This window comes from Lepidochelys kempii, chromosome 9 (assembly GCF_965140285.1).
Source record: "Lepidochelys kempii isolate rLepKem1 chromosome 9, rLepKem1.hap1, whole genome shotgun sequence".
In the NCBI taxonomy this organism is placed as follows: Eukaryota; Metazoa; Chordata; order Testudines; family Cheloniidae; genus Lepidochelys; species Lepidochelys kempii.
The window spans coordinates 28,522,345-28,641,950 of NC_136388.1; the positions used below are offsets into that span (position 1 = coordinate 28,522,345).

General features: G+C 43.3%; 3 protein-coding genes and 1 pseudogene across 3 annotated transcripts; all 4 read left to right on the top strand.

Moving 5' to 3' along the window:
* Positions 1-979: 979 nt before the first annotated feature.
* On the top strand, positions 980-36,558 carry LOC140916994 (glutathione hydrolase-like YwrD proenzyme; annotated as a pseudogene).
* Positions 36,559-46,563: 10,005 nt separating this feature from the next.
* On the top strand, positions 46,564-53,520 carry TM4SF1 (transmembrane 4 L six family member 1). The gene is made up of 5 exons (XM_073358890.1): positions 46,564-46,740; positions 49,319-49,408; positions 49,499-49,647; positions 52,138-52,318; positions 53,506-53,520. The coding sequence occupies exons 1-5, from the start codon at positions 46,564-46,566 to the stop codon at positions 53,518-53,520; spliced, it is 612 nt and encodes a 203-aa protein (XP_073214991.1).
* Positions 53,521-65,184: 11,664 nt separating this feature from the next.
* Positions 65,185-72,361, top strand: TM4SF18 (transmembrane 4 L six family member 18). Its single transcript, XM_073358773.1, has 5 exons — positions 65,185-65,536; positions 67,290-67,379; positions 68,062-68,204; positions 70,288-70,468; positions 72,007-72,361. The coding sequence occupies exons 1-5, from the start codon at positions 65,360-65,362 to the stop codon at positions 72,019-72,021; spliced, it is 606 nt and encodes a 201-aa protein (XP_073214874.1). The 5' UTR covers positions 65,185-65,359; the 3' UTR covers positions 72,022-72,361.
* Positions 72,362-78,664: 6,303 nt separating this feature from the next.
* Positions 78,665-118,280, top strand: CP (ceruloplasmin). Its single transcript, XM_073359716.1, has 19 exons — positions 78,665-78,819; positions 87,213-87,457; positions 89,500-89,712; positions 90,291-90,464; positions 91,225-91,479; positions 93,479-93,644; positions 95,017-95,156; positions 96,052-96,192; positions 96,328-96,539; positions 97,197-97,347; positions 99,632-99,844; positions 101,587-101,794; positions 104,750-104,889; positions 111,389-111,517; positions 112,622-112,728; positions 113,499-113,715; positions 114,405-114,544; positions 115,219-115,381; positions 117,998-118,280. The coding sequence occupies exons 1-19, from the start codon at positions 78,665-78,667 to the stop codon at positions 118,066-118,068; spliced, it is 3,240 nt and encodes a 1,079-aa protein (XP_073215817.1). The 3' UTR covers positions 118,069-118,280.
* Positions 118,281-119,606: the final 1,326 nt, after the last annotated feature.

Genomic DNA, 119,606 nt, shown 5'->3' on the forward strand with positions numbered 1-119,606 from the left:
TTTCTGTAGCCAAGTCACTGTGCGTTGTTTGTATTTCAGTATGTGTTATGAGTCCTCAGATTGCCTCGGGGCCTGCTTCTGATCCCACTGAAGTCAATGGGAGTTTTGTCAGGGGCTGCAGGGCGCCCTAGGTTTGCCCCCCAGCCCACCTGACCCTCTTTCACTGACAACCTCCCCTCCCCACCCTCAACAGCCTGACCTCCAGCGCCCATCCCCTCCAAATTGGGTGGGGTGAGTGGTATTGCAACCTGCCACACAGGGCCACAGCACCACTGATCCCATGCACCAGCTCACAACACTCACTCAAATTTGGCCCACGTGCTACTCCATCATGTTGGAAGGGTGGCCAATCCCAATTTGAGTGACTGGTACTGAGATACCATGAATCAAGTCACAGCACCACGCAGGTTTGGCCTGGCCAAAAAATGGTTGGGCCATGTCCCATGGTTTGGCCATGTTCCCTCTCCTTCTCCCTCCCCCCACACCAGCTCTACAGCCTATGAGTTTTGCCAAAGCTGCATACTAGCACCAAAAACCAACCCATTTAGGTTTGTGCAGTTTAAAAGTTATATATAGTAAAAAAAAAAAAAAGGAAATACCCAAGGAAATCTGCATAAAATAACTAGGGGTACTGGCATATTTTGAAAGAAATTTTTTTAAAAAAATGTACACACAACAACAGCTTTCCCTATTTGTGGCATCATTTCAGTTTAGGCAATAGGGGGGTTTGGTTGGGTGGGAAGCTAGAGATAATTGGTTTGCCTCTTGAAGAGGCAAAGGACCATTCCTCCCTTCTTGCTACCCTGTTCTTCAGTAGGGGGAAGGATCAGGTCAATAGGGAACACAGGCCTTTAGGCACCCACATACCAAGACAGTGAGCATGTGTAAACACAGAGATAGACTCCATTTTTCCTCATTGGTGAGTCAGGCCAAGGGCCCATTTCTGCACATCTCACAAAGGAGGGGAGCATACACAGGGATGTCTGAGGGAAGGAGTCACATATTAGAAGTGGAAGTGTATATCACAGAAGGGGAAGCCATAGTGGAGACCAGTTATCTCCAGGGCAGGCGTCAGACAGGTTACTGGACAACCTGGCTATGGGGCAGATGAGCATGTATGGGACTGATGTTCTCATCAAGCAAGACAGGGGATGCGATCATAGTGAAGCATTTGGAGGATAGTCAGTGGGATAAAATGGTCTGTAGGGGAAAGCCAGATATCAAAAGGGAAAGGGAAAGTTTTCTCCTTGCAGTGGGTTCTACTAGCTGTTCGATTACCCCCAGCCACTTCCTACAGCAGAGGCTGGCAACATGCACCACCTCCCCTATATCTTGTTTAACCTTTGTTCTTGACATTTCTGGTCAGATAAGGGCCTGTGACATATGTCGTTCCAGACAGCTATTTTAGGAGTTACACATTAATAGCGTCATGAACATAGGAAAGCAGATATGTTCAGAATATTTAAAAGAAGAACTAGGCTGGGGGAACCTATATAGTTAGAGCATTCGTCTTTTCTAGGTAGGGCCTGAAGCGTGATTTATTTTGGCCCGAGCTAGAGCAGACAAGTGCTCTAAGTGACATATTTGGTGGGTTTGACTCAACCCCTCGTGGAGATTATTTCCATTCATAAAAAACATCACAGAAATTGGGCCCAGTTCTTATTATCACTGAAGACTGAGCTGGTTTAGGGACCAAACTACCAGTAAATAGTTGTTAGCCCTGGAGTGGATAGCCCCTCCATATTAGTGTTGAGACAAGGAAGCAGAGCAGATGGGGAAGATGATTTTTAATGTCTTATTCCACACCCATCACTTTAGCATCTGGGAACCTGAGCATTAGCTGTCTGACTATATGTTGGCCCGTAGTTTTTAAAACAAAACTGCACTATACAGAGGACTTCCTGTTCTATTACTGTCAGTGAAGATATTTTAGAAGAAGAAAAGTCTTCCTGGCCCCTTGAACCCTGTCCTGTGCAATCTCACAATGATTCTCTTCCCCCTGCAAAGGACTTAGTTGTTCACTCTTCTTTAGGGTACAATTTTTTTAGCCCCTCAAGGTCATCCATCTGGGAGCCTGGGTGCTAATTCCCACAGGCCTTCTATCTCAATGCCTTCAGGAGTCTGACAGTCCTGAGCCTGCATACTACAAGCCAGGCAGGCTTACCCTTCTTGTTCTGAAAAGTTTCACAGCTCTCCTCTTGGGCTCTATGCTAATTAGTCAGCCATCCCACCTAGCACTGGGAAAGCACAGTATCACTAAGCCTTCTTCTGAGCCTGTATCTCGAGCAGCTCTTGATAATTCTCCTTTCCTGCTAGGAACACCCCCTCTTAACTAAACTCTGGTAGCCTTTTATCAGGTACAGGTGCTCCTTAGTCAATTAGCTGCCAACCAGCCACCTAGGCAGTTAATTACTATAGGTGGCTCAAGAAAGGCTTGTTCTCCTTATAAAAGCCTGTCATGGATAGACTGGACCCTGACTCTTCTTAAAGGGGCCAGCCACCCAGACAAACATCTTTGATGAACTGGCTTATAAAGTTGTCACCCTTAAAACCTACTTAGTTCTATAGGAAATTGCCCACTAACAATTTAACAGCCAGGTAGCTGGGCAGTAGGACTTTCAGATGTTTCTCTAATTTGTTTATATACAAATCAATTCAAAACCATCTAGTTGTGCCTATGTAAACACCTTTTTGTTGTTGTTATACTCACTTGTTGCATCTTTATTATTTAGCTTGTAAATTCTTTGAGGTATGGACTGTGTTTTCTAGTCCAGGATGGTATAGTTTTAACATAAAGGACCCTCAATCCTAATTCTGACCTCTGTGTATTACTGGAATAACAATAGAATGGATTAGCAAGAATAGAAGATATTTCACCTAGTGGCTAAAGCAGAAACAATAGAGATGGAAAACCTGTTACATTTAGGGTTAGATGTAAATCATTTCTGTGTGTGCATGTGAGCACATGCTTTCTAAAATGCTAGTTTTATGACTTTACAATGTTGTCATAACCCATTCCTATAAAAATCAGAATTATTTCCCTGATTTTGTGTCTGGCTAGTTACAAATTCACTCACAGACAGGGTTCTCATCAGTGTCAGAGCCCAGCAACTATCTGTTTCATGTCTCAATCCTCTTGCCTGGTATAATTTAGTTTTTCTCCTTCCATTCAACATGATGGAGTCAGACATATTGCCAGAACAGGATATAACAATGCTTTTCTTTGCTTTAAGCAGGAGAAACATTTACATGAAACTGCTTAATATTTCTACCGGATCATTCACTGGAGGAACAAAATTAAGTCTTTCATCTCCCTCAGAGGAAATTTAATTGGCTATTGTCAACATTTTCAGTCTCATGTAAATTTCCTGTTCTTTCTGGGGTTATTCATGTTGCAGGAGGTTAACAACATCATGTATCCTCAGAGCAGTACAATGTTTATAGTGACATAGTAAATTTCAGTGGTATGTAGCAATATGGAATGTTCCTCCATAAAGTGTCCCCCAGGGCCATTGGTCTCTATTTGTAGGGTCTTTTCTGATGGTCTGCAGAGTCCTTGTCATATTGATGCTGGGAAGGTGGAGGCTGGGGAGATGGCCCCCAAAAGGATTTCCTCTAATGAACTGGTATAAATGAAAACATTTGATAACCACTGATATAAAGCCCTGGATGAGTAAAAAACAAGAGGCTCTGTTATCTGTTCCTTAAGCTCTGTAGAAGAAATCCAACCCCATTGAAGTCAATGACAAAACTCTGATTGAGTTCAGTGGAGGCAGGATTTCACCCCTTGTATTGTTCAGAGTTTCTGATGGATGGTTATGTTGTTTCTTCCTTTCTCTCAGTCTCCTCTTCCCTCCCCACATGCCAGTATTCTCATACTTTTGCTTTAGAAATTAGTTCCTAGCATTTCTATCTTTCTAAGGAACAAAGCCTTTTTTAAACATAAAACAGTTTTCAGAATTTTTATTGTTGAACAGTAAAGGCAGCGGTTATCAAACTGTGGCGTGGGACCCCAAAATAGGTTGCAACCCTGTTTTATTGGGGTCACCAGGGCTGGCTTAGACTTGCTGGGGCCCGGGGCCAAAGCAGAAGCCCAAGGGTTTCAGCCCTGGGTGACAGGTTCAGGTTACAGGCCCCTTGCCTGATGCTGAAGCCCTTGGGCTTCGGCTTTGGCCCCTGCACCCAGGACGGCAGGGCTCAGGCAGGCTCAGGCTTCAGTCCCCCCTCCTGGGGTCATGTAGTAATTTTTGTTGTCAGAAGGGGGTCGCCGTGCAAGGAAGTTTGAAAACCCCTGAGTTAGGGGATTCTCCTTTGCAGATAAAGATACTCCTAGCTAATCCTCTGGTTCTATGATTGCTAAACCGGTGTTTACTAGACTCTTTATTTTAAGTGTGGCTGTGATTTTCCTCTGCACTATGAAGGAAATTCTGAGACTGCTATCAGATTTTAACAGGCTTCTTTCTTGCAGATATTTTAAAGAATGGTGGCAATGCTGTAGATGCTGCCATGGCTATTGCTGCTGCCTTAAATGTCACTGAACTGTGCGGTACTGGCGTAGGTGGGGCTGCTTCTGTCTCTATTATGATGCAAACACAAAGCAGGTGCAAGGTCTCAATGGAAGGTAAATTCCGAAGATTAGGACAGAGAGTAACGATCCTGTGCTGGAGTCAAATGCAGTTGAGAGGAAAAATGCTCTGATGAGTTCATGGTCTATTTAATCCATATCTAGATGCAGATTTTAAGACAAGTATAAATATGGAGTAACTCCTGATTTAAAGGAAGTTATTTTGGTTTTGCACTGTTATAAATGAGAGCAAATCTGGCCCAGAATCTCTCTGTTACTTTCTGATATTTCTTCTTGCACCTTCCTTCCTCTTTAGATTCCCTTCCATGGAATTAGTTCAGATGTGTGAAAGAAAAGTGAGTGTCTGTGGGTTGAAGACCAGGGATGAAAAGGGCAGTATCAGCAAGAGATTTGTAATTGTTCTGGGAAGAAGCAGGTGGGTGAAATGTTACTGTCAGGCACAGAATTATTTCCAGACCACCCTGCTGAATTGAGGCCAGTTTATTACTCTTGAATCTGGGGCTCATAAGCTGTGGGTTTTGCTGATCCAAATGCTGATTTTTGAGGGAAGATTAGGTCTCTGGTTACAGAACATCATACCAGATTAGAAAAAAATGTTTTAGTGATGGAGTCTCTGCAAATTTTCACTTGTCACTGGCCTGACTTTATTGCAAATTAAAAATAAAAGTAATAACATTAATTACCTTCTGATTTAGTCTTTGCTCCCGTAAGCCCTCTGTGTGGGGAAAGCTCCCATGGGCTTAAAAAGGGATTCCATGTGCAGAAGGCTTGCAGAATTACACCTCTAGGGTTCATTTTATAAAAGCACAATCCAGAGCAGAAGGGAAGGTCTTTTGGATTTCCTTGTAATAACTAAAGACTTTTACTCATTACTAAAAGTCACGGGAGGCTGATACAAAAAAGGGAAGTGTTATTTGTTAGCCAGATTGGAGTGGTTGTGGCTTTCAGAAATGCTTTTGTTTGAGGTTGGGAAAATCCTCCTTGTATAACAACAAAATTTATTCATCTGTTGGGGACTGGATGACTCCAGAGAGAGCTCCCATTGAGTTCAGAGTAAGGGCCAGTTGACATTTAAAAATTAGATCAACCAAGCTATGTTGCTCAGGGCCGTGAAAAATGTCACTCCCTGAGTGCCATAGTGTGGTCAAGCTAATCCCCAGTGAAGACTCAGCCAGGTCAAAGGAAGAAATTCTTCCAACGATTGAGCTGCCGCCTCTCGGACAGATGGATTAATGACATCGATAAAAAAACCGCTTTTGTCAATGTAGGAAGCGTCTATGCTACAGTGGCATAGCTGCAGCCCCATAGTTGTGCGATTGTAGTAGCTGTAGCGTGGACATGGCCTAAATAAAGGCCCAATCTTGCTGCCTTTGAAATTAGTAGCAAAACTCCCATTGACTTGAATGGCAGCAGGATTGAGCCTTAGACTCTTCCATAGAAGTCGGAGCAGCTAGTGCTCAGCTGCCACACAGGATCAAACTCTAGACGGCTATTTTGGGTGAGTTAGTTCAGATGAGAGGGTCACCGTGAATCTGATCTTTCAGCCCCTTATTCAGGCAAAGCTCCAGTTCAAACCACGAGGCTTTCCTGGGATTGTATAAGTGTAACAGAGCAGAATTTAGACTGATTTCAATAGGAATTTCACCAAAAAAAGGTGTACAGAGTTAGGCTCTGTTTACACGAGGCTTGAAAACATACATAACATCATTGTCATGTCCTCTTTGTTCATTTTTACATGAGTGCCCTCAGGCTGAGTTGTTTAATGCCTTTTTTGAATTACAGTCGAACTTCCAGATGGCTAGCCAGTCTCCAGCACCAGTTTCACTGGAGAGACATTTGTTAGGGAGAGGTCAGAGTCCAGATTTGCACCTCATTTCCTTTTCAGTTGTTTGTTTAATTTTCCTATAGTTGAATTCTATTCAAATGCATTATTCATAACGGCAAAGAAATAACTGTTTTTCCACAGTGGACTTTTATTGTACGTGTAATCAAGAAGCTATAAAGGAGACAGGCAGTTGGCTTTATAGCCTACCAGAGAGCATTACTGTGGAAAGAATATCACTTCCAGGTGCCCTTACATTCTTGTTTGTTATGGTCATGGGGGAGAGCAATGAATACTCTAATGCAGATAACATTGATTTTTTTCACCTGTCTGCAAAGTATCAGGAAACTATTTTAATGATGTAACTCTGAGTTATATCCAATTGTACTAAGGGTCCTTGGGCTCTCTGCTGGAAATACCATTAGAGAATCCTTTCCCTTGGAAAACATTTTCCATTATTCATTGCAATAATTTGCACAAACTATATCAACGATATAAAAGTGATAGCAAAATAAAGATAATTTCTTCGAAATAAATATGAGATAAAGTGTGATGAAAAATTAAAACACAAGGGTAGAAGGAGAAAATTACATTGGTCTGGGATCCTGGACTTGCCATACTGAATACTGGAACAGGGCCCAGAAACATTACTAATTGAAGGGACCAGTGACAATTTGAAGGTTCAGTTTTTCCACAAGTCACTAAGGCTAGAAATGAAGTTCCAGGGGAATTTTGGCTCTACAAGGACTGTAGGATTGGGCCTAAATGCTGTATCTCATTGGAAACCTGCTGACTAGCATGATACAGCATTTACTTCTACTCCCGGTGGTTCATAAGATGTCAGACTTTAAATCTACATTTTTCTGATTTCCATCTTACCTTCTTTTGCCCCATTTCAGTTCTGATCTGTTTATAGCAGTGACTATCTCAGAAACGGCTAGACCCCAGTATTTTATGCAGGTGGGAAATCAAACTTTCAAAGAGCTATATCCTGTGAGGTTCTGATACACGCATTCTCAACTCCCATGGACATTCCCAGTGAGTTGTCGGTTGTGCTAAGACACCTCACAGAAAGTGTCCCTGACAGGATGACTGCTGACTTTATGACAGAAATGAAATAGAGGAAAAGTCAGGGTGGCAATTCAAATAACTTGTTTTTGAATATGGTTGTCGACTAATGTGTTTTATTTCATAGGAGTTTTTGCAGAGTAAGGACTGCAGGATGTGGGCCATAGTGACCTGTTTTGTGGAAAATGGGACTTTGTTATAATTGTTCCAGTGCGTTTCCACGCTGTTGCTGGACTCGCTGAAACTACTGCTGTGCTGTGCTTTCGGTGATACTATCACTCTTTTGTCAGCTGAACCTGATGGCCTGATATTTTGTTATGTTACGTATGCACTTCTGTTTGCCTTGCAGTGGCAGGTCTCCGGGGGCATCGACCACTGAGCTGTTAAAAGTGCAAGTTTTAATGAGACAAAGCCTCTTTCTCCATTTCATGCTCATAATATCACTGTGCCGAATACAACAGCCAGCTGGTACAAAGCTGTTTCCCTATATGGAAGCAAAAAGGTGAAGCTCAGTGAAAATGTTTGTTTAAAAATGTTGTTTAATACACCTAGAGATTGTTCTAGGTACAATATCAATACAAATTCTGCTAGCAGTATTGTAAGTTTTTTTACCCATTATCTTATCTTCGTTAAATCTACTGTTTAATCCAGCTCTGTTTCCTTTTGATGTCTGTGTCTTCTCTTTTTCATGGGAAAGAGCTACTGCCGGTTCATGGCCAAGCTCCTCATCATGGACAAGGGTTCTGCCATCCCTTTTTGGCCAACACCTTTCACAGAATCATAGAATATCAGGGTTGGAAGGGACCTCAGGAGATCATCTTGTCCGACCCCCTGCTCAAAGCAGGACCAATCCCCAATTTTTGCCCCAGATACCTAAAAGGCCCCCTCAAGGGCTGAACTCACAACCCTGGGTTTAGCAGGCCAATGCTCAAACCACTGAGCTATCCCTCTCCCCCAGTGAGGACACCTTTGGCATAAGGAAATCTGATTTTAGATTACAGTCCCTGGGACATTTGGAACCAACAGAGTAACCAACAGGTGTTTTGCTTTGTTTGTAAAATTAAACTTATTTTAGCATGCATCTCCTTATTAATGTCATAACTGGGATGTGGGTGGTCTGACCTAGTGGTCAGAGCAGGAGTCAGGGAGGGTCAGGTAACCAGGAGATCAGAAGTAGGAGACAAACTTAACAAACACAGGTCTGGATGCAAAAAATACGAGCAAGTAACTCTTTAAATGTTTATTGTATTCTTTTAAAAAGTACATGATTTGCACAACTCTACCTTTCTCCCCAAAATTACCATGTCGTATATCCTGCAGAAATGTGTACATTCTTATGGGACAGGTCTAATAGATATACTTTTTGTAAATGCTTAACATTTTTTTTCCTTTTGGTTCTTAATCTGTCTGGATGATTAAGGAGAGCAGTTCACTGAACTTCAGTTGATTAGTTGTCTCCTGTTAATATTTAACAACTTCGTACCAGATTGTAACCTGTTACTTAAGGGAACACTCCCTTGTTATATAGAGAGATGATACACCTCATCACACTGTTTGTCCTTTCATCCCTTCAGTACCAGCTACCTCCTGGGGAAAAATGTGCTGGCTGATCCACCATTGCCTTTGAAGTGCTAAAACACTGTCACATCAAAGAGGCTGTGGTGAAACCCCAGAGTGCAGCAGCTAAGATTCATAGGGCCTGATTTTGATCTCATTTCTGGTTAACACCACCATTAGCAACTCTTGAAGTCATTTGAGTTACACTGGTGTGAGTGGAAAACAGCTTTGTGAAACCCCTATTAAAGTCAGTGGGACTCTTGCCATTGACTTATATGGGGCCAAGATTATAGCTGTACTAATTGGTCTTGTATGAAGAGTCTTCTCCTGAATAATCTCATACTACCTGTTAAAAAACTCATTGAACATATTTCTCATTTGGAGAGGTCATTTTTCTGTATACTCCATCCATTCTTTCTGTAGATGCACTCTATTTTAAATTATAATCCTGAGACCACTGCTTAGTATGATGACCAATATTGTCTCATTGTTCACTTGTGGTCCTCCATCTGTCTGTCTCTATCCAGCTGTTGTGTCTTGTTTTATAGTGAGATTGTAATATCTTTGAGGCAGAAACCAGCTTTTTGTTCTGTGATTGTAAAAGTGCCTAGCACAATGGGTTCCTCTGTTGTACTTCAATACAAATAAAGAATAATATTTCTTGAAAGCTGAACAAAAGAAATTTCATAAAGGTATAACCAGTATACCCACATCTTAAATTCCAGACATAGATCAAATAAAGCTATAGTAAAAAATACGGCAGATTAATTTAAATTTAAAAAATCCTCAAATGTAAACTGTGCTGTCAGCACCAACTACAGCAATCACTAACCAGAAATGAAATTAATTATGCCCTCAAATTCCCTATCCCTCCCAATGTTTGTAATCCTCTAGTAAAGGGGCACATAATGCAGACATCTGAGGTCAATAGATTGCAGTTCTCCCACAGCTATTACCCTTTCTGTTCGCAGACTTTTCTCTACTTGGCTTGTTCAGCAAGGGCTATATTCTCAACAGGATTTAGGCACCTGACTACCACATTAGGCATCTAAACCCCAGAATCAAGCTCCACTGGTATGTCCAAAACCCTGCCGAACCCTGTAGCGACCTAAACTCTCTCGGTGCATAAATTTTTCCAGTAAAAGTTCCTTAGACGCCATGTTTCTGCTATGACCATGCACTCTGCAGTTCTACTTTGGATGAATAATTAAAGAATCATTGGAGCAGGTGGACTGGATGCTGTCTCCCCCACAGCCTGGGTGAATGTTTGAATCACAAGGCCATAGAGTCATTCTCATGCTTGTGCTCGTTCTCTCTGGCCCAATGACTCTCTGATGATTTATCCACAGTGGAACAGCTTCAAACAGGGGAAGCTGAGGGTGCCCTGATCCAGAATATTCCATAGCCTGGTCGTTAGGGCACTCACCTGGGAGAACATAAGAACAGCCATACTGGGTCAGACCAAAGATCTATCTAGCCCAGGCTGGGATCTATCAGCATTACACAAACACTTCCAGCAACGTCACAGGGATGGCCTTTGTGACAGCCTTGTGGTTAATATGAGCCTAAAGCTTAGATGCTCCCAGGAAGCTTGAAAAAGTAAAGTCTGTAAAACTATAGGACAAATCCTGCAGATTTCTATATCGGAAAAATATAGGATTCCCATCTTGACACAGCCCCATTAGGACTTCAGTTCCTGGTGATTTGAGATTAGTTTCACAGTAGCAGCCGTGTTAGTCTGTATTCGCAAAAAGAAAAGGAGTACTTGTGGCACCTTAGAGACTAACAAATTTATTTGAGCATAAGCTTTCGTGAGCTACACGATGAAGTGAGCTGTAGCTCACGAAAGCTTATGCTCAAATAAATTTGTTAGTCTCTAAGGTGCCACAAGTACTCCTTCTCTTTTTGAGATTAGTTTATTTGTCTGTTTTGATCATTTGAGTTACATCTAGTCATCATGTAATCAGTCATTGTTGTCAGACTATAGAAGGAATAGGAACCATAGGCTAGATAAGAGAGGGCAATAAATCCAGATGTTCCTGAATCTAAGAACAAGAGTCCGCCATAAGAAAAATACCAAAGAAGGCTTCTCTGTAAGTGGCAAAAACATGAATTTAAAAAAAACACCTAAAATCACATTTGAGAGTGAATGTTTCACGAAACTCTAGTCTCTGTCACTTGTCAGTTCATTTCTTTGATTTTTCCCTTTTTTTCTAGTTGCATCTTTTAATATTTAAACAAGATTTTTTTTCTTTTTTTTATTTGTAGAAACTTTGGGTCTATGTACTGCTTCTGGAAAGGAGAAACTTTGTATCTCTGAAAAGGAGTACAGGGCAAGCTGAGTGTCTCCCTCATCTTTGCCAAAACACATAAACTCCAGGGGCCAGATCTTCAGCTGATGTCAGAGGTCATAGCTATGCAATGACGGTACTGTGACCATTTAACTAGCTGAGAATCTGCCCTCTCTTGGTCCAGGCCTAGGCCTCTCGTTATGGAGCCGAGAATAAACAGTTCTGAATTTTGCAAAAGGTAAATTATTTTTCTAATTGGATTCAAGATTTAAAAGTCTTAAATTCAAATATTTCCCCCTTTCATTAAAACGGATGTCTCTGATCACACCCTCTCAATATTAATGAGCTTCAGACCCATAGGAGAAAGGCTGCTGGTTGTCCTGGCGCTAGTCAGTAGTGACACCACCAAAGGTGAAGGAGTTAGGGTGCTTTAAAACCAGTGTAAATGAGAGGGGAATCAGGTATAGAGAGTTTTGCCTTTGGCCTTCAGTAGTAGCTGGACTGGGCCCTAACAATGCACAGTGTTGCTTAGAGACTTTTAGTTTTTGCTCACAAAGGCCATCCCTGTGACGTTGCTGGAAGTGTTTGTGTAATGCTGACAGATCCCAGTCATCGGCGGGTCGGATCGAACCTGGAGCTTCTGGAGTTTAGTGCATGAGTCTCTACCTCATGAGCTAAAAGCTTAGTGCATGAGCTAACTGGCTGTTAGCTAAGGCTGTAGAACAGACTCATTTTATCTGTCTCTCTAAGTGGTCACGGTGCCACTAGATGGGACAGAACACCACACCCAGAAGATGTGTGGATTACATTTGCTATCATTAAACAGGCAAATTATTCCTCCTGCATATGTGAGGAAACAGGGTGACAACTCCACAGATTCAGAAACTGGCTAAAATCCATTCAGTCAAGGCCTAACATTATTTCATCTTAAACGAGTATGCAAAAATGTTAGTGTTTGTTTGCTTCTCTATTTTACCCTGCTATCTCTGGCAACTGTGCTAGTAGAGACTCTGTGAAAGGCAGGAACAGACTCAGGAAACACCAGGGTCCTAAAGACTTCCTTTAGTAATTTTGACAGGTTTCAGAGTAGCAGCCATGTTAGTCTGTATTCGCAAAAAGAAAAGGAGTACTTGTGGCACCTTAGAGACTAAATAAATTGGTTAGTCTCTAAGGTGCCACAAGTACTCCTTTTCTTTTTAGTAATTTTGAGTCCAGTATATGAATGAATAGTTTTTAAACTTGGTAATGATTTATCATTAAAACTTTTAAAGTAGCTGGGACTATTTCTCTCAGATGTAACCGTATGGCTGCTGCATTTTTTTCAATCTGAAAATGTGTTTTTTTCATATTGCAAGTTTTCCTCTTTAGAATTTAACATTCTAAAGCCACAGTAAGCATCCTGGCTTAGTAATGACAAGCTATGGTTGTTGCTATTCCCTTAAAGCATCTCATTATTGTAGCTTAATAATGCACCTTGCCCTGTCTTTTGCCGAGTTATATAGCTATGGAATTCCCTTCAATTCCTAACATTAAGTTATTGTGACCTATATGCTAGTTCTTTAGTATCTGTCACACCCTTGCTTCTTTGAATAAATGCATTACACATACATGGACATATAATTATAAGTCAAAACTACTTGCCCTACCTGCTGAAGCACTAGTATCTGTGATACCCTGGCTTCTTCATCTTAATAAACTTAGTTTCTCTTTACCTGGCTTAGTCTCTCCATTCTCACCATTCAATGGAAATGTATTTTTCTGACTTGGGGCTCTGACTTGGGGCTTCAGCTCACAGTTGAGCTGAAGTCAGTGAGAGTTTTGATACTGACTTCAGGAGGAGCAGGATTGGGCCCCACCTTCCCTATAATAATAATAATAATGCAAAGTACATTGTTGATGTAATATTATGTGCTGCCAATGCAAATACGTCATGTTTTCACTAATCAAAGCTAATGATGTGGTGGATAGAGAGGAAGCATTGTGGATTACCAAATGTGGATCACCTAAATCATCCAAATGATGTAACCAGTAGAGTTAAATAGTTTAATCCACAAGAAGATGCCAATTTAACTTTGACCAAGACAAATTGCCTCACTAGAATGTCAGACGTCAAGAATTATAACATTCAAAAACCAGTCGGAGAACACTTCAATCTCTCTGGTCACTCGATTACAGACCTAAAAGTGGCAATACTTCAACAAAAAAACTTCAGAAACAGACTCCAACGAGAGACTGCTGAATTGGAATTAATTTGCAAACTGGATACAATTAACTTAGGCTTGAATAGAGACTGGGAGTGGATGGGTCATTACACAAAGTAAAACTATTTCCCCATGTTTATCCCCACCCCCATCCCCACTGTTCCTCAGATGTTCTTGTCAACTGCTGGAAATGGCCCACCTTGATTATCACTACAAAAGGCTCCCCCCCTCCAACCCACCCCACCCCGCTCTCCTGCTGGTAATAGCTCACCTTAAGTGATCACTCTGGTTACAGTGTGTATGGTAACACCCATTGTTTCATGTTCTCTATGTACATAAATCTCCCCACTGTATTTTCCACTGAATGCATCCGATGAAGTGAGCTGTAGTTCACGAAAGCTTATGCTCAAATAAATTTGTTAGTCTCTAAGGTGCCACAAGTACTCCTTTTCTTTGTTTTGTAGTTTCCAGGCTACAAGCTACAACTTTTTCAGGAGCTGGCAAAATCTGGCAAGAAAAGCTTCTACGAAGGTTGTGTTGCAGAAGTTATTATAGAAACTGTTCAGAGAAATGGAGGATTAATGGATTTAGAAGATTTAAAAAGCCATGTCACTGATGAGGTAAAATCGATTTTCACAAATTACAAGGTATTCTGGACAGTTTGGTGTTCTGAACCCGACAGAGATTGTGAGTTTGGTTTACGAAGTTAGGCATGAAGAAGCATACTTATGTATTTGCATGCCTAATTTATATCCGCGAATACCCACCATGCACTAATAACTGAAGTATTTGTCCTTGTGAATGCATATGCCATTTGTGTGCATAAGGCCACCTCGGTGCCTCACTGACTATATATGCATACAAATATCCTAGGTATATGTTCACAGCAGCTATTTACGGGTTATGTGTGTGTGCAGTCGTGCAGGTCTAACATAGAAAACATAGCCCTGTTTGTTTGTTTCTTAGCAATTAGCTAATGAATTAATTACAGATTAAAGATGGACTCAAGCTGCAAAATTTTGATTCAGATCTGAAGTTTGAACACTGAGGCTTGAAGTGTTTTGATCCATGAGTTTGATTCAAGCTTGCCTTACTGTAAATGTGAATATGATGAGCTAATGAATGACTAAAAAACAAATAAATGTTTTTTGAGTCAAGAGTGGAAACTATTTCTTTTAATTGTAATTATTTTTAATAGAATGTAGATTGGATGGTCTGTTCAGCATGGGGAAAAAGCTCCATGCCCTTCAAGCTTCTGTATCCATCCGAGGAATTCAGCAAGAAATCACTGAGCTGCAGTATTTATCAGGGAAGGGGGAAGTGTGGGGTAGCTGAGTAGATTTGCTGTCTAGTGCAACTTTCTATGTGACTTACAGGAGCAAAGGAGTTTGTTTTAATATTCAAAGCTGAGGTAACCAGGAGCTGCACTTTGCCACTTAGGAGGGATCCATCTGAAAACATTCATACTAAAAAGAAAGCAAACTAGTGTTCTGCCTGCCAGTGAATCTCTCTCACTCAGGTTGTGAACTCTAGGCACTATTTGTATACCTCCTGAAGTCTTTACTTTGGGAAAACTCCCATTGACTTCTCACTGAGTAAGTACTTAGGAGTTGAGTCCCCAAAAATATGCTGAATATTGAGGCATTAGTTCAGCAAGGGCTGGCAAGCCTGTGCCTAAACTTAAGCGCCAGTCCTATTGTAATCAATAGGACTACTCACATGCTTACAATTAGGCAAGTTGTTAAGTACCTTCCTGAATTGGGCCCTGAGGCCAGAAAAGGGAGCATTACGAGAAAATTCAGCCTTGTGGTTACCTGGGCCTTTTATCCCTCCCCCGCTCATAGTTTTTTCTGCAAGAGCATATATTGCTCATTGTTTTTATATTCTCCTACCTCCCCTTCTCTCATACTTCAGAGTTGGATTTTCCTGTCACGCAGCCTAGACTGGAACAGAACTGAGGTTTCCTTGCCAGATCATCTTTGGAATTCTTCCCTTTGTCCCCTAACTTCTCCTCTGTGTGGTGGCCAGATTGGCAAAATCAAAACCCTTCCTTTCCCCTATGCCCACTGCTGGCCTGAAGATTCTCCATAGCTTTACACAATGGGATCACAATCAGACCCTCCCCTTCTTTGCTTTTCCAGCAGGGGTTGGATTTGGGAATGTGTAACTGTGGGGTGGTTGGAAAGGGACTATTCTGAGGCTACGCATAAAGAGATGGAATAAGACTGAATATTGACCAGAATTGAGTTGCAGAAACATTTGAAGCCCATATCCAGGTACCCTCTCTCCTCCTTACTATCTCAACAGCTCTTTCTCACACCCTCCTTCCATCTGACTCTGTCTCCTCCCATGTCACACAAGCGGATTCCTCTTCCTCCCCAGCCTGAAGGTAGACAAAAACATCCTGTTCTTTGCAGCTGCAGGTAGTTCAGCCGCGTCCAGGGAGGACACTAATAAGGCAATTGTAGAAAATTGTCACCTGAACTTTGTTCAGTGACTTACATGAAACTCATATGCTGTGAAACTCATAGATTTTTATGGCCAGAGTGATCACCTAGTCTGACATCCTGCATAACACACAGAATTTCATGATGGGACTCCTGCATCTCGACCATCAAGTTGTGATTGAACTGGAGCATATTTCCTAGAAAAACATCCAGTCTTGGTTTAAATTCTCCATCATTTGGAGTCTTACCACATCCCTTGGTATCTGTTCCAATGGCTAATTATCTTCCCTGTTAAAAAAAGACATCTCATTTTCTTTCTGCACTTTGCTGACTTAAATTCCAGCCACCTGGGAGGCCTGAGCACAGTTCCTAATGGATGGTTTCAGAGTAACAGCCGTGTTAGTCTGTATTCGCAAAAAGAAAAGGAGTACTTGTGGCACCTTAGAGACTAACCAATTTATTTGAGCATGAGCTCACGAAAGCTTATGCTCAGATAAATTGGTTAGTCTCTAAGGTGCCACAAGTACTCCTTTTCTTTTTCCTAATGGATGGGATTCCTCTCCTGGAAAACCACTATCACAACTCATACAGCACTGGTCCTCATGTTGGCAGTCTCAGCAGAGACGCTAACTATTGAATGGGCATGGAAACTAACTTACTTTCCCACCTCTGAAGATGGTCCTTTCAGAGCTGTAGTGCAGTGTGGGCTTGCTATGACTTCATGTGCTTTTACCAGCTCTGTGGGTACAGGTCTCCAGAGCTGTCAGTGCAGAGCCTTCCTAAAGCACGACGTTCACTGAAAATCAAAAGACAAAGGTTTTTTTAATGGTAGGGATTGGTGGTGTTTTCCTAGTTTTGATCTTGCATTCTTTGCATATCCCAGACTCCCATTAAATGCCACAGGAGCTGTTGGTGCATAAAAAAATACAGATATTGGGATTGGGCCCTAAATGTTTTCAAATGCAGTATTCTCTGGCTGTGTGTGATGTCACATGGATTTGGAAATTATATTTTGGATATTTTAATATTCTTACTAATCCAATGTCACAGGGTTGCTGAGCAGCATTTTTGGAGTGCATTGTTTTTATTCTCACTATGTGAACAGTTGATTCTTGCATTATTCATGGAGTACAAACGTAAGCAAATTCTGTGCTTTCACACCCAGCTATATAGTATGTCAAAAGACAGTCAATGCTTACTGACCTGCTAATAAAATCATTAGTCATAGATACACACCCACTATACACTGAGTAATATCCCGAAATATAGAAGCAAGGGAACATACCCAAAGCAACTTACGCACGCTATTTTGAAATAACTGGATGTGTCTAGATCCAAACCTATAGTCTTTACTCAGGGAAAACTCCAACTGACATAAGTGAGGGGGTTGTCAAAGAACTCAGGGCAGGCTCATTTGTTATTAATTTAAAAATAAACTCACAGGGTTATCGCGTATAATTTAATATTCAAAGACAGGCAACTCTATATATTACTCAGTTAATGCTGATAAACTTTTCAGATAAATAGGTATTTAACCTTCTGAAGCAGATATAGAACTTAATGGTTTTATCGTTAGATTTAACAAGCTGAATTGGATAAGTTCAATGTTATGAGGACAAGTTTGCAGAAGCGCTCAAAGTAATAAGTTTTATTTATGATATTTGAAACATAGGCTCCCATTTTCCCACATACTCCACTGCGCCAACGTATATTTAGGAAAGAGTATACATGGGAATTCTCGAAGTGTTTTACAAAGCCAATGTCTGTAGTTAGTTTATGGGCAAAATCCACCCCCAGACAGAGGACCAGTATTACATCCTTTATGGCAACAGTAAAAGGGGGAAACAATATTGCTTACACTTGTGTAATGACAGTGGTTTGGGACATTGCTGTAGAATAGTGTATTGTTTTATAGGGTTTGCATATTGTTGTTATACAAGGTTGAGTGAAAGAAAAGCTATACCACTTTAATGTTACCTGGTTTCTCTTTGCCTTGAAGAAATACCCAGTTTTATTATGTCACTGTTGGTATATAATATGTGATAATATTCAGGAAACCTTTAGAAAGTTTTTTTTTTTTAAATGGGGGAATAACAACATGTCTTGCTATTCCAGGAGGTGAATGTTTGGGAAATCCCTCCAAATGGATAAGGAATCACAGCTTTGATAGCCCTGCACATTTTAGACAATTTTAATATTAAAGGTCTGAGTTATGTCCAATAGAAAGAATTTTTCTGTGTCTGTGATATTTTCCTTTGAGGATGATTTAAGCAGACACAAAAGGAAGATTTCCAGACATGTTAATGTTCTTTTTCAACTCTGAGGAAAATTTTCCTCAAAGCCAAGCAGAAGGGGAAATAAAATTGTTACTAGACATGACTCCACTCTACAGTGGATAATTCTCTACTAAATATCAAAATATAGTAAAGAGAGTTCAGTGGGACCTGGACTGGGAAATTTGCTAATATGAAACAGCCTCTCTGAGATTTATGTTTTTGAAAATTTAATACAAATTTGAAAATTTAGCAAATTACCCTATCAACTTTGAAGAGAGGCCCTCATATAACTTCAAAAATAGTGTGATATTTTATAAATAGCTTGATACCAGTTCAAAATTCTGAATTGTTCAGATAGGTTCAAAACACCTAATACCACTGAAGACTATGAGCCAAATTCTGAAGAACTCTTAAGTCCAAAATGAATGAATATTTCCCTAGTATCCTTGGAAAGAATTGATCAAATCCATCCCTGGTAATACTCCATTGAAATCAATTCAGTAATTAATGTTATCCAATAACAGCAGGGTAAACAATGTCATTATATTATGAAATAACACTGAAAGGTTAAAAATAAACTAAAACTTTTGTCATTTTTGTTGCCATTTTCAGACATGGGCCATAACACTGCTGACTATTTACATGTACTTATTGAAGCCTTGAAACTGAGCTTCTCTGTTACTTTCTGGTTCTGTGCTGTCCATGACAAAGTTCCAGTACCTACAAAATAACTTCTTTCTAAAACATATGCTAAAGGATGCTTGGAGAAAATTAATTTGCAAAGGTAAGGCTTCTTCCTTCGCTTGCTTCTGTGGATTATTAGTGTGAGTACATTTCTGATCTTGGTGAAAAAGAAAAGTCCATTGTATAGTATTAAGTAGGCTCTATTTGTAAGAGTAGCTGGAGTCTTTAGTTTATTTCTGCAAACGCTGTGGTCTGAATATCCTTTTATTTTAACACTAATCTGTCTCTGTGGTAAACTGCCCAGTGTAAAGTACGAAGAGTTTACTGTTTAATGTTATGTCGTTAGCCCAGGTTGTATCTAAAAGATAAAATGAAATGTGATAGGAAACTATCAAACATGATTCACCATATGAATTGATAAAAGTGGCAGTTTTCTCTTTGAATTAGAACAATAATGGTTTATTACAATCAAGCAGTGGATGATTTTATTTAAAATATGCACTATATATTGTGTAAAAAGTAAAGAGCAGCCCAGATATCTTAAAATAAGTTTGACAGCCCTCAAATGAATCCCTGAAACAATTTAATGTAAAAGTCACCCAATGGTGATTGACCTCTCTTGCTCAGAGCCCAGACTAAGAATGTTTTCCCTGGCCTGCTCTATTTAAGAAAAGGCCCTGTATCTTGATCCCTGTGATCCGAGAGCCATCCAGGAGGCCATAGTGAAACATACAATGCATGAAAAATCATCTGTGCAACCCTTCTCTTTGTCTCTCAAGTGCTGGTGTCCAGGCCACTGGCCCATCTGACGCATATGTAAATACACCACTGCTCCCAATACTGAAAAATCTGCCAGCTCTCCAAAAGAAGGACTGAAACACTCAAACTCCTAATCCTCTGCAAAACAGACTCCCGGGCTCTGAATTTGTTGCTCTGACAGAGTGGCAGAAAATTGATTCTTGTTTAGTCCCATGCCAGCTAGTATAGAATGAAGGTGGCAGGAGACTAAACAATAGACAACATGACATGCAGTGCATGAGCCGCTGCTGTTATACCAATAAAATAAAAACCAGCAGGATCTTATTAAAGGGGAAAAGGCAAAATACCACATTTATTGTGAATACAGAAAGAATCATAGTAAGCAGTTAGTTATAGTTATAACATTCCATTCAATCTCATATTTATTCACACATTCATTCATACACAGACACAAGTTCTGCAAGGTTGTTATCATAGTTACCAGCCTTAGAGTTGTTCATGTCAAGCCATTGGCCAGCTGGCCTGGATATGAGGAGGGAGCAGGGCCTTGTCAGATGCTCATCTGATGCTCCTGGAAGTTGGTTTGCAGAATCAGACCCCAAAGTTCTCACTTTCTAGAGTCCATTTTTATAGGAATTTCTTCCTATGCCAGTCTATGGGAATTGCTTCATCATGCTGTTGCTGAATCAATCAGCAGATGGCACATTCCTGATGGCTCCGTGCTGCCAGATGTTATCTTGTTCTTTGGTTCTCCCATTCTTGAGGCTGTTGGGTGGATTCCAATCTGCCCTCCGGGGGGGGTCCTCTGATTATTTCCACTTGACGCCTTCTTCAGCGGATGGACACTGGATTCTTAGGCTGGCACCTCCCTGATCATTCAGTTATTATCCACACCAAGCATCCATCCACATCCATCCTCTATCTCTATTTTAATCACAATTGTTAACAAAGCAAGATGAATACAACAAAAGGGCGGGGAGTCTCTGGGTGCTGTTTCTATTGTTACAGAGTATTGCTTTGAGTCTCTCTCTCTCTGTGAATAGTTGTTGTTACAAAGAATTGCTTTGAGAACAGACTCTGTCTTAGAATGTACTAACACGATTAGCAGCTTGCAAGTTTCACACATAGAGGGAGAGAAACAGTACCAAAAACCAAGAGACCTCTTAATTAGTAATACCCTGGAATTTAAACTATGGGGAATCAAACTCATTTGTGATTTTAATATAGAACTTCTTTAATATGATCCAACACTGCAACAAATCCGGCTCCCTAAGCACATTGCTGGTGGCTCATCCAGCTTAACAGCTGGAGTTTTAACACTGTTCTTTTACTTATGTGTATGGCTGATAGTTTTATTAGTATCAGGCGGGGAGGAATAAAACATTGGAGGCTGGAGGTGTTTTCATTTTGGTCAAACTCTACAGTGCCCTTTTAAGCATAGACATTTAGAGTGGGTTTTTTAAACTTTATTTCTTTTGTTTTTATATAAAATATAAACACAAAATAAAACATATTTAAATACATATACAAGATGGAAATACCATACAAAAACAAAATGCAGTGTTCATTACTTGTAAAGCCTGGAAAAAACAGAACAAAAACAAACAATCCCCACCCCCTGACCAGATAGAAGGCATGCAGGGCATCAATTACTGAAGTGACTAAAGAGATAAATAAGTGAGAACATAACCTATGAGTATCAGGGACTAATATATTAAAACTAAAGTTAAAAACATTATATAATACGTAGGTTGGGAAAAGAGCATCTGAACATCTGGCTACAGTGCTTAGATTATCCACAAATACAAAGTTAGTTTTTAAAAGTCATATGATACATAAAGTACATAATCAGCAATAACCCACATTTAGGTGAATAGATTTAATAATATAGTTTAGATATTAGAACCCGAATACTTGGGTAGATCACTCATGAAAAGTTCTACAGAGATTTGGTTGTGGAAAGCAAAATATACCAATGATTGGAGATTGTCCCTCAGTAATTGAGAATTAGGTTGGTTGTCCATTTAGAAAATACAATCCATGAGGAAAATATTTGTTACTTTCCTGACTGCATTTCTCATCGTCACTCCAGCTCATCCCTCCTGGCATAGGCACCAACTCCGTGTGTGCTCCAGGGCTGGAGAACCCATGGGGAAAAATTGGTGGGTGCTCTGCACCCACCGGCAGCTCCCTGCCCCGCCCCCCCCGCCCAACTTGCCTCCGCCTCCACCCCCTCCCTGAGCATGCTGCGTGCCTGCATTTTCACCCTAGCTCCCAGCGCTTGTGCCACGAAACAGCTGTTTCACATGGCTGGAAGGGAGGGGGGAGGAGGGGGAACGCAGCACGCTCGGGGAAGAGGCGGGGCCGGGGCGGGGATTTGGGGAAGGGGTCCAATAGGAGCAGGGAGGGGGTGGAGTTGGGGCAGGGACTTTGGGGAAGGGGTTGAAATGGGGGCAGGACAGGGGTGGGGAAGGGGTGGAGTCGGGGTGGGGCCGGGGCTGGGGCCAGGGGGCTGGGGCCACTGGTGCTGCGGAAAGTTGGTGCCTATGCCTCCTGGTATTGCTGATGTCCAGTGATGTGTTCTATGTCAATGTCTCTCGACCTCCTGATAGTATCCAACACCATGAGTTGCTGCATCAGCCGAGCATAGTGTTGACTGATTCCGCATTCTCTCAGCACTCGCTCATTACTGGGGTCCCATATGCCTAAGCTCCGATGATCAGTGTGTGCGTCTGGACCTGGTAACCCTTAGCTCTCAAGGTTTCGGCCAGAGGGGCATATTTCTCTACCTTTCAAGCTCGGGCATCCTAGAAGGCCGGGTTCCTGTTCTCGGCTGGCACTGTGACATCCACCATGATGATCTTCTTCCGGTCCACGTTGGTGATGACGATGTCTGGTTGCAGTTGGCTGTCAGTTCTGGGGATGGCGGATTTTATGGTAACCTTCCCCAAGGGTGGTGTGATGGCTCTGGCCAGGCAATCTTGGATGGTGTTGTGTTGCAGCTGCCGAGCTCTCGAAAGGGGCTTGCAGCTACACAGGACGTGGGGTAGCATCTTGTTGGCGTAGCTGCACTTCCTGCATCGCTTGTCCCGATTCCCATGGCGGACGGCTCCATTCAGTGGGACGCAGTTGAGCTGGGCCCTGTGGATGAACCTCCACTTGGCAAATTGGGTGAAACTGCTCCCAGGGAGGAAGTGGTTGCTGGCGTCCCACTTGCACGTCACCTCGAATGCTTTGCCCTGATCTGGCTTCTGTTTCAGGTTTTTCACATATTGGCAGCGGATGGCATCCTTCAGGGTCCCCTCCAGCATGGTTCTGGCTCTCGGAGTGATGATAGTGTGATCTGTATTCTTCACCTCTGGCACCAGGACTCCCAGCTCCTGGCGTTCCTCGCACCATGTTCAGTGGCAGCCGATACGCTTCTCCAGTTGTTGAGAACATAACCTATGAGTATCAGGGACTAATATATACTAAACTGCAAAATTATGCAATAGTTTCATGTGTGACCAGACATCCTCCTTTGCCCCCTCCCCCCAAAAATGTTTCTATTAGACAGAGTCATTTTTTCCATTAATGCAGTCGTAGAGAACTCACTAAATCAGTCTGTGTACGAGGGAGGAATTTCAGTTTTACATTTTCTCAAAATAACTCTTTTGGCCATTAAAATAGCTACTGCAATGTAATACCAACTCATCCAGCACCCATAAAATACACAAGCTTGGGGAAGGAAAGATAACAACACTTTAAGTTTTTGAGAGAGCACTGAATATTGTGTTCCAGGCCACATGCATTTTTTGACAGGTATAGAGGATGTGTGAATGATTGGCATGTGACTGTTTGCATCGCCAACATTCACTGTGTGTTGCAAATCTAGCCTAAGGGCTGGTCTACACTGGCAATTTACAGCGCTGCAACTTTCTCGCTCAGGGGTGTGAAAAAACACCCCCCTGAGTGCAGCAAGTTTCAGCGCTGTAAAGTGCCAGTGTAGACCGTGCCCCAGTGCTGGGAGCCCCTCGTGGAGGTGGTTTTTTAAAAGCGCTGGCTTTCCCAGTGCTCTGCCGCGACTACACAGCCACGTTAAAGCGCTGCTATGGCCACGCTTTAACATGGCCAGTGTAGACTAGCCCTTAGATTGTAGTGTAGATGTAGCCTAAGTTGACCCATGTTAGGTCAACTTACAGCCATGGCATTAATTACTGCAGTGGCTGATGTCTGCACTACCCTCCTTCTGTTGGTGGTGCGCGTCCTCACCAGGAGCACTTCCACTGACTGAAGAGGGGCACTGTGGGGTACTGAGAGCCAGGGCTCTCAGCTCTGCGCATCTCCCCACTAGCAGCCCAGCTGCCCTCACACCTGGAGCTTCTCGCCTCCAGTGGGGAGATCCACACCTGGAGTCCAGTTGGCTGCCATTCTCCCGGCTGGCTGCCGTTCTCCCGGTTGGCAGCAGAGCTCTGGGGTGTGTGTGTGTGGGGGGAAGTTGGGACCCCAGGACAGTAGCCCGGCTTGGGGCAATGACCCAGCAGAGGCCCGCCTAGGGAACTGGGAGCTAGCTTTCTTGTCAATTTCACGGCTCCAAATTGACAAGAGTGATAGCCAACAGCCAATGTAAAGAATGTAGTGTCTGCATAGTGTCTATGTCACCCTAACTACACTGACATAAGCCCTACGCCTCTTCTCGGGGTGGTTTTATCATGTCGGCACAGCAGGGGATTTACATCGGTGGGAGGAGCATTTCAGTGTGTACTCCACCACTGTTTTGTCAACGAAAGCTGACTTGTCGACAAAACTGTGTTGTGTAGACATGGCCTTAAACAAATGTTCGGGAGTCTAGTCGTAGCTGTTCAATATCTTTTTCTGGAAGAATTGCAAGGATAAAGAACTTGAAGTATTTCTCACATGAAGCCAGAGATCCTGCCAGGTTTCTGTTGTGAGGGTAAGGCTAAGTTTTCTTTCCCATGTTTGTTTGACACCAAGATTGAGGGTAATGCAGAGCACTATAAGTAATTCCTACAAAGTGACTTTTGTTTCCCTATTTCTTAACATGTTCTAGAGATGAGAGAGTTGAAACAGACCAATTGTCCCCTATCTTTTCATGAATTCTTGAGCCTAGCCACTGAAAGAATGAACTGTGAGGCAGAAGTATCTGATATTTGTGACACAATGTAATTGAAGGAGGCCAGTCTATCATCTTGTATTGTATCTTTAATTTTTGTTAATCCTTTTTCTATCCAAGTTGTCTTAAATGTGCCATTGGTCTTGATCCTGAGGCATGGGGTAGCTCATAGTGGTATGAGAAGAGAATTAGAAAGATCAGATGCTGTAATCATCTTAACAAGTTGCAAAATACCCCATGTAGAGGCAAAGACTGGATTTTTACTTAACGGTGTGGGTAGCCTCCTACAGTATATAAAAGGAGAGAGGGAATCAAATGGCATAGCTAAGCTTTTGTCAATCTCCAACCACGTTGGTGTGTATGCAGAGAGCTGCTGGAAGGGAACCACTTTACAACGGGATGCATTTAGAATGCTAGATAATATAGAAACAAATCTGGGAACCCCCTACTTCCAGTTGCCCAGGATTTTTTAATGGTCTTGCCTATTTATTTGAGGAAAGAGCAAAAGAGAGACCTTGAAAGGCAATAGACTAATGACACAAGTCATTCTTGGGCAGATATCAATTTTGGCTATTTCTATTCTCCCTAGAAAGTATAGTGGGAGGAGACACCACCTCTCTACATCCTTAGAAACTTCTTTCTATATATAGTTCATATTTCTAAAAACAATTTTGGGACGATTAGGACAGATATTAGCACCTTGCATATTGCCTTGTATATTTGAAATGGAAAATGCTGAAACTGAGAAGGAGCTGGTCTTTGGATATTTTCATTGCTTGTGATTTATTCCAGTTCATGCAAAAACCAGAGATCTTTCAAAAAATGTCAACTTAGATTCAATAATGATGGGATAGATGAGGATGGATTCTTCAATAGTACAAAAATGTCATCAGCATATAAACTGATTTTGTATTTTTTTCCTCTTTATAGTTACACCTTCAATAGCTGAGTGCTGACATATGTCTATTGCCAGTGGTTCAAGTGAGACATTAAAAAGGAGGGACAAGGGGATAACCCTGTTATGTCCCTCTTTCTAGTTGAAATGTGTGAGAAATAATTCCATTAGTTGATAGCAAAGCCAGGGGATTGCGGGTGGTTTTAAAGGATATTTTAAATATATTTCTTAAAGTAATGACCTGCATGAACTGCGTGAAAGACTCTTATGACAGCTCTCAAAATTCAAGAGAACAGAGTATTTCTAAATGTGATTTTTTTTTTTAAGTACCAACGCGTGCTAGCCTGCTTTTGTGTACTTTAGATAAGGGTGTTTACTTAAATTTGTTGGCAGGACTATGTTTGTACTTAACCAAACATATGATATACAATAGAAACCACTTATTGATCTAGGCATTACCTGGTCATAAAAGGACTACAGACTTTGGATCCTTCCTGGGCCTTATCTTTCAATGATATCAGTTGAATTTTACATGATGTCCCTTTGCAGGCAGATTCTGATCTTCGTTATACTCTACTGTCTTTGGAGTTAATCCAGATTATACAAGTAGAGACCAGAATCTGGCCCTTTGTTTTAATAAACAAAACCCACCCCAAAAAATTCAGGGCCAAATGCTGCTCATCATACTTATAGGAATATTCCCATTGACTTCAACTAGGATTAATTGTAGGAGTAAGGTGAGCAACACCTTAAGATGCAATTTAAATTGGGCCATAAAATAATGTTTTTTGTTGCACGCTAATGATTTTTATGTTCGCTGTTTTAGAGTCAGTGACAACTATAATAAAGGAAACTTGTTACCAGTAGGAAGTGACACAGTTTACTTCACTGTTGTCAATGCTCAAGGCAATGCCAGTTCTTTCATCAATAGCAACTATATGGGCTTTGGCATAGGACTGGAACCAGGTGGCTGTGGATTTACTTTACAAGTGAGAAGTTTTTTCCAAACATAACTTGTTTTAGTCTGCATGAAAACTCTCCAAAAAAGCAGTTAGAGTGCTTTGCTATACAGTATCCTAAAGTTACATTTCTTAATGTATATTTTCTTATTAATTTAGATCAGACTGTGAAATGAGTTGACCAGTGTTTAAAAAACAAATAAACAAATCTTCATAGGTATTTCTTTGGCTTTATACCAAGTTTGCACGATAAATTCTTTATAAACAAAGTTTGATGCTTCAAGCTCAGACTTGCCTGACACTTGCTGTTAAGAGCATAAACAGCCATGGTCAGCAGGTCACCATAATGACATGTCCAGTCAGTTTTTAGTAGATGGAGAACAATGGGACCCATATAGATTTTTCAATACTCTCCTACATAAGCAACTACATACATTCTTCCTTGGATCATTTCTTGGGCAGTGAAAATGAATTAGCCTTTGCTAATTTATTTTTGGCCAGTTAATACTAGCTATAAGTAACTATGGATATGGAATTGCAAAATTCATATTTTCAAATTTTATTTTATCCCCCACAGCCAAGAAAAATTGGTATACATTTGTGATACATTCAAATTTTATATTTTTAGAGTGTACATTTTCATTTGAATTTGTATTATAAAAAGTCTTTGGCACATGAGAGAACCTTAATAGATTGTAAGCAGTGGTGAGTTGGAGCTGGTTCGCTAGAATCGGTTGTTCAATTTAGAAGCCCTTTTAGAACCGGTTGTTCCGCGAGGGACAACCGGTTCTAAAAGGGCTTCTAAATTTAACCGGTCAAAAGTGGCGCCTTAGGCGCCGACTCCAGGGGTGCTCCAGCCCTGGTGCACCCAAGGGGAAAATTTGGCGGGTGGGTGCAGCTCTCCGCCCCACCCCCAGCCCCAGCTCACCTCTGCTCCGCCTCCGCCTCCTCCCCTGAACGTGCTGCCCCGCTCTGCTTCTCTGCCCCCACAGGCTTCCCGCGAATCAGCTGTTTGCGCGGGAAGCTGGGGCAGGCTGAGAAGCAGGCCGCAGCTTCCCGCTCAGGCCCAGGGAGGCGGAGGTGAGCTGGGGTGGGGGGGAGGGGCACGAGGAGGGCCGCCCGCGCCACAGCAGGTAACTCGGGGGTGGAGGGGGGCATGCAGGGGAATCTCTCCCTGCCCCAGCTCACCTCCGCCACCCTTGGCCTGAGTGCGAAGCCACCGCCTGCTTCTCAGCCCTCCCAGGCTTCCCGCTAAACAGCTGATTCGCGGGAAGCCGGGGGAAGGGGCGGAGAAGCAGAGCGGGGTGGCGCGTTCAGGGGCGGAGGCGGAGTGGAGATGAGGCGATCTGGGGCTGGGCGCGGGGTGGGGAGCTGCTGGTGGGTGCTCTGCACCCACCAAATTTTCCCCTTGGGTGCTCCAGCCCTGGAGCACCCAGGGAGTCAGTGCCTAAGGCACCACTTTTGATGTGATCAGTGCGGGAGCGGCCGCTCCCCCTGCTCCCCCCCTAGTTACGCTCCCCCACCCCTAGGAGCCTGAGGGACCTGCTGGATGCTTCCTGGGAGCTGCCCCAGGTAAGCACCTCCGGGACTCCCCACCTTGCCCCCCCGGCAGGTGCCTCTGGCTCTTAGGGGCGGGGTGGGGTAGGCACCCACTACGGTGGCCCACGAGACCCTCCTGCCTGGTTCTAGGGGCAGTCAGGGGACAGGAGAGGGGGGTGGATAGGGCAGGGGTCCTGGGGGGGGTGTCAAGGAACGCAGGGGGTTGGATGGGGCAGGAGTCCCAGGGGGCGAGGGTGGGCAACGACCCCCTCGTGGGGTGAGGAGGGAACCCTTTGTTAAGATTTTGGCAGCTCATCACTGGTTGTAAGTGTTATACCTAGATAAAATATGTAGAAATATCTTGTTCTTTTCTCTAGCAAAATGGCTAAGCCACATCACATTAAGTAATATGCATTAAACAGAAGTAAAGACTAGAAGTGGCAGTTCAAAAATTAATAATTTGGAGATTATGAATTATAAATATATGTGAATATTGCCAAGACTATTGAGAGATTGAGGTTATTTCATACGTTTTGTTTTTGAGAATTTGCTGTCTAAAGTACCTTTCATACCCTATACACTCCTGAGGGAATTCTGCGCCAAAAAAATAAAAATTTTGCACACAATATGCATTGCAATTTTGTCAATAAATAAACGTGGCTCCAGTATGGCAGTGGGGACGCACAGGCCACTGGCTGCATTGAGGTGGGAGATCACCCTGAAGCCACCACCAGTACAGAGACTCGACAGGGAGGCTGCACCTGACCCTGACACAGTGCAAGGGCCGGGCCTGCCCCAGAAACACCCAGGGGCCCTTCCCCTCTGCACCAGGTGCACCAGGTTTGGGTGGGTAGGCTCAGCCCAGCAGGATCCAAGTGTGGAGGGGATTAGGGTGGGGGGATCCAGGTGTGGGGTGAGAGTTCTTTGTGTGGAGCAAGCTGGGTGCGGGCGGCTCAGTGGGAGATCCAGATGCACCAGGGGTCATGGGGGCAAGGGGGTTCCAGGTGCAAAGGCAATGGGTCTCTGCCGGGGATCCAGGCGAAAGTGGTTGGGGCTCAGCCCAGGGGATCCAGCTAGTGTTGCCAGGTGTCTGATTTTTGGCTCCAGTTTGATGGGCCTCCTTAACAGGAGAGCCCCAGCTGCTGCCAGGGAGATGCCGGGCTCCCACTTGCCCCCGCGATTCCCCTATCCTCTTTTCTTCCCCATCTCATCCTCCTTCCCCAGTACCCCATACCCCTCTCCTCACTCCCACATTCCCTTGCCGTATTCCACCCCACCGTCCTTACCTTGCACACTAGAATTAAAGAATAATACTTAAAGAACCATTTGGCTTTTAATGGTTGGATTGAACTCTCACTTGAATATCATAAAATGGTCAGTTTTATCATGTTAAAAATAAATAGAGACTAAGGGCAATATTTTCAGTGTCTAAGTGACTTATGAGTCTAAGTTTCATTTTAAGAAGTGACTTAGGCACATAGGAGCCTCAGTCCTGTTAACTTTCAAGGAGTCTTAGGCTTCTAAGGCTTAAGTCACTTTTGAAAATGGGACTTGAGTCCCTAAGCCCTGGTCTACACTAGGAGTTGAGGTCGAATTTAGCAGTGTTAAATCGATTTAACCCTGCACCCGTCCACACGACGAAGCCCTTTTTTTCGACTTAAAGGGCTCTTAAAATCGATTTCCTTACTCCACCCCTGACAAGGGGATTATCACTGAAATCGGCCTTGCTGGGTCGAATTGGGGTATTGTGGACGCAATTAGACGGTATTGGCTTCCGGGAGCTATCCCAGAGTGTTCCATTGTGACCGCTCTGGACAGCACTCTCAACTCAGATGCACTGGCCAGGTAGACAGGAAAAGGCCCGCAAACTTTTGAATTTCAATTTCCTGTTTGGCCAGCATGGCAAGCTGCAGGTGAGTGTAGAGCTCATCGGCAGAGGTGACCACGCAGAACTCATCAGCAGAGATGACCATGATGGAGTCCCAGAATCGCAAAAGAGCTCCAGCATGGACCGAACGGGAGGTACGGGATTTGATCGCTGTATGCGGAGAGGAATCCATGCTATCAGAACTCCGTTCCAGTTTTCGAAATGCCAAAACATTTGTCAAAATCTCCCAGGGCATGAAGGACAGAGGCCATAACAGGGACCCGAAGCAGTGCCGCGTGAAACTTAAGGAGCTGAGGCAAGCCTACCAGAAAACCAGAGAGGCAAACGGCCGCTCCGGCTCAGAGCCCCAAACATGCTGCTTCTATGACGAGCTGCATGCCATTTTAGGGGGTTCAGCCACCACTACCCCAGCCGTGTTGTTTCACTCCTTAAATGGAGATGGAGGCAATACGGAAGCAGGTTTTGGGGACGAGGAAGATGATGATGATGATGAGGTTGTAGATAGCTCACAGTAAGCAAGCGGAGAGACCGGTTTTCCCAACAGCCAGGAACTGTTTCTCACCCTGGACCTGGAGCCAGTACCCCCCAAACTCATCCAAGGCTGCCTCCCAGACCCGCCAGGTGGAGAAGGGACCTCCGGTGAGTGTACCTTTTAAAATAGTATACATGGTTTAAAAGCAAGCATGTTTAATGATTAATTTGCCCTGGCATTTGCGGCTCTCCTGGATGTACTCCCAAAGCCTTTGCAAAAGGTTTCTGGGGAGGGCAGCCTTATTCCGTCCACCATGGTAGGACACTTTACCACACCAGGCCAGTAGTACGTACTAGGGAATCATTGTAGAACAAAGCATTGCAGTGTATGTTTGCTGACATTCAAACAATGTCATTCTTTATCTCTCTGTGTTATCCTCAGGAGAGTGATAGAATTCATGGTCACCTGGTTGAAATAGGGTGCTTTTCTTAAGGGGACATGCAGAGGTGCCCCTTCCTGCTGGGCTGTTTGCCTGTAGCTGAACAGAAATGTTCCCCACTGTTAGCCATGGGGAGTGGGGAGGGCAGAGGGGCTAGCCACGTGGTGGGGGGGAGGCAAAATGCGACCTTGGAACGAAAGCACATGTGCTATGTATGTAATGTTAACAGCAAGGTTTACCGTGAAGAGTGTACCCACTGTTCTATAAAATGTGTCTTTTTAAATACCACTGTCCCTTTTTTTCTCTCCACCAGCTACATGTGTTTCAAGGATCACAGGATCTTCTCCTTCCCAGAGGCTAGTGAAGATTAGAAGGCGAAAAAAACGCACTTGTGATGAAATGTTCTCTGAGCTCATGCTGTCCTCCCACACTGACAGAGCACAGACAAATGCGTGGAGGCAGACAATGTCAGACTGCAGGAAAGCACAAAATGACCAGGAGGAGAGGTGGTGGGCTGAGGAGAGTAAGTGGCGGGCTGAAGAGAGGGCTGAAGCTGAAAGGTGGAGGCAGCATGATGAGAGGAGGCAGGATTCAATGCTGAGGCTGCTGGAGGATCAAACCAATATGCTCCAGTGTATGGTTGGGCTGCAGGAAAGGCAGCAGGAGCACAGACCGCCACTACATCCCCTGTGTAACCAACCGCCCTCCTCCCCAAGTTCCACAGCCTCCTCACCCAGACGTCCAACAAAGCAGTGGGGGGGCCTCTGGCCACCCAGCCACTACACCCCAGAGGATTGCCCAAGCAACAGAAGGCTGGCATTCAATAAGTTTTAAAGTTTTAAACTTTTCAAGTGCTGTGTGGCCTTGTCCTTCCCTCCTCCACCACCCCTCCTGGTGCTTCTCTCCTCCACCACCCCTCCCAGGCCACGTTGGCAGTTATCCCCCTATTTGTGTGGTGAATTAATAAAGAATGCATGAATGTGAAGCAACAATGACTTTATTGCCTCTGCAAGCGGTGATCGAAGGGAGGAGGGGAGGGTGGTTAGCTTACAGGGAAGTAGAGTGAACCAAGGGGCGGGAGGTTTCATCATGGAGAAACAAACAGAACTTTCACACCGTAGCCTGGCCAGTCATGAAACTGGTTTTCAAAGCTTATCTGATGCACACCGCACCCTCCTGTGCTCTTCTAACTGCCCTGGTATCTGGCTGTGCGTAATCAGCAGCCAGGTGATTTGCCTCAACCTCCCACCCCGCCATAAATGTCTCCCCCTTACTCTCACAGATATTGTGGTGCGCACAGCAAGCAGTAATAACAGTGGGAATATTGGTTTCGCTGAGGTCTAACTGAGTCAGTAAACTGCGCCAGCGCGCTTTTAAACGTCCAAATGCACATTCTACCACCATTCTGCACTTGCTCAGCCTGTAGTTGAACAGCTCCTGACCACTGTCCAGCCTGCCTGTGTACGGCTTCATGAGCCGTGGCATTAAGGGGTAGGCTGGGTCCCCAAGGATAACTATAGGCATTTCAACATCCCCAACGGTTATTTTCTAGTCTGGGAAGAAAGTCCATTCCTGCAGCTTTTGAAACAGACAAGAGTTCCTGAAGATGCGAGCATCATGTACCTTTCCCGGCCATCCCACGCTGATGTTGGTGAAATGTCCCTTGTGATCCACCAGTGCTTGCAGCACTATTGAAAAGTACCCCTTGCTGTTTATGTACTCGCCGGCTTGGTGCTCTGGTGCCAAGATAGGGATATGGGTTCCGTCTATGGCCCCACCACAGTTAGGGAATCCCATTGCAGCAAAGCCATCCACTATGACCTGCACATTTCCCAGGGTCACTACCCTGGGTATCAGCAGATCTTTGATTGCATTTGCTACTTGCATCACGGCAGCCCCCACAGTAGATTTGCCCACTCCAAATTGATTCCCAACTGACTGGTAGCTGTCTGGCATTGCAAGCTTCCACAGGGCTATTGCCATTCGCTTCTCAACTGTGAGGGCTGCTCTCATCTTGGTATTCATGCGCCTCAGGCCAGGGGAAAGCAAGTCACAAAGTTCCACGAAAGTGCCCTTACGCATGCGAAAGTTTCGCAGCCATTGGGAATCGTCCCAGACCTGCAACACTATGCGGTCCCACCAGTCTGTGCTTCTTTCCCGGGCCCAGAATCGGCGTTCCACGGCATGAATCTGCCCCGTTAGCACCATGATGCCCGCATTGCCAGGGCCCATGCTTTGAGAGAAGTCTGTATCCATGTCCTCATCACTCTCGTCACCGTGCTGAAGTTGCCTACTCGCCCGGTTTTGCTTTGCCAGGTTCTGGTGCTGCATATACTGCTGGATAATGCGCATGGTGTTTAATGTGCTCCTAATTGCCAAAGTGAGCTGACCGGCCTCCATGCTTGCCGTGGTATGGCGTCTGCACAGAAAAAAGGCGCGGAACAATTGTCTGCCGTTGCTCTGACGGAGGGAGGGGCGACTGATGACATGGCTTACAGGGTTGGCTTACAGGGAATTAAAATCAACAAAGGGGCTGGCTTTACATCAAGGAGAAACAAAAACAACTGTCACACAGAATGGCCCCCTCAAGGATTGAGCTCAAAACCCTGGGTTTAGCAGGCCAATGCTCAACCCACTAAGCTATCCCTCCCTCTGGTATTTCAGGCAGGACTTCACGGAGGGAGGAAGGAAGGGGGAGCAAATGAATACCAAACAAATCTGGTCTATTTCTTGTTTTGATTCACTCCATCTATCTTTTACATCTTTGGCTGGCAGCAGACGGTGCAGAGGACTGCTAGCCACCCTCATCTCCTGCCTACTCGGCAGAAGGTGGTACAATAGGACTGCCTACAGGACTAAAGAGAATGACCTGGTCGAGTCACTCCTGATTTAGTCCCTGCACCCATATCTGCCTAGGCGCTCCTGACCGACCTTACCGAGGCGGCCAGGAGCACCTCGGACATGATGAGGATGGTTTTAAGGCCTATTGTACCGTCTGCTGCCACAAGGCAATGGGTTGCTGCTGCTGTGTAGCAATGCAGTACCACGTCTACCAGCACCCAGGAGACATGGTGACAGTGAGCTGAGCGGGCTCCATGCTTGCCGTGGTATGGCGTCTGCACAGGTAACTCAGGAAAAAAGGCGCGAAATGATTGTCTGCTGTTGCTTTCACAGAGGGCATGATGACATGTATCCAGAACCTCCCACGACAATGTTTTTGCCCCATCAGGCATTGGGATCTCAACCCAGAATTCCAATGGGCAGCAGTGACTGCGGGAACTGTGGGATAGCTACCCACAGTGCAACGCTCCGGAAGTCGACGCTAGCCTCGGTACTGTGGAAGCACTCCGCCGAGTTAATGCACTTAATGCATTTAGAGCATTTTCTGTGGGGACACACAATCGACTATATAAAAACGATTTCTAAAAAAAACGACTTCTATAAATTTGACCTAATTTCGTAGTGTAGACATACCCTCAGTGACATAGGCACTTCTGAAAATTGTTCCCCAAGACTGAATCTGTGATCTCCAAGGAATTTGTAATACACTTGTTTCTTGGCATGGTACTACTTATATATTTTCTTGAATCGACTGTGTTGGCACTAACTGTTCTACGTGTGCCTTTTTCTTCTTTTTTTAATCAGTCTTCAGATTCTCTGCCTTGTTCTGTCTTACCTCATTTGGGTATGGTATTTTTATTTATTGCCTTCTTTCACTTTCTTTTACTTCCACACTTTGTAACATACTGTATCGGGTTTGTCATACGAAACACAATTGTGTGCTGCCCTGCGTACCATGTGCATTCCCTATGAAATGCAAGATATCCTTAAGTATATCTGCTTCCTCCCTTCAAAGAATGCAGTTGCTGCACAGGGATGACAGGTGAAAGAGGGAAAGAAAATGAGAGTAACTTTTGCGGGGAAGTGGTCCTAAGTTACATAAAAGGGGAGTAGACAGAGAAAAAGAGCCAAGTGAATATAAAGGAACAGAACATTGTGATTATGCAATACAGAAAATCAAACATACCCCATACATTATATAGATGGAAGGATATGCACAAGCATGCAGGTTTATGGGAGTAGTTGACGTTGATCATGAGGGGATTGTACTGATGGCTGGTCCTACTTCATGCATGCACTGATCATTAAATCAGCAACACATGTTCAACCATAGACCATTCCAGCTAAGCTCTGCTGTCATGATACAGCTGGGGGAGTCAGAACTATATAGCAGATTTTGAATACACTCATTGTAAATGCTTCAGTATACAGACACTCTCCACAAGCAGAGACATGTTTTGGAATGTACCCATCTGGAACACTTACAACAGCTGCACATGGCTTCCATCATAAGAATGGTAAACTCCCGAATACATTTGACAGATGCTGGACAGGCAGGATGCTCCAACACAGCAGAAACAGTACTAAACCACACAGCAAGAAAATATAGTCTCCTTAGCTAGTCTTATTCGGGTCACTCAGCATAATATTGTCACTTTCACCCTTTGAACAAAATATACAGTATACTGAGTGGACAGACAATAAGTTTTGAGTACATGCTTGCAGAGGGGCTGTGTTCCCATTGTACTGTGTTGTATCCTGCACAGATGTGTTGGTTTTATGTCTGGCAGCTGGCAGAATGCATATTGTGTGGGTGTGAGACACATTATATAGTTTCTGCTGATTGGAGTGGAAAGGTGGGACCGAGAACTGACTGCATGTGACCATTGTTGCAAATTTCAAGTATTGGGTCATTGTTTAGCATGTCTGCTCCTTCCCCAACCCACACTCCCTTAGAACTTTTCTTGTCTGTGTTCCCAGGCCAAACTTACCCGTAGAGGGGAGCAGGAGCTCCACAGAGAGTCACTGACTTCAGTGATGAGGCCCAGAAATGGACCCCACACTTCAGAGGCATGATGCTAGGCCCAAACAGTTTTACAGTGGTCACTATTAAAATGCTGCCATTTGAGAGCTGTTCACTGTTTTTAGTATGATCATACTCAGGCCATTTCCCCAGGAGTGCATGGGCGGGCTTGTTTGTGTATAGTCTCATCACCTGCCTATATCCAAGAGCCTACTTGGGTGCTCCACGTCTTGCATAGGAATAGCTTTTGTGAGCTGCTCTCGCTGCTGCCCAGCTTTGGGTACATGTTGGTGATGCCACGTGTGATGTCAGTCAATGGACTAGCTGGCCAACAACTGGAAAAGCTAGTAACTATTGTGCATGCTTACTTTAGGCTGCATGGTTCTTGTCCAGCCAGATGAATTGTGTTTGGCAATCCCGGGGGGTTTATTCTATTAATAAGGGTTTGTATTTGTTTTCTAGAATAGAGAATTCAATTTCTCACTATCTCCCAGTCACCTGAACTGCCTCACCCTGAGAAAACAGCCGTACCACATGATCATTCCTGCCCTTGCTACTGCAGCAGACACTGGGGACCTCTTGTGCTCCTTTGAAGTAATGGGTGGGTTCATGCAGCCTCCATGACACGTGCAGGATGTAAGTAATGTTAGTCCTTTGGGATGTGTGGCAGAACATCAGAAGGATTCACTGCTTATTTAAGAGCCTTTCATTTCAGTAGCCTCTGGACAGGCCATGAAAACACACAGCACAGCAGAGCAGAGGCCTTGCTGATCTATGTGCTTTATCCCAGTGCTGACTGATCAGCCATCAGCCAGTTTCAGATCAATTTCATGTTCTGTTTCTACCAAAGGACTCTGAGATGTTAAACACTGTATAATTTATATCAAAGGTCTCATTCTTCAAAGACAGTGTACAAGCACTGCATGCAATTTTGAAGTGTATTAAAGATTGATATGAGGATATTTTCCTAGAGTCTAATCTGTCTTACTTTAATCATCTCTTTGAAGCCTGCTTGGGGAATCGGTAGCAAGCAGAGTTGGGTAAATGCTTCAGTTAAAATTTGTGTGAATTTTGGTTTGAAGTTTTAAATGAATTCTCTCTGCCTGTGTTCACTTTCTACGATTATTCTAGTTAACAATGGCAAAAATATTAACAGCAAATGTTAGATGACTATTGCAGCATATTTGTGGAAAACTAATTAAAGAGCGCTTAGAGTTACACTCACCCAAACAGGGGAGTTTTAAAAAAAAAACAAAAAACAAAGTCCATTCCTGGACCACAGTAACTCATTTTCGATTATCTTGTTTTGTGCCTTGACACTTTGACAGGTGCATTAGAAATTGAAAGAGAATATAAACTAAAGGAGAGGGAAAATTAATTGCCCAATGTGCCCTAAGAATTGGTTTCCTGTCTAGAGTGACCACCTTTGTTGCATGGAAATAAGGGAAAAGTACATGAAAAGTAAGGAACAATGCTTTTTCTTAAGAGACATTTTAGGGAAACACCATTCCCATTAACATATCATGTATTTTTCTCTCAAGTGTACTTTTCTGCTGCCCTTCAGTATAGAATGCAATGATCATAAGCTTCAATTTAATGTTTAAAATGGTACTCATCAGTTTTAAAATTTCAATGCCTCTGTTTTTTTAAATCACTTCATAAAATACTACATGTACAATTGAAATTCACTTTAATCTGAAACTCAGCCTTAATGGAATCAATATTTAGCAGTTTTCTACAATCTGTCCAAGTCTGTTAACACAATTAACATATTCTTTCCACAGCTGCATTGCAGGTAGGAATGGACATAAATAAATTCCATGAATTTTAAGAAAGTGGGAGAAGGAGGTGGCTACCATCTTTCAAACTCCATCACTTTCCCGGCACACAACACTCAAGCAAGCAGTTAAGGGCAGCAGGCACATAGTGAGGTACCTCATCCAGTGCATCAAATTCCCCAATATCAACTTATATGGGTGAAACCAGACAATCACTATGCTCTTGAATGAACTCGCACAGAAAAAGAAAAAAACCCATATCATCTGTGGGCACACACTTTTCATAAAGCAGTCACTTCATATCTGATTTTTCAATACTTGTCCTCAAAGGAAACCTGCATAACACCTTCAGAAGGCGAGCCTGGGAACTTATGTTCATAACTCTATGAGACATCAAAAACCATGGACTGGACAGGGACCCTGGTTTTATGGCTCATTACTACAGTTTGTAAGGCACCAAACTGCCTGCTACACTTAATTGCCTGCTTCAAACACTTTATGCATAACAATCTAACCCACAGTTGCCCACTTTATTTCAAGTAACTGCCTCCAACATGCATTATCCCTTCTGCTTAACAATCTGTCCTAATTTGCAATTAGCTGAGACCCTCAACTTCCTGAAGAAGCGCCTTGTGTAGCTTGAAAGCTTGTACTTTCCACCACCAGAAATTGGTCCAATAAAATATTATCTTGCCCACCTTGTCTCTTTCATATCCTGGGACCAACAGCTACAACAACACTGCAAAGAAGTAGTTATGACATTATCCAGCAAAAATAATTAGAAAAACATTTAACTGTCATCAGCAACTTGTTTATTAATTGCTACTACCTGAGGTAGCCTATGCTACTAAAGAGAGCACAGGTACAATTTTTCTGATTCTGCAAATATATTTTAAAATCTGATATGATTAACAGTACTGATCCCTTTTAAACTATAGATCTCAAAACACTTTGCAAAGGTGGGTAAATGTTTCCCTCCCCCCCTCCATTGTTAATATTGTCTCCATTTTGCAGATGGACTCAGAGAGTTTTAATGACTGGCCAAATCAATGGCAGAGCCAAGAGTACAACCCAGGTCTTCTTGCTCCCAGTCCATTGCGCTAGCCTCTGAACCATTCAGTCTAAAGGGAAAGGTTCTGCACAGTGCTGTGTGCTACCACCGTGAACATGTAGAAACTGTATCAGGTGTTCCACGTGCTTTGGGGGAATACAATTTACACAGCCAGGAGGTGCCCACAATATGCTAGTTTGTGCTGATTAACATGCTGCCACTACCATGCACGGTATGCAGTACAAGTTGCTTGCAGTACATTACTAATAGTGCTTTGCACTTGCATGGCCCCTTTCATCTGAAAATCTCAAAGCCATTTAGAAAGGTGGGCAAGTATTACTGTCCCTGTACTACAGAGAGGGGAACGGGCTAATAGTCGTCAAGTGACTTGTCCAAAGTGAATCAGTGGCAGAAATACGAATAGAGCTCAAGCTAGCCTAGTCCTCTGCTTTTATCTTTTAAACACTGACACAGGTTCAGTGTTGTATGCAACATCACAGTCATACATACACACGGTCAAAAAGTAGCTCTTGTTGAAACAGACAGTTTGACCAGAGAACACTGTGAATGAGGGCTCTAAGAGCATTCTGAGTCCCAGGGCGGTTGTACCAAGGCATTAGTTCATGTCCAAAGATGACCATTTTGTGTAATTGTTGCGTTGATGAAACTGGCTGTATAGCACCATCGCATGCAACAGAACACTCAATAAGAGTATTAACACGGACAAAGGCAAAACAGAAAGAAAAAGAAAAAACAGCTAATGACTAAGAAGTGTAATTCAGCTGCCCAAGCAGGAGAATTGGGCTGTTCCCTAAACTATCAAGACCAATCCAGAATAAGATTCACAGAACTCCACCCACAGAATCCACTAGCACAAACAATTCCAGTAGCAGCATTACATCATTAGAGCCCAGACTCAGTGATTATACTCTTTTAGCAAAATGCAGTAGCCTTGCAGTTTCTCAAAACTGGCTGGTTAATAATGCTGGTGAGACAAAAATTGCAATTATTTTTTCTGTTCTTTGCTGAATTTCAGTACTGCTGGCAATCTTCCAACAGCTTTACTACTTGCACACTAAGCATTATATGCCTGTCACGCACACTATGGCACTGTGAGGCTATACTTGGCAATGATGTTGCACACTAACAAGTGTAGTTCCTATGTAATGTAGCTGTCAGTGATCTGACAAATAGTAGGTTTGTGGGGGCTGGTTTGTGCTGCAGTCAAAGTAGCTTGCGTGTCCCTGCAAGAGGGATGTGTGTATATTAAATGTTACTTGTGGAATGGCTATCCAGTTTTGTTCGACAATCCCAAGAAATCTGGTGCTGGGGCTGCGTTAGTACCTCCACCACAGAAGTAACTACATTAGAATTCCTTGGCTGAATCAACTAATTGGCAGCAGATAATATGGAAGTTTTGCAGTCAGTTTTGTGCAGGAGAGCCTGGCCAGCTCTGATGTTAGCAGAACTGAGGTCCTCACTGAGAGCTCTTTTGCAGGGTGTGGTGATTGATATATGTCCGTAGGCGGTGTGGCTGGGGAAAATAATAGCTACAGCGTAGAGATTTTATGGATGGTTGTGGAAAACATGAACAATGTAGCACCTGTGTATTGGGAGGTTGGCTGCTCATGTGTGAGTCTGTTTCAGTTTGTATACGGAGAAGCTGTGGATGGAGGCAGGTGCTAGAGGTCATTAAGGGCTCTTTTCTAAACAATTGGCTGAAAGGCTCCATGCTGTGGAGGTAACAGGTGATGACATATTAATCAGACACTCTTGGCAGCAGTTTAAGCCAGAATGTGCCCATGTGACCAGTCATGATACAGTGGTTCTCAACCAGGGGTACGCATACCTCTGGGGTATGCAGAGGTCTTCCACGAGGTACATCAACTCATCTAGATATTTGCCTAGATTTACAACAAGCTACATAAAAAGCACTAGTGAAGTCAGTACAAACAAAAATTTTATACAGACAAAATCAGAAAGTAAGCAATTTTTCAGTAATAATGTGCTGTGACACATTTGTATTTTTATGTCTGATTTTGTAAGCAAGTAGCTTTTAAGTGAGGTGAAACTTGGGGTATGCAAGACAAATCAGACTCCTGAAAGGGATACAGTAGCTGGAAAGGTTGAGAACCACTGGCATAATAAACACTAATAAAAATTGTGAGGGTTAGATTGTAAAAACACACCTGTATTGCGTGACCTATCCATGCCAGTATGAACATAATGCATTGCTTGTATTTTCCACAACCTTTCACAAAAACACCTTTATGCAGCAGCATTATTTTCCCCAGCTACACCACCCAGATGTGTGTCATTCAGAGATAACACCCAACCAACAATGGGCACCTCAGTCCATTATCCCATGGCTGATGGTTGCCAGTACCCAGTGCTGCACAGGAAGGTGCAAGAAACCCCATACTGAGATTATTATGGAAAGATGCCCAAAGGGGAAGTATCTTCCTAATCTTTGTCAGCTAATGGCTTTGTTGATGAACCAAGACAGTTTGCATACCTTATAAGTTTTTTATTCTTTCTGAGCTAACTGGAATGAGCTCATTATTCATGCAAATACCTAATTCTTTTCACAATCCTACTAAGCTCTTGACTACAATTGTATCTTGTAGCAATGAGTTCCATGCGTTAATTATAAATTATGTAAACAAGTATTTCCTTTTATCACTTTTAATGCAGGGTATAGGTGGTTGTCATATAAACATGAGGACTAAATTAGCTATTTTTCAGAGCCATCTGTGCTGCATTCGTCAGTGGAGATGACAGTTGCTGTCACTGATTGAGGCTGATAGGCACTGCTATGCACACTCTCAGTCACACAGTTTGCTATGGACTTGCTGCTGTCCGCTGTGCATGACCAGCTGCCCTAGCACTGTTCAGGATGGCAGGTCCAGTTCAGATTACATTACGATCTGCAATCTGCATGTAAAACTGCCCAAATGGTATTATTTATTGGACTTCCTAGTTATAGACAATATATGGAACACTGGCTATGCCTGTTTGTGAAACTGGCTGTATAACGTCATAGCATGCAACATGCTGAAATGCTGAACAGTTCCTGTATAAATGTTGTACACTGGAAGTGTGATGAAGAGCAAGGCTGAGCACATGGAGAATTAATCAGTCAGTGCCTAGAAGGGCAGTTATATGTATCTGAATGTGGTATATTGATCATCTGGCCATTTGTTTAAATAGAAAGCAGAGTTGTGCAGAATGGTATGGCATTGCTATTATTACCAGGATGTGTTCATGGCCTCAGAATGAGTCACAAACTTCTCTTCACATATATATGGGCCAGAGGCATGAAAGCGAAATTTCCTTAGTTCTGTTCAAGCATGTCCATTCTGAATTTTCCTGGAGATGGTGAACTGGTTTTCTGGTAATGTCTGCCCTGCACTGCTGTTGAGAGCAATTCATATGCAGAATAGCCGAGATCATTTGGTTTTGTCTCAAAATAAGAACGGTAGATTAGGTTTTCCAGCCTTCTCATTCTGATATCCAGGTACATATGGAGGGGGGTGACCCCTTCTTTAGCAAGGGCCAGTTCTTATCGCTGCAACAGTGACTCCTCCACTGATTTTAGATGGGCTGGCTGACCTGCTTAGGAACCTGGGTGTTGTTCAGTTTTGTTCTCACAAGTTTCTTTGGGGCCCTCTATTTATTTCTTGATTCCTCTCTGATTCAGATACAGTGGATGTCTCTGGTTGCCTGTTTCCTATATTTAACTTGGACATTGATTTTATTTTTAATACAGGGTGATGGTCTTATTAATATCATTGTGAGCATTACAGAGTATTGTAGAATTCAGATAATAGAACTGCAAGGCCAACCAAGATACCACCCATGTACTTTGTTAGCTATTTTTTTGCAGTGCTGTTATCAAGGATGCCAGTTATGGGAATGGTTCACTTGGAGCCAAATGGAAGTCACAAGTGCTCATCACTAGTAAGGGACTGGCCCCTAGAGAGCAGAGCTACTAGTTGCAATTGCAGCTGAAGCTTAATCATTTTAGTAGGCGCTATGTGTTTTACTTAACAAAATCCCCGGTTCCTTTTTCTTTCTGTTTATTATTACTGTTTTTTGTATCATAGTAACGCCAAAAGTCCTCAACTGAGATTGGGCCCCTTTTCATTACATGCCCTACCCACACATTGTAAGATGCAGCCCCTGCCCTCGCTAGACAAGCCAGAGAAAGGCACTCTTAATGTTACCCCCATTTTACAGCTGGAGACCAGAGGCCCAGAGAGACTGAGTAACTTGCACAAGGCCACAAAGGAAGCCTGGTGGCGAAGCCAGGAATTCAACTCAGATCTCCTGCGGCCCAGTTTGGTTCCTTAACCACAAGACCAACCTTCCTCTCCTACACAAAACAAGCTGCCCTCTATTGTCGTAAGAACAAAATAACATTGACCGAGATTTTAAAAAAATAAGGGGAGGCTGGGTACTCAGTCTCTGAAAAATCAAATCCATGTTTAGGCACTTAGGTAAGTGGCCTTTACTCTTAGGCATTGGTTATAGCAAGATCTCTGGAACATGAGGGCCATACCTGGCCCCACATCAGCTTTGCATTGCGTCATTGCTGATCCAGACCTGGGATAACAGGGGGGTCATTGGCTAAAGGGCAATATGCGGTAATGTCTCCTGCACCAAATCTGCTCCCCAAGGTGGGCACAAGGGTGTAGTTAAGTAAACAAGGGGCATGTCTTGGTCATCTCTGTGCCCCTGTGAGCTCCAGCTGCCATAGAACAAAGTGTGCAAATGTGCGCAGGGTGGTTTAAAGCCACCTGTGTGTCTCACTCACCCTCCCTGCAGTGAGTCATGCCAAGTGCTCTTTGGCAAGAGCTGAAGATAGGGTGTCGAGGTGTCTGGTTGTTGATTGGAAAGTCTGGTCATAAAGGGGACTTGACAGTGTCCGGTCAGATCTACTGACCAGACACCCAAAGTCTGGTTACTGCAGGCAGGGAGGCACCGAGTCATCACCCGTGCCAGCCCCTACTCACTCAGGGCCACCTCCTACCTGTGTCAGGCAGCTACAGCTCCCAGCCCCAGCTCTGCAGGCGAGTCCCTCCCGACCCACACGGGGGAGGGGGGAAGAGAGGGGAAGAGCAGCAAGCGACGGTGGCGAGAGGGAAAGAGGAGCGAAAGGAGATGGGTCCTCAGGAGGAAGGGGTGGGGCAGAGGCAGGGCCGCAGGGGGACAAGGCGGGGCAGGGAAGGTTCCAACCCTCCTGCTGTAGGTCCGGTTTTTGTATATTACAAAGTTGGCAACCCTAGCTGAAGATTGGGGCCATAATCTAGAATTCACTTAGTTCTTTCTTTTTATTATGCACTTCTATTGACATCACATGTTATGTAATTTTCTGGCATGAGTTTCGCATCTTCAAGACAGACAACACCCTTATGGGGTTAGTCATGTAAGAAAAAAAGGAGTGGAAATTTACTGGGGCAGGTGAAACTATAACTGGGCAAGTAAGCAGTTGTCCTTGTATCCTAAGCACAGAAAGTGGAGCTCTTACATATGAGTCGTAAGGTCTTAATCTGATCTTACAGTGGTGTAACTTCAGTGGAGCAACTCATCACGTACACACTTGTGGAAGTGAGATCACAATCAGGTCCCTGCTCTTAGTATAATTGTTGAGAAGAGTATTTTCTGCTCCTGTCCTGCATGTAAATTAGTTGTGTCATGGAAGACTGTCTATGTAACCAAATGCAGGATTGGTCCCTTAAATGACAATAAGAATAGAAACTCCAGCTTTTGACAAGACATATACTGGCTTCAGGATAGAAGAAATATATTGAATTACCAGATATCTCTAGTGCTAAAAGCACTGTCATTCTTAATTCCTTTGGTCTGGAAAAAATACTTCAATTCACAATTAAGTTATGCATTTAAAAACAAATTAAATAGGAAATTCTTGACCATATGTAATTTGTTACTTTTAAGAATATGGAAGTATACAATTTATTAACAGAACAGATTTTTGTATCTGGTTTCCAGATATCATATATTAAATATAACACAATTAAGGGAGGTTTCAGAGTAGCAGCCGTGTTAGTCTGGTATCTGCAAAAAGAAAAGGAGTACTTGGGGCACCTTAGTGCCCCAAGTACTCCTTTTCTTTTTACAATTAAGGGAGTATTCAGTTGAAGATTCATCTGGTTAAAGTATATACTCTCCTGCTGTTGATGAAATCTGAGAGATATTGTTTACATTTGGTTTACATTCTTCAAAGATAACACACACAATAACTTCAACCCTACACTATTGACAATCAGAGGATATTATCTCGTATAGAAGGAAATTACCAAGGCCAAAAGTTACAATACCCGGAGGGTTCCATGATGCCTCCACATCTGCACAAGAAAGTTCACTGTTTTTTTAAAGGTTCAAAGCCTACTTGCATTGCATGCATGAGTAGTCCTATTGAAGTCAAGTGTGCAATCAAATTGCATGAATGAAGAAGCAGGATTTGACTCTAAGTACATTGATTTTAAGACTGCTTTTTCAACACCTCTACTCCATAACTCCTGATACCTTCCATGAGTTGAAATGAGAAAAACCAAAAACAAAATAAAAACCAACTGCCCTAAAAATGAAGATTTAATGACACTTCTTGATATCTAATATTCGTTCTGTATGTTTTTAAACAAGTATCTTCACACAATAATTTTGCACCTTATTCCACTGACACAGAGGGTCTAATAGTTCAGACTGAAGTCTCCAAAAATTCCCATAATGATGTCAGTCCTGTTTAATCTTAAATTGACCATTTGTCTGTCTCTCTCTCTGCTCCTGTTCTGCAGAGTTTGAGGATATTCTCTTGTGTAACCTACGAGACAAAAGCACTTTCAAGTTCTTTGCTTTGTCTGAAAATTTTAAGTTTAGTGGTCCATTTCCTCTACGTGCCATATACTACTTAAAGGAAGACTAATTTTCATGTACTTACTATAGTATATTTCGCTGTCAGGAACAATTTTTTTTTTTTTACAAGCTAGTGTGTTTTAGCATTTGCTATTTTTATATTATCTATTCCTAAGATTATTTCTTGCAGTTAAAACTCCAAACATTTTCATTCCAATAATATTTTTTGAAATAGTTACTATTTTCTACCAATATTTGCGTGGTTTAGATGTGACAAAAATGGCTGCTAACAAATCTGGATTAAATCTGAATTTAGACTATAATGACAATTAATACAAAAGGACACATCTTTAGAAGCATGTCTGCCTTTTTTTAGACATTTTTCAGCTTCATCCCAAGGCCATATGAGTTCTTATTCATTGATGAAGATACGGGATTGTGTTTTACACATTCTTAAATACTAGCAGGCTGTTATTCTTACATGTTCATTAAGAATCTCATACAAAGCCCACTGAAGTCACTTGGAGTCTTTCCACTAACTGCAGTGGGTTTTGAATCAGGCCATAAACCTAGAAGTTGAAACGGGCTTTCATTTTCTTTTAATTTTTCTTGACCCTTTTCTGATTCCCAAAAGAGCTTTCATTATGGCATAAAGTTGTTCTTCATGCCTAATCATGTCCACTGTAATTCATTCCAAACTGTGTATTAAAGCCAAAATCAACACTGTGGGAAAATACTGTTTCCCTGCCTTGGGTTTCGTTTGTGTGAAATGTTTCATTTAAAATGGGTGGTGATATTCCTCTCATCTTGCTCCTGCATTCTGCAACCAGGCCTGACGCTCATGTAGACATGTAATCATCATCCAGGTAACTAAGTAACCCAGAGTATTTAAGAAGGTGTGACTATAACCTGTTCTTACTTTTACACTTGGATGGGTACCATACAGGCTGGTCTGTGGTAGTTCTGAGCTACTAAAGAAAGATCTGTAGAACTTTAGACATGTGTTTTGGAAAGTGTGCTAGGTGCATTGGGTACAAGTTGCTCATTCTTGCCATCCTCTGCATTGTAGCTAACATCTTGCTTTACTTTCCCAATGGTGAAACAAGATTTGCTTCAGAACATCAGCTTAGCAAGTATGTGGCATGCCTTCATGGAATTATAGGAGGAGGGATTTTGGTAAGTAACTAAAGCTAGCGTGTTTTAATTTGTTTTCTTATTTTGAACATCTTAAATATTCATATTTCTCTATCAGTTGTACGATTTTTGTCTCACGGCTTTGTTAGCAAGTCTTTACACCTCTGTAACTTTATAACATATATGTGGTGCCATATAAATTATTACTATTAATCACACTATTAATCTGCCATCTTGTATGATTTAAATCTGGGGAGAACTCACAATTTGTATGACAAAGAAATGCAAAATAAGGTCCTGATCCTTCAATGGGACTACTCATGTGAGTAAAGTTATGCACATGTGTAAATGTTGGCAGGTTTGGGTCCTGGGTTTGTATTGTATTTTATAAATGTAGTTTACTATTAATCTATTCTCCTTTTAAAAATGATTATATTTGATTAAAAGTAGTAACCATTTCTTCAAATGTACCTGAGATGTCTGGGAGGCATTGGCTGCTGCCATGTCCTAGGTATTTATTCAGGGAAATTCAACAGTTGTTTATAGTCACACCAGTGTGTAGGAAAAAACAATGAGGAGTCCTTGTGGGACGTAGAGACTAACAAATTTATTTGGGCATAAGCTTTCGTGGGCTATAATCCACTTCATCAGATGCATGGAGTGGAAAATACAGTAGGCAGGTATAAATATACAGCACATGAAAAGATGGGAGTTGCCTTACCAAGTGTGTTAGAGAAATAGGGAAGGAGGATATACTGCTGTTTCGGAAGTACTGAAACTTTCACTAAAGGGCAGCAGATGGTTAATTTAGGACCCGATTCTGAAATGAGCTGTATGTGAGTGGAACCCTGCATCAGTGCAGATCTTGATTGCAAGATGGGGACCTAGATGCTTATATTAAAAGACTTACATAACTATATGAATATTTCCCGCTTGACTTTAATGGGCCTGCTCAGTGTGTAGTGTTATGCACCTAAATAAGTCTTTGGAGGATTTGGGCAATAGTATGTAATTTAAGAGCCAGCAGGTATGGGGCTGTGGTTTTCAATTGAAGAAATTGTTTTTATTTTTCCATATGTTTTAAAGTACGTGTGTAGTGCTCACAACGGATATTTACTTCCTTCTTAAGGGTTTTGCGAGGCATCACTGGATAGTGTTTGTCAAGTGCTATGACTACAAAATATGAATAAGGCCAGCCACTGGCTGAGGCCTCAACAGTTCCTGTGTTTAATCCACAAGGTCATGCTGCTCACTCCCTTTTCACCGCAGGTTGAAAATTTTCAAGTGTGAATTTTTTATTTTAACTGATTCAGAGTGGAAAATCTGAGACGCATCAGTTCATCGGAAGTTTTCACACAAATTCTGCAATTCTATGGCAGTTTTGTGAACTTGAAAACAAAGGAAAAACATTTTCTACATGGAATATTTTGCACAATTCTACCAACAATAGAAGCTTCTTGTGTTTTGACTCCATTGATATCAGATATTCTGTATAAGCAAAACACTTGCTACTACTTTTCAGTAACTAGTGTCATCATACCTCATTATAGTTGAAATGATGGATGTCATCAAAAAAGCCTAGTAGTGTGGTCAGTGGTGGATTAGCCATTGGGTCAAGAGGCCCGTACCCAGGAGCCCTGGCCAATTGGGAGGTCCCAGAAAAATGGGTGTCCCCACACCCTGACCCACTCTGCCTGGAGCTCCTAGAGGGGAGCAGGGTTGAGGCAAGGGGCTTGCTCCGCCTGCCCAGTTCTCCAGTCGGGGAGGAGGGTCGGTGTGCGGGGGCTTGCCCTGCTCAGCTTGCCCGGCACTCCTGCAGAGCCGGGCAAGCCCTCATGCCCCGACCCTGCTCCAGCAGTGCCAGGTGAGGAGGTGGGGTGGTTCAAGCCCCGACCCCATTTCCCCAGCAGGAGTGTGGGTGCGGGAAGGACTGCAGGTGGAAGGGGTGGGGAGGGGCCCCCATTTACTTTGGTCCAGGACCCCACAAAACTATAGTCTGCCCGAGTGTGGTCTTCTCTCAATGAAAGCTCCCATCTACTTTGTTGAGCACTTTTGCTGAGAGAGGACTGCAGGATTTGACCCACAGTGTGTCAAAAAAGGTGTTGGATTGACAGGGAAGAATATTACTATTATTTACTGGAACTGCAGTAGCATCTAGGAGCCCCAGTCATGGACCAGGATCCCATTGTGTTAGGCACTGTACAAACAGAAAAAAAATGAAGTTCTCATGGTTTATCACCGTCTATCCCTAAGCCTAGTCTTGCCCCTATTGAAGCCAAGGGGAGAACTCCTCTGGAGTGGAATGGGAGTAAGAGTGAATCGGCTATGCAGAATTTTTAAATTGTGAAATTATAAATCTAAATAAAAACAAAGTGAGGACAGAATTTGATATGCACTGCCTGTAGGCAGAACCGTCCCTTGGGTAGGACGAATCGGGGTGATAGCTCCGGGCCCCGCGCTTTGGGGGGCTCCGTGGTCCAGTGCAATTGGCTGGTGCGGTCAGTCTCAGAAGAGACAAATCCATCACTTCCGCCCTGGGCCCTGCACCCCCCTAGGAAAGGCCCTGCCTATAGGATAGCTTACCAAAACACTCAGTGCACAATTATTTGTTCTTATGTAGATATTCCTCCCAGCTGCAGTGTTCATCGGACTAGAATACGATAATTGCTGTGGATGCTGCGGGCATGAGAACTGTGGGAAAAGCTGTGCAGTAAGTGAGCTTTTTGCTTCACCATTTTCGGATGGTCCCTAAGAGGGAATGGTCAGAATGCTGAGAATCACTTGTGTGTTTACTCTGCAGATGCTGTCCTCTGTTCTGGCCGCCTTCATTGGAATCCTGGGGTCCGGCTACTGTTTCATCATTTCAGCTTTAGGTTTATCCCATGGCCCTTACTGCCTCTCTGCTGTAGAACAGAACTGGGTCTATCCTTTCACTAACTCCAGTGGAGGGTGAGTAGTCTGTTTACCAGCAAGCTGTGCACTGCAGTATATAAACACCATGGACCTGATACTGCTTACTGTGTTTTATAGGAGGGTATATAAAAGGTTTGCACTGGTGTAAAATGAGAGGAGAAACTGTCCTATTAATTTGCTCCTTACTCAGATGAGTAGTCCCATTGTTTCCATAGGACTACTCACGTGAGTAAGGGCTGCCTTTTGGACCCTAAACTAGTCAAGAGGGAGAAAGGCTGTTAATCTTTGTAGAAACTAATGGATCTATTGTATTCTCATTTTGGGAGCCTAATTGTCTTCTCTACAGCTGAAGAGCAAGATCATAAGGGGTGTCAAGCACCCGCAACTCCCACTAAAGTTTCAAGAGGAGTCAGCACCTATGAAATCAGGACCATTGTACGGTCACTAAGTTATTTGTTCTTGCAATAAATTGTTTCCAAACAGAACACACACTCTTTCTCTCCAGTTCTCACCCTGCCTCGCCACCTAATTGTCTCATAGGTTATTCCCCCTCCAGCAAAGCTGATGGGTACCCTCAGGCTGAGGAGAATTCTCAAGACCATATAAACTGGGACTCACAACTATCCCAAGCTTTACAAAATGACTGCCACAGCGGCATCATCGCTTACCATAGGAAACACTCTGCATGACGGGCCTCTGGATATGGCCCTTTTTAGCCACAATAGCCTGGAAATATTTCTCAAGCAGCCCAGTAACCATTCCCTAGCATTCTGCAGATGATCACTATAGTGCTTCTTTTAGAAGCTGCATTTATCATCAGAGACTGCTAGTGTTTCAGTATGAATGACAACCTCCTTCCCAGGGGCTGTGTGAGCATCACCCCAGGCCTGTAACACTCCTGTCTACCCAACTGTGGGGGAGCCACAAACCAAATTCTGATTCCCACCCCTTCTCCTACCCCATCTTGTGGAAATCAACAACACGGTTTTAGGACTCTATTAACAATCAGCTTTAAAAAAGGGAGACCAGAAACACACTATCCTGATGATCATATAGATTTTGAATCCTAAAAATTCTGAAGCATATTGAGAAACCATGTGTCATGGAGGGTGTTTAATAGTAGGGTTATTAGAGTCAAAAAGCAAGATGCAGAAGCCACATATCAAAGATCTTTAAATTAGTTTAGAACATCTTGGTTTGGGAGCATTTTCAACTCAATGTGGTAGGAATTTACCCAGCTGTTGCAGCTGATACCAAGGGATGTTCCCAAGCTTAAACCCTGGACTTCACACAAAGTGGATGTAAACCACATTATTTATGAAGGTACCCTTGATATAAAAAATGTGACCAGATATAAATTCAAACAATAGAACTTGGTCTGCACAAAGCTGCCAAAAAGCCCCTGGATTTCCCTAGTTTGCGATTCTCCTTTTGTGGAGTGAGTCCCCATGAAACATAAAGTTGGCATAGCTGAGTCATACATCACTTCCAAGTCAACCCGCATGTAAGGGGCGTAGTAAGGGTGTGGAGTGCATGCATGGTCAGAACACGACGTACTCCAGTAATACCTTACCGGTGGATAGCCCCTGGAGGCCTGTTTCCAGAGCAGTGCATGTCTGGTGCCAGAGCAGAGCTGGCTGGCCTGAGAATCAGGAAGCCACACCTACATTCAACTGGCCCCCTGAAGCAGAGAATCTGATTTGAACACATCTGGCTATTGTTTGTCATGATGGTTTCTTTAGTTTTCACTGGCACAGAAAGGAGAAGATAAGTAATTTTTTTGCTGAATATGCTAATCAGATGGTTGGGCAGGAGCTGCAGGCATTTACTTTTAGGACACAGTGAGTTCATCCTGTGGTCAGAGCAGTTCAAGTGTGTGTTTGCAGATACCAAGTAGAGTGTCTCATGTAAGACAGTGACAAATGGAGAGCAAAGTTCCCTTTGGATGCAATCACTATCTTAAAATAAGGGCCTGATCCTGCAAGGTTCTGAGCCCCATCTGAGAAGTGTTCAGTGCGTTCAGCTCATTCAAAAGGCTGTGCATCATTTAAGTCCCTTGCAAAAGGGCAACCTCCAGCATGCTGTTTTCTACACCAATTCCATCCTAGCAGCCATTCCTAGGAGAAAAAGGGCCAGGGCATGGCCATGGCCAGTCATAACTTAGAGCAGCCCTGTGACTGCTCTAAATTATGCTGTGGACCATCTGACTCTGGAACTGGGGAGAATAAAAAGGTGTGTTAACGCTACCTCTGTTCCCTACCACCCTGCTCCTGCCCTCTATTTATAGTTAAAATCAAAGCTAGGTTTATCAAAAGTCTATACCTAATAACTGCTCTTGCATTCTAGAGTGTCAGGGAGTTTTGCATGAAGCAAGCCTTTGCTTCCCTCATCCTCACTTACAAGGTTAGTGGTACATGAATTAGGCCCCCATATTGCAACTGCTCTCTTGATATACATTAAATACCAGGGCGTGACACGCTTCACTGCGTCATGAGTTTCTAATACATTTTTAATTGCTATGAACAGGTATCTGCTTGAGCGTGACAGGTGGTCTGAGTGTCGGGAGCCAAGGAATATCGTGGAATGGAACTTGACCCTCTTTTCCATTCTTCTGGTCTTGGGGGGAATTGAATTAATTCTGTGTTCCATCCAAGTAATCAACGGTTTTCTCGGAGGAATATGTGGGGTTTGCTGTAATCGGGAAGAGGTAAGTGCAGCTATTCAAGGTATCATTTGATTACAACCACACTTCCCAGATAATAAAAAAAACAATATAGCATAATGTATTATCCGGTAACCAAAGTACATCAGGGTCTAATCAAGGAGAACATTCAGTTCTAATCCAGGAGATCATTATTTCCCTGTCATGGCTCCTCTTCTGAAGCTCAGGTTCATTAAATGAGCTTTGAGCCACATCGTTCACAAAAACCCTGTGGCATTTGACTTTAATACAATGGGAGTGATTTTGGGCAAGTGGTCAGCTACAAGTAGGGAATTAGATATGCACATGAGAAGGAAATTTCCTTTTCTACCTTTTGAAATTATTGGTCACCTTAACCATGCAGGGGATAAGGTGTATGTTTCAGGCACAGATTAAGTCTTTTGGTGAGGAAGAAATTCTCGGTCCTAATCTCCTCTCCCGCCCCCCTTTTACAACGTTACATAATTGTATGATAGGTTTGCAGCTTAGTTTGTTTTCGACCTTTCACTGAAGCAACTGCCAAACTGTTTTCAGTGGGAGCAATATATGGCCAGCTGAAGATACCAGACAAGCAGGTCTAGAGTCTGCTCCGCTAGGTACACTCATGTATCCTAGAACCATCCACTCTCCCAGGCAGCCACTAGGTCTTTATTTCCTCACTGTGCCTCTCCGTCCTCCATAGCTTTTATTCTTTTGTGAAAGGAAAAAGTTGGCAACTTTTACAATGATAAAGATCAACATTCTCAAAAACAAAAGAAATCTTGTACAGAATGATGGTAAAACTTGATTGCCCTTAAAATGCAACAAAAGCCATAATGATGTCTGCTCAAAGATGTTTCAAAAGGCATTCTTTATGCAGGTATTTAAAATGTTTTCTTTGAGAAGATGTTTCATGTTTATTACATACAGCTTTAATCATGGATATTATTAACATGGTAGATTATGATGGGACCTTCAAAGCTGTTGTCTCTTTCTCTCTCCTCCTCCCCACCATGATCTAACTGGGGACATTGAGACATATTTCTGGCTCTGTCATAAATGGATTTTTGAGGATTAGTGGGCACGGAAATAGATCCACAAGCTGAATACATATTATACAACCTATTAACTTTACTTTTTACAATGAACAAAGTATGTGATTCTGTGATTTTGTTTTCCCTCATTTAACACATATTCTTTTTTTCCCCCCACAGAAATACGTTTGCTAGAACATTTGCAACTGAAAATGGGCTAAAATCACTGTAATTATATCCTTGTGGTATTCTGTAAAACATTTATTTGAATGTCTTGTTTTATATTGCACATACTGTAAATTATAAAGAGAACAGTTTATTCATGTTACATTTCTTCTTGCCAAACTATGCACTGTCACCATTAATTCACAGATTGGGCCAGGTTCTGTTCTTGGAAAGATGTGCAGGATTCCCAAAGAACACAATAGTTATTATGTGTTTGGAGCTGACAGCAGAATTTGGCCTACTGTGATTTTTGTCATTATAAACATATACCTTGCATACAAGGATTTCATTGGTTTATTTAAACATAATGCAAGTAACTGATTGATTAATTGTGTTGATGGGGTACAGTTTCTCACTACAGGCATGGTAGTTCTTGATTTTCATACAGAAGCTGCTTTTTCCATTAGTGTTCCATTGCCATCCTGACCCTGAAGCCCCCAGTAGGAGCTGTCACTCACAGAAGGAATGCTGCTTTAATTGTGTCAAACCAAAAACCACGAATACCATGAATACTTTCTGTATTCATCTAGTCTAACAGAAAATACAGATGGTGCCAACTAATGGACAGACAAGGGTAGGCACATACAGAGGGGCCCTATCTCCACAGGGAAGAGGTGGAGATAGAACAGCAGGAAAAAAAGACAAGTCTGAAGAAAGGAAAATGGGGAGTTGGGAGGGGAGTTTGTTTCAAACTTCTTTCCCTCTCTATTTGACAATAAAATAGAATATATATATACCCACCAGCTGTCAGTGTTTTCCTTCCGGTCCAGAGTTTTATTGCTCCTATAGCTTTGCTGCATTTTAGCCTCTCCTCCACGTACCCCCATATCTCCCCAATCCCTCTGCCTTCTTTTGCTGTTTTGTTTCTCTTGATCATGTCTACGTGGGAATTTTTTTTGTACACGCTAAGGTGTGCATTTAAAGTGCTTTAATTATAACCCTCTGTGGCCACTCTTAGTTCAGCATAACAGTGGCTTGTTGTAGTTAAGCTTGTATCACTTGGGAAGGGGTTTAACTTAATCTGCAAAAAGTCACTCTTATACTGAGAGTGACCAGATGTCCCGATTTTATAGGGACAGTCCCGGTTTTTGGGTCTTTTTCTTATATAGGCTCCTATTACACCCCACCCCGGTCCCAATTTTTCACACTTGCTGTCTGGTCACCCTACTTATACTAGAAGAAGAGTGTCCACATGGGGTTATAAAGGTATAGCTATACCTGTATAACTGGTCAAACTTTTTCCTATGTACATAAGGCCTTAGCTCTTCTGGGATCTCACCATTTCTTTCCTCGACTCTTCACTGTTGGGAGGGATCGGAGCACTTACTCTCCTCTCAGGCTGGGAGGAAGATGCAACCTCCATTCCCTGATTATTGCTGGTAGATAAATAGGCTCTTTCTGCCTCTCTTCTGCAATGCCATAAATCCACCACTGGTAGTACCAATGGAGCACAAGTGTAGACAGGCTGCCATTGGCCACTAGCATTTAACTACCATGTTGTCTAAGCCTGATCTGATCAAGTTCAGACAACAAGATGGTTAAAATGTCTGAAAGCTGTTTACACTAGAGCTTCCACCATTGCTACCACCAGTGGAGCTGCACGACGGGTAATGTAACAATGAGAGACTGAGGGAAAATGCTGGAGAACCTGGAATGCAGCCAGGGGAAGGAGGTGTAGAACCAAGATCTGACCTGCAACATGTTTTTGTACAAACCTATTTACTAGGAAAAGTTCTGGTGCAAACTTCTCAACCCAAGAACTGCAGGTGAGCATTAGCAAGTCCCTGCAGGAATCTGAGTATCATTTTAAAAAGATAAATAACCCTGTGACACATAACCATGCTGATGTATCCTGTCTGCCTCAGACCAGTCCTGTGATTCTCTCAGAAAAGAAGATCATCATTCAGCATGAATAAACTCCAAACACTATGTGATAATTTGGCATCATCTGACATCATAGATGTAAATAGTGAGCAAAATGGAGACAGCTTTCTTCCAACATCACGTATGAGAAGCTCTGTCACAGTTCAGGCAAATGCACCTGTATTCTCCCTTTGAGGTCCACCAAGGGCACCTGCTTTAGGCTTCTGGTCCTAGCTATAACCTCTCTTGGGCAGAGACCTGCATCTCTTTCCAACCTGTCCAGGGATTTTAAGGCTTCACAGTTCCATGAACAACACTGAGATATCCCCAGCAAGCCAGACTGCCTATAAAGGCCAACACTTGCATTTTTCTGTCTCTCTGCAGTCTCCGACCAGTCTAATGGTGGCAATTATAAGTTACCTCACAGCTCTTTGTAAGCAAGCATATTTATTCTTAAGGTAGAAGCATTACGGAGGACATACTAAAACAATAAAGCTAGAAACCTTACTGGAAGTCACCCCCTAACTCCAAACTAGAGTTCTGGTAGTTTTTAGTCCTTCGAAACCCAAACTGGGTTTTCCTGGAGTTATAAGTTCATCTGTCTCAGAACCAGAACAGTGGCTAGGCAGGTCAGCCATTTCTTTATACAGCTTGGGCCTTTGACCTTGGCCCCTGTAACAGGTATTCAGCAGACCTTAACCCTCATCTGAGAGCATAGCTTCAAACGGCTGAATTTTAACATAATTGGAGTTGGTGAATTTGCATTAACCCCTCCCTAGGGATTTCAGGAAATCCATTTCACACTTGTTGTCCCAAAAGTCCCATATGTGTCTGGCACATTTTCTGTACAGTCTTTTGAATTCCCAGGTCTCACATCTGTCACATCTCCCTTGTAGATAGGTTATATACACAATCCTGGCCTTCAGTAGTACATAAACTTAAAACAATAAGGTCTTTCAGGGATGTTGCAATAAATGCTCTATCTGTCAGACCTTCAAGATATGGTTTACAGCATATAATGAATATCATCTCAGAGGGAAAAGTCACACTGATGTGCCCCAAGCTAGCTATGAATTGGTACAAGGTGGTGCCATTCCACAGCTGAAAAGCTGGTATGCACCTTGCCTCTTAGAAGTAAGATATTCAAGCCACAAAATGCTGGCCACCATTATTCACTTTGGAACCTAGCAAACGTGTTACAAGTCATTTGAATTGTGTGTGTGACATTTTTGGAAAGGATTGTTCAGAGCTATGGATAATCCTGGAGATTATCCATTGCATTGCTACAGTCTTTCCACAGAGACAGAAATGTACATTATATAATAGTACTCTAAGCGAGGAAGATGATCACTATAATTTAAGGTATCCAGAAGTTAAACACATATTTCTGAGGTGCATCTTAGCACACTATCCCTTACATCTAAATCTGCACATTGAGAGTGCACATTTGGGACAGAAAAGAAATTGTTAATCATGTAGCCCTGATCTCTCTCACTGATCCACTGCAATGCAACGGTCTCCTAGATGGAAGACGTTTGCCTGCAATTGTAGAGCCTGGATCCTCAGTGGGAGATAGGCCCCTAAATATGTTTGAGGATCTGAGCCTAATCCATTTTAACAGTCTATGTCATTCGTTCAACTCCCATGGGATGAACCAAGAGATGCTATTTATTAAAGCTAAACTGTCACTGCCTCAGCCTTTACAACTGCAGGATCTAAATGCATGAATGAGACGATGGTGTAGGGAGGAGAGATGTAGGTTCATTAGGAACTGGGGAACCTTTTGGGGAAGAAGTAGCCTCAACTGAAGAGATGGGCTCAACTGTAACCAAAATGGAACCACACTGCTGGTTGTAGAGGATTTTTTAAACTAAGGACTAGAGGAAAGCAGACAGGTGTGGAGGGTGGAGACATCTTTTAGGGATAAATTTATTAAAGGTGAACTCTATATTCTAGCATAAAGGAAAGGAAAGAAGTTGGTAGAGTACAGGTACTGACCACTATCAGATACAGGCTACTGGTCATGATGGACTGGTGTGACCTAATATGGCAGCTCTTATATGTTTGTGCCATCTGCAGCTGTTGCATTTTTGTCCTCCCTGTAATGGGATAAGATATTTTCTAGCTGCTGGTCTGGGCTGATATTTTGGTGGTGAAACAGAATTATTTGAGGGATGAGTGGTGGAGTTAAGGTGAGGGAAAACCGAGTTCTGACCCTAGGCTAAGGAAGAAGAGCGGGGAGCTGCGGGGAGATGGGGAATAGTGCAGAATATAACATTCTGTTGGAATTGTATGTTTTTTTACCTTGGGCTCAGATGGCTGTTTTTCTTTGCTTTATCTCTTCACACAGGACACAGAGGAGAGGACTGAATCAGCTTTAGAATTAGTGCACAAACGGAGAAAAGTTTGACTGGCGCTCCGCCCTGATCTCTGTAGTGGTAGTACACAGCATTGGGCTAGGTCCCTGAGATCACATCAGAATGAAAAATCCAGTTGAAATCCTTTCTTAATGGCTGATGCACAATAGCATGTACAGCAGGTGTAGCAATCAAACCCTATGAAAATAATTACTTTAAATAAAGTCTGATTCAGTTAGCAGAGAAGTCACTCACCCGATGAGCAATCAAAGTCTTTTGGTAACAGCATCTGCTCCCAAGGGTTTATAGGAACAGAAGGGGGGCTCTTGCAACATTGATCAATATGGTTGAGAAACTGACCTTGGAGTTTACCAGTTTTGCCTCATACCACATATAAAACAGCTACTCTATGTTCTAGCATCACAACATGCTAAGGAAGAAGCCAATTTAATATGGTATCTGCAGAACTTAGTTTGAGTAACAAGGCATCTGAATTGCAACGTTTACTCCATTATTTGTGCAGACTAAGTTCTGGGCATGAAATCGCATTTTCAGAGATTTCGTGCACAGAACTGGAACAGAATATAGCTGGAAACAGCAGCAAATTTGATTACAAACACAGATGGCCACTTTTTACTATAGGCTTCAATTTAAAAAAAAGCAGATGCTGTCAGGTTTTCAACTAACCATTGAGCTCTGTCATAAAAATTCAGCTTGTGGATGAGACATGCCTTGCTTTAATCAGCAATGTCCCCTTGGGTCACTAAGGAGCAGCCTCGATGAAGGACGTCCCGTCCCATCCAATCTTGTTAAGCAGCCAAGATCTGCAAAGTTTGCTATTGACTTCAATAGGAGCAACAGCAGGCCCCAAGACAGTGTAGGGTATCTGGTATTAAGACAGGGTGTAAATGAGGGATCCTCAGAGACCTGTAAGAAACACAGAGGATCCTGGAGAAAGGAGACAGAATAGGGGGAAAGGAGGCTCACATCAGAGAAGGTGGAGAGAACGGTCTAATCACAAAACTAGTATTGTACACCTTCCTTCTGTGCTCTCCTAACTATTTTGCTATTGCTGCTTTGAATGGTGCATAAACCAACCAGAGAACAGAATCAGCTTTAAAGAGGACCCCAAAGGGCAAAGTTTGACTGAGGCCTAAGCAGCTCATACATTTGTTTGCTTTAGGGAGCAAAGGGAAAATATATCCCAAAGTATCCTCACATCCCGACCTCCTGAAGGTTGTTTTTTATTCAGTACAACTTCCCTTTTTATGCCCTCAACCCCTTCGTTGGCTCTTATGAATTAATTTCATAACTCCTCAGAAATGGACAAGATCCCCAGCCTCACCCCCCTGCCCCCAAAATCAAGGCAATTATTGTGGTGTCCCTAATACCCTGGAATGCTCAAATGTCTAAAGCTGTCTGAGTAATGCCAGGTAAGGTTGGGCAAAAAGTCTGTCTGTCACAGTGACACAAACAGTTGGTGAATATCAAAAAGGGTTTTGCAGCACCACATTTTATGATGCCTCTTCAAGTTGCATGCAGCCGTTGGGCCAAATTCTGCCCTCAGTTACACGGTTGTAAGTGCAGAATTGCATCACTGATTTTCCTCCAGGCTTATATCAGTGTAACAGAGCAGAATGTGACCCGAAATCTCACAAAGCTAAATAATACAACTAAATAACATAACTGTTAATAGGAGAAAAGCATCAAAAGTTGAGTCTTAATATCCACCAGAGGGAGCCCACAGAAACCTCGTTCTGGTATGTAATGGGCAGAGCTGCCACAGGGTGTATGAGGACTTAGTTCAGTCCTATTTTGCCACCGTCGGGAATACTGCTCCATCCTTGATCTGTTGAACTAACAGGGAAAATGTATGCTGCATATTTATGAAAGCTTCCAGACAGCCCAGAGCTAAAAGGCTCTGAAATAGACTTCCAAGGAAGTGAGTGCATGCCTTATTGTTAAGGCTGTGAGTTTGTCACGGAAGTCACAGATTCCATGACTTTCCGTGACCTCCGTGACTTTTGCAGTGGCCAGTGCACCTGGCTCAGGGGCAGCTCGAGCAGCCCCTGCGCCAGGCACACCAGCCACTGCTGGGGCACTCTCGGGCCACCAGCCCGCCCCCCCCCCCCAGCAGCAGCAGAGTTTGGGTGTTGTAGGGGGCAGGAGGTTGGGGCACGGGATGGGGTGAGGAGCACTCTGGGCGGCGCTTACCTGGGGGGCTCCCCGGAAGTGGTGACATCCCCCTCGCTCAGCTGCTATGTGGAGACGTGGCCAAGCAGCTCTGCAGCAGTCCGCCCAATGGGAGCTGCAGGGGCGGTGCCCTGGGCGGGGGCAGTGCCCTGGATGGAGGCAGTGCACAGAGATGCCTGGCCATGCCTCCGCCTAGCAGCTCAGCAAGGGGGATGTCATTGCTTCTGGGGAGCACCACCCACAGCCCACCTCACCCTGTCATGTGCCCCAACCTCCTGCCCTCTTCCACACCCAAACTCTGCTGCTGCTGTGTGTGTGTGGGGAGGAGGGTGGACCCAGAAAGGCAGGCTGCTGGCTCCACTAACCCCCCCTCAACACCAGTGGGGATCCCGAGTCACACACCACTGCCCATGCCCCTATAGCACCAGGGGGGCTCCTGGGCCACACAATGATGCCTGTGGCCCCCCCAGCACCAGCGGGCGTCCTGGGCTGTGTGCAGCTGGCCCCTGCCCCAGCAGGAGTCCTGGGCAGGGGTGAAAGTAAAATTGAACTCTTACTGGTACAGGGCTGGCTCTGCCCGCCCTCACCCCAGAAGGGGTGGGAACTCAGGTGTGAGGGCCGGGGCTGGTGGTCAGCATCCCCTAGCCAGCCCATCTGCACTGCCTGGCCTGTGCTGCCTGGGGCTCCAGCAGTGATTTAAAGGGCCTGTGGCTTTTAAATCTCTGGCCTCAGGGTAGCTGCTCCTTTTGCCCCCCCCACCCCATTGGTGGCCCGGGAGGGGCAAAAGGGGCAACGACGTTAAAGCAGGGTCCTTTTTCGTGGCAGCACTTTAACATCGGCTGTACGAGCTGGTACTGGCAGCCACTTTTTACCGGTACCGCCTTATTTTCACCCCGGGCTGTGTGCCACCACCCACCCCCTGCAGAACCCGGGCCACCCTCCCCCAGCACCCACAGGGCCCCCTGGAAGCCCTCCCCCAAGTTTTATTCATGTGTATTTTTAGTAAAAGTCATGGACAGGTCATTGGCCGTGAATTTTTGTTTACTGCCCGTGACCTGTCCATGACTTTTACTAAAAATACCCATGGCTAAAACATAGACTTATTCATTGTTTATGTCATTTTAAATTGTATTAGACAAAACTCTAGAAAACATTCTGCAGAGAATATCCTGTATTGGCTCAAAGGTGGACCAGATAATTGATAGTTCCATAATTCTATAATCCCTAATGATTCCAATTATACTGCCCAATGCAATTAACTACTGGTTGGGAAATGTTCTGTTGTACTGTACATGAGAAATTTTTACAGCATTGCAAGTGTAAGCAGGGTCAGAATGAATGTTTCCCTGACAGCTAGCTGGGAGTGGGAGAAACTTTAGATTTGTTTATGCAAATACAGTTTGCTCCTGCTCTGCTTACATATTCAGTAAATACAGCGGTGTCAAAGTGATCAACTCTGGCTGGTGTTGGGTACAAATCACTTTAGTACTGAATGCAGGGGTAGTGAAATATGGTTACCAATGTTGTAATTATTGTAGGAATACAGGAAAGCAGGACTGTGCTTAACCTGTCCCAAATGAGGGGGCCACCCTCAGTTGAAAGAACCTTGTTAAGCCAGGGGCTCAAAAGTCAGAGCCCTGTGAAAGTAAGAGGGGTGGGGATAGGTATCCCCAGCCAGGAGGCTGCAAAGCCTCAGCCAGGGTTCTCCCTAGACTGGTTTAACCTGTTCCTCCCCACTGTTAAAAAAATAGAGCTAAATAGGATTCATTAGGAACCTATTTGTTATGTTAAATACCCAATCAGGGCTGAAATCAGTTGTGGTAGGACTGTGTTTCTGCCCTACCTGCTGAGAGGGTTCACCAGCTGAGACAAGAAACTGCCAGAACTCAGCTCGAAGTCAAAAAAGCAATCGAGAAACTGTATCCTCTTGAAATTTCAGTTTATAACAATGTTGGTATGTTATATTGCTCTGACAAGGGGTAGGGGGATTCTAACCTGGTGGGAAATAACTATTTGTCTGTGCAAAAAAAGGAGAGCTAAAAATCACTGAGAGCTGAAATCACTTGAGATGAGGCAGTGTTTCTGCCCAGCCTGCAAAGAGCTGAAAATTAGAGACTGATGTGCAGCTGTCATAGGCAGAGAGGCAGGTGGCAGCAGAAGGTGACTGACAGTCAGCTGGAGAACGAGTGGCTGGTGCAACAGAGAGGTGCGATGATCTGCCAACGGAGCAGCTGGCAGAGAGGGGTGGCAAGTGTGTGCCCGAGCAGCGGAATGAGTAAGGTACCTCTTTACCCCACCCAGGGAGGGAGGTGAACTCTGCAGATACATCTCTGAATCTGGGTCTGCACTGACCAAGGACAGCAACTGTGAGTGGGGTGCTGAGAAGGGTTGGGCATGTGAAAGGAAATATTGGGTTGCTGGACTTAAGAACATGAGGGGAAAAGGACACTGCCCAACCTATTTAGGGGTGGGTCTTTTACTCATGGTTTATGTTTATGAACCCTGTTTGCGGTGTTTTTCCAAATTAATGCTGAGTTACTTTCCTCCTTTTATTAAAAGTTTCTTTTCTACACTCAGATTCTGTGCTTGCAAGTCATAGAATCATAGAATCATAGAATATCAGGGTTGGAAGGGACCCCAGAAGGTCATCTAGTCCAACCCCCTGCTCAAAGCAGGACCAATTCCCAGTTAAATCATCCCAGCCAGGGCTTTGTCAAGCCTGACCTTAAAAACCTCTAAGGAAGGAGATTCTACCACCTCCCTAGGTAACGCATTCCAGTGTTTCACCACCCTCTTAGTGAAAAAGTTTTTCCTAATATCCAATCTAAACCTCCCCCACTGCAACTTGAGACCATTACTCCTCGTTCTGTCATCTGCTACCATTGAGAACAGTCTAGAGCCATCCTCTTTGGAACCCCCTTTCAGGTAGTTGAAAGCAGCTATCAAATCCCCCCTCATTCTTCTCTTCTGCAGGCTAAACAATCCCAGCTCCCTCAGCCTCTCCTCATAACTCATGTGTTCCAGTCCCCCAATCATTTTTGTTGCCCTTCGCTGGACTCTCTCCAATTTATCCACATCCTTCTTGAAGTGTGGGGCCCAAAACTGGACACAGTACTCCAGATGAGGCCTCACCAATGTCGAATAGAGGGGAACGATCACATCCCTCGATCTGCTCGCTATGCCCCTACTTATACATCCCAAAATGCCATTGGCCTTCTTGGCAACAAGGGCACACTGCTGACTCATATCCAGCTTCTCGTCCACTGTCACCCCTAGGTCCTTTTCTGCAGAACTGCTGCCTAGCCATTCGGTCCCTAGTCTGTAGCTGTGCATTGGGTTCTTCCGTCCTAAGTGCAGGACCCTGCACTTATCCTTATTGAACCTCATCAGATTCCTTTTGGCCCAATCTTCCAATTGGTCTAGGTCCTTCTGTATCCTATCCCTCCCCTCCAGCGTATCTACCACTCCTCCCAGTTTAGTATCATCCGCAAATTTGCTGAGAGTGCAATCCACACCATCCTCCAGATCATTTATGAAGATATTGAATAAAACCGGCCCCAGGACCGACCCTTGGGGCACTCCACTTGATACCGGCTGCCAACTAGACATGGAGCCATTGATCACTACCCGTTGAGCCCGACAATTTAGCCAGCTTTCTACCCACCTTATAGTGCATTCATCCAGCCCATACTTCCTTAACTTGCTGACAAGAATACTATGGGAGACCGTGTCAAAAGCTTTGCTAAAGTCAAGAAACAATACATCCACTGCTTTCCCTTCATCCACAGAACCAGTAATCTCATCATAAAAGGCGATTAGATTAGTCAGGCATGACCTTCCCTTGGTGAATCCATGCTGGCTGTTCCTGATCACTTTCCTCTCATGCAAGTGCTTCAGGATTGATTCTTTGAGAACCTGCTCCATGATTTTTCCAGGGACTGAGGTGAGGCTGACTGGCCTGTAGTTCCCAGGATCTTCCTTCTTCCCTTTTTTAAAGTGGGGAAGTATTGCCTCTCAGAGGTGCCCAGGGATGGTATGTAAATTTCCTAGGTTACTGGGTGGAGGCTCGAGCTGGTTCTCTGTTGTATAAATGGAAAAGGATCCCTAGATTTTGAACCCGGCCCTAGTTGCTGCTGGCACCACCTGGCAGAAGGGTTACATAAGCTATTAGAGGAGATACCTCATTCACAGGGACAGGACTGCAAACAAGCTATGTTTTGAGTGAAGGTTTGCTGTTTTTAGTTTCCTGCCCACTCATTTGTAATTTCCCCCCTTCAAATAATTTTGTTTACAGATATTATATAAAGCTATTGCACAGGGGCCAATCTGTGCTGAGCTGTAATCCTGGCTTTCTCTGCAGCCACAGGTAATACACAGCCTTTCTACCTAGAGACTTCTATGGGCCCCATCACAGACATGAATACATTTAGCCTCACAAACCCTGAGGAGCATTATTAGCCTCACTTTACAGAGGAGGAACTGAAGCAAAAAGAAGATGAGTGACATGCCCAACATCACACAGGAAATCTGTGTCCCAGGGCCAAGAAGTGAACCCAGAGGTTTCTTAAGTTCCACTCTAGTGCCTTACCCACGAGACCATCCTTATCTTCTGTGTGCCTTGCTTTCCCCGTTGCTCAAGTTATTCTTCATAATTGATATTACTTAGCACTTAGAAACCCCAAACATACATATAGTAAGAAACAGCCCTAGCCCCCAAAAGCATACAATCTAAATAGACAGAAAAGACAAATGGAGTGGGGGATAAAACAGACACAGAAGTGAGCCAGGAATAGAACCCAGTTCTTGAACAGCGATACCGGCTTACTTCACAAGAGTGCTGTAAGATAACAACATAAAGTACGTGAAATATGTTAGTTCTAATAATACTTCATTGCCCCTCAGAACATAGTAAACTTTGGAAGGTCTCACAGTCCAGGGCCTACCTGCGAGGCATGTTGTGTGCAGAGTGCTGTGGACATTACTTTGTTAATATTTCTAAACCATGTGTTTTAGAAGATGAAAAAGTGATATACACATGCTTGATGTGTTGTTGTTATAACCCTGGGTTGTGTTCCTTCCTGATTCTTCTAGACACTCATTTGAATCTCAAGCTCCCCAAGGAATAGCCCTTAGAGGGAAACAAAGAAACAGTCACACGCTCCAGCACAGGAGATAGACTAGCCCTTCAGCCAGTGATATTTTGCCCTTTGTTCCACAAACAGTAAAGCACTTACTTTAGCACTGGGATTGTTTGACTGGAACCATACCCCAGCAACCAGGTTCCCATGAATACAAAATGACTGCATCAAAACAAGAAGGTGGCAGGGTTTTGCAACTTTAAAAGAAGTAGCCCTGTGTGGGCTTAGAATAGTGAAAGTATTTAAAGTCCTTAAGAGATGGGTTTACAAAAATGCAGAGGCTGTTTGAGTTGTCTGTTGATACCTCTTGCACTTTGGAGTATTGTTGTTAATATCCTGTTATACTTCCCTAATGGGAAAACTTCATACGCCACCAGTAACCAGCTCACCAACTACGTGTGGTATTTTGAAGGAATATGTTTCTCTGGTGTGATGGTAAGTGTCGGTTCTGTGGATTTTATTGAGTTGTATGCTAGTGCAAATGATGTTAGCACAATCACATCTGTAGGGATAACCCTGCAGCAAGGTGTGATTGTGTCATGATCTTGCTTTTAAAGGGGAGATTAATTATTTTAGCTAATTTTATAGGCAGTAATTTGATCAGCTTTAAAAAATCAAGGGCATTGATCATGGACAGCTGAACAAAATTGGCATGTACGTGATTTTTTTTTTTAACATGATTTTGGGAGGTGGGTTTGCATGCTTTTTGTCATATAAGCAAAGCTTGTGCAGTAGTGTGTGGGAGGGGATTGGCTAACCATCTACTTGGGTTTGGGAGTTATGCTAAAAGTGAAAATTCTTATATATGTAACTGCAAATCTGACTGCAGATACTGTGCATATTATACCACGATGTGCTATGGCCACTAATCAGTAAAGCTCTGGTGCTGTGTAAAAACTTAAACAAGTTAATCAATTACAGTCAGTGGCAGATCACGCACAGTAACTTTTTTCTAACAGATTTTTAATATTCTTATCTGTGGTAACATAGTCAAGGGTGCTGGAACAATTTGCATTGTGGGGGTGCTGAGAGCCATTGAACCAAACTGTAAACCCTGTATATGGTGAAAACCACTTCAAGCCAGGGGGTGCAGTAGCACCCCCAGCACCGCTAGTTCCTATGAACATAGTACACAATGTTAAAAAGCCACAGCCCTCTTATGTGTTTAGACAGGTATCTTATATTATTAATGTCAATTCTATTTGGTAGGGTCTTTCTACTGATACATTAAAAAGGGAAAGATGTAAAATGAATAAAGATGAGACCTAATTTTGAAACTATCACTGTGCATGTTCTACATCAGTCTGAAAAATGTCAAACTTGTGGTGATCAGAGAAAATTTACTGGAGGCCCAGAAACTCAAATGGAGAAACACTGATAAGCTGGAGGTTTGGGAAGCACCAACCACAAAAATTAGAAATACCCTATATAGAGATTTCAAAACTTCCATTTAGCACTTTTCCATTTCAGAGCCCTTCCATTGGGAGTTCATGAGAGTTACCATTGTCCTCATTTTACAAACAGAGAATCGAATAGCAAGAGGTTCAGGCTGTGTCTACACCAGGGTATTTTTACTAAAATTTCCCACTGTAGTTACTATTGGTTCAGTTCCAACGGTGGGATCATCCATGAGAGTCCTAGTGTAGGCAGAAATCCAGATGGCTGCTAGTATTTTAAGCAGATCTACACAACATGGTGCTTAAAATGCTGATATTGCCAGCACCTTGTCTACATTAGCACTCCTCCTCTTACCTTCCCCATTCCTCCAACCCAGAGGGGCCATCCCTTCCCTTCCTCATATGGCCCTTACCAGAGGCCCCTTGGATACGTTTTTTTTAAATGCTGGAAACTATTATGAACTTAAGTCCAAGATTTACTTGGTGAAATTACCCAACCAATGTCAAATAACTTAAAACTTTGAGAAAAGTCCTAAGCTGCATGTGGAGGAATGGCAGAGAGAGAAGTGAAGCTCATTAGTTCTTTTCTGCAAAATTTCCAGTCATGTCTTACTAGGGCCCTGACTCTCCCCTGCCATGTACCTGCAGCAGTCATATACTTCTGTGCAAAGTGGGTGTAAAGTGCTACCAGTTCAGACTGGTGGCATTTCACACTTACTGGGCACGGGCAGGAGAGAATCAGGTGCGGGATCTCCAGTTATTCCACTCATCTTACAGTCTCCCCCTTACAGATGCTTCTGTTAGCAGCACTTCTAATAACACTGGAGCGTGACACGTTCTACCAATGCTGCCAGAGCGAGAGCTGTAACAAAACGTACAGGGTGAGTCGTGGTTTTGTCTTTTGTTTCTCTACTCAGCATTCATTCTGAGTTCCCCTCCTCCCCCATTTCCCCAGCCAAACCTTGACTTCCTCTTTATGGCTAGTTCCTTCCTCTCTCTGTATTAGGACAGAACCCTGGGTGAGGGTAGAGAAAACCCCACGGGCCATCACAAGTCCAGTTGCTTCCTCCAACTGCACAGGTGAAGTCCCCAGGAAACAAAAGAGTTAAGGAAGAACACTGATGGCCTTGGACTGTTGTCTTTCAATTCTCTCCCCTGCTGAATTGCTCCTTCACCTCCTCACACCCCCTTCTTACATTAGATGGAAAATAAAGAATCTGCGTAAATGCTGATTGGGATGCAAACAAGTCTTATGAGTGTTGTAGTACCCTCCTGGCCTGCTACAATGCGTTTGCAAAAGTACATTTTAAAAACCAACGGGAATAAAACTGTCTTATCTCTGGAGAAATTTGGCATTTCCCCTGAGGACACAATCCTAAAAGAGAAAATGCTGTTGCCAGGGATGGGTCTCACTGTTGTCCTGATCCCATTTCCTATTGAATTTTGAACAACTATGCCTGTAAGGTACAAACCTGGCAAAGGAGCCAGGGCATGTTGTTTGGTGGTTGGCTCTGATTAGGTGAAACCCCCATGCTGATAACATTTATTCTCTCTTCTATACAGAGTTTCATTTCAGTTGTGTTAGCCCTGCTTGGAATTGCTTTTTCGGGATATAATGTCATCATCTCTACTTTGGGCTTAGTGCAAGGCCCATTCTGCAATACTCCAGCTGGCTGGGGTTATATCTTCAAAGACACTGCAGGGGGGTAAGAAACACCTTTATATCTACTATAAGAAACTATACAGAAAAAAGATAAAAAGGTCCTTTTGGAGGTAATTTATAGATTAAAAATAAATTTACCCATTATCACAGCATATGTATTTTCTTAGCTTTTAAAAATCTTTGCTCCACAATAAATACTGCATATTTTAAATTTGTTTCTGAGCAGAACACACAAAGGAAAAAAAATTATTTGCATCTTTACAGAGAAAGTTTAATGTTCAGCTAATTTGGCTAATCTTCCAGTGAGATATCAAAGCTCCTAAGCATATGTGAAGTACAGATCTAGAACCTGTGACTGCTTTGAATGCAGAAGTTTGAAACCATCTCCTTTTCAAGGATAAGATTTTTTAATATGGAAATATTTCAAGTAAGATAAAGTCAAGTTCTTCCAACTTCCAGTGGAGTACACTAAGCATTGGACTAGTCATGAAATCCTAGATAGAAGAAGATGAAAAGCCAAATTCCTCAGCAAGTATGGAATTGTTCCCTAAAACAGTGGTTTTCAACCTTTTTTCATTTGTGGACCCCTAAAAATTTTTGAATGGAGGTGCAGACCCCTTTGAAAATTTTAGTCTGCAGACCCCCAAGGGTCTGCAGACCACAGGTTGAAAGCCATTGCTCTAAAATATAGGAATTACTGACTTCAGTTTAGAGAAGAGACAAAAGAAGTGGATCCTTATACACATGTGGTGTATTCTCTATTTCTATGTTATGGTGACACCATTGAGACACATACTAATAATGGTAATATTCTGTTGGGTTGTTGTTTTTTTTAATTCATAAATAAAAAAAAGCCTGATTTGAACATGAAGGGCCAGATGCCAAGTGAGGGACTCTGGATTCAGCCCAAACTGTGTAATTTATTAATAGAGGAGAAATGGAGGCCAGCACTGAACCTATTAAAAACCTCACAAATACGACTATAATGATGGTTCTTGGAACCAATAATAGCACCATGCCATCTCCAGTATTGCCAACTCCCACGGTATCAGGGAAGTGCTGCTTCTTGCTAATGGCTAGATCAATCCTATATTGTTCGTACTGTGCCATCATCACCTATATGAATGGCTGATACAAGTTAGAAGTTCTTTGACTGATATGTAATCTGTAACTCATCAATTCTAAAAAATAAAATAAATTCTATGTGCTACTGTGAATAACGTTGCGTTCATTGGGTCGGTGGTTCTCAAACTATTTACCATCCAGCCCTTCTTTTATCAAAGGGAATAAACTCAGAAGGGAGAGAGTCAAGACAGCAATAGGGGAACTGCCTTCCATTTCCTTTCTTCAGGGTGAGGAGAGGGTAAGTGGTGTCTCCATCTGAGCAGCCAGGGAGAGGCATGCAGTTGTGTGCATTAAAGGCTGACTTTTCAATCTGAAATTATCACACATGGATGGAGAGGGACATCTGACTCACGATTTCTGATCTCTTGAGGATGGCAATACTGCATCTCCTTCACGTTGTTATGATGATACAACAGAGAAGGTGAATGACATACTCTATAGGGCTAGCAGGGAGACAGAGGGTGGCCTGAGGCCAAATGGGAATAACAAATGGTGATACTCCCTTAGGCAGTGCCCCCAGTCACCACTCCATCCTCTTGTCATAGTGAAATATTATTTGGGCATTACTGATCTATGCTGGTTAAAAAACTCCAACTTCAGCTAAAGTATAATCAACTGCAGTTTGAGTGATACTCATGAAATAGAAGGGACCTAAATGGTCTCTGTTTAAATTCAGTTTGTATCATTAGCAGAAAATGCAGAACTTCTAACACTTCCATGACAAAAATGCAGTGAATTGAATTAAGAAGATGCATTCTGTGAATTCTGATCTGGCTTCTGGGCTCAGTTACACCATTGTAAATCTTGAGTAACACCACAAGGTTTGATTGAGCTACTTAGGATTTACACTGGTGTAACTGAGACCAGAATTTGGCTCCAGGACATCAGAACAAACAGGTTTTATTATTTTGTATGATTACTATTAGAATTATTATTATTGAGTGTTAAATTTCAAGGCATTAAACTGGTCTAATTTCCCCATTTTTCTGTTTCTCTGGTAGTTACCTCATTGCGTACAGCTCCTGGTCTCAGTGCACTGAACCCGTGCACGTAGTGGAGTGGAACATCATTTTATTCTCTATTCTCATAGCCCTTAGTGGACTTCAAGTGATCATCTGCTTTCTTAAAGTGATGGCCGAATTAAAACAGATTCTCTGTGGGACCTACTCTGTCTTTATACAGGTAACAAAAGACCTTGTGCCAAATCTTAGGGTGGTGTAAATCAGCATTGCTCCATCAACTTCACTCATATGCCGATTTACACCAGCTGAGGATCTGGCCATTGTTTTTTATGAATTTGAAACATTACTTTCCTAATCTGATACCAGGCATTGTAGTCAAGTGCATTTAACAACATACTGTACTATTCAAATTCATCTTGCATTCCATACAACATGCAGGGATCCCAGGCTTCTCACTTAAACTCTTCTGATTGGGAATGTGGGGCTGTGAAGGTTAAATAAAATGACCCTGAAAATTAAACATCAGTACTTAATATAGAGAGAATACAGGACTTTGGTGTCGGTGAAGAGTGCTGAGCATCTACCTCCTAGGAACAAGTTCAAGTTTGTCTTTAACATCAAGTGAGTTTCATAGCTGAGAGAGTAAGAAACAACCTAGTGGGTTTTGGCACTCAAGAACTTGGTATGTATTTTATGTCAATGTGCATAATGTTGTTCTGTGGGACATATCAGCAGAGCCCTATTAAAATGACCAAGAAATCCCTGTTTCAGAAGTGAGGGTTTAGCACAAAGGGCTCCTGGTCTACAACAATACTACAATAAAAAATAACGTTGAATGACCTTAGTTTAAATAGGTGGTGCCACTAGTAGGCATTACGGTGTGAAATAATATTTTCAGCATGGCAGCCAGAAGTTATAAAAGTGTATGATAGGTTTCATTGTCTGCTCTGGAGGCTGGGTAGAGCTGGAAGTGCTAGCTCAAGAATGGCCACATTCATTAGGCTTTCGAAGCCTTTCGTGTTCTTATGCAGCCCACAATGTTCATCGTGGGCAGATCATTCAGCACAGCCTCCAGGTTGTTTTGCTTTTATTAAACAGCAAGTGATTGTCGTATCAAAATGCACTGGCAAGTGTTTCTAGAAGGGAAGGAAAACTCTAGCAAGTTTACATTGGCCTATAAAGCAAAAGCATCTGCTGACATAGACAAAAAACACATTGACTGAGCAGAAGTATAGAGAAACTACAAATCATTAGTTTGTACTTTATGAAATGTTGAAATCAACAGAATTTACATTACTCACTAGAAGTGAAACAAAGGACCATTCAATAAATAGAAGATGTCTGGAGTAAATGGAGATAAAAATCTCCTTTTAACAGCCTTTAATGGGAATGTCACTGTTTCAGGGATTTGAACTCCAACATAACACTCTGCTTGCCAGGGACTCAGGTAATAGACAGATTTGATTTGCCTGGAGCCCCAGTACTGCTCCCACTGAAATCAATAGGAGCTTTGCTTCTGTCTTCACTGATGACACAGTTGGGCGCTATAGCTCACGATTTGTTAGTCTCTAAGGTGCCACAAGTACTCCTTTTCTTTTTGCGAATACAGACTAAAACAGCTGCTACTCTGAAACCTGTTTTATCTTGAGAAGCTCTGTTGATTTAATATCATGTGGATGTTTCCATTGTGCAAACTGTAAGTTATACTGAGAGTTAATGCTACAAGTCTCCTTGACTTCTTCCCATTTCCTTTGACAGCCGGGGATTATCTGAATGTAGCAGAGAACGCTTCATTGCCAGCCAGGCTTCGCTCCTCCAGTGTTTACTGTTCTACATAGCAGATCTGTGGGTGCCATTAAAACTAATTTTCCACGGATTTCTTTTTCACACCCACTTCTCTCATGAAATGTACTTTTAGATTCACTTAAATGGTTTTTGATAGCTAAAATATAAGCTCTCCCATGTTTTCTTAAATACGAGATCCATTTCTTAACCACAGCTAATCCTGAATGACAATGATAACGGTGTCTCTTTTGCTTTGCCATCCAGTTTGTGTTGTATGAGTGCTATGAAACTGCCTTCACACAGAAATCTCTAGTTTTCAATAAAGAAAGTGCTGTAAAGCTGCCATGCTTTCATAGATTCCACTGTTTCGTCTCCTTATTTAGGCTTTATAAATATTTCAGATGGTCTCCAAGGGCCTCAGTAAGTCAAGGGGAGTCTTTCCATTGACATCAGTGTATAGTGTAAGGCCTCAATTTCTTGATCAGTAGAAAATTACTTGATTTTAAGGCCAGAAGAGATCTTCTACTAGCCTGACCTCCTGCATAACACAGGCCACAAACCTCACCCAATATTCACCACTCCATCCAAACCTCACCCAATATTTCTGCATTGCATAACTTTTTTTTGAGCTATAGCATATATTTTAGAAAGATATTCAGTCGTGGTTTAAAGACCTGGGTCAACTGCTTGGAAGACAGCTATGCTCAATATAGTATCATCAACATACCTAATAACAGGTTTTGGTTTCTTTATCTTTAGATACTCAAAGCCAAATAATCCCTTTAGAACATATTTTAGGAGAATTACTAAAAGGGCTTGCCTACGCAGCACAGCAAAGCACACCCGAGGGGTCTGATTTGTAAAGCACACTAGTGTGTTTTACTCTAACTGCCCCATGTAGACCCTGCTGAATGCTGCTGCACTTTAAAAAGGAACCTACTTCACATTAACACAGTCTTGTTTGAAAAGCACACCTTTCTAGTCTATATGGAACAGTTAGAGCGAGACACATTAAAGTGCTTTATAAATCACTCCCCTCTCATATGCTTTGCTGGCACCAAGTAGACAAGCCCTTAGGACAACATTAAATCTCGTGAGAAAAAAAAATCTAGTTTACAAATACCTTTTTAAATACAGACCTCATTTGGGAGGAGATTTTTGAGCCTATAAAAGTCAGCAGGAAAGGCAAAAAGAATAAAGCAGTTCAAAGGGGATTTTCTATGACTCCATGGGTAGGCCATTAAAGTACCTGAGTTTACATTTGATAGATCAAATGTAAGTCTAGAACTCACAACCAGTTTGGGGTTTGTGCCTGCTTCTCAACAGTCTGCCCTGAGGTTGGTACTCATGCTCCTGAGACACTCCAGACAGCTTGACAGCTACTAGTTTAATTCCCATTATATTCTACAGGAATTTTCCATAAAAGGGGGAATTACAGCAGAATAAATGTAGGAATGGAGGTTGTTCGTAATTCTGAAATGTTCGTAACTCTGAACAAAACGTTAGGGTTGTTCTTTCAAAAATTTACAGCTGAACATTGACTTAATACAGCTTTGAAACTTTACTATGAAGATAAAAATGCTACTTTCCCTTTTTTTTAAAAAGTAATTTATGTTTAACACAGTACTATGCTTCCTTTGTGTGTGTGTGTGTGTGTGAGTGTGTGTCTCTCTGCTGCTGCCTGATTTGGAACTGGAAATACACAATGAGGTATGTGGTTGACTGATCAGTTCACAATGCTGGTGTTCATAGCTGAAGTCCTAGGGTAATTAGAGAGCAGAGGAATGGGGTATACTTGGATAAAAGAGGGCGATTAAAAGAGCACCAGATGGATGGCCATTCTTAATGAGGGAAGAGACTTTGCTTCACACCTGTAAGGGCTTGTCATCTTGTAGGGGTCTCAGTGCCTAATGTCACAAAGGGTTTAGTCCCCAAGATCACATTCCAAGGTGGAATGGGAGGTCAGAGGTGCATGGTGGAAAGGAATGTTGGCAAAATATAAAGCTGCCCACTTGGCATTCCTTAGATCAGAAAATTTTCCCAGACCGGAACATTTCCCCCTCGACTAGAATAACACTGGGACACTGTTTTAGCAATCAAATATGTGAAGTTACAGGTGTTTGATTTGGCCCCCCCCCAAATATTTATATCCAATGTGCTGAAAATAAAAACCTTTTCCAACCGAATATGTTGTTTAATCTGGATTTCAACCCTAGATGCAATGGAATTGCTATATTTTGTAGATTTTTTTTAAAAAGTTCTTAATGATTTATCTTTGATTGTGAAATCACATGAGTGGTGTGTCTCAAGAACAGAAACCCCCAGCACTGCAAAGCCTTCATTAGGTAAAAGCCTCCTTTGTATTGGTGAAAGACAATAAACAAGGTATTCTGTTCAGGCTCTGGGTTGATTAATGAGATAAGCAAGCAGTGGCTATTGAGAGAGGTTTTATTGAATTGAATGAGACCAGAAACTTTAAAGGACATTTACAGCAAATGGTTTACTGATATCTTTTGAACACCGCCCTTATTCAAGCACTCCTGCAATTATTCTAAGTATGGAACAAAAAGACATGGGTTTGTCTGGGAAAAGCCATGAGCAAGAGACTAGAAGATAATGGAGCCAGATAGGAGACCCATAAGCCATAGGAAACAATGATGTTATTTGTAGGTATCATTATGGTTTGTTTTAGCACCACTGAGAACGGTTGACTGTTTCTCACAGTGTGCAGTGTTGTTGTAGCCCAGTGGGGCCCAGGATATTAGAGAGGCAAGTTTCAGAGTAGCAGCCGTGTTAGTATGTCTGTATCCGCAAAAAGAAAAGGAGTACTTGTGGCACCTTAGAGACTAACAAATTTATTTGAGCATAAGCTTTTGTGAAGCTCACGAAAGCTTATGCTCAAATAAATTTGTTAGTCTCTAAGGTGCCACAAGTACTCCTTTTTTTAGAGAGGCAAGGTGGGTGAGATAATATCCTTGATTGTACCCACTTCTGTCGGTGAGAGAGACAAGCTTTCAAGCTTATACAGGAGCCCTTGTCTCTGTTTCTCACTGTGTCCCTCCAGCATGGTAACATCTTGTTGGTCCATATTTACTCTGTCAGAAGTTTCCATTTCACATCTGTGTAGTTTCAGACAAAGACATGTGACTTTATATTGCTCATGAAAAGAGCTGGCTTGACAGCTCTGGAGAATGGAATCTTCTCTTTATCCACCGAATAGGCAGCAGTTATGCAAGCATCTCCATGCTCCGTTGGTAATGACCCTTACTTGTGTCAGGGTCCACTGAGATCTAGGCTAAAACAGGCCATCAGATGATAAACCAAGGCTGGATTTGGATTAATGACCTAGAGGTAGGGTGACCAGATGTCCCATTTTTATAGGGACAGTCCCGTTTTTTGGGACTTTTTCTTATATAGGCACCTGTTACCCCCCACCCCTGTCCTTTTTTTCACAGTTGCTATCTAGTCACCCTACCTAGAGGTGAAAACCTCTCTAACCAATTACCAACCCAAAACTAGATCTTTGTAACTAGCAGCACTGATAGATCTGCCTGGTAGCTAAAACCCAGCCTGCATTCTTCCTACTTTGTGCCTATTCCCCTATTCAATGCTAACAGCAATTCTGTACTCCGGACATAGCTGGCAACTTCATTGATGGTACAGGAGGCAAAGTAAACATCTGTTTCAGACATGCCAAACCCCTGGGGAAAAAAAACACAGAAATTGGGCTTGGTTTTGGCTTAATTGGCTTGTGAGTTGCTTGTTGGCTAGTTTTTGGCTTGTTGCTTGTTGTAGCTTATTGCTTCTTTTTTTTTATTGGCTCCCGGCAAGCAGGGGCAAGGGGGGAGAGAGTCGGGGTGCACTGTGGGTCTACCATAGTCCCAGACTGCACGCCCGGGGGAATCTAGTCACATAGTGTTGGGGTTCTTAGAGAATGGCTTGTTTTGGCCTTGTTTTGAAATGGGATTAGCTTGATTGTTGGCTTATTGTGAAAGTCAGGGTGGTTATTTACCACGTGAAAGTTGGCAACAGTGATCTGTTTCCGCAGCTGCAGCATGTTGATTCGGCGGTGCTGACAGCAGAAAAAACTGGGTCTAGGCTGGGAGAATGGACCTTAGAGTCAGCAAACAAAATTGATATGCAAAAGAGGGAGAAGAGATTTGTTCCCTTGTGAAGAAAGACCACTGAACATAAAATGATACATGTGATACAGACGGCCCAAGTGTGTGAACAGACACAACAGGCCAAATTAATCCTGGTTGTAGCTCTAAAAAAGTTGCAAATTGCTCCCATATAAATGGAGCAGTAACTCTGAAACCTAATGGTAAAAAAGCCAGCACAATTATTTGCTACTGAGCCCTTTTGCAGGAATATCTGCCTCAGCTGCATAGGTACCAAAATTTCTCCTTGAAATCAATGGAAGTTGCACCTGAAGGTAGATGGGCTCAAATTGTCCAGTAATATACCTCTATTGCCCCAGAGAGTCACAGTAAAACAAACTGAGTCAATGGAGAATGCCTCACTAAGGACTAGATTGAAGGTGTTCAGCACAGGCCAGGCCTGCATTGGGAGTGAAGCAGAGCTCCACAGTGTCACACAGAGCACCAGAATCACTCTGCTTCCAGAGCAACCCAGTGGGGAAGTCTGCTGGGTCTCAGCAGTGTAGACGTTAGAGTCTAGGCTCCAGCCTGCGCCCAATTTCCAGCCCTACACCGTGTGCCCCATAAGCCCAAGTTAGTTGACTATGCTTTGAAATTCGCTGCTGCTCCTTTGCTGTGTACCATATAGAGAACTAGATAGTGAATCCTACATTTAATAGAGCTGTTATTTAAGGTATTTTGCAAAAAGCAAATCTGAGTATTTTATTTGTGTAAACGTGCTCTGAATTCCTGTATAGGAATGGTGATTAAAATTGCTACTTTGCTCTTTCTATGACCAGTTCACGTAAAGCAATGTTCAGATTGGCATGTAATGAAAAAGGAACCTGCTACCCAATATACTGGAAAATTAATTTTCCATCTGAAAGAGTATAAATCATTTTGGCCTTGCAATGTAGCAAAATAGCTGCTGATAAAATCTCATTTGAACTTTTTTGGCCTCTATGCAATGGGAAGTGCTGTTATTAAAGTGTGTCCTTGTGTCTGTTTCTGAATGTGAACGGAGATTTTCAAAAATGTCCAAGTGACATACAGGGGCGTACTCAGGGATTTAAATTTGACCACGCTTGGAGGGGTATGTTCTCCGCCTCCGCCACAGCCCTGGGGCCCATGCTCCTGCTTGCCTCCCCTTTTGCATACTCCTGGTGTCATAAAAGCACAAGAACCATGGGACTTTCACTTAAGTGCTTTTGGAAACCACACCTGGAGCTGCCACTTTTGTGGGATTTTCATACAACAGGTGTGTACAAATTTTGCAGGGCCAAAGCTTTGAAAATGTAGATTTAGACTAATCCATTAGGTCAGATAATCTTGACCATTCTGTACATACTTTGTATCTTGCAGTTACAAGCTATCCTGCACACGGGCTATGTGTTATGCTTTTTGTCATCGCAGAATTGTTTTTTTTCCTTACTTTTGAAAAGAATAAGAACAAAAGATATAGCCCTCCTCCTCCATGGAAAGCTCACAGGAGAAAGAATGGGCCCAGAAAACCCTGGGAAGTTCAGCCCATGGACTTCACAACTATATTTCTTCTGGGGCACAGTAGTTAAAGGTCCCACATCCCCAATCCCAAATATCCTGGGCAATCATGAGGAAGGGAAACTCTAGTTTTCCCCCACAGTGGAATAGCTTCTGCAGGGGCTGTTCTCCTGCTAGCTAGCTATTCTCAACCCTGCACAAACCCACATCTTTTGGGAATTGCAGTCATGAAATGTAGGTTAATGCTACTGTAGGTATTAGTCCCACATTAATGGAGGGGTAGTGCTGTGCTCAGATATCAGCTGCCACCTGGAGGGGACCAGGTCCTTCCCCCTAGCAATTCTTTCCCCCACTCTTTCCACAAGAGCCTGGGCTATAGAGTCCCAACCTTACAAAGGGGAGGAAGAGGAAGTTCCATTGGTTCAGAAGGGGTAGGGGGCCTACAGCAGAATCATTGCCCCCACATGACCAACCCACAGATTCTGGCTCTCTTCTGATTGCATTACTGAAGAAAAGCACAGGGTTGATGGTATCAAAATGAAAACAGATGCCAGTTTGGAGTTTCCCCCGATATTCTTAAAGTATTAGGAATAAAACTAAGAGGAAAAGCAAAGAGTTTACTTAGATGACATAGGAACTAAATGATTTCAGAGTCACTGTGATCATTGAGGACCCCCTTAAATCAGAAACACTTGAAAATTGATCCACAAAATTTATCATCTGGATTGCACATAAACTAATTTGCATGAATATCAGATTGGTAAAACAAAAAAAAGAAGAAGGAACTGTCTTGCTTGCTTTACATCACCTGAGCCAACTTAGTTACTGGAATCCAAACGTTTGTTTACTCTGACAACATAGGGGCATTGAGCAACCTTTTCTTTTGTTGATCAAAGCATACTGGGGAGTGGGAGGGGGACTGATCTTATAAAGAGACACAGTGTTGGTCTCATGTTTTACTCCATCATTCCAGCAAGGTTTATGACTGCAAAATGAAGCTGTTCTTAGTAAGCTGCTTGCTGGCTTGTTGTGGTTGCCAAGTCTGGGCAGCGAGCAGAGAGTATTACATTGGGATTACAGAGACCATTTGGAACTATGCACCTGGGAATAAAAATATAATATCTGGGCAGCTTTTTTCAGAAGAAGAGTAAGTAACATTCAGTTTGTGCTAACTACATATAAATGCTCTTGACTTTACAATAATGGTTGGTGTAGACACTGCTGGTTTAGAAACTGATCCAAAGCCCATTGAAGTCAATGAAAAGATTCCCATTGTTCTGAACGGCTTGTGAATCAGATCCTTATTCCTAGTCATTTTCTACAGGGCTTGTAAGGGGTCTTCTGTTTTTCCTAACATGTTAAAAATTCATTTGTATTTATGGAAGAAGAGCCTCTCAGACTAGGCGCCCATTCACGTCAGCAAAACTCCCATTGGAATACAGTACGATTACAACAGATGCCTTTGCTGATTAAGGATGGCAGGATCAGGCCCTGAATGTCTCATGATGTGTAATTTCGATCTCTCAATAAATAGATAAGATGCTGCATGTGCATATATTTACTTAAGGTAGGATTTTTTTTTTTAAATGGTGGCTGTGAAAACTCAGAATTTTACAGCACTGAAGCTGTGCTATTCAGCTGTCTCTGAGCTTTGACTATTTTAGTTAATCCCATTTGTACTGAGATATGCATCATTGGTTTAATTTCAGATTATTTTGTTCACAATTCCTTTTACACAGTAGATGTTTTTCTGTTGATTTATTTTTAACATTGAGACTCTCCTTTCTGTCTGCCAGTACAATGGAATCCTGCTCCTGTATGTGACATCAAAATGCTAAGAGACCAGGATCAATCACTGTATAAGTAGGAGAGAAACTAACTGCAGATCCTGAAGTGAGCTCTGTATTGGCAGACCCTTGCATTCCTCCAGAGAGGCGCTTCCTGTGGACACAGGGTTCCACACACACAGGGCTCACTGCAAGAGCAGGGCCTTAGTCTGTGCTAGTGAAAAAGATACAAGAGACAGGGTCTAGTCAAAAATAGATATAATTCATAAGGAGGGGAAACGGAAAAGCATCTCAGAAGGAGAGAAAATGGAAGTAGGACTATTAAGAAGTCTACTGTAAATAGATTTTGCAGACTGTTTGAAGAGTCTGGTATATTTTGTTGGCAATCCCCTGACATTTGCTGTATGTTTCTTCTGGATCACCTTGAATTCCTATGTTTAATGGTTTCACAATTTTGCTGGAGATTTTCTGCTAAGGTCATAAGAGTTTCTGCACTATTCAGTTTTAGAATTACACTGTAGTGTAGAAAAAAAACATTTGTTTCTCACATGGCAGAGACACTTTGGTATTCCAACGTTATTCATGAAGTGATGAGTTGGATAAGAGTAGCACAAGACATGCAATAGTTGGTAAGATGATTACACACAGATGTGTAAATCAGCCACAAGTGTGAGAATACATCTCACTCACATAACTACATCTGGAACCTAAACAGAATCTGAAATAAAAGAACCCACCAGCTGCAGGTCAGCAACAAACTGCTTCTTTAGTGTTTTTGCCACAGAGACAAGGACTTAATATGGTTACTACCATCCCATATTTTGTAATGTACATAGACCATTATGATGGATTATTTGACACAGTTATTTAGAATCCTAGTATATAGGATTGTTACTTCAGTTGTAAACTCTATGAGGGAGTGACCATCATTTTGTTCAGAGCCTAACACAACGGGCAGTACTGCCATACAAATAATATTAGTATATAATACACATGCTTTAGATATTCAATCCTGTCTTAATGAGGGGAAGGGATATTGTCAGGGCATGAAAGCTTTCACCTACTTCTGCAGAGTATGGAAACTTTCACTACAGATCCTGAGACCACATCAAATTTGTGTGTTTTTACATTTTGCTGTAAACTTGAAACCTCACACTAAGTTCATGGAGAACTTTATGAATCTTCCAAATGCACCTGGGCATGTTTATGGTTTTAGTCTTAAAACTGAGTGCAACTCATCAGTTTTGGCAGAGTTTTGATTTATGTTTTTTGTTTGAACCCCAACAAATATCAGGGGTTGAGAGTGCCAGCTGAAGAAAAGGCTAGCATAAGTACAGCAATGCAGCACCAGCACTGGCTAGGAGCCCAAGTCCTCATGAGGGACTTAAACTGGCTATATACGATGCAATGAACTGAGCCATACTGACACAAGCATGTGGAATGATTTCATGCTTCTAACTGATAAAGAAAGATAAATCTCAAAAAGTCTGACATCCTAGAACTGTGGGGCTGTGAACTCATGCATATTTGAAGAGTGACATCCGCAATTTCACTGTCAGTCACCCTCTAAGACATTCACCACCTTCATTTGTCAGAAGAACAATAAGTACTGTTTCCTCTATCCCAAATGGGCTGAAGAGTGGGGGTGTTTGTACAGAGTGAAAGGAAGACCAAGGTAATGAGGAGGATGGACAATGGTGAGGTAACATTGGGACAGGTGGAGAAAGGAAAGAGAAAACACTGAATAGCATATAAATAGTCAGTGGGGAAGAATAAGAAATTAAGTGTTTTGAAGAAAGAAAATTTTAGAGAAAAAAATAAAAAGTGAAATATTTTAAAAGGGTGACAAATTAAGACTGAGCAAAAATATGGACAATTAAAAAGAGATGCATCAAATAAGATAGAAAAAAGATGAATCAAAAAAGAAAATAAGGGAAACTTTCTTTTGGGGTTTTTGGTGGAAGAGTTTGAATTTTTTCACTCTAAACAACATTCCTTCTTCAGACATAACCCGCATGGGATACTATCGATTAGTCTCATTCTCTTTCCTAGAACTATAGGCATGAAGCATGAAGCCAGTGATCCAACAAACAGCTGGATGGGAAACGGAATGCGAGTAAATGGTCTGAAGTCTGAAGAGCAAAATGCTGAGCAATGCTGTCAGATGACACATTTGCACTCCTCTTATTTGCTTTGTGACAAACTACAGAGGACCAAATCCATCCCTGGTATAAATTTACTCAACTCAGTAGGGTTATATTTGTGATGAATTTGGCCCATCTCATTTTCAACTGCTCCTAAACTCTCACTCTTTTCCTGAACCCTCAGGCTATGAGAGTGTGTTTTTATGAATCCTATTATCTATTAGGGGAGAGAAAGAAAAGAACACAATGCAACTATCAACAGGAAGCCTTACAAGTAAACACTAATTATTTATACAGTCCAAGAAGAGCCATAACATGCTCCCTAATTTTAATTTGTGTCTGGCAAAGCTTCCTGAAATCTGACTTCCAGTAACTCACCCTCTTGCTCTGAGTCTGTGCTCTCCAATTACACAGAGCTCCTTATCAGTCCTTTGAAGCTGTGTGATTGACAGACTGAACAAATTGTGCCTACCCAGGGTTCAGCCCAACGATAAATGCTTTGGATTTTGTACAAACAAATTACACATAGGAGTAGAAATCAGAGGAATTTTGAATTTCAGAATGTCAAACGTTTTCCTAATTAGGGGATTGATTCCTCCCAGAATAATCCTTACTCCAGCAATTAGTCTTTTTGAAACAACTAGGGCAGGGACGGGCAAACTTTCTGGCCTGAGGGCCACATTGGGTTTCCAAAATTGTATGGAGGGCTGGTTAGGGGAGGCGGTGCCTCCCCCAAACAGCCAGGCATGGCCCGGCCCCTGACCCTATCCAACCCCCCCTGCTTCTCACCCTGGGACTCCTACCCCATCCAACCCCCCTGTTCCTTGTCCCCTGATGGCCCCTCCGGGACTCCTGCCCCATCCACCACCCCCTGTTCTCTGTCCCCTGACAGCCCCTGGACCCCCCTGTCCCTGACTGTCCCCTGCCGCCCCATCCAACCCCTCCTCTCATTCCTGACTGCCCCCCCGGGACTCCTGCCCCATCCAACCACCCATTCTCCCTGTCCCCTGACCGCCCCCAGAACCCCTGCCCCTGACTACCCCCTGCCACTCCATCCAATCCCTGCCCTTCCTGACTGCCCCCCCGAGACCCCTGCCCCCATTCAACCCCCCTGTTCCCCACCCTCTGACCGCCCCGACCCCTATCCACACCCCCGCCCCTGACCACCCCCTCAAACTCCCCTGCCCTCTATCCAACCCCCTCTTCCCTCTTATTGCGCTGCCTGGAGCACCGGTGGCTGGCGGCACTACATCTGCGCTGCCTGGCTGGAGCCAGCCACGCACCGCGCAGCACAGAGCACCGGGTCAGGCCCAGCTCTGCAGCTGCGCTGCCCTAGGAACTTGCAGCCCCGCCGCCCAGGAGCATTGCGCCCGCGGTGCAGTGAGCTGAGGCTGAGCGGAGGGGGAACAGAAAGGGCTGGGACGGGGGCTGGCCTCCCAGGCCAGGAGCTCAGGGGCTGGGCACAGGGTCCCGCGGGCTGGATGTGGCCCACGGGCCGTAGTTTGCCCATCTCTGAACTAGGGCAATTGATGTGAGCAGTCATTACATGGGCTATAAGCGTTGCAGGATTTGGCCTAAATATCCTAGTTAACAGTATTAGCACCATGTTGACAATCATGTAATCAACCATGAGTCAGTGCTAGCAGTTTCCCTGGCCATTGTAGACAGAGGCTTTTTAAAAATACACTTGCTTGCTTCCCCTTCCACTGATGACATTGAAGTCTATGGCTAAACTCCTGCCAACTTCAGTGATGGTAGGATCAGGGGCTCACAGTTCGCTTTCAATTGTCACACCTTCAGTGTGTGTGCCAGGCTTACTCATTCTCAAGGCCAGTCTACACTGAAACAAGTTTAGGTTTTATACCATCTCTCCAGGCATACTAACTTGGATGATTTTGCAAAACAAAAAACTAGGGGCAGCTTGGATCTGGTTCCTATTTAATATAAGCTATCAAAGCTCAAGGAGAATTACAGAAAAAGTTTTGAATCATCTCTAATAAAATGGATTCACCAAGGGAAGGTCATGCCTGACTAATCTAATCACCTTTTATGATGAGATTACTGGTTCTGTGGATGAAGGGAAAGCAGTGGATGTATTGTTTCTTGACTTTAGCAAAGCTTTTGACACGGTCTCCCATAGTATTCTTGTCACCAAGTTAAGGAAGTATGGGCTGGATGAATGCACTATAAGGTGGGTAGAAAGCTGGCTAGATTGTCGGGCTCAACGGGTAGTGATCAATGGCTCCATGTCTAGTTGGCAGCCGGTATCAAGTGGAGTGCCCCAAGGGTCGGTCCTGGGGCCGGTTTTATTCAATATCTTCATAAATGATCTAGAGGATGGTGTGGATTGCACTCTCAGCAAATTTGCGGATGATACTAAACTGGGAGGAGTGGTAGATACGCTGGAGGGGAGGGATAGGATACAGAAGGACCTAGACCAATTGGAAGATTGGGCCAAAAGGAATCTGATGAGGTTCAATAAGGATAAGTGCAGGGTCCTGCACTTAGGACGGAAGAACCCAATGCACAGCTACAGACTAGGGACCGAATGGCTAGGCAGCAGTTCTGCGGAAAAGGACCTAGGGGTGACAGTGGACGAGAAGCTGGGTATGAGTCAGCAGTGTGCCCTTGTTGCCAAGAAGGCCAATGGCATTTTGGGATGTATAAGTAGGGGCATAGCGAGCAGATCGAGGGACGTGATCGTTCCCCTCTATTCGACATTGGTGAGGCCTCATCTGGAGTACTGTGTCCAGTTTTGGGCCCCACACTTCAAGAAGGATGTGGATAAATTGGAGAGAGTCCAGCGAAGGGCAACAAAAATGATTAGGGGACTGGAACACATGAGTTATGAGGAGAGGCTGAGGGAGCTGGGATTGTTTAGCCTGCAGAAGAGAAGAATGAGGGGGGATTTGATAGCTGCTTTCAACTACCTGAAAGGGGGTTCCAAAGAGGATGGCTTTAGACTGTTCTCAATGGTAGCAGATGACAGAACGAGGAGTAATGGTCTCAAGTTGCAGTGGGGGAGGTTTAGATTGGATATTAGGAAAAACTTTTTCACTAAGAGGGTGGTGAAACACTGGAATGCGTTACCTAGGGAGGTGGTAGAATCTCCTTCCTTAGAGGTTTTTAAGGTCAGGCTTGACAAAGCCCTGGCTGGGATGATTTAACTGGGAATTGGTCCTGCTTTGAGCAGGGGGTTGGACTAGATGACCTTCTGGGGTCCCTTCCAACCCTGATATTCTATGATTCTATGATTCTATGATTCTATGAAAATAGTGAACCTGCAAAAGGGCATCTTCCTTTTAAAACTCACAGATTCAAAGGACACAGTCCTGTTGTCCTTATTCAGTGGAGCCAACAGGAGTGAATTTAAGAGTACATAAATGCTAATACTTGCATCACATAAACAACATCCAACTGAGCCAAAATTTCCCCAACTATAGCCTGTAATCTCTTCCATAAATACCTGACCCAGGCCAGTACTTAGGGAGATACATCTATAGTTCTCCCTGACTGGCACAGCCTGTATCAGCCACCTCAATAAAGAATATCCTTAATGTTCTTTCTACACCTAAGTAATATCTCTTTTCCACTTCGAGGGACTCAAAAGCTACCGTAACCTAATAATGGAAGTAACAGTTTTATCATTTGTAATGAGATTTAAAGAAATTAAGGTATAAATGTAATATGTTATTTCAATAACGTGTATGCACTTTCCATGTAATTTGTGAGCAACATACACACTGTATTTATGGAAACATAAGAAGAGATGGAGCCAAACTCCCTTGTATTTATATTCCTGCATGGGACAAGGAGATTCAGGGTTTTTTTCTTAGCCAAGTTTTGCTTTAAGGTAAAATAACCCATTTCAGTTTAAGATTCAGGATTAATTGAACCCCCAAGGAGATTACCTAGATTCCTGGGGCTCTGTCTGCTGGCAGCTCCTGGTAGGGAGGGGGAGTCAAAGCAAACGCAGAGTCTGCCCGGCAACCAGTAGGGAGCGAGATGCCCCTCCCAGGGATTCAGGAAAGGGGAGAAGCCATTTTTGAGTCAGTCTGGAGCCAGCCAGGGCAAGGGCAGGACTGGCTGTGTGGGGAGCTCGTGAGTCCCAGGCCTGCATACAGGGTTCCACCCTGAAAACTGGCCTCTAGGGACCTGAAAACAAGATCCCTCAGCTGGGCTTTTCCTTCTCTACTGACGATTCCCAGTTTGTAGAGTTTTCCTGGGAAACTTCCCCAGCCAGGCTGAGTTTGCCCTCCAGCTCCCTAGGTGAGACCAGTCACCACATGGTCAGCTCTGCTCTGGCTGCTAGTCCAGGGCTGCTGCCTGCTGTGAGTGTGTCTGGATGCTGGGCTAGGAGACGACAGTTTGGATTTTAGTACAGTTGTGTAACCTGCACCTTGAGCCCTGCACCCCTTTGTGGTGAGGGGAAATCCTGGGACCGAAGCAGCCTGACTCCTGCCTGAAGAGGATCCCTGCCAGCAGAGATCAGCCCCTCTGCAGTGACTGAGGAGTCCAGAGTCATCTCTGAACCTGCGGGTCATTCATGGAGTTTGTGAATGTACCACCTTTTAGTTGGTCAGTCAGGGAATTCATTTTGGGGACCCCCTACTCCCTGGACTGTCTTCTCAAGCCAGGGAGTAAGGGTTTGGGGATTTTATAACCTGCTGCATATTAAACCTGTAGAGGGATTTAACACCTTCTCCCACTTGTGAGTCCTTTGGGCTGTACTGAACCCAGTCAGCCACCCTGCTAAACCACTGCAGAGAAGAATTTTGTGGTCTTAGGTCATCAAGGGCCCCAACAAAGTACGCATACCAATGGGATGCTAATCTTACATTTGCTACATCAAGTCACGTGACTGGGGAAAGTCACAGGTATTAGCAGCATGGGCACTGGTGACACTAAAAATAGTGTTTTACCCTGTTAAGTTATATTTGTCTCCTGTTTAATATAATTATTGTGTTGAATATATGGTATGTGTTTGTGTTATTTCTTGGAAGTCTCCAACTATCTGGCAAGTAAGTGGGGATTACCCTGTGGTTACAATTTTCCTCCCAAGCTGTCCTGGTGACCCTGCCAGGAAGGAGCAAAGGGGCGTGGAGGCGCACCGCCAAATAAATTCATGGGGAAAAAATAAAGAAGATACACCCTGCTGAGTGGGTGGCGGGATCCAGAAGAACCCAGACCTGTCCATCAAAACTTGTAAGCAGATTAGCATTAAAGAAGGTAACCGGTAAAGAGGGGGAGCTACAAAGATATATTCAAAAAAGTTGAAAACCGTCCCTCATTTTCTTTGAGCATGTATGAAGAACTCAGAATATACCAAAAGAACTCAGAAAATACTATCATCCCCCTATGAACAGTAGGTAGAAAAATCTGTATCCGTATCAAATGTTTAGTCTCTCCCTTATTTAGATTACGAGCTCTTTGGTGCAGGAACTGTCTTTTCGGTATGTATTTGTACACTATCTAGCCAATGGAGCCCTGATTCATGATTGGGGCTCGGGGTGCTATCATGATACAAATAATAATATCCCTGGCGTTTTAACAGATTCATTTTCAAGAATCAGTGTATTCTGACAGGGCTGTGTTTGTTTTCTCTGCAGACAAGCCAGAGTTTTTCTCCAAAGAGGCCCGGACAGAATAGGAAGCACTTACAAAAAAGCTGTCTACACACAGTTCACTGATAACTCCTTTAACAAAACAGTTGAGAAGCCTTCCTGGTTGGGGTTCCTAGGCCCAATTATCAAGGCAGAAGTTGGAGATTTCATTATCGTCCACTTGAAAAACTTTGCTTCTAGATCCTATACTCTTCATCCACATGGTGTGAAATACACTAAAGAAAATGAAGGTAAATTCCAGCTGATTCTGTCCAGATTTTAATCAGTACTTCAAAAGTCCCATTGACTTCAGTGGGATTCCTTGTAGCAATGAAGACTGCTCAAGTAAGTAAAGATTATAGAATTAGGATTTAAGAGAGGACTTAATCAAAAGAAGATAAGATTCAATTAGGGACATTTCCGAGATCACAGGGAAGGTTTTACAAGGGCCAAAATATGAAATGAATAGGAACCCACTAAGGTCCTATCGATCTGCAAAGAGGACAATTTTTGATCAACACTTCAGCAAACAAGGTTGATAGGTGAGACACAGGGCCACTAAGGTAATTTGAATAAAATTGATGTTAACATGGAAAAAGAAATTAAGCAATGGACACTAAATGGAAACCCATTTAACTTCAAATAAAAATACAAAGTGAATTTTATCTCTTTAATATGTAATGATAAAGGTATAACTCAAGACATTTCTAGAAGCTACTGTACGTTACTTAGATTTATAGGGCAAAATCCTGGTGGAATACTGTAGTGACTTTAATGCGACTAGTGCTTATTTAATAGAGCACCCATCACAAATGCCAGAGATAACTCAAGAGCTGGAACTGAGCCACAGGTGTAAATCCTCAGTTGGTGAAAATTGTCACCGTTCTATTGAAGTCAATGACTGTTGCCCCCATACTAACGTTCGGTGTGGGTGTTTTGGTTGGCTAGCTCCCAGTACTAAAAGGGGAAGGGTCGATGGGAAATCAGGACCCTGAGACTGATAGTCCCCAGGAACAATGGGGAGGGGCCAATGCTCCAGATCAGCCTGAATGACAGGGCGGGCAAGCTAATCAGGGAGTCAGGAGGCCAGGGGGGTCCTGTCCTCTGTGTGAACTGGAATTGCCTAGGTCAGACAGAGTGGGGCCGAGCTAAGGAGAAAGCGGGGGCCCAAGCTGAGCTGGGGAGCAGAGCAGTACCAGATCCAGAGGGGCCAGAAAAGAAGGTCAGGAAGCAGGTCAGAGTTGGGAGCAGGGCTGCAGCCACAGAGCCAGAGACACAGTCCAGGGAGAGCAGATCCTGTGCTGGGAGCAGAGCTGCAGCCACAGAGCCAGGTGTGGTGAGCAACTGGAGCCAGCCAAGGTAATACCCTGGGCAAAGGGCCCAGCGCAGAAAGACTCCCCCAGCCAAGGGTTCTTGCAGGCCAGACTGGGAGGGGGATCTTAACCTGACGGGGGGCTGATGCTGAGAAGAAGGGTACCACCACCCAAAGCCCTGAGATGTGTGGCCACCCCCAGAGCAAGTGTCCAACCCGCAGCATCCCTGCAGCAGAGCCAGGGCTTGAGAAGGAGGCCTGGGACCTACAAGGAACAGACTGTGAACTGCCCTGACATTCCAGAGACACTGTTTGTAACGTTTCCTACCACAGAGGGGGGTGATGTTTTCCTTTGACCTTTCCCATTTTTCCTTATTCTTTTTTAATTAATTGGTGGATTAAATAACTTTTAATAGCATTTGCTTTAAATTGTATGTAATGATCAGTGGGTCAGGGAAGTGCTCAGTGCAGAGAGAGTACCCCAGAGTGGGGACACCCTAGCCCCTGTGCTAGGTGACCGCAGCAGTGCTGGGGGGTTGAGCCCCCCAGAAATCCGGGGCCCAGCCGGGTTACGAGGACTCTGCCAGACAGGAGAGTGGAAGGGGAGCCCTCAAGGGCAGGGAGGCCTCTGGGTAAAGGAAGTGGGAGAGAGGACTCAGATCCTTTCACTATCCCACCTCACCGGAGTAGTGCAGAAGCCGGGAAAGTTTCCCACAATAGCAGGACCATTCCCCCACTTACATTTGGAAGTCTGGACTATGTTACTGCCACAATTAGTCAATGTCAAAGCATTACAGGTACAGTGTTACTGACTTCTTTTAGATCATGCACAATCTTCATTTTACAGAGTATAAAATGTCCAAGAGACATCTTCAGTAGCTTTACCTAAAGCACTCACAATCTTGCTTGTAATCTGTCAATCTCATTCCAAACCATGAAGGAGATGTTACCATTGACTGCATTGAATGTTATGTACCCTAGGTGCTTTTTATCCTGACAATACCAAAGATTTGCTAAAGAAAGATGATGCTGTGAAGCCTGGAGAACTGTATACGTACAGATGGGATGTAACAGAAGATCATGGTCCTGCTGAGGGAGATAGTAATTGTATGACCAGGATTTATCACTCACACACAGATGCCCCAAAGGATGTTGCCTCTGGGCTTGTTGGACCTTTGATAACTTGCAGGAAAGGTAAGAGATATAAAATATGTAAACAGCAGGAAGCAGAAAAGTGAAACTTGGTTTCTATTTTCATAAGAGATAGATATTGATGCGTAATGTTGCTATATGCTTTTAAACAGCGTTTGTATTTCATCCCAGAGTCCGCTGCCTTTGAGTAGGAATCCCTGAGTATAGTATGAATTTGTGCATGTTGAATAATTGATATAGCTTGTGAAGTGATTTGGAGTAAGTTGAAATGAAAAGCATAATATGAATATAAGGTATTGATTGTGGGGGTTTGCACATATATAAAATGTAACGTGAAACCTACCAGTTACATGTACATTATTTTGATTTTATTTAAAGCAAAATCTGGTGAAAAGTCTTTCCTCTCATATTTGGCCTTAGAAATGAGCAATAACTTATTATCAAAACACTTTTTGTAGTGTCACTCTACATTATCTTTCTCTTAGAAAGATCTATAGGAGACAGACATACCAACTCTTATTTAAAGGCAACCGGTAAAAATCTACCTTAATGTTACTATAGCTAAGAATTGAGGAAAGGAGCATTTCACCAGCCAGTCAATGAAAATGACTATTTTTCAGGCACACTGGATGGGGGAAGCGATAAACACATTGATGCTGAATTTATCCTTATGTTCTCTGTGATGGATGAAAATTTAAGCTGGTATCTGGATGACAATATTGAGAAATATTGCTCCGAACCTGCCAGAGTTGATAAAGAGAATGAGGACTTCCAGGAGAGCAATAAAATGCACTGTAAGATTTTTTTTTTTTTTAAAGAACTGTTCATCATGTTGTATTCCATTAACATTCCTTTTCTAGTCTCTAAAAGGTAACCGATAGCTAGGTTGTATGTTTAATTAAGCGCTTTATTCTTTTTAGATCTTTTCATATAAAAAGTGAAGGTTTAGGTCCTGCTTCTGCTCCTGTTGAAGTCAATGGGAGTTTTGCCACTGATTTTAGTGTGATCAGGTTTGGGGCAATACTTATTCATACTAGAAACAAAAAGAGCAAGTATCTGGCAGGACCAGAGGTGTGGGAAAACCAAAACCATGTAATTGTGACAAAGGGTATATACAGTGGGTCTGAGTCACCTACCAAGCTGCTCAAATTGCTGTTGAATCTGTACTAGCATAGTTTCCCAGACCACTGTAAGCAGAGCTTTGTTTCCTTCCCCCAAGCATTATACTGTACTCCAAAACACAGTCGGTGCTGCTTAGTGTCACCACAGAAGCTAGCCTTAAATCTGTCCTGAACTAAACATTCATGAAAAGGACTGATGATCACACTGCAAATACTAGCCATGCAGATTAGATATGGATTCAGGTTTTGGAACCCCATGGCCTAATGTGAAAGATGCTCAGAATCAGTTTTGGTTAGAGTTCATCTCTACCTTAATAGTATAGTGGCAGTGATTTTAGTGTTACATAGTTGGCAAGATAACAAGTTTTTGCACAAAGGTCTGTGAGCCCTGTGATGGTGAGTATATAATAAATAGCATTTCTTATTTTTTAAGCAATCAATGGATACATGTATGGATATCTTCCCAATCTCACCATGTGTGAAGAAGACAAAGTGAAATGGCATCTTTTTGGCATGGGTAATGAAGCTGATGTCCACTCAGCCTATTTCCATGGACAGGTTTTTACAGAAAGGAATCACCGCGTTGACTCCATCAGTCTCTTCCCTGCTACGTTTGTTGACGCTCTTATGGTGCCGAAGAACCCTGGGGAATGGCTGCTTAGCTGCCAAGTCAATGATCACATAGAAGGTATGAAATAAATTACTGTCTGTTGTATCTTACAATCTACAAGTGAGCGAAGCATACTTGAGTGCTTTATTTGGCATGCCATAATCATGATACAAAAAACAGAAGAGCCACAGTAAACTTTATATAAGTTGATACAAGACCTGATCCAGAATTGGAATGATCTAACCATTTGAATTAAATGTGCCTGAGCTTACCCTTTACTGAGTCACTTTTGTGTGAATGTTGACATTCGGAAGAACACCATCTGATATATCACAGTCTAGTTAACAAAGCCATCTCACATTCTCAGCAGCTCATCTGGGAATGCATTTACGCTAAGGGCTGAACCAAAGCCCAATGAAGTCAATGAACATGTTGTCACTACTTGGATTCAGTAATATGTGGGCAGGAACTGATTCAGATTCCAAATGTAGATGAGTAAAGCCATGATTTACACTGGATAAGTTTACCTCTGCTTGCAAACGGGGCAAGCTCAGCCAGTGTGAATCGTAGCTTCTTTTATCTACATTGGTTGCTGGCCACCAGTGGCTGAATTGGGGCTCATTCCAAGTTCAGGCAAGGCCATAGTAATTTATTCCTAAAGGGTGGAGGGGAGGCAGGTAAATTCACATTTTAACCTAGATGTTCCTTGGAAAGTTCCTTAGTTTATCAGAGACAGGGTTAATATTTCCATTCTCTCTATATATTCCTATAGCTTCCATTATTTATTAACTATAGCATGACATGCTATTTATTTCAGCCCAGAGCTTTGCACGGCTCTCTCTCCTTCTCTGACTAGGAATTTCCAAAATAAATCCCTGATCAAAAAATCCCTGATTAGAATCTGAGTTAATCGTGTCCCCCACTAATAGTTTAGCCTGATATTGATACGCTATACTCAACTATGCTGAGGAATCAAGTTTCAGTATGGTTCTCCTGACGTGTTTTAATTATGACCAATTTTTTTTTAAAAAATAGGAGCCTAAAAGATAGGCTCCTATATTATTAACATTAGGCACCTAAATAAGTGGCCTGGTTTTCAAGAGTGTGAGCATCCAGCTGGTCAATGGGAGCCATTTGGGTGCTCAGCACTTTTGCAGTATGAACAGGACCTACTTGTAATTTGAAGAACCATTCTGATCTATCAATGCCACTGAACAAGGAGAGAAAAAAAAAAGAAAAAAGAAAAAGACTTCCATTAATGTCAGTGGGCTTTGGATCAGGACTTTATGTATACTCAATGCAAAGTATGGAAAAAATATCAGGTGATAAATATATTATGAAGATTTATACCGTACTTCACGGCCCATTGTGTGGCTTCTTCTCTCCCATCTAAGGCCTGGTCTACACTTAAATGTTTTGCTGACACAGCTATATCAGGCACCCCCAAAAAAACCCCACCCCTCAGACTCCTAACTGATGTAGCTATGCCAGTAAACGCTCTGGTGTAGATGCAGTTATAATGGCAAAAAAGTCCTTTTGTCAGTATAGCTTAGGTTTAAGTTCTTCAGGGAACTGGTTTAAGTTCTTTTGTTGGTATAAACTCCATCTCCCCTAGGAGGGTTTACTGGTACAGTTATACTTGCAAACTGTTTCTAGTTTAGACAAGGCCTAGGAATTTCACAAATGAGTCACTAATTAAGTTCTGAGTGAAAGCAGAGCCAATTTAATATGCTTCAGCCTAGGCAAAATGCTATCTGACAGTCTGTTTTCACTCAATCCTAATCTTATTTGTCACTAATATGAACTGTGCCTTCATAAAACAAAGACATCCTTTACCAGCACATAGCAGCCTGCATTGCATACTATGCACTAATTTGGCTTGGGTGTGGTGTTTCATGTAGCTTGCTTTTGTCTGTGATTTGTATAACTTGCAACAGTGAGTCCTAGGGGAAGGAAACAGACAAATTTTAAATGAGAGAAGAAAAAAAACAAACAAACTAGGGTTCACATAAAATCCCCTCCCACTCCGCTTAAGGTTTGTTGTATTTGTATCTCCCTTTTTTCCTCCCTTCCCCAGGTGGTATGCAGGCCATTTTTGAAGTAAAAGACTGTAAAAAACCTACAACAGATCACAGTGAATATACAAATGTAAGACATTACTATCTTGCAGCTGAGGAAATTATCTGGAACTATGGTCCATCTGCAATAAACCATTTTACAGGACAACAATTAGTTATTGACAGGTAAATACCTCCTATTAAGTAAGAGAGCAGCTATAGACTATTGCTACAAGCAAACAAGCTTTGTTTACAAAAACTGATTTGGTTTGAACATGCTAAATATACACCGTCATAAGGAGCCACTGATTTTTAAGGAAAACCCCATTGTTTTCAGTGCTTCTTAAACATTGATTGCAATATATAGCCCATAACAATTATGCCTGTTACTTCCCTTGAGACCTTGAAGCAAGTTTCATTGTAGCATTAATAACTACACTGGAATGAAGAAATGTTGTATCACCATATATAGACAATCAGGGTCCCTGAAAATTTCAGGACTGGTCATCCATCAGTCTAGGGTGGTAAGAGAATGGGAATCAGTGGCCAGATCCTCAGCTGGTGTAAATTGTCACAGGTCTATTGAAATCAGCAAACAACATATACCAGCTCAGAATCTACCCCTTGTTCTAGATATGATTCTGTTAGCTAAGACTAAGGCCTTCTCTACACTGCCACTTTACTGCGCTGCAACTTTCTTGCTCAGGGGTGTGGAAAAGCAGCCCCCTGAGTGCTGTAAAGTGGCGGTGTAAACAGTGCGGGGGGGGGGGGGCTTTTTACAGTGCTGGGAGAGCACTCTCCCAGAGTTGGTGCTGCGACTACACAGCCGTGTCAAAGTGCCGCCGCAACTAGTGAAGACATACCCTTAGTCAAGTCATTTAACACCTCTATTCTTCATCTATCAAATGGGTTTAACAACACTTTGTTACCTTCCTGAGCTGAGGCTTAATTAATTAATCTCTGTGAAGTGCTGTGAGATCATTGAATGAACAGGGCAATAACAATTTTAAAAAAAAAAATCCCAGAGTAAGCTTTCATGAAATCTGCAAACTGTTTAATTGTTTTTACAGTCTTATTTCTCTGTGTTCTTGTGTAACTCATAATAAAAATACCTTTTTTCCTAAAACCAGAATAAAAATTACAAAGCACTGGCCAGAAACTATTGTTTGTGGATCTTCTAATGCACTGTGTGCATTAGACTAACAAGACAGGATCTCAGAAAAGAAAGACAAGCTGTAGAGAATTTAATGTAGGGGTCTGGTAGGCTTTTTCTGCCTACTCATGATTCCTTTAATTGCTGTATCAAGCTATAATATGATCTAGAGGGTAGAGCTCTAAAGTGGGACTCAGAAGATCTGGGTTCTATTTTCAGCTCTGCTCCTGCTGGGTGACCTTCAGCAAGTCACCTCACCTCCCTGTACCTCATTTTCCCCAAATATAAAACGGGGAGGATACTGCCCTCCTTTGTACTTCGAGCACTTCGAGATCTACTGATGAAAGCACTAGCTAAGAGCACAGTATTATTAAAAGTTGTTTCTATCAAATTTCTTCTGAACAGTGAGTCTCAGACATTTTTTGAACAAAATGAAAAAAGAATTGGTGGCTCTTATAAAAAAGCGGTTTATAAGGAGTACACAGATGGCACCTTCACAAAGTGTAAGAAAAGGCTCCCCGAGGAAGAACATCTTGGACTCTTAGGTGAGACTGTGTAAAACAATTTAAGGCAAAGCTGGAGGAGTTTGTTACCTCTCCGAACCCGCAGCATTTGTAAGGCCCTTGAACATGACTCGTTTGACTGGCAGAGCTTACAAATGCTACTAGCTTCATATGGGAGAAAGGGTGGAAATGACAAGTTATACTGGCACTGAGGGTTAAGTCAGCTCCATGAATGAGCAGGGAGGTGGTGCATGGCATCCGCTACAGAGTAAAAGAATGAATGGTAGGAGGGCAGGTGGTGCTTCCATTGACTGGGTTACTTCTGTTGAGGGGTGAGTGAAGAAGTACATGAACTGAATGGGGGGAGGTAGCGGTAGAGCTGGTGTCTGTGATGGGCAGGATACCAGGAGGAGATGGAGGATGTGCTGGGGCAGCAAAAATGATTATAGGGTTGGGGTTACATGTGCTGTTGCCTACGAAGAATTACGCCTGCTGGGAATTAAATGGAAAAGAGAGAGGGTTCAGACAGTACCTCTATCTTTCCCTGTACCCTCTGGGGCGACGGTTAGCTGAAGAGAACACTCACCACAACCCTTCTTGCCACTGTACCTATCTTCCCTTCAGTTTCCTCTGCCTTCCTTTCCTTCCTGTCTAGCCTCTCTCTGCCCCCACAATCATCCAGTCCCCATAGCTTCTCCCTTCATGAAAGCTGGAGCCCAGCTGCCTGTGCTGGACTCCAGTGAGTGCCCCCCTGCAGCTGTACATGCAGCAGTGTATTCTAGCACTTTACAATTGGCTAAGCTCGGGGTATATTTGTTAAAGGATTCAAGGAGGTAAAAGATTCTGCTGTCTTCCACAAGTCCTGTGTCAGTCCTTCAGCTTTATGTCCCACCTGGATCAAAACAGTCTGACCATTGAAATCTGTGCTCTTTACAAGGACCTGTAATCAAGGCAGAAGTGGGGGACATCGTCAGGGTGACCTTCAAGAACAATGGTAGCCACCCCTTCAGCATTCAGCCTCACGGTGTGAGCTACAGCAAGGGCAACGAGGGCACACTGTACCATACCATCTCTGGAGGTGAATATGGAAGCCAGGAGATTCCTGCAGAGAACAAGCAATTGTACATTTTGATGCATTTGTGATAAAAGTAATTGTGTTTATGACCGGGAGGTTAGCTATTAAGCTTGATTTTTAAAGCTGATTTTACAACAGGCACTGAAGCGCCGTCTTCACACGTGAGTCCTGGTGCTACATATACGTACGAGTGGAAGGTGTCAGAAGATGTGGGTCCCACCCAGGAAGATCCAGATTGCTTAACCTGGCTTTACTATTCAGCTGCAGATTCAGTCAAAGACACCAGCTCTGGCCTTGTGGGCCCTCTCTTAGTATGCAGGAAAGGAACTCTGCTTCCCTCTGGGAAACAGGTAACTCAAGGAGAAAGTGAAAGTGTTTACATCACTCCAACCCAATCTGCTTTCCCTTCCTGAACTGTGACTTCAAAAGCCTGCCAGGCTAAACATGCTTTCCTTTGGGGTGTTTTTTGTGGGGGTGAGTGGGAGGATGTTTGTCTTGTTTGTTTGGGGTGGTGGGATTATGCAGAAGAGAACTGGGAATGGGCTATTTCTAGATCATGGTAAGCAGTAACTAAAGATTGTCACTATTTAATGGGTGTATGTTGGACAGTATGAAATGTGGGGTCCAGTCCAGTTCCTGATGGGCTGACGTACACATCACAAAGCCACCACCACTGGCACCAAGTGGCATCCTGGCTGGCAAATCTCAGCAGGGAGTCCAGGGATTTGAATGATATAGATACTGAGGTTCCTCCTCATCTCTAGAGGTGGTCTCTGCAGGTCAGTAATGGGACCGTTTGACAGAAGCGTGTGGGTAGCTACAGACCAGGTAAGATGGCTAGAGAGTTTAGAGTTCCTCAGATGAAAGGTTCTATCCATCCATCCATATTTATGTTGCTCTCCCTTATGGTAAGTTATATTCACAAAGTAACTTACCAATAGAAGCCCTTTGCTGTCCTTTAGTTGACTCATTTGCATTTTTCTGTTTGCGCTGGTTCTTATCCCCAGAAAAATGTAGACAAGGAGTTTTTCCTACTTGCTACAGTGTTTGATGAGAATCTGAGCTGGTATTTGGATGATAACATTTTGATGTTTCTAATAAATCCTAATGACATTGACAAGGAAGATGAGGACTTCCAGGAGTCCAACAAGATGCACTGTAAGGACTTAACTTTATTATAACTAAATAGGCAAATATACCTCTACCCCGATATAACGTGCCCCGATATAACACGGGTTCGCATAGAATGCGGTAAAGCTCTGACATGCTGCTCTGAGCAGCGTATTAAGGGGGCCGGGCCGGGGCTGAGGGGTTCGATAAGGGGCAGAGGGTCTCGGGGGCGGTCAGGGGCTCCCGCCCCAGAGTTTGGAAGGCAGGAGCTGTGGGGGGGGCACTTTTGGGGGCCCCGCAGTCCCAGAGTGGCCCGGGAGATTAGCAGGGGGCCGGGAGAAGCCCGCTCCACTTCCCTCGTCCCAACCCCAGCTGTGTCGCTCGGGGGAGGGGGCTTGGGGGAAGGGATTCCCCCCCCCCCGCACTCACCAGCAGCGGCGGAAGCGGAGCAGCCTGGCCCCAGCCCTCTCCACTCCGCCAGCTCCCAGCCACTGTGCTCTGCTTCCCGCCACAGGTGAGTACGGGGGGTGTCCTTTCCCCAGCATCCCCGCACTCACCGGCATCGGGAAGCGGAGCGCTGCGGCTGAGAGGTGGTGGAGTGGAGCGGGCTGGGGCCACGTTGCTTCGCTTCCTGCTGGTGAGTGCCTGACGGGGTGAGGAGTGTGGATAGGGGTCGGAGCAGTCAGGGGACAGGGGGGTTGCGTAGGGGGTGGGGTCCTGAGGATGATTAGGGACAGGGGGTCTCTGTAGGGGGCTGTCAGGGAACAAGGAACAGGGGGCGGAGGGGGCAAAGAAAGTTTGATATAACAGTCTCACCTATAATGCGGTGAGATTTATTTTATTTATTTATTTATTTTATTTTTTTGTCTCCTGAGGACCACATTATATCAGGATAGAGGTGTACTTTATACAGCATGTTGTCAGTATGTCTCTCCCACACACACTCATTCCTCCTTATCTCAGTTCAAGCAAATTATAGTGTGTGCAGAATTACACTTCTACATGTTTCTATATAGAAAGTTAGAGGCTTCATTGAGACTATTTTGAAAATGTGGTTCAATTATTTTTAAGGACTTATTTGTAAAAAGCTCTTTTGCAGTACAACAGTGTATAAATACAATTTAAAAATGTCTCACTAGCAGATTGCAGCAAGGGACAAGATCATACTTGGTACAATTTAACCAACTGGTGTAGATATAGGAAGAATATTATTGTATATTAATTAATGCAAACTGAATATTAAGCGTTCATTGAGGATTAACATCTTTATAGTGGATCCATTGTATGGTGGATAAAGGTCACTTAAGTAACAGTTTGAGGATGTGTTTGTACTCTGTTATAGTCTACAACTCCCCTAATGTACAGTAAAGTATCTTCAAACAGCTTATCTATCTGCCACTGCTTCCCAATTCAGCCCCAGCTGACAAACTGAGTCTTTAACAATGGCATGATGGAGTTTCATGCTTATTGTCCCTCAATAGCTTCTAGATCAAATACATTTAGATTTCAAGATGTGTTCCTCTCCCCCTCCCCAAATTACTAGCTCTGCATGCTCTAGGTGCGACTTGGGCATCAAGCATTTGTTTATTTTTTGTGCCTCATCACCAAATTCAGCAAGCCAATTTTGGTCTCATTGACACCTGTGCAACTCCCATTGCATTGAAATTAGGCCCTCCGTGACACTTGTGCAGCTCCATTGCCTTTGCTAGGTTTGCACAGGTGTAGCTAACTGACACATAGGCCTGGTCTATCCTGCCACTTTACAACTCTGAAACTTTCTCACTTACGGGTGTGTGAAAAAACACGCTCCCCCCCCCCACCCGAGCGCTGCAAGTTTCAGCGCTGTAAAGTGGGAGTGTGGACAGCAGCGCTTTAACATTGCTAGTGAAGACATACCTTTAATTACATTTAATACCCAAGAAGGAATAGAATCCGTTGCGTTCTCTTAGCTGTATTAGCCCTGAAGTGATAGCTGAAGTATAAAGCAGTGAAACTGTATTTTAGTCAGTAGAGTCTGCAAATGTGTTCCTGAATACACAGCGGAAGCTGATCTGTTGAATAAAAAGGTTCCATTTTCCCAATGGCTTTTCATTATCAGACTCATACTTTCAAAGAAAATAAAGTATGTAATTCAAAGTTACTGAATATTTGATTTATAAGAACTAGAAAGTTTAGAAGTTGCTTTGTTCTGACAATGATAGAAGAGGACAATGATACATTTTGCCAGACTAGGAAATCACATTATCCCACATATGTTACTAAATATGGATGCAACAGAGAATGTGTTACATGCACTAATCAGAATACTTTTGGTTTTCACAACTTTCTGTAGCTATTAATGGATATATGTATGGAAACCAGCCTGGCCTTGAGATGTGTAAAGGAAACACTGTTTCTTGGCATTTGATTGGCTTGGGATCGGAGGTTGATATTCATGGGATCTACTTCTCAGAAAACACTTTCCTAACTAAAGGAACAAGAAGGGATACAACAAACCTGTTTCCACACACCACTCTTACGGCTATTATGGAGCCTGACTCTGAAGGTGAATAAATGACCATCCTTACCATCCTCTGATATAGTCATCTACCATAGCAAAAGTAATATTAGCAGCTTAGACCAGGAAATTCATTGTTTAATCATTTTATGGCAGTAGTTCTCTGACAATGAACCATGGACCACCAGTAGCCAGTGGAGTCCTCCCAGTGCTTTGCAAAATGACACATTTTAGCAGTAGATTGTGCTTGTACATTATGCCCTGTGAAAGGTGTGTGTAGTTTTGCTTCCCAGAAGCAGCACAGGGAAGGAATCATATCTCAGGCAGATACAAGTCTTTCCCTGTTCCCTATTTCCCATTACTAATAATAGATTGCTTCCCCCACTTCTCCCTGCACCAGCTAGGCTGTGCTGGCCAGCACACAGCTGGAATCAAAACTCTACCCATTCCTTGCCTTCTTGCTTGCAGTGGGGTAGTTGGTATGCAGGTCCTTCTGACCCCAAACCCAAGGTGCCTGGAGTTTATGCAGTGGCACAGAAGAGCGGGAAGTGGAATCTCCTTGCATCCTTGCCTGGCTGTGTAGGTCCGGCCAGAATCTAGTCAATTTGAACCAGACAATGAGTTGCTAGGCAAAGAGAAGGTGATTCTGTTCCAAAGTGGTCCCCAGAATGAAAGTGTGAGGACCGCCATTTTGTGGAGCATTGCTTACTACAGAACATGACGACTGAAAGAAGGTATAAAGCTGAGAACAGTTTTAGATGTTGGCCCGAATCCAAAGATACATAGGCACCTAACGCCCAGATTCAAACATTTAAATCTTGGGTTTAGATACCTAAATCCTAGTTTTGGCTCCAGCAGGGTTTTGTGGATCACAATGAACCCTGTAGGCTCTTAAACTCACTCAGTGACTTAAGTTTTCAGGATAGAAGTTCCCTCTACCTATGTTTCTGTCTCTGGGCAGGAACGTCTCCCACCTAAGTTCCAGAACAATCCACAAACCAAGGGAAGACAGGCATTCAGTTGCCTATGTTGTCCATGGGGCCAGATCTGGTAGGCAGCCTCTGACTACTAAGTATTTATTCACAATGGAACACTCAATGGGTCTCAAAGAGAGAAAAAATGACTTTATGGTTAGGAAATCCACCTCGGAAGTGGGAGACCCTGGCTCCAGTACCCCTGCTTCAAATCACTCTTTCATTATTTAGCTATAGAGAAAGAGCTTCACCAGGACAAACTGGGAGAGTCCCACATCAGAATGTCCCATAGCTCAGTGATTAGTGCACTTTCCTGAGAGGTCAGAGACCCCTGCTCAAATCCTTTCCCCCACCTCTGGCACAGAGGGAGTAAAAACTAAACTTACATCCTAGACAACCAGCTTAAACCAGTAAGCGGGGGGATCCCCCCACCACTTACAACTGTTGTGTATGTAGTGGGAAGCTACTTAGGTGCCCAAATTGCTTGACTCCTCTCCTGGGAATTGCTAAACAGAGAGATTGGGACCTTCCTTCGGTACCTATTTCTGTGAGAAGGCTGGGGGCTAGCACAATCTAAGGCCTCAATTCTGCCAGTATTTACACGTGTTTAACTTTACTACTGAGTAGGACCATTGGACAAGCACCTTGCATGTTGCTAGAGCTTATAGTCTGTGCTTCAAGGAGTTTATAGTCTAAATCAACACAGGTGATACAGCACAGACATAGAGGACACATAGATTGAGGGTTCCTATCTGTGCAGGTTTTCTTTTAATCTCCTTGCTTGTTATGTGTGTGTCTCTGTCTGTCTCTCTCTAGGGGTTTTTGAAGTGGAGTGCTTGACAACAGATCACTACACCGGGGGCATGAAACAGAAATACAAAGTGAAAAAATGCGATTGGTGGAATCTGTTTCCATCGCTATATTTGCATGAAAAGACTTACTATATTGCAGCAGTGGAAGTTGAATGGGACTATTCTCCCAACAGAACATGGGAACATGAGAGGCATGAATTCCATGAGGAAAGGTAATAATGAATATCCAAAAACCCCATCACCAACATATTTGAGACTAAGGGCACGTCTTCACTAGCAACACTAAGGTGCTGTAGCATTGCTGGTGTAGTCACGGCATAGCACTGGGAGAGAGCTCTCCTAGCGCTCTTTTAAAAAACAAACACACACAAAAAAACCTCCACGAGGGGAGTAGCTACCCGTGCTGGGGCACTGTCACCTTACAGCCCTGAAACTTGCTGCGCTCCCCTTTTTTCACACCCCTGAGAGAGAAAGTTGCGGTGCTGTAAAGTGCCAGTGTAGACAAGGCCTAACTTGTTCTGGTTATGGGTGGTGGGCGGGAGGAAACTAGCCCTGGAAAGAAACTAGCCCAGGCATGTCCTGGGGGGCCTTGTGTCACAGGGTTGAGCAATCCCAACTGTGTGGTGCTTCTTTTACAGAATTGTAAAAACCCTTGTTTACAACTCCCCTGCTGATTAATGGTCGTGTAACACCTGCCGGGGTGTGGCTTACCACCTTTGTTGTCACTAAAGAACTAGCAATGGAGACTCCCAAACTTACAACATATTTCAACAACCATACAGCAAAATCTGAATTTCATACCCACTAATGATATACATATTTTGACGGAACAGTAGGTTTCAGCAGATCATGACCTTTTCTATAACACCTCACATGACATACTTTGTACAAAACATATATCATAATTACATGACACTGGTGAATATCGGGGTGTTGAGGTACATAATGCCACAAACACTTATATGTAACATCTTACCTACTTGCTTGGAGAACCCCATGCAGGCTTTAGATGGTAAACATTTACCAAGGAGAATGACCCTTCTCTTCTTTACTTCCCACATATGTAAAAATTCCTTTATTTTAAGGAGAACTGTTACCCCATAACCAGACCTGCATCACTATGAAGCCTTAGCCTAGATGGATTACTACTCTGACTATTCTTATTGTCTCAGTCAGCTGGTTGTTTAGTTTGTCCCAGTTATGAGCTCATGTCAGTGAGAGCTAGGGTGTTTTGTGACTGAGTCCCCGCCGTGGTATTCACTGCCTACTAAACATTTGTCCGGCTTCCAATTCCAGGCAAGGCTATTGAAATATACCAAGTAATTGTTTATATTTACACCTGTTAGTTTGTTCATATTTTCATTCAGCTGTCCCCACACCCGCCATTTCATTGTTTTTTCAATTAACTACCCTGTTCTCCAGCAATTCTCAGTCTATGCAGAGCTCTGCAGGCTTCTTCCTATCCTTGGGGACACTTGGGTCTGGGCCCACAAAGGGATTTAGGTTTTGCAACACCTAATTTTTGGGCACCTTGAAAATTACTGTAATCCACAAAGACTGAGTTATAGCTGCCCAGGTTCCCTGTACAATGAACGGGAAGAGATAGATACCTAAATATGGGATCCACAAAAGCCAGTGTGGGGAGCCATCTAAGCTAGCCAATAGGAGATGCCACCAAGGGGGGTCCTAAGCCATGCACCTCCCACAGGGTCAGTGCTGTGACACAGAGGCCCAGTGGTGCCAACTGCATTACTCTGTCAGCAACTCCTAATTGGCCTGACAAACTCACTACAACTAACACATTGCTTTCATGGCATTCATCCATAAATAGCATCTTTTAAAGTATCAAATGAAAGCTGGTATCACACTGCTACTGCTCACGAAAGCTTATGCTCAAATAAATTTGTTAGTCTCTAAGGTGCCACAAGTACTTCTTTTCATATTACCCTTTCTCACTCTTAAAATCTTAAACTTTTTGTTAACTTATACTTGCTTTCAGTATAAACAGATTACAGTGCTGAGGTGTTATAATGGAGCTGATACTCAGTTGAATCAAAGAAGCAGGTGTGTGTATACTAACAAACCTGATAATTACTGACTGTGTCTGTGGAGGGGACTGGACACAACAGGGGGATAGACGCTTCTGAGGTGTCCGGGGCCTAGAATACACCAAGTATTAATCTCCAAGGCAAAGCAAGGGCTCGCAGAGCCCTGAGGATTTTGTTTTGGTGGCTAACGGACAGTGTCAGGGAGCTGACCCACGTATGAAGTTTAACATCAGCAAGACTCTCTCACTGAGGCGGGGGGTTGGGAATCACAGAATATCAGAGTTGGCAGGGACCTCAGGAGATCATCTAGTCCAACCCCCTGCTCAAAGCAGGACCAATCCCCAATTTTTGCCCCAGATCCCTCAATGGCCCCCTCAAGGATTGAACTCACAACCCTGGGTTTAGCAGGCCAGTGCTCAAATGGGGGGAACATGGTGACCCACAGTCTGGGGTACCCTGAGAAAGTGTCACAGGCACTGAATTGCAGGCTGCAGCGAGGCACCTCTCTCTGCTTGCAGGGATGCTGGAACAATTTGCATTGTGAGGGTGCTGAGAGCCATTTAACCAAACCGTAAACCCTGTATATAATAGAAACCGCTTCAAACCAGGGGTGTGGCAGCACCCATGTCTGCTTGTGATCCAAAGCTGGGAGCCCCCCTCCAAGAGTGAGGTGGTTTAGGTGCCAAAGCCGCTTCTGGCGAGAACAGCTTCTGTATCAGCCTAACCCCAAACAAAATGACCAGGGTCTCAGCTCAGCTGGGTACGTGGGCAGGGACCCACTGTTTAAATACACAAGTCGTTCAGGTCCATTGAAGTCAATGCTCACCTGCGTAAGTACCCTGCTGAATTTGAATCTTTGTAGTTGTAGGCCTCCTGATCTCTGCTGAGATTCTAGCTTTTTCCCAATGGCTGTTTTCTTTATGATCCAGAGGCACATCACAACAAAAAATATTTGTACAGTAGAAATAGCCAATTCAGTGGTACGTTTACTGTAGTATTTAGCTGTGTTTGCAATTTTATTATGGTTAACTGTACAGGGTCCTGACATACTGTTGTGAAGGATGCTGTAGGAACATAGAAGCTTTTATTGAATTCCTGAGTTTGTCTCCTTTCCTCTAGCCCTGGAAATCCATTTTTAAATAAAGAAGATAAGTTCATTGGTTCGAAGTACAAGAAAGTTGTTTATAGGGAATACACAGACAGCACGTTCAGCACTCCCAAGGAAAGAGCAGAGGAGCAGCAGCATCTGGAAATTTTAGGTATGGTCATAATAAATTTAGACCTGACAGAAATGCAGACTTTATGAATCCGAATACAGTGATTTCTACTCTACAAGACAAACTAGAGAGTAAGCAGAACAACACTGGGCCTGCTTCTACTCACACCAGTATACCTCCATCAGACTTGAATGTAATTAGTCCTGATTTACATAGATGTAAGTGAGACTGGACCTGTGTTTGCAGTAGAAGAGGAAATCCCAATTTATGAATGCATGCATTATATTTAAGGTACATACAGCACTGTTTTCAAATTTGGTCTAAGATTGGACAGCTAAATCCATACCGATTTCAATGAGAGCTATAGATGCTCAGCACCTTTGAAAGTTAGGCTACCTATTTAGGTGAGTCACGTCAGACACAGGTTTGAAAATATTGGTCAGAGTAATACATCAGCTGTGTCCATTAGTTGAAATCATCAATTGTTTTTAAGTTGCTGTCATACACCTTCAACTATCACATTGCATTATAATCTGTGCTTTTGGGTGCAGTTGTGGTGTGGGAGGGGGTACAGGCTCTGGGCTGGAGCCGGAGATGAGGGGTTCAGGATGCAGGAGGTAGATCCAGGCTGGGGCAGGAGGTAGGGGTGCAGGGTCTGGCTGGGGGTGTGGGCTCTGGGGTGGGGCCAAGGATGAGGGATTTGGGGTCCAGGAGTGGGTTCTGGGCTGGGGCAGAAGAGTTTGGAGTGTGGGAGGGGGTTCCGACCTGAGGCAGGGGGTTGGGACACAGGAGGAGGTGAGGGGTGCGGGCTCCAGGCAGTGCTCACATCAGGCAGCTCCCCGCAAGTGGCAAAGTGTTCCTTGGCTCCTAAGCAGAGGCATGGCCAGGCGGCTCTGTGCACTACCTCCGCCCAGGTGGCCACCCCTCCACCTAGGAGCCAAGGGACATGTCATCACTTGCAGGGAGCCGCACGCAGACAGGTAGGGAGCCTGCCAACGGGACTTTTAATGGCCTGGTCAGTACCAGGTGTCGAAAACCAGACACCTGGTAACACTAACAGTGGGTCATACTGCAAGGTGAACTGTCAGGAGGGAGGTTACTAGTGGAGTTCCACAGGGGTAGGTTTGCTAAAATCTTTTTAACATTTTTATTAATGACCTTGACACAAAAAGACAGTGTGTGCTAATAAAATCTGCAGATGACAAAAGTTGGGAGGTATTGCCAATATGGAGAAGGACTGGAATATCATACAAGAAGATTTGGATGACCTTGAAAACTGGAGTAATAGGAGTGGGATAAGATTTAAATAGTGCAAGGTCATGCACTTAGGGATGAACAACAAGACTTTTTGCTATAAATTGGGGACTTAGTCAGACGTAACAGAGGAGGAGTGGAAGGACATGGGTATACTGGTCAGTCACAGGATGATAATGAGCTGCCAATGTGATGTGGCCATGAAAGGCTAATTCAATCCTAGTCTGTTTTAGGTGAGGTATTTCCAGTAGAGATAGGTAAGTGTTGTTACCGTTGTACAAGGCATTGGTGACCACCTCACCAGGAATACTGTGTGCAATTCTAGTCTCCCATGTTTAAGAAAGATGAATTCAAACTAGATCAGGTGCAGAGAAGTACTACTAGGATGATCAGAGTAACGGAGAACGTGCCTTACTGGAGGAGACTTAAAGATCTAAGGGTACGTCTTCACTACCCGCTGGCTCAGCAGATCTATCGGGGATCGGTTTATCGTGTCTCGTCTAGACACGATAAATCGATCTCCGAATCGACGCCTGTACTCCACCTTGTCAGGAGGAGTAAGCGGAGTCAATGGGGGAGCCGCTGCGATCCACTCACCACCATGAGGACAGCCAGATAACTCAAACTAAGATACTTTGACTTCACCTACGCAAATAGCGTAGCGGAAGTTGCGTATCTTACTTTGAAAACCCCCCGCCATGTAGTCCAGGCCTTAGCTTTTGTTTTGTTAAGCTAAACAAGCCAAGAGGTGATGTGATGTGATTCTTCTCTGTAAACACATAATCATAGAATATCAGGGTTGGAAGGGACCTTAGGAGGTCATCTAGTCCAACCCCCTGCTCAAAGCAGGACCAATCCCCAATTAAATCATCCCAGCCAGGGCTTTGTCAAGCCTGACCTTAAAAACTTCTAAGGAAGGAGATTCTACCACCTCCCTAGGTAACGCATTCCAGTGTTTCACCACCCTCCTAGTGAAAAAGTTTTTCCTAATATCCAACCTAAACCTCCCCCACTGCAACTTGAGACCACTACTCCTTGTCCTGTCATCTTCTACCACTGAGAATAGTCTAGAACCATCCTCTCTGGAACCACCTCTCAGGTAGTTGAAAGCAGCTATCAAATCCCCCCTCATTCTTCTCTTCTGCAGACTAAACAATCCCAGTTCCCTCAGCCTCTCCTCATAAGTCATGTGTTCCAGACCCCTAATCATTTGTGTTGCCCTTCGCTAGACTCTTTCCAATTTATCCACATCCTTCTTATAGTGTGGGGCCCAAAACTGGACACAGTACTCCAGATGAGGCCTCACCAATGTCGAATAGAGGGGGACGATCACGTCCCTCGATCTGCTCGCTATGCCCCTACTTATACATCCCAAAATGCCATTGGCCTTCTTGGCAACAAGGGCACACTGCTGACTCATATCCCGCTTCTCGTCCACTGTCACCCCTAGGTCCTTTTCCGCAGAACTGCTGCCTAGCCATTCGGTCCCTAGTCTGTAGCTGTGCATTGGGTTCTTCCGTCCTAAGTGCAGGACCCTGCACTTATCCTTATTGAACCTCATCAGATTTCTTTTGGCCCAATCCTCCAATTTGTCTAGGTCCCTCTGTATCCTATTCCTGCCCTCCAGCGTATCTACCACTCCTCCCAGTTTAGTATCATCCGCAAATTTGCTGAGAGTGCAATCCACACCATCCTCCAGATCATTTATGAAGATATTGAACAAAACCGGCCCCAGGACCGACCCCGGGGCACTCCACTTGACACCGGCTGTCAACTAGACATGGAGCCATTGATCACTACCCGTTGAGCCCGACAATCTAGCCAACTTTCTACCCACCTTATAGTGCATTCATCCAGCCCATACTTCTTTAACTTGCTGACAAGAATACTGTGGGAGATCGTGTCAAAAGCTTTGCTAAAGTCAAGAAACAATACATCCACTGCTTTCCCTTCATCCACAGAACCAGTAATCTCATCATAGAAGGCGATTAGATTAGTCAGGCATGACCTTCCCTTGGTGAATCCATGCTGACTGTTCCTGATCACTTTCCTCTCATGTAAGTGCTTCAGGATTGATTCTTTGAGGACCTGCTCCATGATTTTTCCGGGGACTGAGGTGAGGCTGACTGGCCTGTAGTTCCCAGGATCCTCCTTCTTCCCTTTTTTAAAGATTGGCACTACATTAGCCTTTTTCCAGTCATCCGGGACTTCCCCCGTTCGCCACGAGTTTTCAAAGATAATGGCCAATGGCTCTGCAATCACAGCCGCCAATTCCTTTAGCACTCTCGGATGCAACTCGTCCAGCCCCATGGACTTGTGCACGTCCAGCTTTTCTAAATAGTCCTTAACTATCTCTGTCTCCACAGAGGGCTGGCCATCTATTCCCCATGTTGTGATGCCCAGCGCAGCAGTCTGGGAGCTGACCTTGTTAGTGAAGACAGAGGCAAAAAAAGCATTGAGTACATTAGCTTTTTCCACATCCTCTGTCACTAGGTTGCTTTCCTCATTCATTAAGGGGCCCACACTTTCCTTGGCTTTCTTCTTGTTGCCAACATACCTGAAGAAACCCTTCTTGTCACTCTTAACATCTCTCGCTAGCGGCAGCTCCAGGTGCGATTTGGCCCTCCTGATTTCATTCCTACATGCCCGAGCAATATTTTTATACTCTTCCCTGGTCATATGTCCAACCTTCCACTTCTTGTAAGCTTCTTTTTTATGTTTAAGATCCGCTAGGATTTCACCGTTAAGCCAAGCTGGTCGCCTGCCATACTTACTATTCTTTCGACACATCGGGATGTTTTATCCCTGTAACCTCAACAGGGATTCCTTGAAATACAGCCAGCTCTCCTGGACTCTTTTCCCCTTCATGTTAGTCCCCCAGGGGATCCTACCCATCCGTTCCCTGAGGGAGTCAAAGTCTGCTTTCCTGAAGTCCAGGGTCCATATCCTGCTGCTTACCTTTCTTCCCTGTGTCAGGATCCTGAACTCAACCAACTCATGGTCACTGCCTCCCAGATTCCCATCCACTTTTGCTTCCCCTACTAATCCTTCCCGGTTTGTGAGCAGCAGGTCAAGAAAAGCTCCCCCCCTAGTCGGCTCCTCTAGCACTTGCACCAGGAAATTGTCCCCTACACTTTCCAAAAACTTCCTGGATTGTCCATGCACCGCTGTATTGCTCTCCCAGCAGATATCAGGAAAATTAAAGTCACCCATGAGAACCAGGGTGTGCGATCTAGTAGCTTCTGCGAGCTGCCGGCAGAAAGCCTCATCCACCTCATCCCCCTGGTCCGGTGGTCTATAGCAGACTCCCACCACTACATTACTCTTGTTGCTCACACTTCTAAACTTAATCCAGAGACACTCAGGTTTTTCTGCAGTTTCGTACCGGAGCTCTGAGCAGTCATACTGCTCCCTTACATACAGTGCTACTCCCCCACCTTTTCTGCCCTGCCTGTCCTTCCTGAACAGTTTATAACCATCCATGACAGTACTCCAGTCATGTGAGTTATCCCACCAAGTCTCTGTTATTCCAATCACGTCATAATTCCTTGACATCACCAGGACCTCCAGTTCTCCCTGCTTGTTTCCAAGGCTTTGTGCATTCGTATATAAGCACTTGAGATAAGCTGCTGATTGCCCCTCATTCTCAGTATGAGGCAGGAGCCCTCCCCTCACAGACATTCCTGCCTGTGCTTCCTCCCGGTATCCCGCTTTCCCACTTACCTCAGGGCTTTGGTCTCCTTCCCCCGGTGAACCTAGTTTAAAGCCCTCCTCACTAGGTTAGCCAGCCTGCTCGCAAAGATGCTCTTCCCTCTCTTCGTAAGGTGGAGCCCGTCTCTACCTAGCACTCCTCCTTCATGGAACACCATCCCATGGTCAAAGAATCCAAAGCCTGCTCTCCGACACCACCTGCGTAGCCATTCGTTGACTTCCACGATTCGACGGTCCCTACCCAGGCCTTTTCCTTCCACGGGGAGGATGGACGAGACCACCACTTGCGCCTCAAACTCCTTTATCCTTCTTCCCAGAGCCACGTAGTCCGCAGTGATCTGCTCAAGGTCATTCTTGGCAGTATCATTGGTGCCCACGTGGACATCTGCGGATATGTCTACACTGCCCGTCTGATTGGCGGGCAGCGATCGATCCAGCGGGGGGGGGGGTGTCAATTAGATGCGATAAATCGATCCCCGAGCACTTTCCCATCAACTCCTGTACTCCCCCGCCGCGAGAGGCACAGGCAGAGTTGACGGGGGAGTGGCAGCAGTCGACTCACCATAGTGAAGACACCGCGGCGAGTAGATCTAAGTACGTCGACTTCAGCTATGTTATTCACGTAGCTGAAGTTAAGTAACTTAGATTGATTCCCCACCCCACCTCGCAGTGTAGACCAGGGGTTTGAGAAACACCAGGGAGGGAGAGGAGTTATTTAAATTAAGAGCCAATGTTGGCACAAGAACAAATGGATATAAACTGGCCATCAACAAGTTTAGGCTTGAAATGAGACTCAGGTTTCTAACCATTAGAGAAATGAAGTTCTGGAACAGCCTTCTAAGGGGGTCAGTGGGTGCAAAAAGCCTTACGTGTTTCAAGACTGAGCTTGATGGAGGAGATAGTATAAGGTTCCCTACAATGGCATATACCATTTGTGTCTATTAGCAAATATCTCCAGTGGCTGGAGATGGGACACTAAATGGGGAGGGTCCAAGTTACTAGAGAGAATTCTTTTGGGGCTTTGAATGGTGGGTCTTGCCCACATGCTGAGGGTCTAAATGATCTTCATACTTTGGGTCAGGAAGGAATTTCCCCCCAGGTTAGACTGGCAGAGACCCGGGGGTTTTTTGTCTTCCCCTGAAGCATGGTCACTTGCTGGTTATAACTAGTGTAAATGATGGATTATCTGTAACTTGAAGGCTTTAAAATCAAGTTTTGAGGACTTCAGTGACTCAGCCAGAGATTATGGGCCTATTGCAGGAGTGGATGGGACAGGTTCTGTGGCCTGTGATGTGCAGGAGGTCAAACTAGATAATCAGGATTGTTCCTTCTGGCCTTAATCTGAGTCTAATAAACAATTTACAATTATTACACACTATTTGTGCTTACTGAATCTACTCTTTCCATAATGAATAATTCACCAGGTTTGGACTCAGTTTTCCTGGGCTAGGTATTAAAGTAGAGACCTCATGCCTACTTCTGCTGCATGTTCACACATAACACAAGAAGCGGCCTTTTTACTAGTGTGACCATCTTTCGAGCTGGGAAAGATTTGTCTCTCTTTTCAACCCAACAGGTCCATTGCTTCTCGCAAACGTTGGCGATAAAGTCACAATTGTTTTTAAGAATTTGGCCACGAGACCTTATTCTATACATGCCCACGGAGTGAAAACGGACAGTTCCATTGTTGCTGTAACTCAGCCAGGTAAACCATATCACTTACTCCACTGTGCTCACAGCAAACTTCAAGCTATTTAATAAAGGCTTGGGGGGGACCCAAAAAACCCCTTCTTCCACTCAGCCACTGCAATTTTACTAAGGTGGTATTGCTTTCATGAAAATACAATCAGTTATAATATTTTCATAGAACTATTAGTTAATTAGCATTTAACGCTCCTCATTTACAATTACTGCGCTGTATCTTAAGCTATGCTACACTTACAATGCAACAGTGGGACAACTGCAGCTGTGCTGGTAAAGCACTTCAGTGCTGACACTCACTACAGTGATGGAAGGGGTTCTTCTGTTGCCATAATTAATCCACCTCCCAAGAAGCACTAGCTAAGTCAACAGAAGGCTTTGTCCATCAAACTAGCGCTATCTATACCGGGGGTTAGGACCGCTTAACTAAGGAGTTTGGATTTTTCACAACCTGAGCATCGCAGCTGGGTCAATGTAAATTTTTAGTGTAGACTTGGCCTTAGAAATACAGCGCCAGATCCTGCCGTCACATTTCACAGTCCTTAAACAGGCAAGTCTCCCATTGAAGAAAATAGATTTGGCAATTTAAGAACAGCATGATTTGGCCTATGCAATCTTTGTTATTTCAAAAGTTATTCTGGGTTCTCTGTCTTCTTCATAGAATGCAGGGTTCCTTTGCTAAGAAGTGGCAGAACTGAATAGTGCCATCACACAAAGGGATTTGAGCAAGAGTTCAAGTATCTGCAGAAGGGAAATAACAACAAATGAGTCAGCCACAGCTGCACTCAAGAAGAGGAAGTTCATGGCAAAAATAAACTGTAAATTAAAATACCATCTGTTTCAGGACAACTTCTTAGATAACTTTTCCTGAAGGGCAATGAATTGTATCATGCACTGGGTTGTTTGTTAAAATATCCTGCAAAGCATGATTTCATTGTCAAGTGAGGATGGGGGAGAACCCCATCAACTTGGTCAATTTTTTAGACCTAAAATCCTTGACAACATCCTTTGAGTCAGTTGCCATCAGCTTCTTTGAATAAATAAAGTTGTGGACTGGATGAACAAAGTGAATACACCTTTAAAATACACTAATATGTACTTAATTCAGGTGAAACAAGAACCTACATCTGGAAAATCCCTGACCGATCTGGTTCTGGGAAAGGTGATCCCTCCTGTATTCCTTGGGCTTATTACTCAGTTGTGGATAAAGTTAAGGTACGTTTCTAATGACAGTTAAACAAAAATTCCTTTACAGTGAAAAGGAAAAGGAAAGGAGTTTGAACTCTTCCATTTGCTGTTTTCTCTGATGAAAGCAAAGCCCCTGCTACCGCTGCTATTTAGACAGACTTATTACTTTAAAGGGCATAATAATTCCATACTGAGTTACTGGTTTGTAATTTCACTGCATTCCTGCTATTAAGTACTGGTTAGCCTAAACTAATATTTAAAGCAACCATCCTAAAAATCCTTGAAAGTGAAAGAGCTGATTACATTAATGGAGCAAATATGTAATTGGTCATTTGCATGGAAAACTGTCACATGCAAATTGAGCACAATAGTGCAAAAAAAAAAAAAATCTGAAAACAGAGGGTTATTGCATGTGTGTTTAGTTGAAGTCACCCTTGAATGGAGACCAAGTACAAAAATATCTCTAATGAATTTTGGAAAGAGAGACAAGCAAGTTAAAACAGGATTAAAATTGAAGCTGTTTTGTAACATTAACTCTAGCACCAACTACAATAGATGGAGAGAAGAAACAGTTGCTGTTTATGCTGTATTGCACCTTGTGCTGCCCCAGGATTAAATGAATAACCCTCCTCTTTATCTGTGAGATTTCCTTGTTCAATTGTCAATTACCAAATGCCAGCAGAAATGCATTCTCAGTCTCGGTAGTGATGTTGTTACTCATGAGTATTCCACTCCGCTATTAAAGCCCATTCTACTTAGATAAGACACCCATGAGAATTTTGTTTTTGTGTTTTCAGGATACGTACAGTGGATTAATAGGGACGCTTGTTGTCTGTCCCAAGCAGTATTTTCCCACATTTCTGTTGAAAAAGAGAGTTGAATTTGCTCTTCTTTTTATGGTTTTTGATGAAAACGAGTCTTGGTACTTAGATGAAAATATCAAAACTTATTCTGCCAATCCAGACAAAGTAAACAAAGAAGATGAGGAATTTATTGAAAGCAATAAAATGCATGGTACGTTTCCCAGTTTCATTTCACTGTATCTTTGAAATCTGTGGCTGTCAAATTTGTTTCTGAAATCTGTGATCTTTTGGTTCTGGGTGTATATGTGACTTTCCAAGCTTTAACGGATGTCCAGTTATCAGGCCCAAGCCTTACTCAGACAGGCAAGAACCCTTATTCGTCAGGACAGCACTTAAGCCTATGCTTAAGTTCCATTTAAATAAAAATACTGAAATTCAAAATATGGTTTTGTCATATTCTATTTTTACCCATAAAGTTATCCACATTGAAATTCTAATCCCTAAAATCAGTTGTTAAATTTCAACATGTTGGGTTGAACAACAAGTGCTAATATAAGGCCTAATCCTGAAAGGTACTGAGCATCTCCTGAGAGCTTCGATTCTGCGTTCTACAGGAGCTGAAGATTCACAAGACCTCACAGTATCATCCTATGCTAGGGTAGAGCACTCTCTAGCCTCTTTTCCCACTGAGCAAATGTGGGATGTATCATATCATCAGATCCTATCCTCATAGGTTTTCTTATTTGATAGGGACAGTACATTCAGTCAGTGCCTTTATTTTTTTTAAGGGACATTCAAAGTAGTTCTGATTGCCTACCACTAGCATTAAACTCTCAAATTCCTCTGCCATTAAAACCTAGATAACAATACAAAATGTGTTTTGTATCCCCCTTTCCCCAGCCATTAATGGAAAACTGTTTGGAAACTTACATGGTCTTACAATGCATGTTGGAGATAAAGTAAGCTGGTACCTGATGGGAATGGGGAATGAAGTAGACATGCATACAGCACATTTCCATGGCCATAGCTTTGATTATAAGGTAAAATTCCTTTTATGTTCATTTCTTACTGTGTTCACTCTTTTCATGAGGATTATGAGGGAATGAGATGTTACAATCTTAAGCCACAGTCCTGTAACTTGAATTTACAGTATTTATATATAAAAAATATTTGCTCAGACCAAGATACTTTTATATAAGAGAAGACAAGATAACGTTTGATGATGGGATTTAGTATAGGTACGTGTCTCATGCTACCTCCACAATTTATCTCCAAGTTGCCACACTCATGATATGAAAATTGTGCTTCTCCCACCCCCTCACACGGTTGTCCTAGTTAAATTTTTTTAGTTAAAAATTCTGAAAGGAAGATCTATGAACGTATGAATTAATGGCTCTGTGAAGTGAGACTGCTTTGGAGTTGACATACTTGGAGAAAGAGCTCTGTGTAAGCTCAAAAGTTGTGTCTCACCAACAGAAGTTGGTCCAAGAAAAAAATATCACCTCACCCACCTTGTCTCTCTAACATACTGGGCCAAAACTTTATCTTAATCCCATTAGAAGTCCTGTTAAGAACACTGAATGACTTCTGTGAGAGTGAGCACCTGTGTAAGTTTGAGGAGAATGTAGCCCATTGTACAGCCATCTATCGATACAGCACTGTGTATTTATCCATTACATAGGTGTAATTGCTATTGTTGTTTTTCCCCTTGAAGCGCACTGGAATTTACCGGGCTGATGTCTTTGACCTTTTCCCTGGCACATTTCAAACTGTGGAAATGCTTCCAGAGTACCCTGGCACCTGGTTACTGCACTGTCATGTGACTGACCATATCCATGGTGGCATGGAAACTACCTACACAGTGCTCCCGAAAGAAGGTAAGACTGGCTAACCTAGATCAATCAGAGGGACATGTTTAAGGATGTATTACTGAATATAGGCCATATCCCAAGAGGTGCTGAGCAGCAGATTATCAGGCCCATGGGGAAGAAGAGAGATGAGAAGGCCTGAGTGTATTACAAAGGACCAAATTTAGCCCTGGGTGAAATTCTGTGCTCTTGTAGGTGCAGCACAGAATTCACAGCCAGAGAGATGGGCATGTTAAGGTAACTTTAAGCAACCCCTGCACTCCTGATTCTGGAGTGCTCCAGAAACCTGGGCCAGGGCAGCCCCCAGTGTAATTTAGACAGCCTAGGGGAGAAGGGGTCAGTTATCTAAGTAAGCTTTTTGGGATAATGATTGTCAGTTTTATTTTGTGTTTGTACAGTGTGTAGTTCAATAGGGACTCCTAGGCACCATCATACCACCAATAAGTTACAGCAGCCCCCTTTGGCTGCCCTGTGGGTAACACTGCCCAGAATCTCCACAGTGCTACATGCCAAGGCCCTGCCCCAACACAACCCCTACATTAAGGCTTACACAGGCAGCCTTGGAACACAGCCTGCAGATGTCATTCTCAGTTCCTGCATCCAGGGAGGAATTCCCTGATGCATGACAGGATTTTAAATCCTTTTTTTGCCTTTCTGACAGTCTTCTCAGGCATTAAAAGGCCCAGAGTAGGGGTGAGAATCTCATTCCATGTGTAAGCAGGGGCAACTAAAGCGGATAAAAGACTTGATCCCACAAGCAGCTGAATACATACAATTCCATTGGCAACAAACGTCTATTTCTGGCCCTGTACCAGAAACCTTTAATCAATCTGTAGCTTATATATTCCCAAGTGAGAGAGATATTACTATAGTTCTAAGCCAAAGGAAAAGAAAAAAAGTTATTGTAAACAGGAATGTCAAATATTTGGGTGGAGCATATAGAATTCATGAATTGTCTTATAAAATATGCCATTTTAAATGTATTTTCTAAGCACTGCTGGATTAGTTTTAGGGGACTTGGGCACCTAAATCCTCTTGACTTTCAATGAGATTTAGGCCCTTTTGAAAACATTACCCTGGTTTCTAATGATCTCTAACAAAAATCCAAACTCTTAAATGAAGTTTTTACAATTAAGGTTTAGCAAAAGCTTCCTGCTAACTCTTACGTATATCAAATACAAACAAACAAGGCACCCGTTATGATCTAAAGTGTAAAAATACACTTTAGATCGTCATTTCATTTACACTTGTGAATCTGGGCTAAGGCCCCAAGGTTGCAATTACCAAGGCACATGCCCTTTCCATAAATGCATGCATAATTCCATTGAAGTCAATGGAACTGCTCACATGGAGAAGTGTTTAGAGAATTAGGCCCACAGGCAGTCAAATTACACCAGACTCACACCAGTGAAAGTATAATAAAAATATTATCCCTTCAGTGTTCACTCTTACTTAGTAGACAGAATGCTGCCACAGCTAAGTAATGCCATTTCTATAGTATTACAGGCCTTCTCATGCATTTTATATAAATATTTTCCCCATAGCTGTTATGTAAAATTGAAAAGCCCCTATAAAACTAATTTTTTTAAAATTAGTATGTTTTCATAAGGGAGTGTTAATCATATAGAAAAGGTTAGCTTGGGCCTGGAAGGTAAAGAATATAGAACTTTTAAAATAATTGTTTTACAAAAAGCCTGATTCCCCTTTCCACCCCACCCCCAAAACTAGAGAAAATGAATGTCTGGGAGGGGTCTGTAGGTACAGGATATGACAATGGGCAGAAGAACAGATCAAAGAAACAGGAAAAATCTCTTATGCTTGGAAGGGTATTTTAGTTAAGGAGAAGGCTGGCCATCAACATAATAAAAGGAAGATAGTAGTGAAGTTTTTTCCTATCCACCCTCCCCTCCCCAGATATGAGAGTTGAGATCTGATCCTTCAGACAAAAATCTGTCTCACATGCGATTGCTCACAAAAGACAAAGGGGTTTGCAGAATGGGCCCTTATTAAAAACAAGTTTTCCTATTTAAAACAAACACCATGAGCAGATATTTGAGGAATGATTAAATCTTATTTTGAATTCAAATGAGCACCATTTTTAAAAAAACACTCCTAAAAACTTTCCTGTGCTAGAAAGGGGTAAAAGATGTTAAGTTTATAGTAAACACCACAATTAAAAATACCAGAAACTAGGTAATAAAGCATCTTTAACCCTTGATCTATATTTAAAAGTGTACATGATTTAGCATGAATACCAGAAAATGTATCTAACTTTTGTAAATAAATCTTGTTTAGAAAACAGAGTACTAGTATAGCTTATACCAGACTCGTACAGAAAGTAAAAGTTGATTTACACAATATACTGTGAAATATGTAAAACAGATTTTACCCTACACACCTACCTCTTAAAATGGATCCCTCATAATGGTACAGAGATTGACTCAAGTCACAACATACAACCCAGTCTGAACTCCCAGCATTTTAAGGTGGGTTTTTGGATTTGGATCCTAAATTCTCCCGAAAATGGGTGCACTGACAAATCTTTTTGTGTTACTTCTCTTGCACGCGAAAAATAGCTTGTTGCATTGATATGAGGTTTTACAGAAACACTTTTCCCCTTTGCAGAGCAACAGTCTTTGTTCCCAAGGATGTTTGAGCAGTTCACACATAAAATCAAAACAGCCAGAACAGAATGAAGGAATTGGCTTATCACAAGGATTCTCTAAAGTCTTTACTTGATGAAACACTTCTTAAGAAAGGACATCTGGACCACTTGCCTTTTGTGAACCAAGTTGAGAAAGGATCATCTGTCCCACAAGAACAACCCTGGTAACACATGGATCATAGTTTGGAACAGCTCTGTGAATACATAGCCTATAAATTACTCTTTGCATAAATAAAAAACCCTCCTGTATAATTGACCACTGCTTCCTAAAATGCCTTTCGCAGACTCCTTCTTCAGGTATGCCCTTCCCTTGGAGCCAAACTCCCCTCTCTCCCTAGCCTCAGAGACTGCAGCCATCCTCCTTGCAGTCCTGTTTTCTTTCGGCTACCTGGCTTTATACAAGCCCTGGCTGTTCCTGTCCAGGTGGGCTTCACCTGGCTCCTCCTCCAGGTGTAGGTTAGACAATTAATTGGCCACACTAGCCACCTTAACCCCTTCAGGGCCTGGTGTGGGGTGAACACCCACCACACTATGACTACAAATTAAAACATAAAATCTGTTTCACAGAGTTCTGTCCCAGCTGCTTTCACCAGAGTTCAAGAGTCACAGGTGTCTCAGACATAATTGGAAATGAACCGATGAAGCAGGTGAGGTGGGATCCACAGAAGTACTTAACTCCCAGTTTTGGCTCCACTGTGACCCACAAAATGCCCATCCAACACTGAAGGTGCCTAAACTCACTCAGTACCTAAGTTTTTCAAGGTAAAAGGCCTAACTTCCTGCCTCTGGGCATGAGCAAATGCTGCCTCCCTCTAGGCATCCATGTGCCTATCTCCTACCTAAGCCCCAGAGCTATCCACACATCCAGGGAAGAAAGGCATTCAGCTATCAAAATCATGGGCAGGACCCCATCTGTCAGGCATACTCGGAGGGCACCTACTGGATTGGGTCCCATTCAAAAAAGTTAGGTCGACCCAGCTATGTGACTGGAAAAAATCCACACATCCGACTGATGTAGTTAAATTGACCTAACCCTCTGTGAAGACTGCTAGGTTGATGGAAGAATTCTTCTGTTGACTTAGATACTGCCTCGTGGGGAGGTGGATTAGCTACGCCAGCTGGAGAGCCCCTCCCATTGCTGCAGTGAGTGTCTGCAGTGAAGTGTTTCATGCAGATAAGCCCTAAATTAAGTATTTAGAATCTGGAGGATACTTCCTAACGGCGGTTTGGGAGCGTAAGGGTACATACACCAGCACTTAAAACACTACAGTGGCACAGCTGCAGCTGTACCACCATAGTGCTTCAATATAAACACTCACTCACTCCACTAACAGGAGAGGTTCGCCCGTTGCTGTAGTTGACCTAGCTACCACATTTTGGGGAGGTGGATTAACAGAAGAATTCTTCCATTGGCTTACCATTGTCTACACCAAGGATTAGGTCGCCATAGCTACATCTCTTAGGGTTGTGAAAAATCCACACTCCTGACAGATACATCTTTCACACCCAGGGCTGTCCCTAGCCATTCCGTCTAGTACACTGGCAAAAACTTTGCCAAGTTCATGTACT

What these genes read in the sequence shown, in the direction of transcription:
- TM4SF1 (XM_073358890.1), top strand. Translation starts at nt 46,564, where the DNA reads ATGTGTTTTGGAAAGTGTGCTAGGTGCATTGGGTACAAGTTGCTCATT. An exon ending in TTATAGGAGGAGGGATTTTG is followed by an intron (nt 46,741 to 49,318) that starts GTAAGTAACTAA and finishes GTTCTTATGTAG; the next exon opens with ATATTCCTCCCAGCTGCAGT. An exon ending in TTCACTAACTCCAGTGGAGG is followed by an intron (nt 49,648 to 52,137) that starts GTGAGTAGTCTG and finishes TGCTATGAACAG; the next exon opens with GTATCTGCTTGAGCGTGACA.
- TM4SF18 (XM_073358773.1), top strand. Translation starts at nt 65,360, where the DNA reads ATGGGTTTACAAAAATGCAGAGGCTGTTTGAGTTGTCTGTTGATACCT. An exon ending in TATGTTTCTCTGGTGTGATG is followed by an intron (nt 65,537 to 67,289) that starts GTAAGTGTCGGT and finishes TCCCCCTTACAG; the next exon opens with ATGCTTCTGTTAGCAGCACT. An exon ending in GCTGTAACAAAACGTACAGG is followed by an intron (nt 67,380 to 68,061) that starts GTGAGTCGTGGT and finishes TCTTCTATACAG; the next exon opens with AGTTTCATTTCAGTTGTGTT.
- CP (XM_073359716.1), top strand. Translation starts at nt 78,665, where the DNA reads ATGAAGCTGTTCTTAGTAAGCTGCTTGCTGGCTTGTTGTGGTTGCCAA. An exon ending in GTACCATACCATCTCTGGAG is followed by an intron (nt 96,193 to 96,327) that starts GTGAATATGGAA and finishes ATTTTACAACAG; the next exon opens with GCACTGAAGCGCCGTCTTCA. An exon ending in CAGTTGTGGATAAAGTTAAG is followed by an intron (nt 112,729 to 113,498) that starts GTACGTTTCTAA and finishes TTGTGTTTTCAG; the next exon opens with GATACGTACAGTGGATTAAT.